The 144,179-nt window shown below is 41.7% G+C and overlaps 2 protein-coding genes, 1 long non-coding RNA gene and 4 pseudogenes across 4 annotated transcripts; 4 read left to right on the top strand and 3 right to left on the bottom strand.

The window, feature by feature from the left end:
* Positions 1 to 55,984: 55,984 nt before the first annotated feature.
* Positions 55,985 to 57,107, top strand: LOC128572949 (major facilitator superfamily domain-containing protein 1-like; annotated as a pseudogene).
* Positions 57,108 to 60,425: 3,318 nt separating this feature from the next.
* LOC128572697 (uncharacterized) lies at positions 60,426 to 120,985 on the top strand. Its single transcript, XR_008376235.1, has 4 exons — positions 60,426 to 60,587; positions 117,980 to 118,124; positions 120,376 to 120,417; positions 120,901 to 120,985. It is a non-coding gene; the product is annotated as an uncharacterized LOC128572697 (long non-coding RNA).
* Positions 61,296 to 61,415, top strand: LOC128573226 (uncharacterized; annotated as a pseudogene).
* LOC128572691 (uncharacterized) lies at positions 67,081 to 75,312 on the top strand. Of its 2 annotated transcripts, XM_053572733.1 has the most exons (5): positions 67,081 to 67,284; positions 68,400 to 70,324; positions 71,028 to 71,130; positions 71,823 to 71,928; positions 72,740 to 75,312. In XM_053572733.1, exons 2-5 carry the CDS (start codon positions 70,234 to 70,236, stop codon positions 73,064 to 73,066), a joined length of 627 nt encoding a protein of 208 aa, XP_053428708.1. In that variant the 5' UTR covers positions 67,081 to 67,284; positions 68,400 to 70,233; the 3' UTR covers positions 73,067 to 75,312. The 2 variants fall into 2 exon arrangements, 1 of the variants encoding a protein (XP_053428708.1); XR_008376234.1 differs by lacking the exons at positions 67,081 to 67,284; positions 72,740 to 75,312 and having other exon boundaries at positions 67,311 to 71,130; positions 71,823 to 72,320.
* Positions 80,060 to 81,043, bottom strand: LOC128572689 (LIM and senescent cell antigen-like-containing domain protein 1; annotated as a pseudogene).
* Positions 81,292 to 82,417, bottom strand: LOC128572693 (major facilitator superfamily domain-containing protein 1-like; annotated as a pseudogene).
* Positions 120,986 to 133,005: 12,020 nt separating the features above from the next.
* On the bottom strand, positions 133,006 to 133,472 carry LOC128572696 (signal recognition particle 9 kDa protein-like). Its single transcript, XM_053572738.1, has one exon. The coding sequence runs from the start codon at positions 133,428 to 133,430 to the stop codon at positions 133,218 to 133,220; it is 213 nt and encodes a 70-aa protein (XP_053428713.1). The 5' UTR covers positions 133,431 to 133,472; the 3' UTR covers positions 133,006 to 133,217.
* Between the last annotated feature and the right edge of the window lie 10,707 nt (positions 133,473 to 144,179).

Here is a 144,179-nt window from a genome sequence, read left to right as displayed (position 1 = left end):
ATGTATCTTTCCTCCCACCTACTATCAGTTGTATATTTTACATAAATGTATTCATATGCATTATATTTGCATGGCTTTTTGTAGCATAAATTCTCTGCTGTTGAGTAAAGTATGAACTACAGCAGTGCTTCTCAACTTTCCTAATGCTGTGACCCTTTAATACAGTTCCTCATGTTGTGGTGACCCCCTCACATGAGGAGCGGTGTCTCGGTTCCTAAGACACATATTTCCAATGGTCTTAGGTGACCCCTGTAAAAGAGGAAAGGGTTGTTTCATCCCCAAAGGGGTCATGACCCAGAGGTTGAGAACCACTGAACTACAGTAAAAAGACTTGTTTCACATTGTTTCCATTTGTAGGGTTTGTCTGGAATATGAATTTCCTGATGTTGTTTAAGTACTGCAGACTGGGTAAAGGATATGGAGTATTCTTAATATTTGTAGGGTTTTTCAACACTATAAATTATATTGAGTTAGGTTTGACCTATAGTTAAAGGCAAGGAATTACTCCAGTATTAAATAACTGATATCTTCTAAAACTTCTTGACTGGGCAAAGGACATATCACATTCTTTGCATTTGTAGAGTTTTTCCCCTGTACGAATTCTTTGATGTTGTCTAAGGTTTGAGAATCTAGGAAACAATGAGCCACATTCTTCACATTCATAGGGTTTTTCTCCAGTATGAAATAACTGATGTCTTTTAAGACTTGTTGAGTGGGCAAAGGATAAGCCACGTTCTTCACATTTGTGAGTTTTTTCACCCATATGAATTCTCTGATGTACTCTGAGGTTTGAAAATGTAATAAAGGATATGCCACATTCTTCACATCTGTAGGGTTTTTCTCCAGTATGAGTTCTCTGATGTTGAGTCAGGTGTGAAATACGGTTAAAGGCTTTGCTACATTCTTTACATTGTAGGGATTTTCTCCTGTATGAATTATTTGATGTTGAGTCAGGTATGAGCTACAGTAAAAGGCTTTGCCACATTGTTCACATTTGTAACAGTTTTCTTCTTTATGAATTTTCTGATGTTGAGTCAGGTGTGAATGACAGTAAAAGGCTTTGCCACATTTTTCACATTTGTAGGGGTTCTCCCAAATGAATTCTCTGATGTCGAGCAAGTCTTGAAATACAGTTAAAGTCTCTGTCACATTGTTACATTTGTACAGATTTTCTCCAGAAATCTCTGTATGAATTCGCTGATGTTGAGTAAGGCTTGAACTTTGAGCAAAGGCTTTGCCACACTCTGTACATTTGTATGGTTTTTCTCTAGTATGAATTCTCTGATGTTGAGTGAGGCTTGAACTACGGTTAAAGGCTTTGCCACATTCTTTACATTTGTAAGGTTTTTCTCCAGTATGAATTATTTGGTGTTTAATAAGGCTTGAACTACACTTAAAGACTTTACCACATTCTTCACATCTGTAGGTATTTTCTTCACTATGAATTTTCTGATGTTGAGTAAGCCTTAAATTACAGTTAAAAACTTTGCCACATTCTTCACATTTGTAAGGCATTTCTCTTGCATGAATTCTCTGATGTTGAGTAAGGATTGAACTACAGTGAAAGGATTTGCCACATTTTTTACATTTGTATGTTTTTTTCGCCAGTATGAATTCTCTGATGTTGAGTAAGGCTCGAACTATAGTTAAAGGCTTTGCCACGTTCTTTACACTTGTAGGGTTTTTCTCCAGTATGAATTCTTTGATGCAAAATAAGATTTGAGGGAGGAGTAAAGAATGTACTACCTGCTTTTAATTTGTCTGATTTTTCTCCAGTATAAATTTTCAGATGCTGCTGAAGCTGTAAACTTGCGTTAAAGATTTTGCCACATTCTTTAAATTTGCAAAGGTCTTCTTCAATATGGATTATGTTGCATTTTCCTAGATTAGATGACTGACTAGAAACATTCTCACATTCATTACACCTGTATGAGTTGTCCCTAATATGAATTCCCTGATTTTGAGAATGTTCTCCTGATTGAGTTAAAGTACCTACACATTCATTACATTTCCCCTGAATACAGATATCCTCATTGCACATAAGCTTTAAATCTTGATTAAAGTCTTTCTCACATTTTTTATATTTGTATTCTATCTCTGGATATTGAAATTTCTGATACTTCTTAAGGTTTTATCAGGTTCATGGCTTTGGTAATTGCTTTCATCAATATAAATATCTTGGTAATTATTTAGAGTAGAGTTGTAGATAAAGGATATCAAAGTTCTACCAGATATGTAATGTTTTTCCCAATTATCTTTTCCCTGGCAGGAAGTAAGCAATGATGACTGAGTATACACCTTACCATACTGATCGCAGTTGTATACTTTGGCACAAAATGTTATTATTTGTTGGTGAAAGAATACTAAACTTTTAACAAAGGACTCATCAAATTTATCACACTTAGAAATATTTTCTTCAATTTTCTTTCTTTCTTTTTTTTTTTTTTGTAGAGACAGAGTCTCACTGTACCGCCTTCGGGTAGAGTGCTGTGGTGTCACACGGCTCACAGCAACCTCTAACTCTTGGGCTTACGCAATTCTCTTGCCTCAGCCTCCCAAGCAGCTGGGACTACAGGCGCCCACCACAATTTTCTTCAATTTTCAATCTCAGGGCTTCAGAATTATTTGATTGAATACTTGATCCAACTGCATATTCAACATTCTGGGTTTCTCTGAGGCTTTCCAAACACTGGTCGTTGCTTCCTTTATTATGTAGTGCTGAAAATAAACGCAGATATACCTTAAATGGCATGTTCACTACAGTGAGAAGAAAGATGAGTAACTATTACAACAACAGAAACAAAAGAATATATGAGTTTTACCATCAAAGATGAAGGGCTCTTAAGAAGAAACAGGCAAACCTTTAAAGTTGACAAATATGCAGAGTACCTGTAAGAAGATACATTCTACAAACATGTTGGAGAAGTGATCAGAATATCCAGTGTGGCTGTACTGTGACAAATTTGTTTCTACATAAATCCATTCCCCACCCATGTACCCCCACTTTGGTGGTAGAGATCAAGAAACCCTCTGGGAGGGAGGCACCTGTGGCTCAGTGAGTAGGGCGCCGGCCCCATATGCCAAGGGTGGCGGGTTCAAACCCAGCCCCAGCCAAACTGCAAACAAAAAAATAGCCGGGCGTTGTGGTGGGCACCTGTAGTCCCAGCTGCTTAGGAGGCTGAGGCAAGAGAATCACGTAAGCCCAAGAGTTAGAGGTTGCTGTGAGCCATGTGACGCCATGGCACTCTACCCAAGGGCGGTACAGTGAGACTCTGTCTCTACAAAAAAAAGAAAAAAGAAAAAAAGAAACCCTCTGGGAGCTACAGGTTCCTTCTAAATCTTGGGGAACTCAGGTACTCCACCTGGGGGACCAGGGTCTAAACACAAACACAAAAATACATTATTCCAGGGTGCTCACTAACACAAGAATCAATCAATAACTGGGAGAACAATGACATAGCCCTCCAAAGTGTCTTCCAACTCAAAGAAACACAGTGAGATAAATTCACACTCACAAGTACCACCTCCCATCACCAAGACTAAGCAGGAGACCTAACATACTACACATAGTTGAGAAAAGGGGAAAACAGGTCAGAGGTATGCCAAGAGGTTTGTTAAACTTGCTAGAGAAACCCATACACAACTGAGAACCAGAACTCTTCTACATGATACACTCAGGGACTGGTATTTGGGGTTCTACATGATACACTCAGGGACTGGTATTTGAGGTCTCAAAAACAGACCTACCACATTTAGCACCTAAAACAGAAGTGCACAGATTCATAAATCAAATACACTCAATCTAAACAAAATTGTAAACAGCAGCACCATAAGAACCAGGGAATTAAACATCCCACTGACAGAACAGGACAGATCCTCCAAACAGAAAACAAGAAACAAAACAATATACACAAAGAAAGCTCTACAATTAATGGAACTAACAGATACTTACAGAACATTCATTCTATCCCAAACCACTGACTATATATAAATACACATTCTTGTCATCATCTCATGGAACATTCTCTAAAATAGATTGCATCCTAGACAATAGCCTCAACAAATATTAAAATGTAGAAATTATGCCATGAATTTTCTTAGGCCAGACTGGAATAAAATTAGAAAACATTTCTAATAGAAACAACATCCCTACATAAAGTCATGGAAACTAAACAACTTATTGCTGAATGATAGTTGGGTTAGTTATTAAAATGGTGGGATACAACAAAAGTAGATATAAGGGAAAAACTCATAGCCTTACACATGCCCTCATCCAAAAGACAGAAAGATCACAAATCAACAATCTAATGAATCATCTCAAGGAACTAGAAAAGAAGAGCAAACCAATCTCAAACACAGCAGAAGAAAAGAAATAATCAAGATCCATGTAAAACTAAGTGAAATTGAGAACAAAAGAACTATACAAGAAGATTAATAAAGTAAAAACTTGGTTATTTGAAAAAATAAACAAAATTGTGAAGCCCCTTGTTAGATTAACCAGAAACTGAAAAGAAAAGCTCTAATAAGTTCAAGTAAAAATGGGGAGGGAAAATTACAAATGATATCACAGAAATACAAAACATTATCTCAGAATACTATAAAAAATCTCTATGCTCACAAATTTGAAAATGTGGAGGAAATATGGACAAATTCTTCAAAACACACCATTTCCCAGGCTCAATCAGGAAGAAATAAAACTTTGGAATAGACCAATACCAGGCACCGAAATTGAAGAAGCTATAAAAAAAACTTTCAACAGGCTCGGTGCCCGTAGCTCAGTGAGTAGGGCATCTGCCACATACACCAAGGCTGGCGGGATCCAGCCTGGCCCGGGCCTGGTAAACAACAATGACAACTGCAACCAAAAAATAGCCTGATATTGTGGCATTTGCCTGTAGTCCCAGCTACTTGGGAGGCTGAGGCAAGAGAATTGCTTAAGACCAAGAGTTTGAGGCTGCTGTGAGCTGTGATGCCATAGCACTCTACTGAGGGTGACATAGTGAGATTCTGTCTCAAAAAGAGAAAAAAAAAATCTTTCAACAAAAAAAAGTACCAGACCAGCCAGATGAGGTGGTTCACACCTATAATCCTAGCATTCTGGGAGACCGAGGCAGGTGAATTGCCTGAGCTCACAGGTTCGAGACCAACCTAAGCCACAGTGAGACCTCATCTCTAAAAATAGCTGGACATTGTGGCAGCCATCTGTAGTCCCAGCTACTTGGGAGGTTGAGGCAAAAGAATTGCTTGAGCCCAAGAGTTTGAGGTTGCTGTGAGCAATGATGCCACAGCACACTACCAAGGGCAATAAAGTGAGACTCTGTCTCAAAAAAGACAAAAAGCAAAAAACAAATCTATAAATGTAATTCACTACATAAATAGATGCAAAAACAAAGACCATATGATCCTTTCAACTGATATAGAAAAAGTACTTTACAAAATTCAGCATCTGGTTGGGTGCTGTGGCTCACGGCTATAATCCTAGCACTCTGGGAGGCTGAGGTGGGAGGCTTGCCTGAGCTCAAGAGTTCGAGGCCAGCCTGAGCAAGAGTGAGACCCCGTCTCTGAAAAACAGCTCGACACTGTGGTAAGCACCTGTAATTCCAGCTACTTGAAAGACTGAGGCAAGAGGATCATTTGTGCCCAAGAGATTGAGGTTGCTATTCTGTGAACTATAACACCACAACACTCTCCCAAGAGTGACAAAGTAAGATTCTATCTCAAAAAAAAAAAAAATCAGCACCCTTTTGTGATAAGAACACCTAACAACACTGGCATATATGCAACATAGCTCCAAATTATAAAGGCCATATATGACAACCCCACAGCCAAAATCATATTAAATAGGAAAAACTGAAATTAAGGTTGGCCACTTTCCTCTATTCAACATAGTGCTGGAAGTCCTAGCCAGAACAATCAGGCAAGAGAAGAAAATCAAGGCTAATCAAATGGAGGAAAGAAGAAGTCTAACTATTGCTCTTTCCTGATGATATGATCTATATCTAGGAATCCACAATGACTCAAACAAGAGACTTATGGAATTGATAAATAAATTCAGCAAATATCAGGCTACATAATCAATGTACCCAAATCAGTAGCTTTCATATATGCCAACAATAGTAAAAACTGAGAATCAATCAAAGACACAAAACCTTTCAGAGTAGCAACAAATAAAATACCTAGGACTATACTTCAATGACTTCTACAGAGAGAACTATGAAACACTGAAGAAAGAAACTGCAGAGAATATAGACGATGACAAAACATGTTAAGCTCATGGGCTGGCATAATCAATATTGTTAAAAGGGCTATACTACCCAAAGTGATTTACAGATTCAATGTATTCCCCCTTAAAATATCAACATTTTTTGCACATCTAGAAAAAATAGTTCTATCCTTCATATGAAATCAGAAAAAAACCTAAATACCCAATGCAACATCATGTAATAAGACCCAAGTGGGAGGCATCACCTTACCAGACTTCAAGCTATTCTACAAGGCTATAGTGCACTTATACACTGTTGGTGAGACTGAAAACTACTACAACCTCTCTGGAAAAATTGTATGGAGACACCACAAGGAACTTAAAAGACCTACCATTTGATCCAGCAATCCCACTGCTTGGTATATGTCTGAAAGTGAAAAAGGTCATTTTATAAAATGACCCCTGTAAGCAGGGCTTTGTGCCTCATGCCTGTAATTCTAGGACTCTGGGAAGCTGAGGCAGGTGGATCACTTGAGCTCAGGAGATGGAGACCAGCCTAAGCAACAGCCAGACAACAGTGCTCTACCAAGGGCAAGAAAAGTGAGACTCCGTCTCAAAAAACAAAACAAATATATAAGTAAAAGAGGGGAAGGAAGGAGAAGAAAGGAGAGGAGAGCAGAGGAGAGGAGAGGGAAGAAAAAACAAAAGGCTGGCTTGGCACCCATAGCACAGTGGCTACAGCTCCAGCCCATATACACTGAGGCTTGTGGATTTGAACCCAGCCCGGGACAGCTAGAACAGCAATGACAACTACAACAACAACAAAAACAACAAAAACAGCCAGGCTTTGTTGTGGGGACCTGTAGTCCAGCTACTAGGGATACTGAGGCAAGAGAATCGCTTAAATGCAACAGTTTGAGCTCGCTGTGAGATGTGACACCACGGCACTCTAACAAGGGCGAAATAGTGAGATTCTAAAAAAAAAAAAGACACTGGCACTCAGATGTTCATAGGAGCAAAATTCACAATCTCAAAAACACACAGAAACAATTGAAGTTCCTACCAATACATGAATCAACTAATGAAATGTGGCACATGCATACCCTGGAGTACTATTCGGCCATTTTTTTCTTTGAGACAGCCTCAAACTGTCACCCTGAGTAGAGTGCCGTGGCATCACAGCTCACAGCAACCTCCAACTCCTGGGCCCAAGCGATTCTCTGGCCTCTACTTCCCAAGTAGCTGGGATTATAAGTGTCTGCAACAGCACCAGGATATTTTATTGTTACAGTTGTCATTGTTGTTTAGCAGGACCGGGCTGGGTTTGAAACTGACAGCCCCCGTGTATGTGGCTGGCACTCTAACCAGTGAGCTACAGGCACTGAACCTGTTTTCACATCTTGTCCATTGTAAATTAAGCTGCAGAAAAACAATTTAGTGCAAATGTCTTTGTGATGAAATTATTTTTTTCTTCTGGGTAGATGCCTAGTAGTGGGGTTATGGGATCCAATGGAAGGTATATTTTGAGTTCTTTGAGGATTCTCCATATTTCTTTCCAAAGAGGCTGTATTAGTTTGCAATCCCACCAACAGTGTAAAAGGGTTCCCTTCTCTCCACATCCACACTAGCATCTGCAGCTTTGAGACTTTGCAACGTGTGGTATACTCACTGTCATTAGATTTGCATTTCTCTGATGATTAGGGACAATAACCACTTTTTCAGGTTGTTGGCCATTCATTTGTCTTCTTCAAAGAAGGTTCTATTCATGTCTCTTTGTCCAGTGATAGAAGTGTCTGTTCTCTTTTTTGTTGATTGCGTTATCTGTAGGTTCTAGTTATCAACCTTTTGTCAGATTAGTACATGCAAATATCTTCTCGCATTCTGAAGGTTGTTATTTGCTTTAATTGTTGTGTCTTTGGCTGAGCAGAAGATTTTCAGCTTAATTAAGTCCCATTGTTTATTTTTGTTGTTGCAATTGCCAGTGAAGTCTTCATAAAATCTTTCCATAGGCCAACGTCATCAAAAGTTTTTCCAATGCTTTCTTCTTAGATTTTTACCATTTCATGTCTTAGGTTTAAGTCTTTCATCCATCTTGAGTCAATTTTTGTAAGTAGTGAAAGCTGCAGGTCCAGTTTCAGTCTTTTACATGTGGTCAACCAGTTCTCCAAGCACCATTTATTGAATAGGGATTCTTTTCCCCAGTACATGCTTTTGTTTGGTTTATCAGGATCAGATGCTAGAAAAGATTGGTTTTATCTCTTGGTTTCCTATTTGGTTCCATATGTCTATGCCACTATTTTGTGCCAATACCATGCTGGGTTTTTTTTTGAGACAGAGACTCTTTTGTTGCCCTCAGTAGAGTGCCATGGCATTACAGCTTACAGAAAACTCAAAGTCTTGGGCTCAAGCAATTCTCTTGCCTCAGCCTCCCAAGTGGCTGGGACTATAGGAACCTGGCTATTTTTAGAGATGAGGCCTCGCTGTGGCTCAGGCTGGTCTCGAACTCATACGTTCAGGCGATCCATCCACCTCTGCCTCCCTGAGTGCTAGGATTACAGGTGTGAGTCACTGTGCCTGGCCTTAACATGCTGTTTTGATCACTGTGGACTTGTAATATAAACTGAGTATGGTAGAGTGTTGCCTCAGCTTTGTATTTATTACTAAGACTTGCCTTGCCTATACAGGTATTTTCCTGGTTGCACACAAAATAAATACTATTTTTTACAGTTCTTCAAAGTGTCATCTTGGTATTTTAATGAGGATTGCATTAAATTTGTACATTGCTTTGGGTAGTATAGACATTTTAACAATGTCGATTCTTCCCAGCCAAGAGCATTGTGTATTCTTCCATTAGTTAGTGTCTTCTGCTATTTCTTTTCTTAGGGTTTCATAATTCTCTTTGTAAAGATCCTTCACCTTCTTTGTTAGGTATATTTTAGGTTTTTTTTTTTTTATTGTTGGGGATTCATTGAGGGTACAATAAGCCAGGTTACACTGATTGCAATTGTTAGGTAAAGTCCCTCTTGCAATCGTGTCTTGCCCCCATAAAGTGTGACACACATCATGGCCCCACCCCCCTCCCTCCTTCCCTCTATCTGCTTCCCTCCCATAACCTTAATTGTCATTAATTGTCCTCATATCAAAATTGAGTATATAGGATTCATGCTTCTCCATTCTTGTGATGCTTTACTAAGAATAATGTCTTCCGCTTCCATCCAGGTTAATACAAAGGATGTAAAGTCTCCATTTTTTTTTAATGGCTGAAGAGTATTCCATGGTATACATATACCACAGCTTGTTAATCCATTCCTGGGTTAGTGGGCATTTAGGCTGTTTCCACATTTTGGCGATTGTAAATTGAGCAGCAATAAACAGTCTAGTCCAAGTGTCCTTAGGATAAAAGGATTTTTTTCCGTCTAGGTAGATGCCCAGTAATGGGATTGCAGGATCAAATGGGAGGTCTAGCTTGAGTGCTTTGAGGTTTCTCCATACTTCCTTCCAGAAAGGTTGTACTAGTTTGCAGTCCCACCAGCAGTGTAAAAGTGTTCCCTTCTCTCCACATCCATGCCAGCATCTGCAGTTTTGAGATTTTGTGATGTGGGCCATTCTCACTGGGGTTAGATGATATCTCAGGGTTGTTTTGATTTGCATTTCTCTAATATATAGAGATGATGAACATTTTTTCATGTGTTTGTTAGCCATTCGTCTGTCATCTTTAGAGAAAGTTCTATTCATGTCTCTTGCCCATTGATATAAGGGATTGTTGGCTTTTTCCATGTGGATTAATTTGAGTTCTCTATAGATCCCACTTACGAAGCTTTTGTCTGATTGAAAATATGCAAATATCCTTTCCCATTGTGTAGGTTGCCTCTTTGCTTTGGTTGTTGTCTCCTTAGCTGTACAGAAGCTTTTCAGTTTAATGAAGTCCCATTTGTTTATTTTTGTTGTTGTTGCAATTGCCATGGCAGTCTTCTTCATGAAGTCTTTCCCCAGGCCAATATCTTCCAGTGTTTTTCCTATGCTTTCTTGGAGGATTTTTATTGTTTCATGCCTTCAGTTTAAGTCCTTTATCCATCTTGAATCAATTTTTGTGAGTGGGGAAAGGTGTGGGTCCAGTTTCAGTCTTTTACATGTAGACATCCAGTTCTCCCAACACCATTTATTGAATAGGGAGTCTTTCCCCCAAGGTAAGTTCTTGTTTGGTTTATCAAAGATTAGGTGGTTGTAAGATGTTAGTTTCATTTCTTGGTTTTCAATTCGATTCCAAGTGTCTATGTCTCTGTTTTTGTGACAGTACCAGGCTGTCTCAAGCACTATGGCTTTGTAGTACAGACTAAAATCTAGTATGCTGATGCCCCCAGTTTTATTTTTGTTACAGAGAACTGCCTTAGCTATACGGGGTTCTTTCTGGTTCCATACAAAACACAGAATCATTTTTTCCAAATCTTGAAAGTACGATGTTGGTATTTTGATAGGAATGGCATTAAATAGGTAGATTGCCTTGGGAAGTTAAGACATTTTAACAATGTTGATTCTTCCCATCCATGAGCATGGTATGTTCTTCCATTTGTTAATATCCTCTGCTATTTCCTTTCTGAGGATTTCATAGTTTTCTTTATAGAGGTCCTTCACCTCCTTCGTTAGGTATATTCCTAGGTATTTCATTTTCTTTGAGACTATGGTGAAGGGAGTTGTGTCCTTAATTAGCTTCTCATCTTGACTGTTATTGGTGTACACAAAGGCTACTGACTTGTGGACATTGATTTTATATCCTGAAACATTACTGTATTTTTTGATGACTTCTAGGAGTCTTGTGGTTGAGTCTTTGGGATTCTCTAAGTATAAGATCATGTCGTCAGCAAAGAGGGAGAGTTTGACCTCCTCTGCTCCCATTTGGATTCCCTTTATTTCCTTGTCTTGCCTAATTGTATTGGATAGAACTTCCAGCACTACGTTGAATAGTAAAGGTGACAGAGGACAACCTTGTCTGGTTCCATTTCTAAGAGGAAAAGCTTTCAGTTTTACTCCATTCAGTAAAATATTGGCTGTGGGTTTGTAATAGATAGCTTCAATCAGGTTTAGAAATGTGCCACCTATGCCTATACTCTTCAGTGTTCTAATTAGAAAAGGATGCTGGATTTTATCAAATGCTTTTTCTGCATCTATTGAGAGGATCATGTGATCTTTATTTTTGCCTCTGTTAATATGGTGGATAACGTTTATAGACTTGCGTATGTTAAACCAGCCTTGCATCCCTGGGATGAAGCCTACTTGATCATGATGAATCACTTTTTTGATGATAAGCTGTAATCTATTGGCTAGGATTTTGTTGAGAATTTTTGCGTCTATGTTCATGAGTGAGATTGGTCTGAAATTCTCCTTTTTGTTTGGGTCTTTTCCTGGTTTTGGTATCAGGGTGATGTTTGCTTCATAGAATGTGTGGGGGAAGATTCCTTCTTCCTGAATTTTTTGGAATAATTTCTGCAGTACAGGAATAAGCTCTTCCTTGAAGGTTTGATAGAATTCTGGAGTGAAGCCATCTGGACCAGGGCATTTTTTGCTTGGAAGCTTTTCTATTGTTTCTTTGATCTCAGTGCTTGAAATTGGTCTGTTCAGGAGCTGTATTTCTTCCTGGCTGAGTCTAGGGAGAGGGTGTGATTCCAAATATTGATCCATTTCTTTCACATTGTCAAATTTCTGGGCATAGAGTTTCTGGTAGTATTCAGAGATGATCTCTTGTATCTCTGCGGGATCAGTTGTTATTTCCCCTTTATCATTTCTGATTGAGGTTACTAGAGATTTTACTTTTCTATTCCTCGTTAGTCTGGCCAATGGTTTATCTATTTTATTTATTTTTTCAAAAAACCAACTCCTTGTTTCATTAATTTTCTGAATGATTCGTTTGTTTTCCATCTCATTGATCTCTGATTTGATTTTGGATATTTCTTTTCTTCTACTGAGTTTAGGCTTAGATTGTTCTTCTTTTTCCAATTCCATAAGATCTCTTGTGAGATTGTTGATGTTCTCTCTTTCTGTTTTTCGAATGTAGGCATCTAAAGTGATGAATTTTCCTCTCAAAACTGCTTTTGCAGTATCCCACAGGTTTTGGTAGCTTATGTCTTCATTGTTATTATGCTCAAGGAAGTTAATGATTTCCTGTTTCATTTCTTCCGTCACCCATCTGTTATTCAACAGAAGATTGTTTAGTTTCCATGCCTTTGTGTGGGGTCGAGCATTTTTGTTAGAGTTGAGTTCCACCTTCAGGGCCTTATGGTGTGAGAAGATACAAGGTAAAATTTCAATTCTTTTGATTCTTTTGTTATTTGTTTTGTGTCCCAGGATATGATCAATTTTGGAGAATGTTCCATGGGGTGATGAGAAGAATGTATATTCTTTATCTTTGGGATGGAGTGTTCTATATGCGTCTATCAAGCACAATTGTTCTAGGGTCTCATTTAAGTCTCTTATATCCTTGTTTAATTTCTGTTTAGAGGATCTTTCCAGCTCTGTAAGAGGAGTATTAAGGTCCCCAGTTATTATGGTATTATCAGATATCATATTGCTCAGACTGGGTAAGGTCTGTTTCAAGAATCTGGGAGCATTTAAATTGGGTGCATAGATATTTAGAATTGAAATGTCTTCTTGTTGTATTTTTCCCTTGACCAATATAAAGTGACCATCTTTGTCTTTTTTGACTTTAGTTGCTTTAAATCCACATGTATCTGAAAATAAGATTGCAACTCCTCTTTTCTTCTGAATTCCATTTGCCTGAAAAATTGTCTTCCAACCCTTGACTCGGAGCTTTAATTTGTCTTTTGAAGCCAGGTGTGTTTCTTGCAGACAGCAAATGGATGGCTTGTGTTTTTTAATCCAGTCAGCCAATCTATGTCTCTTCAGTGCGGAATTCGAGCCATTAACGTTTATTGAGTTAATTGATAAGTGTGGTAGTATTCTATTCATCTTATTTTGTGAGAGTCCATTGCTTAGTTTTATCTTTTGCATCAGTGTGGAGGTTTGGTTCTGTCCTTTAATTTCTAAGTTCTTACTTTGCTGCTGATCCATTGTGGTGGTCAGTGTGCAGAACAGGTTGAAGTATTTCCTGTAGAGCTGGTCTTGTTGTGGCGAATTTCCTCAATGTTTGTATGTCCGTAAATGATTTGATTTCTCCTTCAATTTTGAAGCTTAGCTTAGCAGGGTACAGAATTCTGGGCTGGAAATTGTTCTGTTTAAGTAGATTAAAGGTAGATGACCATTGTCTTCTTGCTTGGAAAGTTTCATTAGAGAAGTCTGCAGTCACTCTGATGGATTTTCCCCTGTAGGTCAACTGGAGCTTACTCCTGGAAGCTTGCAGAATCTTTTCTTTTGTCTTGACTTTGGACAGGTTCATCACAATGTGTCTTGGAGAAGCTCAGTTAGAGTTGAGGCCACCTGGGGTCCGATAGCCCTCTGAAAGCAGTGTGTCAGAATCTTTGGTGATGTTTGGGAAATTTTCATTTATAGTATTCTCTAGTATGGCTTCCATTCCTCTGGGGCATTCTTCTTCCCCTTCTGGAATTCCTATAACTCGTATGTTGGAACGCTTCATAAAGTCCCATAATTCTGACAGTGAACGTTCTGCTTTCTCTCTCTTCTTTTCTGCCTCTTTTACTATCTGAGTTATCTCAAAAACTTTGTCTTCTACGTCTGAAATTCTTTCTTCTGCATGGTGTAACCTGTTGCTGATACTTTCCATTGCATCTTTAAGTTCCCTGATTGTTTCATTTCCTTCAGCTCTGCTATATCCTTTTTATATTCTTCATATCGTTCATCTCTGATTTGATTCTATTTTTGGATTTCCTTTTGGTTATTTTCCACTTTATTAGCAGTTTCCTTCATTGTTTCCACCATTTCTTTCATTGTTTTCAACATGTGTATTCTAAATTCCCTTTCTGTCATTCCTAACATTTCTGTATAGGTGGAATCCTCTGCAGTAGCTACGTCATGATCCCTTGGCGGGGTTGTTCTGGGCTGGTTCTTCATGTTGCCTGGAGTTTTCTGCTGATTCTTCCTCATGGGTGATTTCTTTTATCTGTTTCCTTGCCCTAATTTTCCTTTCACTTCCTCTTGCTCTTTAAGTTCTCGTGCCTGTGGACTAAGGGTTACAGGACCAGTAGTGTGAGAAGGTTTAAAAGGAAAAAAGGGATGAAAGAAAGCAGGACCGAGTGATAAGAAAAAAAAAGAAAAATAGAGAAAGGAGAGGGGGTGGGTAAGAGGAATATTGACAAAAAGAAGAGAGGCACAGAAAGAGGGAGACAGAGCAATATAGGTGTACAGTAGGGTACTTTGATACAACCTTCAAAAAAAAAACCACCTTCTGGGGGTGCCCAGTTGGGTGCTTCCCTTGAGGTCAGCAGCTCTTTGCTAACCTGATCAGACACAGTACCCCACCTCCACCAAGTAGAGAGGAAAGACAAAAATGCTATAAATCAAACCAAAACAAGCAAACAGAAAACTTTACAGGATAAAATTGGCTGGAAAAAACAAATAATAGTGGTAGAAACACTAACAAAAATGAAGTTCTAATTATTGAAATTGGCAGCAATGGGAAATTATAATTAAACTAGAAAAATTGAGAAAGAAAAAGGATCTGTATGGAAAAGGTTGAACTTAAAAAACAAAACAACAATCAACAACATCAAAATAAACAAAAAAAAACAACCAAACCAAAAAAAAAAAAAAACACAACCAAAAACAAAGCAGTATGTATATGTTATTGAATAGTGTCTGGGCAACACGTGGTCTTCTGGGGTATGAGATGTTAATCACAGTTCTGATACGACTGGAGGCTGCTAGTTTCTCAAACCCCAGCAGGTAGACACCCTAAATCTCTCTTCAGCCCACTTAAAAGGCACTTTGAACTTATTCACTTACTGAGCAGAAGCTTTCTCAGGGAAGTGCTTGTCGCTGGAATCACTGCTGAAGTGGCTATCCACTTACCCTGTGTGTCAAAACTGGTCTCCCTCTGCCCCCGAGGGTTAGGGCTGCAAGGCGGCTCAGACCCCACCTTTAGGCTACTTGGTCGCTGGGTTACCAGCTCCCACCCAATTCCAGCTCTGCGACCCTGAGGGCGGAGCTTGCCGGGGCAGATCGCTCACAATGTCTGCCTGTGACCCAGAGCCAAATACTATTAGCTCCGTCTGGCTCAGCGGCTCAGACTGGGACCCTAGACAAAGGCCAAAGTTCTCCGCACTCCCGCTCAGGCTCTCCCCAAGGCAGTTCAGCTGAGTGCCAAGTCCAAAGACACCAAAACAGTTCACAAGTTTGCTGCCTCGCTGCTACTAAACTTACAGTTGCAGGCGGGTTTAGACGGATTGAACACACGCGACCACTTGCCGGTTTTCCACTGTTTCAGTCCTCCTCTTGGGGTCCAGAAGTCTCTCGCTGACTCCCTGTATCCTCTCAGGGGTGATGATAGGCAGATCCCACCAGCCAGAGATGCCTGGAGTCCTATATCCCCAGACTCACGCTGTCCAGATGCAAGGAAGCTGCTACTCGGCTGCCATCTTGCTCCGCCTCTCATTAATATAGATTTTTAAAATAAATATTTTAAAATTAAATATCTATCAGGAAAAGACCCATCTAAAAAGGAGAATTTCAGACCAATTTCACTAATGAGTATAGATGCAAAAATTCTCAACAAAATCTTAGCCAATAGATCATAGCTTATCATCAAAAAAATCATACATCATGATCAAGTAGGTTTCATCTCAGGGATTCAAGGCTGGTTTAATATACACAAGTCTATAAATGTTATTCACTATATTAACAGAAGTAAAACCAAAGACTATATGATCCTCTCAACAGACACAGAAAAAGCATTTGATAAAATCCAGCATCCTTTTCTAATTAGAACTCTGAGGAGTATAGGCATAGGTGGTACATTTCTTAAACTGATTGAAGCTATCTATGACAAAGCCACAGCTAATATTTTAGTGAATGGAGTAAAACTGAAAGCTTTCCCTCTTAGAACTGGAACCAGACAAGGTTGTCCTCTGTCACCATTACTATTCAACATAGTGCTGGAAGTTCTAGCCAATATAATTAGACAAGACAAGAAAATAAAGGGCATCCAAATTGGAGAAGAGGAGGTCAAACTCTCCCTCTTTGCTGATGATATGATCTTATACTTAGAGAACCCTAAAGACTCAACCACCAGACTCTTAGAAGTCGTTAAAAAATAGAGTAATGTTTCAGGATATAAAAGCAATGTTCACAAGTCAGTTGCTTTTGTATACACCAACAACAGCCAAGATGAGAGGTTAATTAAAGAAACAACTCCCTTCACCATAGTCCCAAAGAAAATGAAATACTTAGGAATATATCTAACAAAAGAAGTGAAGGACCTCTGTAAAGAAAATTGTGAAAACTTAAGAAAGGAAATAGCAGAGGACTTTAATAAATGGAAGAACATACCATGCTCATGGTTGGGGAGAATCAACATTGTTAAAATGTCTATAATTCCCAGAGCAATTTACCAATTCAACATCATCCCTATTAAAATACCAACATCCTATTTTCAAGACTTGGAAAAAATGATTCTGCATTTTGTATGGAAACAGAAAAAAAACCGTATAGCTAAGACAGTTCTTAGTAATAAAAACAAAGCCAGGGGTATCACCATACCAGATTTTAGACTGTACTACAAGGCCATAGTGGTCAAGACAGCATAGGACTGGCACAAAAATAGAGACATAGACATTTGGAATTGAACAGAAAACCAGGAAATGAAACCATCAACTTACAGCCACCTAATCTTCGATAAACCTAACAAGAACGTCCACTGGGGGAGACTCCCTATTCAGTAAATGGTCCTGGGAGAATTGGATATCCACATGTAAAAGACTCCACTCACAAAAATTGGTTCAAGATGGATAAAGAACTTAAATTTAAGGCATGAAACAATAAAAATCCTCAAAGAAAGAATAGGAAAAACACTGGAGGATATTGGCCTGGGGAAAGACTTCATGAAGAAGACTCCATGGCAATAGCAACAACAACAAAAATAAACAAATGGGATTTAATTAAACTGAAAAGCTTCTGTACAGCCAAGGAGACAACAACCAAAGCAAATAGACAACCTACCCAATGGGAAAGGTATTTGCATATTTTGAATCAGACAAAAGCTTAGTATCTAGGATCTATACAGAACTTCAATTAATCCACAAGGAAAAAACCAACAATCCCATACATCAATGGGGAAGAGGATGAACAGAACCTGTTCTAAAGAAGACAGACGAATGGCCAGCAAACACATGAAAAAATGCTCATCGTCCCTAATTATTAGAGAAATGCAGATTAAAACCACCCTGAGATATCATCTAACCCCAGCAAGAATGGCCTATATCACAAAATCTCAAACGGCAGATGCTGGCGCAGATGTGGTGAGAAAGGAACACTTTTACACTGCTGGTGGGACTGCAAACTAATACAACCTTTTTGGAAGGAAGTATAGAGAAACCTCAAAGAACTCAACCTAGACCTCCCATTTGATCCTGCAATCCCATTTATCCAGAAGAAAAAAAACCTTTTATTATAAACATACTTGTACTAGGCTGTTTATTGCAGTCCAATTTACAATCACTAAAATGTGGAAACAGCCTATATGCCCTTCAACCCAGGAATAGATTGGCAAGCTGTGGTATAGGTACACCATGGAATATTATTCAGCCATTAAAAAATGGAGATTTTGCAGCATTTGTACTAACCTGGATGGAGGTGGAACACATTATCCTTAGTGAAGCATCACAGGAATGGAGAAGTATTCATTCTATGTATTCAACTTTGATATGAGGACAATTAATGACAATGACATGGTGGGGCATGGGGGAAGGGGCAAGCAGACAGAGAAAGAAAGAGGGGGTGGGGGTAACAAAAGGGAAAAAAAGTAAAAAGAAAATAGTGACTAATTCTCACATAAATTGGATTTCATTTTGACTAAAGTACATTACTTAAAAATTAATTTTTACTTCAACTTTTTGTTTTGTTTTGTTTTTTTGAGGCAGAGCCTCAAGCTGTCACCCCGGGTAGAGGGCCATGCATCACAGCTCACAGCAACCTCCAACTCCTGGGCTCAGGTGATTCTCCTGCATCTGCCTCCCAAGTAGCTGGGACTACAGGCACCTGCCACAAGGCCGGGCTATTTTTTGTTTGCAGCTGTCATTGTTGTTTGGTGGGCCCGGGCTGGATTTGAACCCGCCAGTTCAGGTGTATGTGGCTGGTGCCTTAGCCGCTTGAGCCACAGGTGCCAAGCCTCAACTTGTTAATATGATGTTTAGGATACAGGATACTGCTTCCTCATTTATAAGTGAATTATATTTGTAATTTCCCCTTTACAATAATATATTTTTTTCTAATTTTAATATCAGGTGTATCCAGATTAAGTAGAATGATTTTGAAGTATTTCTTCTTTTTCTATTGTCTGTAAGATCTGGCATGATCGATTTTTTGAAATTATCTTTTATCTTTATTTATAAATATTAGTTGTCTATTCTTTGATACTTTGGGAAAAAACTAATAAGAAGTAGTTAATTGATGACTCCATACTGAACCTCAGAGTCAAAGCATTCTATAATAGACATACTCTTATTTGACAATGCGAGTGTTATTTTCTTTGCATTACTATTATTATTATTGGTTAATACTTTGTGTCAGCAATCATCTCATTTCTTTTCTGAATGTATTTGTCTTTGTTCGTTCTTTGAGAGGTTTTTGTTTATGGTCCCTATCTTAAACATTGTTATCGTTGTTAAAGTTTAAGCCTTTTTAATTTTGTGAAGGCAAAAAGTGGAAGCCTAATGAACACATGTATATGTGAAAATAAAAAAAAAATAAATAAAATTAAATATCTAATTGAACATTTAATGTGTAATTTAATATTTAATTAAAGGGAGTAGATTTAGTGTGATAAAATTCCAGAGTCTCAATTTCCATAGAATTGCCTTTAAAACCTTCATAAGACTGGAAATAAATAAAACAGAAAATTGGCTCAGCGCCTGTGGCTCAAGCGGCTAAGGCACGAGCCATATACACCTGAGCTGGCGGGTTCGAATCCAGCCCGGACCCGCCAAACAACAATGATGGCTGCAACCAAAAAATAGCCAGGGGGGGTGGCGCCTGTGGCTCAGTCGGTAAGGCGCTGGCCCCATATACTGAGGGTGACGGGTTCAAACCCAGCCCTGGCCAAACTGCAACCAAAAAATAGCCGGGTGTTGTGGCAGGCGCCTGTAGTCCCAGCTACTTGGGAGGCTGAGGCAGGAGAATCGCTTAAGCCCAGGAGTTGGAGGTTGCTGTAAGCTGTGTGACGCCACGGCACTCTACCGAGGGCCATAAAGTGAGACTCTGTCTCTACAAAAAAAAAATAGCCAGGCGTTGTGGCAGGCGCCTATAGTCCCAGCTACTTGGAAGAGTGAGGCTGGAGAATCGTTTGGGCCCAGGAGTTGGAGGTTGCTGTGAGCTGTGATGCCACAGCGCTCTACCCAGGGTGACAGCTTGAGGCTCTGTCTGAAAAAAAATAAAATAAAATAAAAAATAAAACAGAAAATATTTAACATCTGTGTACAGTATGCCTGAGACATCTGAACCAAATATTACTATGCCCATCCTTACGTTCATATACTTCTGACTTAAGGCAAAAACAGAACATAAAAAAACAGTTGAAGACAGAAGCAGTCAGAATTTTTCACAGATTTTCCCAAGACCCCCAAAGCAATGGAAAAGCAAGCCTGGTGCTTTCACTCATACCCGTAATTCTAGCATTCTGGGAGGTGGAGACAGGAGGATTGCTTGACAGGAGCTGGAGACCAACCTAGCTAAAAACGATACCCAGTATCTTCTTTTTTTTTTTTTTTTTTTTTTTGTAGAGACAGAGTCTCACTTTATGGCCCTCAGTAGATTGCCATGGCCTCACACAGCTCACAGCAACCTCCAACTCCTGGGCTTAAGCGATTCTCTTGCCTCAGCCTCCCGAGTAGCTGGGACTACAGGCGCCCGCCACAACGCCCGGCTATTACCAGTATCTTCTTAAAGAAAGACGTTGTGGCAGGCACCAGTAGTCTCAGCCTCATGGAAGCTGAGGCAGGAAGATCAGCTGAACCCAGAGTTTGAGGTTGCTGTGAGCTAGGCTGACTCCAGGGCACTTTGGCCTGACTAAAAGAGTAAGACTCTGTCTCAAAAAAAAACAAAAACAAAAACAAAAAAACAACAACAATAAAAAGGAAGGATGAAGGTAAGGTATGGGCTAAGCAAAGAAAAACCAAAGAATGAAAAAAAAGGAATGGAAGAGCAGTCAGATCATGTAGGCCTTCACAGGCCAAAGGCAGGACTTGGCTCTCACAGTGAATTTGATGAAAGAACACAAAAGCACAAAGGGAATCCTCAGATAATTTTTTTGCCATCTTAAGCAGAATCAATCCTCATATAATAAGGAAGAGAAATAAACATAGGCTTCTCAAAATTTAGTTTGATTTCACTAGAGCTTCTTCTTCTTCTTTTTTTTTTTTTTAGAGACAGTCTCACTTTATAGCCCTCAGTAGAGTGATGTGGCAACAGCAACCTCCAACTCCTGGGTTTAGGCGATTCTCTTGCCTCAGCCTCCCAAGTAGCTGGGACTACAGGGGCCTGACACAATCACTAGAGCTTCTTAATCCATACTTTAAGGTCTGGTTTCCTCCTTCAAGTTTGGACCTCCCACCTATGTCACCTACTTCATTTGCTCCCACCTACCTGGGTGTGTAGCTACTGTCTCCTTTCCTTTCACATTCCAGAGTTCTTCCATTTGTTTCAAAAAGGTGACCTGGTATAGCTTAGAGATGGCAAATTCTATTTTATTAGGAAAAAACACATGAATAGTGCTTGAAGCTCTTCAATTGCCATCTTACTATTGTATTCAGCAAAGAGGGAATATTATAGAACATTCTAGAATATTATTTTTCAAAATACTATTTATTGGCAGCCACTTTATAATATTTAGGAAACAGGCTTGGTGCTCGTAGCACAGTGGTTATGGCGCTGGCCACATGCACGGAGGCTGACCAGTTCGAACCCAGCCTGGGCCAGCTAAAGAACAATGACAACTTCAACAACAACAACAAAATAGCCAGGTGTTGTGGTGGGCGCCTATAGTCTCAGCTATGTGGGAGGCTAAGGCAAGAGAATCACTTAAGCCCAAGAGTTGGAAGTTGATGTGAGATGTGATGCCACAGCACTCTACTGAGACGACTTAGTGAGGCACTGTCTAAAAAAAAAAAGAATATTTAGGAAGCATTTTAATGTGTAGATCCTGTGCTTTACTTTTAAGTATGCTGAATCAAAAATAAAAAGAAGGCCTTAGATTTACAAGTATAGGCAGCAATATTTTTATGTCACTAAATTTCTACAATCACCACTAAATTGGAGCGAAACTTGAAAATCACCTTGAAAAAGGGTAAATATCAAGGTGAAACAAAAATTTTCTGTATTTTAACAAACCCATTTTTTTTTTTGTAGTTTTTGGCCAGGGCTGGGTTTGAACCTGCCACCACCTCCGGCATATGGGGCCAGTGCCCTACTCCTTTGAGCCATAGGCACCACCCCACACCCAATTTTTTTTTAAAGCAGGAATCTAAAACTCATTCACAAAGCACAGGCTCCCACAAAACATTCTACAAATGAAAGAAGCACTTTTGGTATAGCAAATATTATGGAGATCAGTTATTCTGATCAGTTACCCAGAGAGACCAGGTTTCTGTAGTTCTCTAACATCACATCCCTATACAAATTCTGCTGAGCAGGGTCCAGGCAAGCCCACTCCTCTGGAGAGAATTCTATGGTCACATCATTGAATGTCAAACGTCCCTGAAATAAAAATAAATAATACATGACAATGAGGTCTTGGGCAGGTTTCTTAGACTCTAGGTATTCTCGCTCCTCTAGAGAGAATTCTATATGTCCACAGTCCCTGAACAAACTAAGTATTGAGCATGTGATAATGGGCAGAGCTATTAACTTGACCCAAGATAAAATGAGAGTCTAAGAGGACTTGATGCTCTGATGTATACAGATGACCTGAATTATACAAGAAGACACATTTTAACATACTAATATTCCTTAAAATATTCTCTTCCTTTGTGGAAGAGAGTTACATATGATCAGCAAAACATAAGCAATACCATGCTCATAAAGGGTATTAAAACTAAAGCATCAACACAGAATACATTTGTGAATGCTACATTTATATCACAGTATCAGCTGAGTATATTCCTTACATGAAAAATTCATGGTAAGTTAGAAGCATATTTTTCATTTTTTTGTATGTATAACAATAAACGAGGGTCTTGTTAAAATGCAGATTCTGATCCAGGAGATTTTAGGTAAGGGCTGAGATTCTGCATTTCTAATAAGCTCACCAGTGAAGCAAATGCCTTGGGTCTAAAAGCCACCTTTCCTCCCTACTATCCTTCCTCCCTTCTTTCCTTCCTTTTCTTCTCTTTCCTTTCTTTTTCTTTTCTTTCTTTCTTTTTTTTTTTTTTTGAGGTAGAGTGCTCTGGCGTCGTAGCTCACAGCAGCCTCAAACTGTTGGGCTCAAGTGAGCCTCTTGAGTAGCTGGGACAACAGGTGTGTGCCAGAATGCCCAGTTTGCTCAGGCTGGTCTCATATCCCTAAGCTCAAGCAATCCACCCACCTCTGCCTTCCAGAGTGCTAGGATTACAGGTGTGAGCCACGGCACCTGGCTGAAAGCCATACTTTTGAAAAGTAAAGAGGTAAAACACTGAGGAAAGAATTCATGGATAACATGTACGACACATTCAGGTTATAACAATAGGAGGAATAGCAGGAATCCTTTTTGAACATTTAATGTATGCTAGATCAGTCCTTCATATATTAATGCTTAAAACCACAAAAAAGATTTATGAGAAATAGTATTTTCTTTCTTTTATAATAATATTTTGCACTTATCCAGTACCTAATATGAATTATGTTTTAACCCAGTTTATCTGACTTAGAATTTATCTCAAGGGGCTATACATACAAATCCATATTGAGATAACTTCAGAAGAACAGGTTTAGAGCAGGTTTTATAACTGAGAAGAGTAATGAAAACATGTTAAGAAGGCAGCAACGCAAAGTTGATGATGTAGTGCTTACATGATATGCAAATAAATATATAGAAACAATAAGTAAATACACATCAAAAGTGGTAGAGTAAAACTTTTTTTTTTTTTGAGACAGTCTCACTATGTTGCCCTGGATAGAGTGCTGTGGCATCACAGCTCACAACCTCAAACACTTGGGCTTAAGGGAGTCTTTTTGCCTCAGCCTCCCAAGTAGCTGAGACTACAGGTGCCCACCACAACACCCAGCTATTTTTTTTTTTTTTGTAGAGACAGATTCTCACTTTATGGCCCTCGGTAGAATGCCATGGCATCACACAGCTCACAGCAACCTCCAACTCCTGGGCTTAAGCGATTCTCTTGCCTCAGCTTCCCAAGTAACTGGGACTACAGGCGCCCGCCACAACGCCCGGCTATTTTTTGGTTGCAGTTCAGCTGGGGCCGGGTTTGAACCCGCCACCCTCGGTATACGGGGCTGGCGCCTTACCGACTGAGCCACAGGCGCCACCCAACATCCAGCTATTTTTTTGTTGCAGTTGTCAGTGTTGTTTAGCTGACCCAGGCTGGGTTCAAACCTGCCTGGGGCATGTGGCCAGCGCTGTAACCACTGTGCAATGGGCCAGAGTAAAACAATTTTGGGAAAATAGTGAAATATATTTGATTGTAAAGGAATTATTAATTGCTCTTGATAATTTTTTTAAACATACTATGCAGACCACCACACAATGATATTAACAAAAAGAAGAGCCATTGATCCTGAGCCTTGTATTTTTTCAATTTTTTGTTTCACTTATTCTATGTGTCTTGTACTTTAGAGTTTTAAGATACTTGAATATGGGGCCAGGCACGGTGGCTCCCACCTGTAATCTTAGCACTCTGGGAGGCTGAGGCAGGTGGATTGCTTGAGGTCAATGTTCCAGACCAGCTTGAGCAAGAACGAGATCCCACCTTTAAAAATAGCTGGGCATCATGGCAGGCACCGGTAGTCCCAGCTATTTGGGAGGCTGAAGCAAGAGAATCGCTTGAGCCCGAGGAGTCTGAGGTTGCTGTGAGCGGTGACACACCACGGTACTCTACCAGGGATGACAATGTGAGACTGTCTTATAAAAAAAAAGAAAAACTGTTTTCTTGCTTATGGAGCTGGCTGTAATCTTCTATATTTGTAAGTATTGTTTCATGGGAGAATAAGTATTATAACCACATACATTTGGCATTTTTCACAATATGACCAAGTATAGTATTTATATAAGTACAATAGTGTGCCTGTTTATGACACAGTGACAATAACAGTGCATGCTGACATCTCTTGGTGCACAACTAATGCTGAAATAAGTGAGACTTTAAAAATAATTTATCTCATTCCATCTTCCCCACAGCCTCAAAATCCCAGTGTAGTCATGACAATTTGAGGGTCAGTAAAACAAAGTACTGAAGTGTCCCACAGCCCCATAAAACCACCCTCTGCTCCCATAACACAGTGTCTCAAAACTTTAATAATAGTGAACCTTGTATTAAGGCCATAATACTCAAAATGGTTTAAGTGAGATGGTAGATAACATTTCTAGTACCCACTTATCTGTATTTAGTTCTGAGGTTCACCCTGATGACCATTCAAGAACTTCATCTTGCCATTTGCTCACTGCATCCAGTGGCAGAGAGCCTGCAGGGTTTACCTCTCAACCGTTGAGGGCAGGTGGAATCAGAGAGGTGATCTCATGACTCTTCAGGCACGCCTTTATGGCAGAAGGACACGTGTTGTATGAATGGGTGTTGAACATCTGTGTCAAGTTCTGGATAAATCAGAGCTGATGGAAATGGTGTCTGTTTTTCCTCCTTTACTGGAAGATGTGGTGCAGATACGTGTGTTTCAGCTTAGTAGTATGAGTCCTTTCTCTGGGCAGGAAGAGAATCTGGGGTGTGGCCTGGCTCTGCATAGTCACTAACAGCTTGGGAATCCTGCCTCATCCATTCCCGTTATTTCCTCCTGACTATTCATGTCTCCATTTCTCTCTCTCTTTGTTTTTTGGGGTTTTTTTTTTTTTTTGAGACAGTCTTATTATGTTGCCCTCAGTAGAGTGCCATGGCATCACAGCTGCAACTCTCGGGCTTAAGCGATTCTCTTGCCTCAGCCTCCCAAGTAGCTGTGACTACAGGCGCCCGCTACAACGCCTGGCTCTTTTGTGGTTGTAGCTGTCGTTATTTGGCAGGACCCAACTGGATCTGAACCCACCAGCTTTGGTATATGTGGCTGGCACCCTAGCCGCTAAGCTACAGGCACCAAACCTCAATTCTTCTCTCATCTCACAGGTGCTGACAGTAGTTGGAATCTAAACTGAGGTTAATAATATCAGATATTGTTCCTCCTACATCTCTGTAGATACTTTCTGCCAGATTAATTCCCAAGTCCTTCAAGCAGTTTATATTTTTCATACTACTGTAATTGAGATTTTAATTTTAAATTGTTATTTTTTGAGACAGGGTCTTATTTTGTTGCCCTCAGTAGAGTACCATGGTGTCACAGCTCACAGCAACCTCCAACTCTTGGGCTTAAGTGATTCTCTTGCCTCAGCCTCCCAAGTAGCTGGGACTATAGGTGCCCGCCACAACACTGAGCCATTTTTGTTGTTGTTGTTGTTGCAGTTGTCATTACTGTTTAGCTGGCCCAGGCCAGGTTCAAACCCGCCAGCCTGGGTGTAGGTGTCTGGTGCCCTAACCACTGAGCTAAAGGTGCCACCCTATAACTGAGATTTTTAGAAAATAATTTTCATTTTTAGCCTCAGCACCCATCACCTAGTGGGTAGGGCCCTGGCCACATACACTGGGGCTGGTGGGTTGGAACACAGCCCAGGCCTGCTAAACAATGACAAGCTACAACAAAAAAGTAGCTAGGTATTGTGATGGGTACCTGTAGTCCCAACCAGTTGGGAGGTTGAGGCAAGGGAATTCATTAAGCCCAAGAGTTGGAGGTTGCTGTGAGTGGTGACACCAGAGAACTCTACTGAGGGTGACATAAGACTGTATTAAAAAATAATAATAATTTTCATTTTTAAAACTAATGAATAGAAAAATAATTGATTTTTTGTATATTGATCTTGCATTTTGTAAACTTAACTGAATTCAGTTACTAGTTTTAGGGATTTTGTAGATTCTATTAGATTTAATGTATACAAGACCTGACAGCTAAGTTCATCCTAGAAAAAGTGCTACATATCGCACTACTGAGTATCACTATGGTCAACTGTAGGAGACCATGCACCAAGCTTGTGGAAGCGGTCATCGGTTCTTGAAGAAGGTGCTTGTGACTGAGACAATCTCCTAGCTAGTGTGGAAATGTTTGCAGCCCAGAGACAAGCCCTCAAGCAGCTGCATGCATTAATGAGATAAGATCGGTAGGTCATTAGCAAGCAGGTGTTATACATTGAACATTCCTGGTCAGCAGGGTGGGACTCAAGCCCCTGGGGAAAGAGCACATGGCAATCATTAAGCACGTGATCCTAGTACTACACCTGTGGTGTAATGCTTCAATAAAAGGAGAGGACAGAGGGTGCTCGAGGCTCTCCCTGGAGATATGGGAAGCCTACCTCTTTGCAGGCATTTGTGCCTTCAATCCATCTTCCCAGCTGTTTTTATTCATGTTGTGACAGGGTGCCACAGTGGGCAACCAATAGTCAACTTTGAAGTACTCCCCTCAGGAAGTTATGTACCAACACCAACACCTAGTCCATCCTTCAAAGCAATTTTGGAACTATTTTCCTGGAATGACTATTAGAGTTGTTATGACACAGCACACACAAACACCCAACAAAAATAATGAACACCCCTCAGCAAGACCCTGCCACGTGTCAATATGTGAGACACTGATATGCCAAGGTTAGGAAACCTTCCCAAGTTGTTTTTACAGGGCTGCCAAAGTAAGCGCACAGTGGCAAGTTTGTGAACTTAATAGTCATATTTTGTATGATGACAGCACTGATGGGCATTCCAGAAAAAAAGTAACAAGACTGCCTTAAAGGGTGAACTAGGCACTGACATCAATGCAGAGCTTCCCAGAAGGAGTGCTTGGAAGGTGACCTTTTTGATTTTCAACAATGAGGTATACATACAAATAGCACTTTTTCTAGGATGAGTTTGGAAACTTATTATCAGACCTTGTTTATTTATTATACAAGGTAGACATAAAGTTTATGTGCAATTTTAAAAAGTTTAACATAGTAAACTGCACACAAACTTTATGTCCACCCTGTATACACTTTTACGTTGAAAAGTACAAATGGCATATATTTATGATGTACAACATGTCTTGAAATATGCATACATTATAAAATGGCTAAATTAAGCTAATTAACAAATTCATTACTTAGTTGTTGTTGTTTTTTTTTTTGTGTGTGTGTGTGTGGTGAGAACGCTTAAAATCTATTACCAGCGATTTTCAAGAATACAATACATTGGCTGGGTACCTGTGGCTCAAGCAGCTAAGGTGCGAGCCACATACACCTGAGCGGGCGAGTTTCAATCTAGCCCGGGCCCGCCAAACAACAATGACAGCTGCAACCAAAAAATAGCAGGGCGTTGTGGCCGGTGCCTGTGGTCCCAGCTAGTTGGGAGGCAGAGGCAGGAGAATCGCTTGAGCCCAGGAGTTGGAGGTTCCTGTGAGCTGTGATGCCACAGCACTCTACCCAGGGTGCCAGCTTGAGGCTCTGTCTCAAAAAAAAATAAAGAATACAATACATTGTTATTAAGTATATTTTCATTTTACACTATAAGTCACTCTAATGTATTTTTCCTATCAAATTGAAATCTTGTAGCATTTCATCAACATTCCCGCAGCCCCTTTTTCTGATTCCCAAGTAACCAACTTTCTATTCTGATTCTATGAGCTCAATTTTTCTTTAGATTTCAATATAAGCAATATGTGGTATTTGTCTTTTTATGCCTGATTTATTTCAGTCAACCTAATTCCTGGTAGGCCCATCCGTGTTGTAATAAATGCCAGAATTTTCTCCCTTTTTGTTTGTGGAAAATATTCCATTCTATCTCACATTTTCTTTATTTACCAATCCATTGAAGGATAGATACTTTTGTTGTTTCCATACATTGGGTATTGTGAATAATTCTGCAATTCAAACATCTTTGTAAGATACTGATTTTATTTTCTTTTGATAGATGCCCAGAAATGTGATTGCTGCATCACATGCTAGTTTTAAACATGAACATTTTCTTATTTTCTGTATTTTTTTTTTTCTGAGACAGAACCTTATGCTGTCCCCTTGGGTAGAGTGCTTTGGCATCACAGCTCACAGCAACCTCCAACTCCTGGGCTCAAGCGATTCTTCTGCCTCCGCCTCCCAAGTAGCTGGGACCACAGGTGCCGCCACAATGCTATTTTTTGGTTGCAGCTGTCATTGTTGTTTGGCAGGCCCGGGCTGGATTCAAACCCGCCAGCTCAGGTATATCTGGTGCCTTAGCCACTTGAGCCACAGGTGCCAAGCCTAAACTTAAGCATTTTCATTTTTTGATTTTATAATATTTTGAGGAAAATTACACTTTTTTTTTGAGAATAAAAAGTCTTATATGTGTTGCCCTTGGTAGAATGCCATGGCATCACAGCTCACAGCAACCTCCAACTGTTGGGCTTAAGCGATTCTCTTGCTGCAGCCTCCCAAGTAGCTAGGACTACAGGCATGTGCCACTCCACTACACCAGCCAGTTTTTACTATTTTTAGTAGAGGCAGGGCCTCGCTCTTTCTCAGGCTAGTCTTGAACTCCTGAGCACAAGTAATCTACTGGCCTCAGCCTCCCAGAATACTAGGATTAAAGGCGTAAGCCATTGCATCCAGCCCTGATGATAGATCTGTATTTGCCCACTGATATAGGAGAATACCAGGAGGCTAACATGAGCTGTGTGCAGGGCATAGCACCAGGGAAACCAGAAGGTGTTACTCCCTTTGAGCTTTTCACTCTAAAGTCTGTACTCCTTCCTTCATATCTTCCAGCATATGAAGAGCACTCAGCATCAGAAGCTATTGTCTTTCTGCATCTTTTCAGCCATACATACTTCCACCCTACTGTCCTTGACATTCACACATGCCCCTGCACCTACTGCTTCTGCCCAGAGGACAAGACAGGATGGTCACTGGGACATTCGTATGCAACAGAATTACAAATGCTCAAGTTGTCCTCTCTCCAAAATGTTCAACCTTTTCCTTAAGGTTGCTAGAGTGGGGTATATGGGCAGCGAGGACACAATGGATAGGGAGTGACTTCCTGCTACTGGACAAAGCAAGAAAAGACATATCTTTTAGTTTCCAGCAACTTGTTGACTATTCTCACTAATTTGGTGATAATGTATGTAATAAATAGTGAGTTAACCCAGAGCAAAGGGTCTTCGCTGTTCCTTGCATAAGGTCACGAAGGTCCCATTGAGCCTACTCTTTTAACTCCTACTCTGTGTCTTTGTCTTTACTTCCTTCATTCTCTCCCCTCTGCCAAGCATTGGGCACACCCACAAGCTGTGTGTGGGCTGCCCACCCCTACATCATTATCCTAGCCAGGAGAAGAACAACAAAACAAGCCTTCAGACAGCCAGTTTCAATTCTCCCTCTCACACAAGCCCTCACTAATAAGTCAGAGAGTGGAGGGTCTTACTCTCACTTCGTTCCCGCTGGGTGAGAAATGCCATATGCTGCAAGAAGCCCTCTCTGATCCCTTAACCCAGTGGTTCGCAACCTTCCTAATGCCGTGAACCTTTGATACGGTTCAAAGGGTCACGACCCACAGGTTGAACACTGCTGCCTTAACAACACTTCTGGAGAATGTTTCCACTTACCTCTTACACAAAGACATCTCTCTCTCAGAATCCCATTCTCATCATCAAAACTGTCAAAAATGTGAAAGGTATTAGATTTCTACTCTTTTTGCAAGCCAAAAAGTTGGACTGTCAGTTTTACGTATGATGGAAGGCATGAGATTTCTGGGTCCAATAAATAAATTGTTTTTTATCACACCAATGGGAAAAAGATTTACATTTGCATTTGTTCGTTATGCTCACTCCAAGTGATGAACAAAAACGAACAAACAAAATTAAATGTTAAAAAATGATTGGGGGAGGAGACAAGATGGCTGACTGAAGCCAGCTTTCCACAGAGGCTCCCGTTCAGAAGGAGAGTTAAAGGACAAAAATTCAGCAAGTAACCTGGTGGATTTGAGCTGCACTAAGAGAGAAGGTTGTAGAACGCATGTCAACCCCGCTGGGGCGAGCTGCAACCACAAGGATACAAAAAAAAGGTACAAAATCCATCACCAAGCGGACGGGAGTCCCCTCCCCCATGAGAATGGCTCAGAATGCCCCACAAACAACCGGGCAGAGTTCAAAGGTCCTATAACTACACTCCATGGGAGAGACCCTCTAAAAACTGGACCTACCTCCCCTACTGGGGTGCCACGGCATCCTCCTGCCGGGCCTAAAACTGTATAAACTGTATATGGTCTCTACCTGGAATTCTGAGTTCCCAGTGCTCTCGTTCGCTCACACTGGGGTCTAGAGGCCAGTCCCGGTCGGTCCGCGGAGAGGGGACGGCACCAGAGTGGCAGTTCCCTGAGGCACAGTGCGACACTTGTCTTTTGGTGATAATACGGCCAGGCATAAAACTGTGTAAAGCTGTGTGTGTTCTCTGCCTGCAACCCCAGGCTTCCAGCGCTCCCGGCGCTCCCCTCTGCTGTCGCTCTGGAGGCCTGTCCCCCAGGGGTCCAGACTCTTGGGCGATTGCTCGAGGGGTGTAGACAGTGCTGGGCTGCAGCCTGTCGGTGCAGACTCTGGGGTATGGAGCGGAGAGAGGACGATTGGCTGGAGGGGAGCTACACCAGAGCAACGGTTGCCTGAGTCATAAGGCAGCAGCACTCTTTTGCTAGCAATACGGCTCACTACAGAATATTCTGAAGCCACACCCCCTGTCTCCCTGGGCAACCAGAGACTCTGAGTTTGCCTGAGGCAACATAAACTTGCAAACCAGGGAAACTCCCAGGGCAGGGCTGACCCAGAGGTCCGCTTTACTAAATCTAAGACGCACCTGGCCCTCAGGGGATCGTCAGCCTATAGGCAATACAAGAGCAAAGACAAGTTGTTTGGAACTCAATTCAGCTTCTCTTCTGCAGGGGAAACGCAGAGTTGTTCTGTTCTGTTCTGTCAGTAACATTAATCAGGGGTGAGACTGGACCTGAGTGAAAACCCCTCAACCTTCATCTAGCACCCGAGGTTGTCAGGCCTCACCTCCTCCTGCTGGAGAGAGGCAGAGCGCAGAGGCCTGGCAGACTTCCTTGTGATTCAGGCAGGTACAACTCCTGGAGTACTAATTCACTACAGGCAACTGAGTCAGACAACTGCAGGGCTATCAGTGACTGGGTGTGAAGTGGTGCAAGGTGGGGAAGGAGGCAGCAACCTTCCCAGACTGATTTATAGGCTGGGTGGCTTCTCCTGACTCCACGCAGCACTGGAGCAAGCCACATCAGAGTAGTCACCAGACCCCTGTGATCCAGTTCCCAGAGACCTCTTAAACTCTCTCACCCGAGACAGGTGCAGACTGAGACAATTGATTTGGACATTTTTGAACTGAACAAATCACCTGAGGACAAATCAGGTGGTGCCCTAGGTGCACGGTGGTAGGAAGGTTTGATTTTTCTTTTCCAATTGTTTGCCGGTGAGGGGCGCGGTGACTTAATTGCTGATATTTCTCCACAGCTGAGACTTCAATCCAAAGTATCTTTTTCACTAGCGGGGAAAGAAACCAGCTGAAAACCAGGCAGAACCATTTAGCCCATCACACCAGACAGGGCCCCAGTTTCTCGGGCCACAACACTGTACAGGCCCTCGACAAAGCCCCAGGGGAAAAAATCAGAGGGAGTAAAAGAACCATGGGGCGGAATCAGTGGAAAAACTCTGGTAACATGAATAACCAGAATAGATCAACCCCCACAAGGAAAGACATGGCAGATGCAATTGAAGATCCCTTTCATAAACAACAGGCTGAGATGTCAGAAATCGAATTCAGAATTTGGATTGCAGACAAGATTAACAAAGTCGAATTAGGAATTCAAGGAGAAATTCAAAAGTTGTCTCAAGAATTTAACGAATTTAAAGACAAAACCAGCAAAGACTTAGACACACTGAAGCAAGAATTTGCAGCCCTCAAAGATATGAAAAATGCAGTAGAATCCCTCAGCAACGGAATGGAGCAAGCAGAAGAAAGGATTTCTGACATCGAAGATAAAGCCTTGGAACGCTCCCAAACTCTCAAAGAGGAAAAGAAATGGAGAGCAAAAACGGATCACTCACTCAGAGAGCTCTGGGATAATTCGAAGAAGGTGAATATCCGAATCATAGGAGGTCCAGAAACAGATGAAGTGGCCTCGCTGGGCACAGAGGCCCTTCTGCATGAAATTATGAAAGAGAATTTTCCAGACATGCCTAGAGATTCTGAAATTCAGATAGCGGACAGCTTCAGAACCCCAGCACGACTCAACCCCAGTAAGACATCCCCCAGGCATATCATAATTAACTTCACTAAAGTTAATATGAAGGAGAAAATCCTCAAAGCTGCCAGGAGAAAGAAAACCATTACCTTCAAAGGCAAGAATATTAGAATGACTGCAGATCACTCTGCTGAAACTTTTCAAGCCAGAAGAGGATGGTCACCGACTTTTAATCTCCTAAAGCAAAATAACTTTCAACCCTGGATCTTGTATCCAGCTAAACTGAGTTTCATTTATGATGGAGAAATTAAATACTTTAATGACATTCACATGTTGAAGAAATTTGCCATAACCAAACCAGCTCTTCAGGATATTCTCTGAACTATCCTCCATAATGACCAACGCAATCCTATACCACAAAAGTAAACTCACTCAGAAACTTCGGATCAAACTCCAATTTCCACACTGGCAAAAGGATTAAAAATTTCCACTGGACTTTCGAAAAACTCGATACCCCAAATTTTAAAAGCCTTATCAATATTGTCCATTAATGTGAACGGCTTAAACTGTCCTCTAAAGAGGCATAGGTTAGCTGACTGGATACAAAAACTCAGGCCAGATATCTGTTGCATACAAGAGTCACATCTTTTTTTTTTTTTTTTTTTTTGTAGAGACAGAGTCTCACTGTACCGCCCTCAGGCAGAGTGCGTGGCGCCACACGGCTCACAGCAACCTCTAACTCTTCGGCTTACATGATTCTCTTGTCTCAGCCTCCCGAGCAGCTGGGACTACAGGCGCCCACCACAACGCCCGGCTATTTTTTTGTTGTTGCAGTTTGGCCGGGGCTGGGTTTGAACCCACCACCCTTGGCATATGGGGCCGGCGCCCTACTCACTGAGCCATGGGCGCTGCCCCAAGAGTCACATCTTAACCTAAAAGACAAATACAGACTCAGGGTGAAAGGATGGTTGTCCATATTTCAGGCAAATGGTAATCAGAAAAAAGCAGGTGTTGCAATTTTATTTGCAGATACAATAGGCTTTAAACCAACAAAAGTAAGGAAGGACAAGAACGGTCACTTCATATTTCTTAAGGGTAATACTCACCATGATGAGATATCAATTATTAGTATCTATACACCCAACCAGAATGCACCTCAACTTATAAGAGAAACTCTAACAGACATGAGCAACTTGATTTCCTCCAGCTCCATAGTAGTCGGAGATCTCAACACTCCTTTGGCAGTGTTGGATGATCCTCCAATAAGAAGGTGAGCAAAGAAATCTTAGATTTAAACCTAACCATCCAACACTTGGATTTAGCAGACATCTACAGAACATTTCATCCCAACAAAACTGAATACACATACTTCTCATCAGCCCATGGAACTTACTCCAAAATCGATCACATCTTAGGTCACAAGTCCAACCTCAGTAAATTTAAAGGAATAGAAATTATTCCATGCATCTTCTCGGACCACCATGGAATAAAACTTGAGCTGAGTAACAACAGGAATCTGCATACTCATACAAAAACATGGAAGTTAAATAACCTTATGCTGAATGATAGCTGGGTCACAGATGAGATTAAGAAAGAAATCGCCAATTTTTTGGAACAAAACAACAATGAAGACACGAACTATCAGACGCTCTGGGACACCGCAAAGGCAGTTCTAATAGGGAAATTTATAGCACTGCAAGCCTTCCTCAAGAGAACGGAAAGAGAGGAAGTTAACAACTTAATGGGACATCTCAAGCAACTGGAAAAGGAAGAATATTCCAACCCCAAACCCAGTAGAAGAAAGGAAATAACCAAAATTAGAGCACAATTAAATGAAATTGAAAACAAAAGAATAATACAACAGATCAATGAATCAAAAAGCTGGTTTTTCGAAAAGGTCAATAAAATAGATAAACCTTTGGCCAACCTAATCAGGAAAAACAGAGTAAAATCTCTAATCTCATCAATCCGAAACAACAAAGACGAAATAACAACAGACTCTTCAGAAATCCAAATAATCCTTAATGAATATTACAAGAAACTTTATTCTCAGAAATATGAAAATCTGAAGGAAATTGACCAATACTTGGAAGCACGTCACCTTCCAAGACTTAGCCAGAATCAAGTGGAAATGTTGAACAGACCCATATCAAGTTCGGAAATAGAATCAACCATACAAAACCTCCCTAAAAAGAAAAGCCCAGGACCAGATGGTTTCATGTCTGAATTCTACCAAACCTTTAAAGAGGAATTAGTACCTATATTACTTAACCTGTTGCAAAAGGCAGAAAAAGAAGGAAGACTACCCAACACGTTCTATGAAGCAAACATCACCCTGATCCCCAAACCAGGGAAAGACCCAACAAGAAAAGAAAATTATAGACCGATATCACTAATGAATATAGATGCAAAAATATTCAACAAGATCCTAACAAACAGAATCCAGCAACACATCAAACAAATTATACATCATGACCAAGTCGGTTTTATCCCAGGATCTCAAGGCTGGTTCAATACACGTAAATCTATAAATGTAATCCAGCACATAAACAAATTAAAAAACAAAGACAATATGATTCTCTCAATCGATGCAGAAAAAGATTTTGATAATATCCAGCATCAGAACACTTAAGATCATGATCACTGAGAAAATCATGATCATGAACACTTAAGATCAAGATCATGACACTTCATGATCAGAACACTTAAGAAAAACGGTATAGAAGGGACATTTCTTAAACTGATAGAGACCATCTACCGCAAACCCACAGCCAATATCATATTGAATGGAGTTAAATTGGAATCATTTCCACTCAGATCAGGAACCAGACAAGGCTGCCCATTGTCTCCATTGCTTTTTAACATTCTAATGGAAGTTTTAGCCACTGCAATTAGGGAAGAAAAGGCGATCAAGGGTATCCATATAGGGTCAGAAGAGATCAAACTTTCACTCTTCACGGATGACATGATAGTATATCTGGAAAACACTGGAGACTCTACTACAAAACTCTTAGGAGTGATCAAGGAATACAGCAGCGTCTCAGGTTACAAAATCAACATTCATAAATCGGTAGCCTTTATATATACCAACAACAGTCAAGTTGAAAAAACAGTTAAGGACTCTATCCCATTCACAGTAGTGCCAAAGAAGATGAAATATTTGGGAATTTGTCTAACAAAGGACGTGAAAGATCTCTATAAAGAGAACAATGAAACTCTAAGAATAGAAATAGCTGAAAACATTAACAAATGGAAAAACATACCATGCTCATGGCTGGGAAGAATCAACATAGTTAAAGTGTCTATACTACCCAAAGCAATCTATAATTTCAATGCAATCCCTATTAAAGCTCCACTGTCATACTTTAAAGATCTGGAAAAAACAATACTTCGTTTTATATGGAATCAGAAAAAACCTAGAATAGCCGAGACATTACTCAGAAATAAAAACAAAGCAGGAGGAATTACGCTACCAGACCTCAGACTATCCTACAAATCAATAGTGATCAAAACAGGATGGTATTGGCACAAAAACAGAGAGGTAGATGTCTGGAATAGAATAGAGAATCAAGAGATGAATCCAGCTACTTACCGTTATTTAATCTTTGACAAGCCCATTAAAAACATTCAGTGGGGAAAAGATTCCCTATTTAACAAATGGTGCTGGGTGAACTGGCTGGCAACCTGCAGAAGACTGAAACTGGACCCACACCTTTCACCATTAACTAAGATAGACTCTCACTGGATCAAAGATTTAAACTTAAGACATGAGACTATAAAAATACTAGAGGAGAGTGCAGGGAAAACCCTTGAAGAAATCGGGATGGGCGAGTATTTTATGAGGAGGACCCCCCGGGCAATTGAAGCAGCTTCAAAAATACACTACTGGGACTTGATCAAATTAAAAAGCTTCTGCACAGCCAAGAACACAGTAAGTAAAGCAAGCAGACAGCCCTCAGAATGGGAGAAGATATTTGCAGGTTATGTCTCCGACAAAGGTTTAATAACCAGAATCCATAGAGAACTCAAACGCATTAGCAAGAATAGAACAAGGGATCCCATCACAGGCTGGGCAAGGGATTTGAAGAGAAACTTCTCTGAAGAAGACAGGTGTGTGGCCTTCAGACATATGAAAAAATGCTCATCATCTTTAATCATCAGAGAAATGCAAATCAAAACTAATTTGAGATACTATCTAACTCCAGTGAGACTAGCCTATATCACAAAATCCCAAGACCAGAGATGTTGGCGCAGATGTGGAGAAAAGGGAACACTTTTGCACTGCTGGTGGGAATGCAAATTAATACATTGCTTTTGGAAAGAGATATGGAGAACACTTAGAGATCTAAAAATAGATCTGCCATTCAATCCTGTAATCCCTCTACTGGGCATATACCCAGAAGACCAAAAATCACGTCATAACAAAGATATTTGTACCAGAATGTTTATTGCAGCCCAATTCATAATTGCTAAGTCATGGAAGAAGCCCAGGTGCGCATCGATCCACGAATGGATTAATAAATTGTGGTATATGTACACCATGGAATATTATGCAACCTTAAAGAAAGATGGAGACTTTACCTCTTTCATGTTTACATGGATGGAGCTGGAACATATTCTTCTTAGTAAAGTATCTCAAGAATGGAAGAGAAAGTACCCAATGTACTCAGCCCTACTATGAGACTAATTTAGGGTTTTCACATGAAAGCTATAACCCGGTTACAACCTAAGAATAGGGGGAAGGGGGAAAGGGAGGGGATGGAGGGGGGAGGTGGGTAGAGGGAAGGGGATTGGGGGGATTACACCAGCGGTGCATCTTACAAGGGTATATGTGAAACTTGGTAAACGGTCTGTGAAGCTAGTGAATGATGCCCCATGATCAAATCAGTGTACACAGGTATGATTTAATAAACAAATAAACAAACAAACAAACAAAACGACCTAGAGCAACATGCATATGAATTTAAAACAACCTACGGAACTTAAAAAGCCATGTATAAAAAGTCCTGCTACACGGTATCTATATGAAGTATAAAAGAGGTAAAAGTGACATCTGCTCTTAGATGTCAGTGTAGTGCTCATCCTTGAGGATAGTGACTGGCTGGGCTCACAGGACACATCTGGGGGCTCAAAATTTCTTTTTATAATCTAAAAGCCTCATCTATGCCCAGGCACAGTGGCTTACACCTGTAATCTTAGCAGTCTGGGAGACTGAGGTAGGTAGATTGTTTCAGCTCAGGAGTTCCAGATCAGCCTAAGCAGAAGCTGAACCCTGTCTCTATTAAAAATAGACAAACTAGCCAGGCACAGTGGCGGGGACCTGTAGTCCCAGCTACTTGGGAGGCTGAGGCAGAGGAATGTTCAAGCTCAAGAGTTTGAGGTTGCTGTGAGCTATGATACCAGGGCACTCCACCCAGGGTGGCAGAATAGCACTCTGACTCTAAATAAATAAATGAATGAAATAAGCTCCATTGGAGTCATATCTAATTTTTAAATTTTCCACATATTCACTACCCAGTTATAGCCTGTACATGTATCTTTAATTTTATTTTTATTTTTTTATCATTTTTCTTATTAATATTAAATCATAGCTGTGTATATTAATGCGATCATGGGGCACCATACACTGGTTTTATAAACAGTTTGACACATTTTCTTTCCTTTTTTTTTTTTTGTAGAGACAGAGTCTCAATTTATGGCCCTCAGTAGAGTGCCGTGGCCTCACACAGCTCACAGCAACCTCCAACTCCTGGGCTTAAGCGATTCTCTTGCCTCAGCCTCCCGAGTAGCTGGGACTACAGGCACCTGCCACAACGCCAGGCTATTTTTTGGTTGCAGTTTGGCCGGGGCCGGGTTTCAACCCGCCACCCTCAATATATGGGGCTGGCGCCTTACCGACTGAGCCACAGGCGCCGCCCGGGTTTGACACATTTTCATCACACTGGTTAGCATAGCCTTCCTGGCATTTTCTTAGCAATTGTGTTAAGACAATTATATTCTACATTTACTAAGTTTCAAATGTACCCTTGTAAGATGCAACGCAGGTGTAATCCCACCAATCACCCTCCCTCCACCCATCCTCCCTCCACTCTCCCACCTCCCCCGTCCCCATATTCTTAGGTTATAACAGGGTTATAGCTTTCATATGAATGCCATAAATTAGTTTGATAGTAGGGTTTGAGTACATTGGATAATTTTTCCTCCATTCTTGAGATACTTTACTAAGAAGAATATGTTTCAGCTCCATCCATGTAAACATGAAAGAGCTAAAGTCCACATCTTTCTTTAAGGCTGCATAATACTCCATGGTGTAAATATACCACAGATTAGTAATCCATTCGTGGATCTATGGACACTTGGGCTTTTTCCATGACTTAGCAATTATGAATTGGGCTGCAATTAACATTCTGGTACAAACATCTTTGTTATTATGTGATTTCTGGTCTTCTGGGTATATACCTAGTAGAGGAATGATAGGATAGAATGGCAGATCTATTTTTAGATCTCTAAGTGTTCTCCAAACATCTTTCCAAAAGGAATGTATTAATTTGCATTCCCACCAGCAGTGTAGAAGTGTTCCCTTTTCTCCACATCCACGCCAACATCGCTGGTCTTGGGATTTTGTGATATGGGCGAATCTTACTGGAGTTAGATGATATCTCAAAGTAGTTTTGATTTGCATTTCTCTGATGATTAAAGATGATGAGCATTTTTTCATGTCTGTAGGCCTTGCGCCTGTCTTTTTTTTTTTTTGTGCCTGTCTTCTTCAGAGAAGTTTCTCTTGAAGTCCCTTGCCTACCCTGAGATGGGATCACTTGTTCTTTTCTTGGTTATATGTTTGAGTTCTCTGTGGATTCTGGTTATTAAACCTTTGTCAGAGACATAACCTGCAAATATCTTCTCCCATTCTGACGACTGTCTGCTTCGTTTACTTACTGTGTTCTTGGCTGTGCAGAAGATTTGTAGTTTGATCAGGTCCCAGTAGTGTATTTTTGAAGTTGCTTCAATTGCACGGGGCATCCTTCTCATAAAATACTCGCCCAGACTGATTGCTTCAAGGGTTTTCCCTGCACTCTCTTCTAGTATTTTTATAGTCTCATGTCTTAAGTTTAAATATTTAATCCAGTGAGAGTCTATCTTACTTAATGGTGAAAGGCGTGGGTCCAGTTTCAGTCTTCTACAGGTTGCCAGCCAGTTCACCTAGCACCATTTGTTAAATAGGGAATCTTTTCACCACTGAACATTTTTAATTGGCTTGTCAAACATCAGATAATTGTAAGCAGCTGGTTTCATCTCTTGGTTCTCTATTGTGTTCCAGACATCTACTTCTCTGTTTTTGTGCCAGAACTATGCTGTTTTGATCACTATTGATTTATAGTATAGTCTGAGGTCTGGTAGCGTGATTCCTCCTCTTTAGTTTTTATTTCTGAGTAATGTCTTAGCTATTTGAGTTTTTTTCTGATTCCATATAAAACAAAGTATTATTTTTTCAAGATCTTTAAAGTATGACAATGGAGCTTCAATAGGGATTGCATTAAAATTGTATATTGCTTTGGGTAGTATGGACATTTTAACAATGTTGATTCTTCGCAGCAATGAGAATGGTATATTTTTCCATTTGTTAACATTTTCAGCTATTTCTTTTCTTAGAGTTTCATAGTTCGCTTTCTAGAGATCTTTCACGTCTTTTTTGGATAAACTCCCAAATATTTCATCTTCTTTGACACTACTGTGAATGGAATAGAGTCCTTAACTGTTTTTTCAGCTTGACTATTGTTGGTATATATAAAGGCTACCAATTTATGAATGTTGATTTTGTAACCTGTATTCCTTGATCACGTCTAAGAGTTTTGTAGTAGAATCCCTGGTGTTTTCCAGATATACAGTCATATCATCTGCGAAGAGCAAAAGTTTGATCTCTTCTGACCCTATATGGATACCCTTGATTGCCTTTTCTTCCCTAATCACAATGGCTAAGACTTCCATTACAATGTTAAAGAGCAGTGGAAACAATGGGCAGCCTTGTCTGGTTCCTGATCTGAGTGGAAATGATTTCAGTTTAACTCCATTTAATACAATATTGGCTGTGGGTTTGCTGTAGATGGCCTCTATCAGTTTAAGAAATGTCCCTTCACTTTACCTAACAATTGCAATCAGTGTAACCTGGCTTATTGTACCCTCAATTAATCCCCAACGATAAAAACAAAAAATAAAGAAAGAAAGAAAGAAATGTCCCTTCTATACCAATTTTCTTAAGTGTTCTGATCATGAAGGGATGCTGGATATTATCAAAAGCTTTTTCTGCATCAATTGAGAGAATCATATGCTCTTTGTTTTTTAATTTGTTTATGTGCTGAATTATACTTATAGATTCATGTATATTAAACCAGCCTTGAGACCCTGGGATAAAACCGACTTGGTCATGATGTATAATTTGTTTGATGTGTTGCTGGATTCTGTTTGTTAGGATCTTGTTGAATATTTTTGCGTCTATATTCATTAGTGATATTGGTCTATAATTTTCTTTTCTTGTTAGGTCTTTTTCTGGTTTGGGGATCAGGGCGATGTTTGCTTCATAGAATGTGTTGGGTAGTCTTCCTTCTTTTTCTACATTTTGGAACAGATTGAATAATATAGGTACTACCCCATTTCCCTGAAAATAAGACATCCTCTGAAAATAAGACCTACTCACAGGAAAGATAAGATGTCCCCTGAAAATAAGGCCTAGTGCATATTTGGGAGCACACCTTAATATAAGACACTGTCTTATTTTCGGGGAAACAGGGTAGTTCCTCTTTAAAATTTTGGTAGAATTCTGACGTGGCTGATTCTGGGCTTTCCTTTTTAGGGAGATCTCGTATGGTCGATGCTATTTCAGGACTTGATATTGGCCTGTTCAACACTTCCACTTGATTCTGGTTAAGTCTTGGAAGGTGACGTGCTTCCAAGTATTGGTCAATTTCCTTCAGATTTTATATTTCTGAGAATAAAGTTTCTTGTAATGTTCATTAAGGATTTTTTGAATTTCTGAGGAGTCTGTTGTTATTTCGTGTTTGTCATTTCTGATTGACGAAGTTAGAGATTTTACTCTTTTTCTCCTGGTTAGGTTAGCCAAAGGTTTATCTATTTTATTAACCTTTTCAAAAAAGCAACTTTTTAATTTATTGATCTGTTGTACAATTCTTTTATTTTCAATTTCATTTAATTGTGCTCTAATTTTGGTTATTTCTTTTCTTCTACTGGGTTTGGGGTTGGAATGTTCTTCCTTTTCCAGTTGCTTGAAATGTCCCATTAAGTTGTTAACTTCCTCTCTTTCCATTCTTTTGAGGAAGGTGCATTCTGGTTGGGTACATAAATATTCATAATTGAAATCTCATCATATTGAGTATTACCCTTCACAAATATGAAGTGACCATTCTTATCCTTCTTTGCTTTTGTTGGTTTAAAGCCTATTGTGTCTGCAAATAGAATTGCAACGCCTGCTTTTTTCTGATTACCATTTGCCTGAAATATGGACAACCATCATTTCACCCTGAGTCTATATTTATCTTTTAAGATAAGATGTGATTCTTGTATGCAGCAAATATCTGGCCTGAGTTTTTGTATCCAGTCAGCTAACCTGTGCCTCTTTAAAGGACAGTTTAAGCCATTCACATTAATGGAGAGTATTGATAAGTCTTTTAAAATTTGGTTATCGAGTTTTTTGAAAGTCCAGTGGACATTTTTAATCCTTTCGCCATTGTGGAAGTTGGAGTTTAATCAAAAGTTTCTGAATGAGGGCAGTGCCTGTGGCTCAAAGGAGTAGGGCACCGGTCCCATATGCCGGAGGTGGCAGGTTCAAACACAGCCCTGGCCAAAAATCACAAAAAAAAAAAAAGTTTCTGAATGAGTTTACTTTTGTGGTAGAGGATTGGGTTGGTCATTATGGAGGATATGTCTGAGAATATCCTGAAGAGCTGGTTTGGTTATGGCTAATTTCTTCAACATGTGAATGTCATTAAAGTATTTAATTTCTCCATCATAAGTGAAACTCAGTTTAGCTGGATACAGGATTTGGGGTTGAAAGTTATTTTGCTTTAGAAGATTAAAAGTCAATGATCATCCTCTTCTGGGTTGAAAAGTTTCAGCAGAGAGATCTGCAGTCACTCTAATATTCTTCCCTTTGTAGGTAATGGAGTTCTTGCATCTGGCTGCTTTCAGAATTTTCTCCTTCATATTAACATTAGTGAAGTTAGTTATGATATGCCTGGGGGATGTCTTATTTGGATTGAGTCGTGCTGGGGTTCTAAAACTGTCTGCTATCTGAATTTTAGAATCCCTTGGCATGTCTGGAAAATTCCCTTTCATAATTTCAAGGAGAAGGGCCTCTGTGCCTTGTGAGGCCACTTCATCACTTTTGGGGATTCCAATGAGGCGGATATTAGCCTTCTTCAAATTATCCCAGAACTCTCTGAGAGAATGATCCATTGTTGCTCTCCATTTCTCTTCCTCTTTGAGAGTTTGGGAGTGTTCAAATGCTTTGTCTTCAGTTTCAGAAATCCCTTCTTCTGCCTGCTCCACTCTGTTACTGAGGGATTCTACTGTATTTTTCAGATCTTTGAGGGCTGCCAATTCTTGCTTCAGTGTATCAAAATCTTTGGTGGTTTTGTCTTTAAATTCATTAAATTCTTGAGACAACTTTTGAATTTCTCCTCGAATTTCTAATTCTGACTTTTGAATTGCTCTTTGAGTTTCTAATTCTAACTTTTCCTCCATTCTATTAATCTTGTTTGCAATCCAAATTCTGAATTTGATTTCTGACATCTTGGCCAGCTGTTTATGAATGGGATCTTCAGTTACATCTGCCATATCCTTCTTTGGGGGGGGGCGTGTGGTTCATTTATTCTGGTTATTCATGTTACCAGAGTTTTTCCGCTGATTCCACACTATGATTACTTTACACTGTTGACTTTTCCCCAGGACCTGTACAGTGCTATGGCCTGAGAAACTGGGGACCTATTTGGTGTGGTGGGGCTAAGTGGTTCTGTGTTGTTTTCAGCTGGTCTCTGTTCAACCCTAGTGAAACAGTTACTCTGGGTTGAAGTCTCAGCTGTGTAGAAATACCAGCAATTAAGTCACCCCGCCCCCCACAGGCAACAATCGGAAAAGGAGAATCAAAACTTCCTACAACCACAGACCCAAGGCACCACTTGAATAGTCCTCAGGTGATTGGCTCAGTTCAAAAGGTCCAAATCAATTGTCTCAGTCAGCACCTGTCTCAGGTGGGAGAGTTTCAAAGGTCTCTGGCAACTGGATCACAGGGGTCTGGTGACAACTCAAATATGACTTGCTCCCGTACTCCATGAAGTCAGGAAGACCCACCCAGCAAGTAGATTAGTCTGGGAAGGTTGATGCCTCCTTCCCCACCTTGCACCTCTGTCAAACCCACTCACTGATAGCCCCGCTGGGCTGTGACCAAGTTGCCTCCAGTGAGCAGATACTCCAGAGGTTTGCATGTGCCTAAATCACAAGGAAATCTGTATCTGCTCTGCCAGGCTCCTGCTCTTTTCCTCTTTCCAGCAGGGGGCGGTGCGGCCTGACAACCTGGGTGCTTGATGGAGGCTGGAAGGTGTTCACTCAGTTCCGCCCCTGGTTGATATTACTGGCAGAACAGAACAACTTTGTGGGAGTTTGTTTCTGTCCCTTCTAAATTCGTCTGGAGAAGAGGAGCTGATCTGAGTTCCCAGAACCTTTGCCTCAGGCGCTATCTTTACTCCTGCAGGTTTGTATTCGCAGCACCATTAGCTGTCAGCTCTAGCCTCTTGCTTTCCTTTGTTTATAGGCTGATGATCCCCTGAGGGCCGGGTGCATGTTAGGGTCAGTAAAGGGGTCCTCTGGGTCAGCCCCACCCTGGGAATTTCCCAGCTCTGGCTTGTGTTTTCTAGTCCCCATGCTCCACCCAGGCCGGTACTGCCTCAGGCAAACCCTTTACTCATGGGGCCTGTGTTTCAGTCCTAGATCTGTTCTGTGGTGGTTGCCATCTGAGAAGATGCCCGGCCTCCTCTGGTTGCCCAGGGAGACAGGGGATGTGGCTTTGGGATATCCAGGGTGGGCCTTATTGTTGCCAAAAACGGCTGCTGCTCTGTGCCTCGGCGCACAGCTGCTCCGGCGTGATTCCCTCTCAGCCGACCATTGTCTCCTCACTCCAGTGCCGCAGAATCAGCACTGACCAGCTGCAGTCCAGGTCCTGTCCACACCCCTCGAGAAATTACCCAAGAATCTGGACTCCTGGGGGACAGGTCTCGAGACCTCACAGTGAGAGTGGAGGGGAGTGCTGGGAGCTCAGAATTGCAGGTCAAAACATCAAACTCATTGAGACCAAATGAGCAAATAAACAGATAAAAAGGCTACCAGACACATAAGCCCATAGATGCACAAACAATCAGAAACACATAGACATACAGACAACAACAATGACAACAACAACAAAAATTACAACAATAAAAATAATGATAATCATAAAATAATTGAAAAAAGGTAAAAAACATACAAACAAAATGAACAAACAAAAAAAGCTCTAAAAATCTGAAGTAAGCACTCTCAGAAACCATAAGGAGGGAAGAAGAGAACAGAGAAAGAAAAAAAAAGTGGTGTTCATAAAAATGTTAAAAAAGAAGAAAGAGTTGGAGAGCAAGATGGCGGCTGAGTAACAGCTTCCTTGCATCTGGGCACCGTGAGTCCGGGGAGATAGGACTCCAGGCATATCTGGCTGGTGGGATCTGCCTATCATCACCCATGTGAGGATACAGAGAGTCAGCGAGAGACTTCTGGACCCCAAGAGAAGTACTAAAACAGTGGAAAACTGGCAAGTGGTCGCGTGTGTTCAATTGGTCTAAACCCGCCCGCAACTGTAAGTTCAGTAGGAGCGAGACTGCAAACCGGAAAGGCCTTACCTGTGAACTGTTTTGGTGTCATTGGACTTGGCACTCAGTTGAACTGCCTTGGGGAGAACCTGAGCGGGAATGCGGAGAACTTTGGCTGTTGTCTAGGGCCCCAGTCTGAGCCGCTGAGCCAGACAGACCTAATAGTGTTTGGTGGTGGGCCACAGGGAGCCATTGTGAGCAATCTGCCCTGGCAAGCTCCGCCCTCAGGGTTGCAGAGCTAGAATCAGGTGGGAGCTGGTAACCCAGCGTCCCAGTAGACTAAGAGTGGGGTCTGAGCCGCCTTGCAGCCCTAACCCTCAGGGGCAGAGTGAGACCGGTTTTGGCACACTGGGTAAGTGGATAGCCACTTCAGCAGTGATCCCAGCGAAAAGCACTTTCCTGGGAAGGCTTCTGCTCAGCAAGTTTACAAGTTCAAAGAGCCTTTTAAGTGGGCTGAAGAGAGATGTAGGGTGTCCTCCTGCTGGGGCTTGAGAAATCAGCAGCCTCCAGTCATATCAGAACTGTGATTAACATCTCATACCCCAGAAGACCATGTGTTGCCCAGACAATATTCAACAACATATACATACTGCTTTGTTTTTGGTTGTGTTCTTTTTTTTTGGTTGTTTTTTTGTTTATTTTGATGTTGTTGATGTTGTTTTGTTTTTTAATTTAAACGTTGTCCATACAGATCTTTTTTCTTTCTCAATTTTTCTAGTTTAATTATAATTTCCCATTGCTGCCTTTTTTAATAACTAGAACTTTATTTTTGCTAGTGTCTCTACCGCTATTATTTGATTTTTCACCCAGTATTATCCCGTAAAGTTTTCTCTTTGCTTGTTTGGATTTGATTTATAGCATTTTTGTCTTTCCTCTCTGCTTGGTGGAGGTGGCGTACTGCTGATCAGGTTAGCAAAGAGCTGCTGACCTCAAGGGAACCACCCAACTGGGCACCCCCAGAAGGTGGTTTTTTTAAGGTTGTGTCAAAGAACCCTACTATGCACCTATATTTTTCTGTCTCCCTCTTTCTGTGTCTCTCTTCTTTTTGTCAATATTCCTTTTACGCACCCCCCTCCTTTCTCTATTTTTTTTTCTTTTCACTCGGTCCTCCTTCCTTTCATCCCTTTCTTGCTCTTCAACCTTCTCACCCTTCTGATCCTGTACCAAAAGGACTCATCTAAGCCTTAGTCCACAGGAATGAGAACTTAAAGAGCAAGAGGAAGTGAAAGGAAAATTAGGGCAAGGAAACAGATAAAAGAAATCACTCATGAGGAAGAATCAGCAGAAAACCGCAGGCAACATGAAGGACCTGTCCAGAACAACACTGCCAAGAGACGATGACTCAGTTACTGCAGAGGATTCCACCTATAAAGAAATGTTAGGAATGACAAAAAGGGAATTTAGAATACACATAATGAAAACAATGAAAGAAATTATGGAAACAATGAAGGAAACGGCTAATAAAGTGGAAAATAACCAAAAGGAAATCCAAAAACAGAATCAAATAAGAGATGAACTACATGAAGAATATAGAAAGGATATAGCAGAGCTGAAGGAACTGAAACAGTCAATTAGGGAACTTAAAGATGCAATGGAAAGTATCAGCAACAGGTTAGACCATGCAGAAGAAAGGATTTCTGAGGTAGAAGACAAAGCTCTTGAGATAACTCAGATAGTTAAAGAGGCAGAAAAGAAGAGAGAGAAAGCAGAACGTTCACTGTCAGAATTGTGGGAATTTATGAAGCATTCCAACATACGAGTTATAGGAATCCCAGAAGGGGAAGAAGAATGCCCCAGAGGAATGGCAGCCATACTAGAGAATACTATAAATGAAAATTTCCCAAATATCACTAAAGATTCTGACACACTGCTTTCAGAGGGCTATGGGACCCCAGGTCGCCTCAACTCTAACCGAGCTCCTCCAAGACACATTGTGATGAACCTGTCCAAAGTCAAGACAAAAGAAAAGATTCTGCAAGTTGCCAAGAGTAAGCGCCAGTTGACCTACAGGGGCAAATCCATCAGAGTGACCGCAGACTTCTCTAATGAAACTTTCCAAGCAAGAAGACAATGGTCATCTACCTTTAATCTACTTAAACAGAACAATTTCCAGCCCAGAATTCTGTACCCTGCTAAGCTAAGCTTTAAAATTGACGGAGAAATCAAACCATTTACGGATATACAAACATTGAGGAAATTCGCCACAACAAGATCAGCTCTACAGGAAATACTTCAACTTGTTCTACACACTGACCATCACAATGGATCAGCAGCAAAGTAAGAACTCAGAAATTAAAGGACAAAACCAAACCTCCACACTGATGCAAAAGATAAAACTCAGCAATGGACTCTCACAAAATAAGATGAATAGAATACTACCACACTTATCAATTATCTCAATAAATGTTAATGGCTTGAATTCTCCACTGAAGAGACATAGATTAGATTAAAAAACACAAGCCATCCATTTTCTGTCTGCAAGAAACACACCTGGCTTCAAAAGACAAATTAAAGCTCTGAGTCAAGGGTTGAAAGACAATTTTTCAGGCAAATGGCATTCAGAAGAAAAGAGGAGTTGCAATCTTATTTTCAGATTCATGTCGATTTAAAGCAACTAAAGTCAAAAAAGACAAAGATGGACACTTTATATTGGTCAAGGGAAAAATACAACAAGAAGATGTTTCAATTCTAAATATGTATGCTCCCAATTTACATGCTCCCAGATTCTTGAAACAGACCTTACTCAGTCTGAGCAATAAGATACCTGATAATACCATAATAACAGGGGACTTTAACTCTCCTCTTACAGAGCTGGACACATCCTCTAAACAGAAATTAAACAAAGATATGAGAGATTTCAATGAGACCTTAGAACAACTGTGCTTGATAGACGCATATAGAACACTCCATCCCAAAGATAAAGAATATACATTCTTCTCATCACCCCATGGAACATTCTCCAAAATTGATCATATTCTGGGACACAAAACAAATATCAACAGAATCAAAAGAATTGAAATTTTACCTTGTGTCTTCTGAGACCATAATGCAATAAAGGTGGAACTCAACTCTAACAAAAACGCTCGACCCCACTCAAAGGCATGGAAATTAAACAATCTTCTGTTGACTAACATATGGGTGCAGGAAGAAATAAAACAGGAAATCATTAACTTCCTTGAGCATAACAACAATGAAGACACAAGCTACCAAAACCTGTGAGATACTGCAAAAGCAGTTTTGAGAGGAAAATTCATCGCTTTAGATGCCTACAATCGAAAAACAGAAAGAGAGCACATCAACAATCTCACAAGCCATCTTATGCAATTGGAAAAAGAAGAACAATCTAAGCCTAAACTCAGTAGAAGAAAAGAAATATCCAAAATCAAATCAGAGATCAATGAAATTGAAAACAAAAGAATCATTCAGAAAATTAATGAAACAAGGAGTTGTTTTTTTGAAAAAATAAATAAAATAGATAAACCATTGGGCAGACTAACTAGAAATAGAAAAGTAAAATCTCTAGTAACCTCAATCAGAAACGATAAAGGGGAAATAACAACTGATCCCACAGAGATACAAGAGATCATCTCTGAATACTACCAGAAACTCTATGCCCAGAAATTTGACAATATGAAGGAAATGGATCCATATTTGAAATCACACCCTCTCCCTAGACTTAGCCAGGAAGAAATTGAGCTCCTGAACAGACCAATTTCAAGCACTGAGATCAAAGAAACAATAAAAAAGCTTCCAACCAAAAAATGCCCTGGTCCAGATGGCTTCACACCAGAAGTCTAGAAGCCTTCAAGGTAGAGCTTATTCCTGTACTGCAGAAATTATTCCAAAAAATTGAGAAAGAAGGAATCCTCCCTAACACATTCTATGAAGCAAATATCACCCTGATACCAAAACCAGTAAAAGACCCAACCAAAAAGGAGAATTTCAGACCAATCTCACTCATGAATATAGATGCAAAAATTCTCAACAAAATCTCAGCCAGTAGATTTTAGCTTATCATCAAAAAAGTCATACATTATGATCAAGTATGTTTCATCCCAGGGATGCAAGGCTGGTTTAACATACGCAAGTCCATAAATGTTATCCATCATATTAACAGAGGCAAAAATAAAGATCACATGATCCTCTCAATAGATGCAGAAAAAGCATTTGATAAAATCCAGCATCCTTTTCTAATAAGAACACTGAAGAGTATAGGCATAGGTGGCACATTTCTAAACCTGATTGAAGCTATCTATGACAAACCCACAGCTAATATTTTACTGAATGGAGTAAAACTGAAAGCTTTTCCTCTTAGAACTGGAACCAGACAAGGTTGTCCTCTGTCACCTTTACTAGTCAACATAGTGCTGGAAGTTCTAGCTAATACAATTAGGGAAAACAAGGAAATAAAGGGAATCCAAATGGGAGCAGAGGAGGTCAAACTCTCCCTCTTTGCTGACGACATGATCTTATACTTAGAGAACCCCAAAGACTCAACCACAAGACTCCTGGAAGTCATCGAAAAATACAGTAATGTTTCAGGATATAAAATCAATGTCCACAAGTCAGTAGCCTTTGTATACACCAATAACAGTCAAGATGAGGAGCTAATTAAGGACACAACTCCCTTCACCATAGTTTCAAAGAAAATGAAACACCTAGGAATACACCTAACGAAGGAGGTGAAGGACCTCTATAAAGAAAATTATGAAATCCTCAGAAAGGAAATAGCAGAGGATATTAACAAATGGAAGGACATACCGTGCTCGTGGATGGGAATAATCAACATTGTTGAAATGTCTATACTTCCCAAAGCAATCTACCTATTCAATGCCACTCCTATCAAAATACCAACATCATACTTTCAAGATTTGGAGAAAATGATTCTGCGTTTTGTATGGAACTGGAAAAAAACCTGTATAGCTAAGGCAGTTCTTAGTAATAAAAATAAATCAGGGGGCATTAGTATACCAGATTTTAGTCTGTACTACAAAGCCATAGTGGTCTAGACAGCATGGTACTAGCACAAAAACAGAGACATAGACACTTGGAATCAAATTGAAAACCAAGAAATGAAACTAACATCTTACAACCACCTAATCTTCGATAAACCAAACAAGAACATACCTTGGGGGAAAGACTCCCTATTCAATAAATGGTGTTGGGAGAACTGGATGCCTACATGTAAAAGACTGAAACTGGACCCACACCTTTCCCCACTCACAAAAATTGATTCAAGATGGATAAAGGACTTAAATTTAAGGCATGAAACAATAAAAATCCTCAAAGAAAGCATAGGAAAAGCACTGGAAGATATTGGTCTGGGGAAAGACTTCATGAAGAAGACTGCCATGGCAATTGCAACAACAAAAATAAACAAATGGGACTTCATTAAACTGAAAAGCTTCTGTACAGCTAAGGAGACAACAACCAAACCAAAGAGACAACCTACACAATGGGAAAGGATATTTGCATATTTTCAATCAGACAAAAGCTTGATAACTAGGATCTATAGAGAACTCAGATTAATCCACATGAAAAAAGCCAACAATCCCATATATCAATGGGCAAGAGATATGAATAGAACCTTCTCTAAATATGACAGATGAATGGCTAACAAACACATGAAAAGATGTTCATCATCTCTATATATTAGAGAAATGCAAATCAAAACAACCCTGAGATATCATCTAACCCCAGTGAGAATGGCCCACATCACAAAATCTCAAAACTGCAGATGCTGGCGTGGATGTGGAGAGAAGGGAACACTTTTACACTGCTGGTGGGACTGCAAACTAGTACAACATTTCTGGAAGGAAGTATGGAGAAACCTCAAAGCACTCAAGCTAGACCTCCCATTTGATCCTGCAATCCCATTACTGGGCATCTACCCAGAAGGAAAAATACCCTTTTATCATAAGGACACTTGTACTAGACTGTTTATTGCAGCTCAATTTACAATCGCCAAAATGTGGAACCAGCCTAAATGCCCAGCAACCCAGGAATGGATTAACAAGCTGTGGTATATGCATACCATGGAATACTATTCAGATATTTAAAAAAAATGGAGACTTTACATCCTTCATATTAACCTGGATGGAAGTGGCAGACATTATTCTTAGTAAAGCATCACAAGAATGGAGAAGCATGAATCCTATGTACTCAATTTTGATATGAGGACAATTAATGACAATTAAGGTTACGGGGCTGGGAGGAAAAGCAGAAAGAGGGACGGAGGGAGAGGGCTGGGGCCTTGGTGTGTTTCGCCCCTTCTGGGGGCAATACATGATTGCAAGAGGGACTTTACCTAACAATTGCAATGAGTGTAACCTGGCTTATTGTACCCTCAATGAATCCCCAACAATAAAAAAAAAAAGAAGAGAGAAAATTTTAAAAATAGAAAAAGTGAAAATAAAAAGATATATATGTAAAAAAATAATAAAAATCAACAATAGCTCCTCCAAGAAAATGGTGAGGAAAAAAAAAGAAAAAGCAAAAAAGAGAAAAAAAGGCACCAACCACAACAATATTATTCTTGTATATATGTAGAAATATACATCTATATGTATGATGTAGGGATCCACTTTCGTAGGAATATATTTATAATGCAATATACTTTCTGGACACCAGGTGGCGCTGTGAGTGGTTCCCAGGCTTATACCTGATTCACAGTTTCTACTGTTACCCTGGTAACCACCCTACCTGGCTGATCACCATTTTGGGGTTTCTGTAAAAGTTTATTACCGAATTGTTGTGCCACCTCAGCTGCTCTGTTCCAGACAGCACTCCTATCCGACCTCCCAACTCAGTGCAGGAGTCCACACTTCACAAATCTTTCCACTCTGCTCCCACATTCTCCTGCAAACTGGCGATTGCAATCGGCTGTGGGGGAGGGTGCTGGCTGCTGCTGGCTTTAGTTGCTGTCAGCACCCACAGCTGCTGCCAGCTCACACAGCTGCAGGGCACGGAGACCTTATCCTCAGTTTTTGTGGCTCAGAGTTTCACTTTTGAGTCCAGCTACCCGCCAGTTTGCTGCATAGCCTGAACTGCCATTCCCCACCAGGAATGGTCCGGTCTATTTAATCACTCCTGTTGTTCTGGGGGAAGGTGTCCGCCATTTCGGATAATTCAAAATGTCTGTTTCCCGGGCGGGATCCCTTCTCTTCAATTTTCCATCGGGTTGCTCACCTCCTCGTGGTTCTGAGTGGCTCCCCTTCTGGGTGCCACACTCGGCTGAGGAATAAATTTTCGTCAATTGAGTTTTGCCAGGAATTGCAAGCTGCTATCCTCCGTAAGGGAGGGGCCCGCCGGCCAGCATGGCCAAGCAGGAAAAAACTCTACAACTGAGTCCATGATTTTAAATTTACACCTCATATATAGCAATCCGCCAATTCACTGCACATCTGCAGCTGTCTGTCCACACTAATAATCCACGCGGGGAAAAGGTCCAGACCCTTCTTCCTCTCACCTGATGATTTGGGAGAGGTGGGCTACACTTATGTCCCATCTGCCATCATCATGTATCTTTAATTTTAATTATTTTTCTTTTTGGACACAAAGTCTCATTCTGTCACCCTGGGTACAGTGCCATGGTATCATAGCTCATATCATGCTTTTTGTTTCTCAAACAACAGAAAATTGTACATTAAAAATGTAAAAATAGGGCAGCGCCTGTGGCTCAGTGAGTAGGGCGCCGGCCCCATATGCCGAGGGTGGCGGGTTCAAACCCAGCCCCGGCCAAACTGCAACCAAAAAAATAGCCGGGCATTGTGGCGGGCGCCTGTAGTCCCAGCTGCTCGGGAGGCTGAGGCAAGAGAATTGCGTAAGCCCAGGAGTTAGAGGTTGCTGTGAGCCGTGTGACGCCACGGCACTCTACCGGAGGGCAGTACAGTGAGACTCTGTCTCTACAAAAAAAAAAAAATGTAAAAATAAAAAGAATATAAAAATAATACTAATTTGACAATTTGAATATGTTTTACCACAAATTCTAGGCGGGGTTTGTTTGTTTTGTTTTGGTTTTTTATTTGAGACAGAGTCTTACTTTGTAAACCTCAGTAGAGTGCGAGGGGGTCATAACTCACAGCAACCTCAAACTCTTTAGTTTGAGCAATCCTCTTGCTTCAGCCTCTGCAGTAGCTAGGACCATAGCCCTGCGTCACTACGCCAAGCTAGTTTTTCTGGTTTTAGTAGACATGTGGTCTCTTTCTTGCTCATGCTGCTTTCAAACTCCTTACCTCAAGCAATCCACCAGCCTTGGCCTCCCAGAGTGCTAGGAGCCAGCACCCGGCCTCTACTGCTCTCCATCATACACATTCATGTGCTCTAAGTGCACATCTTGTAGTCCCAAAAATTCTATCATTTCTGCAAAGTAGGCAGCACAGCAGACGGAGTTCAGAATGAAGGTAATCAAGCACCTTAACACTCAGATTTCATTATCACATAGAATAAACATCAACAATCACTATCAGTAAGGATTACACTAAATTAGATTAGGTGCCATCAGGGACTGGTGTGTAAGGTCCAGGCCCCCCAGCTCTCTTTATCCCACTTCATGGCGTAGGAACAGTTGCTCTCCTTCCTGTGTGGTTTGTTTGGCACTAGATCAATACCCAGAAGAATGTCCTCCTCCAACCTGATCACTAACTCACACTCCTGATACACATGAGACTCCCAACAGACCTCCCAACACATGAAATATAAAATGCTCGCCTAAATCCATCCCACTGTCTGGATGCTAGGCTCAGTATGACAGTCTTGACAGCCAGTACTGTGTGGGAGGGCAAAAGTCATAGCAGAAGACATAGGTTTGAGATTCTGTGACCTCCCCCTCACTCAGAACTATAATGATCATTTTACCTATAGCAGGAATGACAGTGCAGTCTGAGGAGCTGAGAATATATATCTGAAAACCCTTTTTTCCCCAGATGGTCATTATCAAAAATATTTCTAACTCCTGGCTATTATCTCCAAAGAGCTTTTGAAGTGGTTTGTAGAGGCTCTTTTGTTTTCCTTGATCTCTGAGGCAGACAGGGGCTCATATGGAGGAAGCAGAAAATATAGAGGCCAAAGGGTGTTTGTAATCTAGTTGTGACCCCCAAACCAAGGACTACTGGAGAACACATATGAACATGTATGAAAACTACGAGGATTATGAGATCTGATGTGGTGTTCTACTCCTTTTTGAAGGTAGGGTTAGTTAGAAGCTTCTATTTAGTTGATTAGGAATGATGTAATCCAATCAACCAAGCCAGGATGACCCGGAAAATAACATCACCTACTTCATTTCAGTGAACAGTACCTATATGTGGCCAGAATTGCTGTTTATATCACCATGAACTAACAGGATACAATCATTTACCTGAACTCAGGTCTCTTGGCTCTGATCCTCATGCCTCCTCTTTAAAAAGTACCTGACTTTGGATGGTGCCTGTGGCTCAGTGAGTAGAGTGCTGGCCCCATATACCGAGGGTGGCAGGTTCGAGCCCGGCCCCAGCCAAACCTCAACAAAAAATAACTGGGTCGTTGTGATGGGCACCTGTAGTGCCAGCTACTTGGGAGGCTGAGGCAAGAGCATTGCCTGAGCCCAAGAGCTGGAGGTTGCTGTGAGCTGTGACGCCACAGCACTCTACCAAAGGTGACAAAGTGAGACTCTAAAAAAAAAAAAAAGTACCTGACTTTGTAAAATAATCTCAGGCAAGAGTTTCCATTTAACCAAGAAGTTAATTAAAAGAGACTTAAATGAAATTTATGTGGAAAGATATTACTTAATGATATTAATTCATAATTTATATAGTTATTTCATAATTCCTAAAAAATACAACCTGTTTGGGGGCTCTGGCAGCATCGCTTCCTGCACAATCCTGGAGTTGCTCCCACTTTCACCTCTCAGTCTCAACTGTCTTAGGAACAGTTGCTCCTTCCTGTGTGGTTTGACACTAGATCAGTACCCAGAAGAATGTCCTCCTCCAACCTGATGGCTAACTCACACTCCTAAACACATGAGACTCCCAACAGACCTAACGCATGAAATATAAAATGCTCATCTAAATCCATCCCACTGTCTGGACGGGCATGATGGAGGGGGAAGGAAAGGAGGAGGAAGAAGAAGTGTGAGTAGTCCTGGTAGGCGTTCCTGACCAGGACAGCAGAGATACCCCACATGGATGTAGGCAATGCCAGCCCTCTGCGACCCCAGTCACCTGGCACACCAGCTTTTGGTGCTATTACTGATGTGTTTCCTTGGCTTCAGCAGGTATTTTTGCAATAGTAATCCTGCTGCTCTTCAGACTGAGGTTAAACTGGATATGCAGATGAATACTACAAAATTCATGCTGCTGTATTCTTGGTATTCTTGGCCCAATGTCGTTTTATGTTTCTTTGGTGGCTTTTTTATAGACTATTTGAAATACAATGGGTTACAATTATTTTTAGCTGCTTTGTTTGCACTGGACAGATTGTTTTTGCTCTGGGTGCAATATTTAATGCTTTTTGGCTGATGAAATTTGGGAGGTTTGTGTTTGGGATTGGTGGGCAGTTGGACAGAATACATACACTATGAGTTGCTTTTTAGGCCAAGAGTTAAACCTGGTATTTGACTCCAATTTAGCATGGCTAGAATTGAAAATACAGTAAACACTAACCTCATGGGATGGCTGAATTCTAAGACTGAAGGTTCATTGGGTTCTGCTGGTCCCACAACCCGGGGGTCATACTTATGATCAGGGATACAACGTGGATTCTTTCACTGATCTGTGCCTTCGCCCTGGCTTACTGGGATCAGAAAGCAGGGGTAATCCTTTATAAAGAACAAGGAAAAAGTTGACGTTATTAAATTAACTGATGTGAAGGTCTTCTTCTTACCCCCGTGGCTCACATTTACCATCTAGATCTGCTATTATGTTGCTGTGCTCCCTTTTATTGGCCTGGGGAAAGTTTTCTTTATAGACAAATGTGGGTTTTCTTCCCAGGCAGCAAGTGAAAGTAACAGCATTCCATATGTCATATCAGCTCCCAGGTCTCCAGAACATTATCTGGGTTGTGTGCAGTAGCGACCACTCTTGTGTCCGACATGATGCTGGCCTTTGGAACTCTTGGATTGCTATGTGTTTCCTGGGACTGTCCTATTCCTTGTTTGCCATTGTGACAAATGGTGGCATTTGTAGTTCCTGAACATTAACTGGGAACTGCATATAGCTTTATATAGTCCATTCAGAATCTTGGGTTGGCCATCATGTCCGTCATTGCTAGAATGATAATGGATACTCAAATATAATTGTTTTTAGAGGTTTTCTTCATTGCCTGTGTTTGTTACTTTTATCCATGGTCCTATTGTATTTGTGGGATTGTGCCCAAGGAGAACTTAATTATTCTTTGAGAGAAAAGGAAAAAATAAAACTTTCCCATACTGAATGAGAAATTTAAAAGACTATGTCTTGAGAATGGGCTGCATATGTCATTGGTTTGAGAAACCTCCATTTTTTTTTTTTTTTTTTGGCTCGGTGCCTGTAGCATAGTGGTTAGGCGCCAGCCACATACACCAATGGTGGTGGGTTCAAACCTGGCCCAGGCCAGCTGAACAAAAATGACAACTGCAATAACAACAACAACAAAAATAGTCAGGCATTGTGCCAGGTGCCTGTAGTCCCAACTACTAGGGAGGCTGAGGCAAGAGAATTATTTTAGCCCAAGGGTTTGCCCAAGAGTTTGAGGTTGCTATGAGCTGTGACACCACAGCACTCTACCTAGGGCAACATAGTGAGATTCTGTCTCAAAAAAAAAGAAAAAAGGAAGAAAAGAAAAATGTCCATTTTTTTTTTAAATTTAGATTCCAGCCATTAGAAAAAATAATGGACTGGAAACTTAAATTACAGATATACCTATTCCAAAGTGTATTTGTGAGGCCTAGTTAACCTATGTCTTTTGTATTGTGTGTTGCTGAAGAATCATTTTTTAAAATAGGCTAATCAATAATGAAATGTTATGAAAACTGCTCTTGAACATCCAAGAGCAAAAAAAAACAACAAAAAAAGTGATTAAGTCTGTATGTGTAAAAGAGAATATTACTAACACAGTATATAAACAAAATAATAATAATAATTATTTTTTTTTTTGAGACAGAGCCTCAAGCTTTCGCCCTGGGTCGGGTGCTGTGGCATCACAGCTCACTGGAACCTCCAACTCCTGGGCTTAAGCAATTCTCTTGCCTCAGCCTCCCATGTAGCTGGGACTACAGGCACCCACCACAACACGGGTTGTAGTTGTCATGGTTGTTTGGCAGGCCAGGGCTGGATTCAAAACTACCAGCTCTGGTGTATGTGGCTAGCACCTTAGCTGTTTGAACTACAAGCACCAAGCCAAACAAAATAATTATTTACCACTCTGATTCAACAAATTTCCATTTGTTCATACCATTATTTACCATTTACTATTTGCTTTTATTAAAATTTGTTTTATTGTCCTATCTATTTTTTTTTTTTTTGAGACAGAGTGTCACTTTGTTGCCTTGGTAGAATGCCATGGCATCACAGCTCACAGCAACCTCAAACTCAAGGGTTCAAGCGATTCTCTTGCCTCAGCCTCCCAAGTAGCTGGGACTGCAGGCACCTGACACAACGCCCAGCTATTTTTTGTTGTGGTTTGTCCAGGGCCAGGTTTGAACCCGCCACCCTTGGTATATGGGGTTGGTGCCCTACCCACTGAGCCACAGGCGCCGTCTCATAAAATATGTATTAACAAGCAAAGTTCTAGACTTGTGAGTCTCTGAAGGAATTATCTTATTCACCAGTTTCCTGATTATTTAACAGTAAAAAGCATATAATCTCTGCTTAATATCTATTTCATTAATTGTTTAATTTAGCTATTACACAATAGAATGTCAAACCCATAAATTCCACAGGTATGCTATTTTAAAAATGATTATGTTCTGCATAGTATCAGTGTTTGATAAGAAAGTAATATATAATTAAAGGTAAAAAAATTAAATTTACAATGGTTTCTTCAAAAAATTAGTTATTAGAGGACAACATGGAACATCAATATATATAAAAATGAAAAGTCTTATCATTTATAACTTTGTTCAAATCCAAATTGAGAGTAACACAAATATGTGCATTTGCCAAAAACAAATCATTAACAAATCTTCTGATTACTTCCCAAGAATACTTTATACAAAAAAGAGAAAAAAAATGGCCTGGCATAGTGGCTTATGCCTGTAATCCCAGCACTCTGAGAGGCGGAGGCAGGTGGATCACCTGAGCTCAGGAGCTAGAGACCAGCTTAAGCAAGAGTGAGACCAGTCTCTAAAAATAGCTGGGCATTGTGGTAAGGGCCTGTAGTCTCAGCTACATGGGAGGCTGAAGCAAGAGGATCACTTGAGCCCAAGACTTGAGATTGCTGTGAGGTACAACCTCATGGCACTCTACAAAGAGTGACCAGGTGAGACTGTTTCAAAAAAACAAAACAAAACCAAAAAAAGCAGTGACTTTGAAAGATTTTAGTACCACAAAAACTTTATTAATCATATTATATTGATCATATATTTAATTGATAGTATTTTGAATACATTAGGTTAAATAAAGTATTACAATTAATTTTGTCCTAGCATACTATCTGCACTGGGTATATATGTTAATTAGCTAGCGTTACATGCTAGACTCCAAATGTCACTGAATTAATAGGTTTATATTTCCTTCTATACTTGAACAATTTCTCCCAGTTTCTTTGGCATTTTGCTTTCCTTTGTTGATAATCATGATATGTATCAGTAAAACATACTATCTTTGAGGATTAATACAAACTCTGACTAAGTCTGGGTGCCAGAAACCCATAAGGACGTGATGCCCAGTGTTCATTGCTACCTTTGGAGTAATAGATACTAAAGAAAAGGCAAATGATCATGATGATATCATGATGAACGTGATACATGGTGTTGAGTATGTAAAGTATTACAATTAAATGTCTAATTAATTAATTTTATGTGGTTACTAGAAAATTAAAATGACATGTGGCTTACATTTTATGTGCATTGGACATTGCTGCCTGAGAGGATGGCCTCACTTTTCCAAGTTTGGGCTGCCTCCATAAAAGTTATGTAGTCTTAAATTTAAAATGATAGTTATGTTGTTTTCAGTTTTAATTGTACATATTTTTCATGAATGGGTATAACCATACATGCAAGGTTAAATGGGAATGTCTCTCAGGCAATCCTAGGTTATAGCGCAGGGAGGAAGGCATGCCTAAAAGACTCAAGAGGAAAGGTGGCGCCTGTAGCTCAAGTGGCTAAGGCGCCAGCCAAATACCCCAGAGGTGGCGGGTTCGAATCCAGACCGGGCCTTCCAAACAACAATAGCCGGGCGTTGTGGCCAGAGCCTGTATGTAGTCCCTACCCTGCTACGCTGCTACTCGGGAGGATGAGGTAAGAGAATTGCTTAAGCCCAGGAGTTGAAGGTTGCTGTGAGCTGTGACGCTACAGCACTCTAGCACCCTAACCAAGGCTTGAGGTTCTGTCTCCAAAAAAAAAAAAAGACTGAATAGGAAATAGAACTTGAAAACTAAGAACCTGTCATTCTGGGCTCCTTCAGCCGCCGTGGCTGGGCTCGCATCTCCTGTCACTCAGGACGTGCGGGGGCGGGACCTGAGACCTTATCCAGTCAGGTATGTGGAGGGGGGGGCGGTTGTCTCAATCTGGCTAGAAGCCGGAAAGCTGTGGACTGCTTCCGGATCTGACGGCACCTTTGTCTCTCCTGCAGCATGTCCAGTACTGTGGTAGGTTTTCACCAATTTTTCTCGCTGGGAGATCCAGACGGCTCTACCGCGATCTCTCTCCCTCTGTCACCAGCAAATAGTGGTAAATTGGTAGGGAGGACGCCAGGACGCCGCGGAAATCAGGAAATGGTGAGTTTGCGATCTGCTTGTCCGGAGATGGGGAAGGGGCAGGTTGGAACTCACCAGAAGCGGCTGTGGCCTCGACCCTCAAGGTGCTGCCGGGCTAGCGGCGGAGACCCCAGGCATCCCGTGCGGTCCTTGCATGGTAACTTTGGCTGCAGCCGGGAGTCCCGTGCCTGGCTGAGCTGGAAGCCCTTCGTCCCCCCAAATTGTGGCCCACCAGGGGACGATTTTTTTTTTTTTTCTATTTGAGATCGTCTCCAGTGCTTTGGCATCATAACCCACAGCAAACTAAAATTTCTGGGCTTGAGCAATCCTCTTGCCTCTGCTTCCCGAGTAGCTGGGACTACAGGCACCGTCACAACGCCCGCATGGTTCTTTCATTTTTAGTAGAGACGGGGTCTCACTCAGTTTGCTCTACCTAACAAATTCAAACCTAGTCGTTTGTACCCTTACATTAACCTGGAAAAAAAAAAAAAGAAAAAAGAAAACGTTAGTGGTAAAGCCTGACACATCTTTTAAATTTGTTTCTAAATGTTTATCTCTCTATGTCATAATGAGTGGAATTGTTTTTCTTAATTTCATTACATTACTTATTTCTAGTACATGAAAGTACAGTTGAATTTTTTGTGTTGATCATGAATGTTGTGACTCCCTAATTCACTTATTTGTTCTGGAGAGTTGTGAATTTCTTACAAACATATACGCAAGTCTATGTTATCTGTGATTAAAAAAGTAATTGTACAAGCAGGAGCCTAAAGAATTATCTTTCTATGGTCTGTTGGCCATTTCTGAACTTTGGAAATGTAATGGCCAATTCATTAGAAAGAAACAGTATGAGTAATTGGTGATAGATGTAGGCTAGTGTGTGTATTTGTAGTCTTAATAGTGGGGTTCCAAAATACCCATAAAATATTATTATATTTATCTCACGAGGATATTTAAGTTATTCGTTAGAATTATAATGCTGTTAAATCTTAATTACAGCTCCCCAAAATGACTATGGGTTTTTACCCAAAATAAAAAGATAATTCTACAGTAAAAAAAAAAAAAAGTAATTGTAGCTTGGCGCGGGTAGCACAGTGGTTACCGCCCCAGCCACATACGCCAAGGATGGCAGGTTTGAACCCGGCCCAGGCCTGCTAAAAAACAAAGACAACTGCAACAAAAAATAGCTGGGCATTGTAGTGGGTGCCTGTAGTCCCAGCTACTGGGGAGGCTGAGGCAAGAGAATTGCTTAAGCCCAAGAGTTGGAGGTAGCTCTCAGCTGTGACAGCCCGGGCACTCTACCCAGGGTGACATAGTGAGATTCTGTCTCAAAAAAAAAAGTAATTCTGTCTCTTGTATGGAGAATTTTATTTATTTTTCTTATGTAATTTCTGTGGAGAATATTTTCAGTCCTATGATGAATAGGGTGGTAAAGTGAACATTCTTCCAAAACTTCAAAGTAAAGTTTACTATGTTAGCTGTAGGTTTTTCAGAATTACCCTTTAGCAGGTCTGGAAGGATTTCTTGGTATTATTAGTTTCCTGGGAGTTTAGTCATAAACAGATATTGGATTTGGAAAATACTCCTCTGTGCCTATTAAAAGTGTCCTTTTGGGGGGGGCAGGGGGCGGTGCCTGTGGCTCAACAGAATAGGGTGCCGGCCCCATGTGCTGGAGGTGGCAGGCTCAAACCCAGCTCTGTCCAAAAACTGCAAAAAAAGTGTCTTTTTTTTGTTCTTTAGTCTGTGTATTGTATTGATTGATTTTGGGGTGCTAAGTCCAAAAATTTAGACTTACATTTGTGAATTCAATTTAGTAATGATGTACGATCATTATGTGTGGCTAGATCAAAGTTGCTATTTTCTTTTTGTGGCTTCTGTGTTCATATTTATCAGGGATAGAATTTTATTCCATAGTTATCTTTACTTGAATGCTTTTGTCTGGCTTTAGTATTGGCGTAATACAGACTTCATACGATGAGCTAGAAAGTGTGCCAATAATATTCTTTTATTTTTTGGAGGGGTTTGTGAAGAGTTGGCATTGATTTTTCACTAAATGTTTAGTAGAATTTATCAGTCATGGAGTGTGGCTCTATGCTTCTTTTTGTATAAAGATTTTAAATTAACTCACCATTTAACAAGTTATATGTCTATTTATACATTCTACTTATTTTCGAATTTACTTCGGTAATTTGTGCCTGTCAAAGTTATTCATTTCAAATCTGTGGTATTCTATGTGTCTAGATTTTTTTGAGCAGTTAAAACTGAAAATTCCGAGAGTATAAGGTAGGAGAATGAGACTTTGGTGAAATCAATGAATGATCCAAAATCATTTCTGTTGTAAGGTAAAAGTTAAGTATAATTGCTATACTTTATATTTATTGTATCAGTAAGATGTCTTATTTAAGCAAAACTAGTGAAGGATGCCTTTTTAAGCGAGCATACTGAGTTTCCATCCCATTTTCATCAATATTTACATAGGACAATAAAGGCCAGGTGTGGCGCTCATGCCTGTGGTCCTCGCACTCTGGGAACCTGAGGTGGGAGTATTGCTTGAGCTCAGGAGTTTGAGACCACCCTGAGCAAGTTCGAGACCCCGTCTCTAAAAAATAGCTAGGCATTGTGGCAGGTGCCTGTACTCCCAACTTCTTGGGAGGCTGAGGCAGGAGAGTCACTTGAACCTTAGAGTTTGAGGTTGCTGTGAGCTGTGACGCCATGGCACTCTACCAAGGGCAACAAAGTGAGACTCTATCACACACACACACAAAAAAAAAAAAAAGAAAGAAAAGAAAATAGGACAATAAAACAAATTTTAATAAAAGCAAATAATAAATGGTAAATAAAGAATAGTCTGAACAAATGGAAATTTGTTGAATCAGAGTGGTAAATAATTATTTTGTTTGGCTTGGTGCTTGTAGCTCAAGCAGCTAAGGCACCAGCCACATACACAAGAGCTAGAGGGTTTGAATCCAGCCCAGGCCTGCCAAACAATGACAAGTACAACCAAAAAATAGCCAGGTGTTGTGGTGGGCACCTGTAGTCCCAGCTACTTGGGAGGCTGAGGCAAGAGAATCGCTTAAGCCCAGGAGTTGGAGGTTACTGTGAGCTGTTATGTCACAGCACTCTGCCCAGGGCGACAGCTTGAGGTTCTGTCTCAAAAAATAATAATAATTTATTTTGTTTACATACTGTGTTAGTAACTATTCTCTTTTACACATACAGACTTAATTACTGTATGTGTAGTTAGGGCGCTGGTCACATTTACCAAGGCTGGCTGGTTCGAACCCATCCCGGGCCTGCTAAACAATGACATCAACAACAAAAAAATAGCTGGGTTGTGGCTGGTGCCTGTAGTCCCAGCTACTTGGGAGGCTGAGGCAAGAGAATTGCTTAAGCCCAAGAGGTTTTTTTTTTTTTGAGACAGAGTCTCACTTTGTCACCCTTGGTAACATAGCTCACAGAAACCTCCAGCTCTTGGGCTTAGGTGATTCTCTTGTCTCAAAATCCCCAGTAGCTGCCATTATTGGCACCCACCACAACGCCTGGCTATTTTTTTGTTGTAGCTTGGCCGGAGCGGATTTCAAACCTGCCACCCTTGGTGTATAAGGCCAGTGCCCTACTCACTGAGCCACAGGTGCTGCCCTAAGCCCAAGAGTTTGAAGTTGCTGTGAGCTGTGATGCCACAGTACTCTATTGATGGTGACACAGTGAGACTCTCTCAAACGAAAAGTACTTAAAACAGTAATTTTTTAGGCTAAAATATGATTAACTATTAAATCAGCTATCAAACAAGTCATATATTTTTTTTCAATTTACCCTGTTTATGTACCATTCAAAAAGTATTTATTTTGTGACCTAGTTTTTGCTAGGCACTATAGATACAATCATTAACAAAACTGACATTGTCCCTGTTCTCAGAGAGCTGATAATCTAAGGAAGACATAGACACCCGTGCCCACACCACCACAAACTCATTACAAGCCAAGAGGAAAAAGTATAAACTCAAGGGAATGTGAGAAGAACCTGCTGTAGTCTAAAGGGTCTGAAAGAGTTTCCATGAGGAAGAATGGTTCTGGGATAGACATTAAGGTTTTCTGTTGTAAATCAGCTGAAGCGTGGTTGCAGAGAGCCCTGCATTCTAAGCAAAGGGAAGGGTCTGGACAAAGCTCCTGAGAACTTCCATGTTCTCCCTCACTGGCCAGACCAATATTTGATAGTCACGTGCTAGAATATGACAGTGAAAGCCTAAAGAACTAACAACTGAATAATGACACAATAAAGCATAAATCACAAAAATGGATGTAAAGTTACCCTGAATATAAGAATGCATTTTCAATGTGTTCCAAAAATTTTAAGCATACAATGTTAAGCCATGTACTTTAAACAATGTAATTGGTTAAATTTGTTGCTTTAGTGTTTATTGTCTAAAATATCTCCATGCCCATAGAAAGCAAAACACATGAAGAATTCCTAGCCTTTAATAAATAGTATGCTAAGGCTGAGTCCATTGAAAAGTGCTTAACGTGTGTCAGAGAAGCTTCATATTCATATTTTATTTAATACCAAAAAGCATAAGTGATACTTAAATGCTTACTCTGGAAAAAAGGCTATTTCTATAATCTTTCAATGACTGTAGTTAGACACATTTTCCTTATTCCAGTGTGAGTTTTCTTCTAGAAAATCTTCCACATGAGTAAAAGTGAAAATCATAATTTTTTTTTTTTAAATCCAAAGTTGAAGACATTGAGTAGTCCTTTTGCAGTGTTTTTATTTTTGTTTACTATTTTTGAGACACGGTCTCACTCTGTTTGCTGGGCTAAAGTACAGTGGTGTCATCACAGCTGAGTGGAACCTCAAAATCCTAGGCTCAAGCGATCCTCCTCCCCTAGCCTCCTGTGTAGCCAGGACTATAGGTGTGTGCCACCACACCCAGCTAATTTTTTTCCTTATTTTTTTTTTTATAGAGATGGGGGTCTCACTGTGTTTTTTAGGCTGGTCTTAAACTCTTGGGCTCAGGCAATCCTCTCACTTCAGCTGCTCAAAGTGCTAGGATTTCAGGTATGACCCACCATGCCCAGCCCTGTGTTTTTATTTAACCATGTATGTAAATAGGCAATTATAATAATGTGAAGGACATTTCTTGAATAGTTATTAGTTAGACTATAAAAAAACTGTACAGAAAGTTTGTACAAAATTATGTCCCTAAAATGATTAGGGTCTTCAGTAACAGATAACAAACTCCAAAGGGTCCCTGCTCAGCAACCCTCATAAGTACGGAGAGAAGAGCACATCTGCTAGTCATAACTGTGAGCAGACTTCATACAAATGTCATTCACATTTTCCCTGTCATTATTCTCTATCACAAAAAGAAATGCCTATTACAATGCCATTGTTCATTTTATATAAAATAGCCCTTCTGGCTCCGCGCCCATAACTCAGTGGTTAGGGCACTGGCCACATACACTGAGGCTGGCAGGTTTAAACCCAGCCCAGGCCTACTAAACAACAATGACAACTATAACAAAAAAATAGCCAGATGTTGTGGCTATAGTTCCAGCTATTTGGGAGGCTGAGGCAAGAGAATCACTTGAGCCGAAGAGTTTGAGGTTGCTGTGAGCTGTGAACTGTGACACCACGGCCTTGAGGGAGACATAGTGAGACTCGGTCTCAAAAGAAAAAACCAATGAAACAAACCCCCCCAGCCCTTCTATCCCCCTTGAAAGGTTTTTTTTTTCCCCTGCTCTAAGAGAAAGAAAAGGCCACATCCCTAAGATATGCTTAAAGAAAATTATCTTGGTGGCACCTGTAGTACAGTGTTTACGGAACTGGTCACATACACCAAGGGTGGCGGGTTTGATCCTGGCCTGGGCCAGCTAAACAACAATGACAACTGCAACAAAAAGTAGCCTCCCAGTGTCTGTAGTGCCAGCTACTCAGGAGGCTGAGGCAAGAGAATCACTTAAGCCCAAGAATTTGAGGTTGCTGTGAGCTGTGACATCATGGCACTCTACCAAGGGCGACTTAGTGAGACTCTGTCTTAAAAAAAGAAAGGAAAGAAAAGAAAATTATCTCAAGGGAAGATCCAGTGTTTTCCATTTTTTACTCTTCTCCAGAAATTACTCTTGGGCTCAGTGCCTGTAGCTCAGCAGCTAGGGCGCCAGCCACATACACCAGAGCTGGCAGGTTCAAACCAGCCCAGTCCTGCCAAACAATGATGACAGCTACAACTGTAAGGACCAAATTAACTTCGTTTTGTTAAAACTAACTTCATCTTGTCCCTCAGTCTTCATTTTGCAGCTGCATACCAAAGGCGTTAGGCAACCTGTTCCCTCCCCTGACCCCCGCTCTTGCCCCTTGATCCGTGCTCTTACGCAACGTCTGCTCCAAGCGTGATAACAGCACTCTCCAGGCAGCCAAGGACAACTGCTTGGTCCCCTAGCTCCACCCCCATCAGCTTCCTCAGTGGCTCATCTCACACCCCCTCCCTTTTTTCTTTTCTGTACCCTTAAAACCTCCCTCCTTTTCGAGATCGAGGCTTCCCTGCTCTCCTGCTGTGCCAGGACCAGGGGGCCTGAGCTCGATCTTGTAAATAAACAACTTCTTGCTTTTGCATCAGACTTGGTCTCCGGGTGATTTATGTGGGGGATCCCGTGACTCAGGCACAACATTTGGTGGCTCGTCCGGGAAAACCCCCCAAAATCACCAAGTACCTGCTCTGGAGGTGAGTGTGTGTGTGCTGGCATTTGTCTTGTCCTGTTCCGTGTTGGTTCCGTTTGTTGAATCTGTAGTCGGGACATGGAATCCCCGACAGAGTAGAAGAGGGGATGCCCTGTGAATGGGGGACTGGGACATGGATTCCCCAATCCCTGGTCAAGAAGACCACAGAGAGGCAATCCTTCTGGTTGAGAGACAAGGTGGGTCGCGACCGCTAGACAGGGTTACACCGTCGTCTCACTTTCAGTTTTGCCTGAAAACCCATAAGGGCAGGCTTCTGTCTTCTGGAGGAATCTTGTGTGTTATTTGTTTTGTCTGTGTTTTATTATATTTGGAGGGTGACATGGGACAGACACAGATGACCCCCCCCCAACTTTGACTCATTTCCAGGACTTCAAAGACAAAGCCCACAAGTACGGTTTTAATGTGTCCAGAGGTAAACTTGTAGTTTTTTGCAGGAATTAATGGCCAGCGTACCACATCAGATGGCCACTAGAGGGCACTTTTCATCTCCCCAGTATCTTTCAGGTCAATAGTATGTCTATCGATCTGGGTGACAGGCACCGGGACCAGATCCCATATATAACTGCTTGGCAGGACCTCGTAGAGGACCCGCCATCATGGTTAAAACCCTTCCTTCCTCTGTCAGGCAAGGAAGTAGCTAAATTCCTAGCCTTGAAGGAGAAAAAGGAGAAGTCCCCTGAACCCACTGCCCCTCCTCCGGTTGTCCAAGGAGGAACTGATCCAGAAGTGCTCTTCCCCCCTCCCTATCAACCCTCATCTCAGGAGGCACCTGTTCCTCAGAGTCCACTAGGCAGTGAGGCCACTCCAGCCCCAGGTCCAGAGGGTAGCCACCGGAGCCCACCTCACACCCGCCGTGGAGCCCTGCATGATCTGACCGCAGGCTCCACGGTGTTGCCTCTCCATGCGGCGGACCCCCCTGATGGAGCAGACTCCCTGAATCAGCCGCACCACTATTGGCCCTTCGCTACAAGTGATCTTTATAACTGGAAAATGCAGAACCCTAAGTTCTCCAAAAAACCTACTGCCTTGATTGACCTCTTAGACTCAATTCTTTTTACCCACCGGCCTACCTGGGACGATTGTCACCAGCTGTTACAGGTTCTTTTCACCACTGAGGAATGGAACCACATCTTGGCTGAGGCCATGAAGGCTGTCGAGGATGCAGACGGAAGCCCCACCACCAACCAGGCTCTCATTGATGCCACTTTTCCTCTTACCCCAATTGGGACTTTAATACTGGAACAGGTCAGGTAAGACTCCAAGTCTACTGCCAGACTCTAATGAGGGGTCTCCATAAAGCGGCTAGAAAGCCGACTAATTTGGCCAAGGTAGGTAATGTACACCAGGAAAAGACAGAACCCCCAGCAGCTTTCTTAGAAAGAATTATAGAGGCATTCTGCATGCACACACCCCTAGACCCTGAAGCTGAGGAGAATAGAGCAGCAGTTGTCATGTTCTTTGTTAATCAGTCAGTTCCAGACATTAAGCTTAAGCTGCACAGAATAGATAGACTGGGCGAGAAGTCTTTGCAGGATCTCCTAGAAGTTGCTGAAAGAGTCTACAACAACTGTGAGACCCCCGAAGAAAAGCAAACGAAGGCGGCTAAAAGACAGACCCAGGAATTCGCCAGGATCCTCCTGGCCTCCAGGGCCACGACCTCGGATGAAAGAAACAGGCGGCTGCACTGACTGGCGGCAGAAGGTAAGGAGGGCTCCCCAGGCGGGGAAGACTCCGCCTCCAGAGAGACCGGTGCGCCTATTGTAAGGAACATGGACACTGGGCCCGGGAGTGTCCCAAGAAACCACCTCCCAGACCTTCATGCCCCCCCTCAGTGCTAGTCTTAGAAGTGAGCGGCCTCAAAGGATAGGGGGGTCAGGGCTTGCCTCCCCTCCCCGAACCCTGGGTAACTCTCAGAGTGGAGGGGACCCCAATTAATTTCCTGGTAGATACCAGAGCCCAGCATTCAGTCCTGACACAAGACCATGGCCCTATGGATGCCAGGAAATCATGGGTCCAGGGGGCCATGGGTATCAAACAATATTCATGGACTACCCGAAGAACCATGGACTTAGGTGTGGGCCGGGTATCCCACGCATTCATGGTTATCCCAGACTGCCCCTTCCGTCTTCTTGGGCGAGACCTCCTAACTAAGGTAGGAGCTCATATCATCTTCAAAGATGAAGGACCCCTTGTCACAGATCAGTATGGGAGTCCCATACAAATACTCACCTTACAACTTGAAGATGAGTACAGACTGCACCAGTAGCAGCCTAAGAGCTATCAGCTGACAGGTGTCACTGTATGGCTGAAAACCTACCTGCTTGCCTGGGCTGAGACTGGAAGAGTGGGGCTAGCTGCCCACCAACCACCAGTCATCATAGAGCTCAAGCCAATGGCTGAACCCGTATGAGTACGGCAGTATCCCATGTCTCAAGAAGCCCAGCGGGGCATTACGCCTAACATCCGGAGGCTTTTTAAGAGCGGGATACTAGTTCCCTGTCAATCTTCATGGAACACTCCCGTTGCCTGTAAAAAAGCCACTGACTAATGACTATAGACCAGTCCAGGACCTAAGAGAGGTCACCAAGCGGGTACTAGACATTCACCCCACCGTCCCAAACCCTTATACACTACTAAGTGCTCTCACCCCTGATCGAGTATGATACACTGTTCTTGACTTAAAAGATGCCTTCTTCAGCCTCCCACTAGCCCCCCAGAGCCAGGCAATGTTCGCCTTTGAGTGGAACGATGAAGAGCAAGGGATCCATGGTCAACTTACCTGGACCTGGCTGCTGCAAGGGTTCAAGAACTCCCCCACCATCTTTGATGAAGCCCTACATGAGGACCTGAGTGAGTACCGGCAGCAGCACCCTCACCTGACTCTTTTACAGTATGTAGATGACATTCTGATCACAGCCGAGACAGAAGCAGAATGCCACCAAGGAACCCAGGACTTGCCAACTGCATTAGGAGCTCTGGGGTACTGGGCCTCTGCCAAGAAGGCTCAGATTTATCAACAAACTGTGAGTTATCTGGGGTACATCCTTAAAGATGGACAGCGGTGGCCGTCCTAGGCAAGAAAAGAAACAGTTCTGAAAATCCCCTCCCCAGTCACACAGTGAGGAGTGCAGGAGTTCCTTGGAGTTGGGTTCTGCCGTCTGTGGATTCCAGGGTTCACGGAGATAGCAAAGCCCCTCTATGAGACCACCCGGGACAGCCTGCCTTTCCAGTGGATTGCAGAACAATAAAGAGCCTTCCAGGCCCTGAAACGAGCCTTGCTCTTGGCCCCGGCCCTAGGAATCCCAGATATTACCAAGCCCTTTCATCTGTATGTAGATGAGCACAAAGGCATAGCAAAAGGGGTGCTTGCTCAATTGGTTGGTCCCTGGACCTGGCCGGTCGCCTACCTGTCAAAGAAACTAGATCCTGTAGCGGCAGGCTGGCCCCCATGCCTACGCATCATTGCAGCTACTGCATTGCTGGTTAAAGACGCAGATAAGTTGACTTTAGGGCAGGAGCTGTTGATCATAAACCCTCACGCCATTGAGGGAGTCCTCAAACAGCCACCAGATTGGTGGGTTAGCAATGCCCGACTCGCCCACTACCAAGGCCTTCTGCTGAACCCGCCACGAATCCCATTCCTGCCAAAGATCTCTCTCAATCCGGCAACCCTACTGCCAGATCCGGACCTAGATGCCCCTCTCCATGACTGTGTTGACATCCTAGCCCAGGTTCACAGCATACGCCAGGACCTTATGGACCAGCCCTTCCCTGATGTGGAGGCCGCCTGGTACACAGATGGGAGTAGCTTAATACAAGATGGATGCAGGTATGTGGGGGCAGCAGTGGTGTCTGAAACTGAGACTATATGGGCAGAGCCCCTCCCAGCTGGAACGTCAGCTCAAAAGGCTGAGCTCATAGCTCTAACACAAGCCATTACCCTGGGTAAAGGCCTAAGACTTAAAATCTATACCGATAGCCGATATGCCTTCGCCACTGCCCACATACATGGGGCAATTTACCAGGAGAGAGGACTCCTTATGGCGGAGGGAAAGACCATCAAAAATAAAAATGAAGGGCGGCACCTGTGGCTCAGTCGGTAAGGCGCCAGCCCCATATACCGAGGGTGGCGGGTTCAAACCCTGCCCCGGCCAAACTGCAACCAAAAAAATAGCCGGACGTTGTGGCGGCGGGCGCCTGTAGTCCCATCTACTCGGGAGGCTGAGGCAAGAGAATTGCCTAAGCCCAGGAGTTGGAGGTTGCTGTGAGCTGTGTGAGGCCACGGCACTCTACCGAGGGCCATAAAGTGAGACTCTGTCTCTACAAAAAAAAAAATAAATAAAAATGAAATACTCGACCTCCTAAAGGCCTTATGGCTTCCCCAGAAATTAGCCATCATTCATTGCCCTGGCCATCAACGGGGCGACTCCCCTGTAGCCAGAGGCAACCGGCGGGCCGACCAGGTCGCCAGGATTATAGCCACTTCTGCTATCCAAGAGCTTCCTATTACTACATTGCCAGACCCTGGATCCCCAACACTTCCACCATTCCTGGAGTATACCCCGGAAGACCTAAAATGGATAAAGCAGATCCCACAGGCCCACTCCCCCGAGAAGTACAATGGATGGTACGTCACCTGAGATGGCAAAGCACTTGTGCCAGCAAAACTGGGACAGGAAATCCTCCATAGGATCCATTCATCCACCCACCTAGGGTCATGCAAGATGAAAGACTTGCTGCGCCACGCCAAAATCAAGATACAAAACCAGAATACTAAAATTGATGAAGTTGTAGTTTCATGCAAAGTATGTATTGTAACTAACAGTGTATCTAGCTCCCACAATCCAGGGTCCAGAGAGCGTGGGACGGAGCCAGGTAGCTACTGGGAAGTGGTACTGAAGTTACCAGTAACTTCAGTTACTAAGCCAGGTAAATATGGATACGAATATCTCCTTGTTTTCGTAGATACATTCTCAGGGTGGGTAGAAGCATTTCCGACCAAAAATGAAACTGGGCAGGTAGTAGCAAAGAAAATACTGGAAGATATAATGCCTAGGTTTGGAATCCCTAATCAGATAATGGCCCAGCCTTTACTTCTCAGGTAGTGCAGAGTCTAGCGGAAGCCTTGGGGACTAATTGGAAATGCATTGTGCCTATCAACCCCAAAGTTCAGGGCAGGTAGAGCAGATGAACCACACCCTAAAACAGACCTTAACTAAATTAATTATGGAGACTGGCGGTGACCAGTGTCTCTCCTCCCCTTTGCCCTGCATAGGGTGCAAAACTCACCTTACCTTTTAGGAAAAACTCCCTATGAAATTCTCTTTTGAAGGCAACCCCCTATAGTCCCTAAGTTGCATTACAATGCCCTCACTTCAAAGGGCCCGGATTTTAAAGCTTGGAAAGATTATGCAGTAACTTTACATTTCTATCAAAAGGCACAACGAGCTGATTGGGAGAGACTTACTGCCCTCTACAGCTCAGGACCTGTTCCTGAACCACACGCTTTCTGGCCTGGAGACTGGGTGTACGTGAAACGTCACCAACAAGAAACGCTGGAGCCCCTGTGGAAGGGCCCATACATCATGGTCCTCGTTACTCCCACCACACTCAAGGATGACGGCATCACCTCCTGGATACATCACACGCACGTTCGCCTCACTGACCTGTTCGCCATCAAAGAAGACTCCACCCCCCATTGGAGACTCCAACGGGACCCTGATAACCCACTGAAGCTCAAACTGCAGAAACGCCAGGATCCCTGATGCCACCGTATGTGTACCACGTACTGACTTACTCTGCCTTGCTGATTATACCCCTCACCGCTAACCCTCATCCCCCCATTAAGATAACGTGGCTAGTCACTGATGCTAGCACAGGGACGGTGCTCAACCAGACCTCTGGAGTTCACCCTAAGGGTACTTGGTTCCTGGAGCTCTTAGTCGACCTACATAATCTGGTAGGTATTAGACCCTGCCCCTCAGGGTGGCAGACATATTGGTCCAGCAATACTCTAACCTGGTACTTTTATGTCTGCCCCGCTCACCTTCCTAATAAGTGTGGGGGAGCAAGTTCATATTTCTGTAACTCATGGAACTATGTTTCCACTGGGCAATTATGGTGGAACCCCCAAGACAAGGAGACTTGATCCAAGTAAAGAGGAAGGGTGTTTGGAGAGGGCACTCCTGTGCAGGAGGCCCCAAACCTGACACAGTTAGTATCACCTTTATAGAGAAAGGAAAGCGAATGTTGTATTGGGAACTCCTTAAATGGTGGGATGTGAGACTGTACGACATGCATGGCATAGACCTGGGTAATATTTTCCAACTCAAAATCTTACACATCCCTGTTAGTGATAAGCCTGCTGCAGTGGGCCTCAATATAGTGCTTCAGCCTCCCCCTGTAGTCACCCCTAAGTTCCGTGGCTTCCCTGACTCCCCAGACCGAGCATTTAGTACCCAAAGTCTAATTCTAAACCCTGCACCTGTGCCTACCATGGATCCCAATCCACTTTGGAAATTGGTCATTGCTACATACCAAGTCTTAAATACTTCCGAGTTTACTGAGTCCTATAGGTTATGTGTAGAAGCCAGACCCCCATACTATGAGGGAATTGCCCTAATAAGCAAACTAGGCTAGCGACTGCCGTTGGCAACAGTCTAAGCCCCGAGTCACCCTACAGTCCAAGGACAAGGAACCTGTATGGTTCAGACACCCCCCCAATACCAGCATCTATGTAATCAAACTCTCACCTGGGATGGGACTGGATATGTAATTCCCACCAACAATTCCTGGTGGGCTTGCTCAACAAGGCTCACCCCGTGTCTACATGGGGCAGTCCTTGATTTAACCTGGGGCTTTTGTGTCTTAGTGCAGCTCATCCCCAAGCTGGTCTGTCACTCAGAGGAGGACTTATATTGGGCATACGAGTCAGCTGCAGGCACACTTACAAGAACCAAGAGAGAACCAGTCACAGCAATAACTCTAGCCATGCTCATGGGACTGGGTATAGCAGGAACAGGTACAGGAATCTCCTCCTTAGTCCTACAAGACAAGAACTATGGAGCTCTGTGCACTGCAATAGACTTAGACATAGAAAGAATAGAAAACTCCATTTCCCACCTTCAAGAGTCCCTAACTTCCCTCTCTGAAGTAGTACTCCAAAATAGGTGAGGGCTAGATTTCAGCAAGGTGGATTATGCACAGCCCTAGGAGAAGAATGCTGTTTTTATACTGACCACTCAGGAGTAGTCAAACAGTCCATGGAGTTAGTGAGAGAAGGTCTCTGCAAAAGAAAACTTGAGCAGGAGCAGTCTTAGAGCTGGTGTGAATCTTTGTTCAGCAAGTCACCCTGGCTCACAACTTTAATTTCAACCATAGTGGGCCCACTTGTAATCCTATTACTGTTATTATTTTTTTTTTTTTTTTGTGGTTTTTGGCTGGGGCTGGGTTTGAACCTGCCACCTCCGGCATATGGGACCGGCGCCCTACTCCTTGAGCCACAGGTGCCGCCCCCTATTACTGCTATTAACTTTCGGCCCCTGCATAATTAATAAATTACTGGCTTTCATCTGAGCTAGAATTAATACTGTTCAATTAATGGTCTTACAAGCATAGTATACCCCCCTCAGTACTGAACACACTAGCAATAGCGTAGAACTAGGGCTCGTAAAACACAATGAAGACTCATGATTGGATCTTCTAGGCACAAGAAAAGGGGGGAACGTAAGGACCAAGTTAACTCCATTTTGTTAAAACTACATCTTGTCCCTCAGTCTTCATTTTGCAGCTGCATACCAAAGGTGTTAGGCAACCTGCTCCCTCCCCCGACCCCCATCCTTGCCCCATGATCCGTGCTCTTATGCAATGCCTGCTCCAAGTGCAATAACAGCACTCTCCAGACAGCCAGACCGATCCTCTAGCTCCTCCCCCATCAGCTCGCCTCAGCCACTGTCCTCACACCCCCTCCCTTTTTTTCCTTTCTTACCCTTAAAACCTCCCTCCTTTTCGAGATGGGGCTTCCCTGCTCTCCTGCTGTGTCAGGACCAGGGGGCCGAGCTCAATCTTTTTTTTTTTTTTCATTTTATTTTTTTTTTATTAAATCATAGCTGTGTACATCAATATGATCATGGGGCATCATACACTTGTTTCATAGAATATTTGCACATTTTCATCTCATTAGTTGACATAGGCCTCCTGGCATCATGCTAGTTACTTTGTCAAGACATTTACATTCCACATTTGCCAAGGCTCACATGTACCTTTGTAAGATGCACCACATGTGTGATCCTTTCAATCCCCCTCCCTTTACCCACCTCCCGCTTCCCTCCCCACGCTTTCCCCCTTCCCTCTGTTCTTAGGTTGAAACTTGGTTATAGCTTCATGTAAAGGTCCTAAGTTAGTTTCATAGTAGGGGTGAATACATTGGATATTTTTTCTTCCATGCTTGAGACACTTTACTGAGAAGAATATGTTCCAGCTCCATCCATGTAAACATGAAGGAGGTGAGGTCTCCATCTTTCTTTAAGGCTGCATAGTATTCCATGGTGTACATATACCACAATTTATTAATCCATTCGTGGATCGATGGGCACTTGGGTTTCTTCCATGACTTAGCAATTATGAATAGGGCTGCAATAAAGATTCTGGTACAAATATCTTTGTTATGATGTGGTTTTTGGTCTTCTGGGTATATGCCCAGCAGAGGAATTACAGGATTGAATGGCAGATCTATTTTTAGATCTCTAAGTGTTCTCCATATATCTTTCTAAAAGGAATGTATTAGTTTGCATTCCCACCAGCAGTGCAAAAGTGTTCCCTTTTCTCCACATCCACGCCAACATTTCTGGTCTTGAGATTTTGTGATATAGGCTAGTCTCACTGGAGTTAGATGATATCTCAGAGTAGTTTTGATTGAAAAGAAACTTCTCCGAAGAAGAAAGGCGAGTGGCCTTCAGACATATGAAAAAATGCTCATCATCTTTAATCGTCAGAGAAATGCAAATCAAAACTACTCTGAGGTATCATCTAGCTCAATCTTGTAAATAAACAACCTCTTGCTTTTGTATCGGACTTGGTCTCCGGGTGATTTATGTGGGGGATCCCATGACTCAGGCACAACAAAACAACAACAATTGTTGTTGTGGCGGGCACCTATAGTCCCAGCTACTTGGGACGCTGAGGCAAGAGAATCAGTTAAGCTCATGAGTAGAACTAGGGCTGTGACGCCATAGCACTCTACTGAGGGCCACATAGTGAGACTCTGTCTCAAAAAAAAGAAAAAAATGCTCTTGGATGTTCCAGAGCAATTTTCTTAACATTTTATTATTGATAAGCCTATTTTAAAAAATGATTCTTCGGAACACACAATACAAAAGACATAGGTTAAATAGGCCTCACAAATACAGTTTGGAATAGGTATATCTGTAATTTAAGTTTCTAGTCCATTATTTTTCCCAATGGCTGAAATCTAAATTAAAAAAAAAAAGGAGGTTTTCTTTATTTTATTCTTTTTTTTTTGAGACAGAATCTCACTATGTTGCCCTGGATAGAGTGCTGTGGCATCACAGCTCACAGCAACCTCAAACTCTTGGGTTTAAGTGATTCTCCTGCCTCAGCTTCCCAAGTAGCTAGGACTACAGGTGCCTATTTTTTTGTTGTTGTTAATATTATTATGCATTTATTAAGCACCAAGAGTATACTGTAACGGTTGCTATATAAAAACATAATATTGATATAGTATCCCTGCCATTGAGCTTACAATCTAAAATGAAATACAGAAAGAATGCTGCTATAAGCCTACCTCAACATTTTCTTAAAGATGGCTATTTTAGCAAATACAGGAGGCAAAGTGACTTATTATTTCAGGTACAGTGTTAATAAGGCTTTGAATATGATCCAAAGAACGTTTTACTTGCACCTGTTTCCCCCAATTATATTAGGCTTGCTAAGAGTGCTTAGAAATTTGATCAGAACAATGACTTACTTCAAACTGCCTTGTAGGACTTTAAAATTAAGAGATGCTTACAGCCTAAGTTTTCCAGCAACAATGGCAAGCCCCATGAAAAATACCATGAACCAGACAGAGTTTATCTTTTATGCCACTTAAAACTTTTCAACTTCTTTCTTCTTGTGAGGGCTCCAATGATACCTTATCAAGGAAGAAAGTACTAGATAAACTACCCCAAAGTACTAGAGGCTTTAGTAGAGAACTTCCAAGAAAGATGTTAAGAGAAGACTGAGAAAAGACAATGGGGAGACCTACAGTAACAGGAAGTGCCTGGCTATATATATATAAATGCAATCAGTCAAGTTCAGGCCTTCATGCATCGTCAAGTGATGAAGAACATATACAAATGCTTGCTCTTCTGCTCTGGTGGTATCTGGTGTAGGGTATATAAGAATTTAGCATCAAGACTGAATTGCAAACCTTGTCCTATTTTGCTTATATTTATAGCATAATATTTAATAAATACTTCCATGGTTTTCATTGCTGGTCGCAGATTAGCTGACAAAGGCACACTGAAAGGATTTTGATTCTCTGTCAAATGCAAAGATTAAATTATTGAGCACATATGGTCAAACTATATATTGATTATTTTCACTCATTTATGATAATTCTTTTGACTCTAAGAGAACATTAAGAAATTACTGGTTTTGGGCGGCGCCTGTGGCTCAGTGAGCAGGGCGCTGGCCCCATATACCGAGGGTGGCGGGTTCAAACCCAGCCCCGGCTGAACTGCAAACCAAAAAATAGCTGGGCGTTGTGGCGGGGGCCTGTAGTCCCAGCTACTCGGGAGGCTGAGGCAGGAGAATCGCCTAAGCCCAGGAGTTGGAGGTTGCTGTGAGCTGTGTGACGCCACGGCACTCTACCGAGGGCAATAAAGTGAAACTCTGTCTCTATAAAAAAAAAAAAAAAAAAAAAGAAATTACTGGTTTTAAGTTATCTAAACAAAACAATTTATTCCATAAAGTGCATGCATAAAATTTTTAAAAATGCACTATACAAACATTTTAATGGCAGAGTGGTAGCATCCTGAGATATTTTTAATGGCAAAACTATTTCAGCAATTTTTGGAAAAACCAATAATTTTCCCCCAAAAGTCTATCTTGGCAACTTCCTTTTTAAATAGCAGCAGCAACATTTAAAAAATGTTCGTAAAGCTTGTTTTACACAACAAATTTATCCAGAAAGAATGGTCCAGAAACTTCAGGATAAAACTTTATGAAAATAAAATAATAATTTTAACCTAAAATTGACACCTAAACACCCCCTTCCAATTTAAAGATGAAATTTAATACCTCCTACACCTAGTAAATAAAGTGTAATTAAGTATAAGATTTTAAATGAAAAACCTGAAACACTGTCAACAGTATTCTTCAATAGATCTCAGGAAAAAAAAGAAAATTTTTTTTTTCTTTTGCAGGTTCTGGCTGGGGCTGGGTTTGAACCCATCACCTCCGGCATATGGGGCTGGTGCCCAACTCCTTTGAGCCACAGGCACCGCCCAGAGAAACAATTTTTTTTTTTTTTTTGTAGAGACAGAGTCTCACTGTACCGCCTCTAACTTCTTGGGTTGCGATTCTCTTGCCTCAGCCTCCCGAGCAGCTGGGACTACAGGCGCCCACCACAACACCGGCTATTTTTTTGTTTCAGTTTGGCCAGGGCTGGGTATGAACCCCCACCCTCGGCATATGGGGCCGGCGCCCTACTCACTGAGCCACAGGCGAATTTTTTAAAATTTAATTACAACTGTGGTAAATGAGGTAGGTTTACCAATCTCAGTCAATGCACTTATTTTTGGTTGGTATTGTATGAAATGGCTAGAATTCCTGATTAAAGTATGTATTTTCTAAGGCAAAACAAGTTTGATTGCACAAAGCATAGATATTAGCATGGTTATAAAGGTAATATGACCAACGTACACATCCACTTTTTTGAAGTGATACTTTCCAAGTTACATACAATTTAATTTTATGTCCTATTCTAAGACTACATGTTTGACAGTAAGCTTAGAAAATTGCTGAAACACATTAAAAAATACTTCATTTTTCTGTTATTGTAAAGTATACCTATTTTCAAATACCTGGTGTAAAATTTTTTGCACAAAATTTTAAAAGACATACTATCAGCTAGCTATAACTACTGTGTTAAATAATCACATAAAAGAAGAATTTGCAAGGAGATCAAAATATAAAACTAAGCATAATAATTATTGCATTAAAAAAAGTGGTTCTGAATACTTGTCTTAGTCATAAAATGTGTATTCATTCATTTTGTAACTACCAAGTTGATAAACTAGATAATACTAAGATTGTGTAAGATTTGTTTTACTTGGTTATTTTTCTTTTATATATTCTTCCTCCAACAGCAATTAGAAGTTCTTTTCTTTTGAATACAAAGTAAATTAATGTTTATGCTGTTTTTATACCTGAGTCATTTAAAAGCTGAATTCTTTGATTTTAAAAGGTTACATATAATTTGGGGGGCTTTAATTAAGATTTAACATTTGGCCATGTATTTTCTTGGTATACGGTCTGCATGTCAACAAACTGATAAGGGTTAATTAATTAAGGCAAATCTTGATTTCATCTGTGTTTAAAATACACAAATTATTTTTTCCTTTTTAACGAAAAAAAGGAGATGAAAGAATCTATATGTCCTCTTAGCTGTCAACTGCTTTGAGATATAGCTTTTATAAAGGTGGATCAAATCAAACTTCTTGTCTTTATGAAGAAGAAGAAAAAAATCAAGGAAGTTATTTTCTTCCTAAGGTCTCAGCTAGTTTCTTAAGTCTTTTCTTCAGCGCCAATGGAAATTTCTCATAGCACTTCTTACAAACTGGGTTCATGTCAAACTCCACAAATTTATTCTTGAGTGTTAACTTAATGTTGCAGGTAGAACAGGCGAAGCAGTTCACACACCAGGCCTTGTTAAGAGCAGAGACTACATCACCTTCTATTACACGGTCGATTTTAGTAGATTTCACAATATGCCAGGCCTTTCCTCTCATAATGGCAATGTCCAAGAAATGGTTTTTCACACTTGGCACAAACAAAATGCTCCACATGCCACTGCTTGCCCATGGCATTGGCCACATGCCCCTCAATGGGCCGACGTCAAGCACCACAGATGGGGACCCCCATTTTATCATGGCATGGCAGGCAGTACAGCTCCCCTTTCAGCTCCCAGGCATCCGCCGTCCGCTCCTTCCCAGAGTTGGCACAGTTGAAACGGTCCGGATGGTAAGGGTCGTTCTTGAATATCAGAGGTTGCTCATCAATGATAGCAAGGCACTTCTGGCAAATGTACATCCCAAGGCCTCTGGCTTTCTCACAATTATGACAAGGGCGACACAGGTGTCTGCCAGCATTCTTGACAAACCCAATATCAGCCAGAACTTCCTGGCTGAGGTCACAGCAGAAGCACTCAGGATGCCAACTGTTATTCATTGCTTTGATAACTTGGCCAATGATGAGTTCACCACACTGATGACAACAAGGAGCAAAGAGCAGCTGAAAGTCATATTCACAGTATTTTCCTCCTTCAAACTCATAGAGGAGTGCATCTGGGAACGGCTGGAAGCACTGCGCGCACAGGAAGCGCTGCTCCTGGTACAGCTCTCCTTTCCTGTTGTCCATCTTCTCTGCGGGTGCAAAGTCTCCTTTGCAGAGTTCACAAGTGGCGCTGGCCAGGGCATTGGCCATGTTGCTGTTGGTCATTCCACCACCACGCCCAGCATCTCTCCGCAGTCCGACGTCACCGTTCCTCACCACCTGGGTTCTCTGCGCCGCTCCCACCTATTTTTTTCTTGTCGTTGTTGCAGTTGTCCTTGTTGTTTAATTGCAACCCCAGGCCAGGTTCGAATCCACTACCCTTGGTGTAGATGGCTGGAGCTGTACCCACGGTGCTAGGAGCACTAAGCCAAAAAAAAAAAAAATGGAGGTTGACACGTGCAGCCCATTCTCATGACACGGTCATTTAAATTTCTCATTCAGTATGGGAAAGTTTTATTTTTTTCCCTTTGTCTCAAAGAATAATTAGGTTCCCCATGGGCACAATATCCCAAATAGAATAGGACCACGGATAAAAAAATGACCAGAACAGGCAATGAAGAAAACCTCTAAAAACAATTATATTTGAGTATCCATTATCATTCTAGCAATGACGGACATGATGGCCAACCCAAGATTCTGAATGGACTATATAAAGCTATATGCAGTTCCCAGTTAATGTTCAGGAACTACAAATGCCACCATTTGTCACAATGGCAAACAAGGAATAGGACAGTCCCAGGAAACACATAGCAATCCAAGAGTTCCAAAGGCCAGCATCATGTCGGACACAAGAGTGGTCGCTACTGCACACAACCCAGATAATGTTCTGGAGACCTGGGAGCTGATATGACATATGGAATGCTGTTACTTTCACTTGCTGCCTGGGAAGAAAACCCACATTTGTCTATAAAGAAAACTTTCCCCAGGCCAATAAAAGGGAGCACAGCAACATAATAGCAGATCTAGATGGTAAATGTGAGCCACGGGGGTAAGAAGAAGACCTTCACATCAGTTAATTTAATAACGTCAACTTTTTCCTTGTTCTTTATAAAGGATTACCCCTGCTTTCTGATCCCAGTAAGCCAGGGCGAAGGCACAGATCAGTGAAAGAATCCACGTTGTATCCCTGATCATAAGTATGACCCCCGGGTTGTGGGACCAGCAGAACCCAATGAACCTTCAGTCTTAGAATTCAGCCATCCCATGAGGTTAGTGTTTACTGTATTTTCAATTCTAGCCATGCTAAATTGGAGTCAAATACCAGGTTTAACTCTTGGCCTAAAAAGCAACTCATAGTGTATGTATTCTGTCCAACTGCCCACCAATCCCAAACACAAACCTCCCAAATTTCATCAGCCAAAAAGCATTAAATATTGCACCCAGAGCAAAAACAATCTGTCCAGTGCAAACAAAGCAGCTAAAAATAATTGTAACCCATTGTATTTCAAATAGTCTATAAAAAAGCCACCAAAGAAACATAAAACGACATTGGGCCAAGAATACCAAGAATACAGCAGCATGAATTTTGTAGTATTCATCTGCATATCCAGTTTAACCTCAGTCTGAAGAGCAGCAGGATTACTATTGCAAAAATACCTGCTGAAGCCAAGGAAACACATCAGTAATAGCACCAAAAGCTGGTGTGCCAGGTGACTGGGGTCGCAGAGGGCTGGCATTGCCTACATCCATGTGGGGTATCTCTGCTGTCCTGGTCAGGAACGCCTACCAGGACTACTCACACTTCTTCTTCCTCCTCCTTTCCTTCCCCCTCCATCATGCCCGTCCAGACAGTGGGATGGATTTAGATGAGCATTTTATATTTCATGCGTTAGGTCTGTTGGGAGTCTCATGTGTTTAGGAGTGTGAGTTAGCCATCAGGTTGGAGGAGGACATTCTTCTGGGTACTGATCTAGTGTCAAACCACACAGGAAGGAGCAACTGTTCCTAAGACAGTTGAGACTGAGAGGTGAAAGTGGGAGCAACTCCAGGATTGTGCAGGAAGCGATGCTGCCAGAGCCCCCAAACAGGTTGTATTTTTTAGGAATTATGAAATAACTATATAAATTATGAATTAATATCATTAAGTAATATCTTTCCACATAAATTTCATTTAAGTCTCTTTTAATTAACTTCTTGGTTAAATGGAAACTCTTGCCTGAGATTATTTTACAAAGTCAGGTACTTTTTTTTTTTTTTAGAGTCTCACTTTGTCACCTTTGGTAGAGTGCTGTGGCGTCACAGCTCACAGCAACCTCCAGCTCTTGGGCTCAGGCAATGCTCTTGCCTCAGCCTCCCAAGTAGCTGGCACTACAGGTGCCCATCACAACGACCCAGTTATTTTTTGTTGAGGTTTGGCTGGGGCCGGGCTCGAACCTGCCACCCTCGGTATATGGGGCCAGCACTCTACTCACTGAGCCACAGGCACCATCCAAAGTCAGGTACTTTTTAAAGAGGAGGCATGAGGATCAGAGCCAAGAGACCTGAGTTCAGGTAAATGATTGTATCCTGTTAGTTCATGGTGATATAAACAGCAATTCTGGCCACATATAGGTACTGTTCACTGAAATGAAGTAGGTGATGTTATTTTCCGGGTCATCCTGGCTTGGTTGATTGGATTACATCATTCCTAATCAACTAAATAGAAGCTTCTAACTAACCCTACCTTCAAAAAGGAGTAGAACACCACATCAGATCTCATAATCCTCGTAGTTTTCATACATGTTCATATGTGTTCTCCAGTAGTCCTTGGTTTGGGGGTCACAACTAGATTACAAACACCCTTTGGCCTCTATATTTTCTGCTTCCTCCATATGAGCCCCTGTCTGCCTCAGAGATCAAGGAAAACAAAAGAGCCTCTACAAACCACTTCAAAAGCTCTTTGGAGATAATAGCCAGGAGTTAGAAATATTTTTGATAATGACCATCTGGGGAAAAAAGGGTTTTCAGATATATATTCTCAGCTCCTCAGACTGCACTGTCATTCCTGCTATAGGTAAAATGATCATTATAGTTCTGAGTGAGGGGGAGGTCACAGAATCTCAAACCTATGTCTTCTGCTATGACTTTTGCCCTCCCACACAGTACTGGCTGTCAAGACTGTCATACTGAGCCTAGCATCCAGACAGTGGGATGGATTTAGGCGAGCATTTTATATTTCATGTGTTGGGAGGTCTGTTGGGAGTCTCATGTGTATCAGGAGTGTGAGTTAGTGATCAGGTTGGAGGAGGACATTCTTCTGGGTATTGATCTAGTGCCAAACAAACCACACAGGAAGGAGAGCAACTGTTCCTACGCCATGAAGTGGGATAAAGAGAGCTGGGGGGCCTGGACCTTACACACCAGTCCCTGATGGCACCTAATCTAATTTAGTGTAATCCTTACTGATAGTGATTGTTGATGTTTATTCTATGTGATAATGAAATCTGAGTGTTAAGGTGCTTGATTACCTTCATTCTGAACTCCGTCTGCTGTGCTGCCTACTTTGCAGAAATGATAGAATTTTTGGGACTACAAGATGTGCACTTAGAGCACATGAATGTGTATGATGGAGAGCAGTAGAGGCCGGGTGCTGGCTCCTAGCACTCTGGGAGGCCAAGGCTGGTGGATTGCTTGAGGTAAGGAGTTTGAAAGCAGCATGAGCAAGAAAGAGACCACATGTCTACTAAAACCAGAAAAACTAGCTTGGCGTAGTGACGCAGGGCTATGGTCCTAGCTACTGCAGAGGCTGAAGCAAGAGGATTGCTCAAACTAAAGAGTTTGAGGTTGCTGTGAGTTATGACCCCCTCGCACTCTACTGAGGTTTACAAAGTAAGACTCTGTCTCAAATAAAAAACCAAAACAAAACAAACAAACCCCGCCTAGAATTTGTGGTAAAACATATTCAAATTGTCAAATTAGTATTATTTTTATATTCTTTTTATTTTTACATTTTTTTTTTTTTGTAGAGACAGAGTCTCACTGTACTGCCCTCCGGTAGAGTGCCGTGGCGTCACACGGCTCACAGCAACCTCTAACTCCTGGGCTTACGCAATTCTCTTGCCTCAGCCTCCCGAGCAGCTGGGACTACAGGCGCCCGCCACAATGCCCGGCTATTTTTTTGGTTGCAGTTTGGCCGGGGCTGGGTTTGAACCCGCCACCCTCGGCATATGGGGCCGGCGCCCTACTCACTGAGCCACAGGCGCTGCCCTATTTTTACATTTTTAATGTACAATTTTCTGTTGTTTGAGAAACAAAAAGCATGATATGAGCTATGATACCATGGCACTGTACCCAGGGTGACAGAATGAGACTTTGTGTCCAAAAAGAAAAATAATTAAAATTAAAGATACATGATGATGGCAGATGGGACATAAGTGTAGCCCACCTCTCCCAAATCATCAGGTGAGAGGAAGAAGGGTCTGGACCTTTTCCCCGCGTGGATTATTAGTGTGGACAGACAGCTGCAGATGTGCAGTGAATTGGCGGATTGCTATATATGAGGTGTAAATTTAAAATCATGGACTCAGTTGTAGAGTTTTTTCCTGCTTGGCCATGCTGGCCGGCGGGCCCCTCCCTTACGGAGGATAGCAGCTTGCAATTCCTGGCAAAACTCAATTGACGAAAATTTATTCCTCAGCCGAGTGTGGCACCCAGAAGGGGAGCCACTCAGAACCACGAGGAGGTGAGCAACCCGATGGAAAATTGAAGAGAAGGGATCCCGCCCGGGAAACAGACATTTTGAATTATCCGAAATGGCGGACACCTTCCCCCAGAACAACAGGAGTGATTAAATAGACCGGACCATTCCTGGTGGGGAATGGCAGTTCAGGCTATGCAGCAAACTGGCGGGTAGCTGGACTCAAAAGTGAAACTCTGAGCCACAAAAACTGAGGATAAGGTCTCCGTGCCCTGCAGCTGTGTGAGCTGGCAGCAGCTGTGGGTGCTGACAGCAACTAAAGCCAGCAGCAGCCAGCACCCTCCCCCACAGCCGATTGCAATCGCCAGTTTGCAGGAGAATGTGGGAGCAGAGTGGAAAGATTTGTGAAGTGTGGACTCCTGCACTGAGTTGGGAGGTCGGATAGGAGTGCTGTCTGGAACAGAGCAGCTGAGGTTGCACAACAATTCGGTAATAAACTTTTACAGAAACCCCAAAATGGTGATCAGCCAGGTAGGGTGGTTACCAGGGTAACAGTAGAAACTGTGAATCAGGTATAAGCCTGGGAACCACTCACAGCGCCACCTGGTGTCCAGAAAGTATATTGCATTATAAATATATTCCTACGAAAGTGGATCCCTACATCATACATATAGATGTATATTTCTACATATATACAAGAATAATATTGTTGTGGTTGGTGCCTTTTTTTCTCTTTTTTGCTTTTTCTTTTTTTTTCCTCACCATTTTCTTGGAGGAGCTATTGTTGATTTTTATTATTTTTTTACATATATATCTTTTTATTTTCACTTTTTCTATTTTTAAAATTTTCTCTCTTCTTTTTTTTTTTATTGTTGGGGATTCATTGAGGGTACAATAAGCCAGGTTACACTCATTGCAATTGTTAGGTAAAGTCCCTCTTGCAATCATGTATTGCCCCCAGAAGGGGCGAAACACACCAAGGCCCCAGCCCTCTCCCTCCGTCCCTCTTTCTGCTTTTCCTCCCAGCCCCGTAACCTTAATTGTCATTAATTGTCCTCATATCAAAATTGAGTACATAGGATTCATGCTTCTCCATTCTTGTGATGCTTTACTAAGAATAATGTCTGCCACTTCCATCCAGGTTAATATGAAGGATGTAAAGTCTCCATTTTTTTTAAATATCTGAATAGTATTCCATGGTATGCATATACCACAGCTTGTTAATCCATTCCTGGGTTGCTGGGCATTTAGGCTGGTTCCACATTTTGGCGATTGTAAATTGAGCTGCAATAAACAGTCTAGTACAAGTGTCCTTATGATAAAAGGGTATTTTTCCTTCTGGGTAGATGCCCAGTAATGGGATTGCAGGATCAAATGGGAGGTCTAGCTTGAGTGCTTTGAGGTTTCTCCATACTTCCTTCCAGAAATGTTGTACTAGTTTGCAGTCCCACCAGCAGTGTAAAAGTGTTCCCTTCTCTCCACATCCACGCCAGCATCTGCAGTTTTGAGATTTTGTGATGTGGGCCATTCTCACTGGGGTTAGATGATATCTCAGGGTTGTTTTGATTTGCATTTCTCTAATATATAGAGATGATGAACATCTTTTCATGTGTTTGTTAGCCATTCATCTGTCATATTTAGAGAAGGTTCTATTCATATCTCTTGCCCATTGATATATGGGATTGTTGGCTTTTTTCATGTGGATTAATCTGAGTTCTCTATAGATCCTAGTTATCAAGCTTTTGTCTGATTGAAAATATGCAAATATCCTTTCCCATTGTGTAGGTTGTCTCTTTGGTTTGGTTGTTGTCTCCTTAGCTGTACAGAAGCTTTTCAGTTTAATGAAGTCCCATTTGTTTATTTTTGTTGTTGCAATTGCCATGGCAGTCTTCTTCATGAAGTCTTTCCCCAGACCAATATCTTCCAGTGCTTTTCCTATGCTTTCTTTGAGGATTTTTATTGTTTCATGCCTTAAATTTAAGTCCTTTATCCATCTTGAATCAATTTTTGTGAGTGGGGAAAGGTGTGGGTCCAGTTTCAGTCTTTTACATGTAGGCATCCAGTTCTCCCAACACCATTTATTGAATAGGGAGTCTTTCCCCCAAGGTATGTTCTTGTTTGGTTTATCGAAGATTAGGTGGTTGTAAGATGTTAGTTTCATTTCTTGGTTTTCAATTTGATTCCAAGTGTCTATGTCTCTGTTTTTGTGCTAGTACCATGCTGTCTAGACCACTATGGCTTTGTAGTACAGACTAAAATCTGGTATACTAATGCCCCCTGATTTATTTTTATTACTAAGAACTGCCTTAGCTATACAGGTTTTTTTCCAGTTCCATACAAAACGCAGAATCATTTTCTCCAAATCTTGAAAGTATGATGTTGGTATTTTGATAGGAGTGGCATTGAATAGGTAGATTGCTTTGGGAAGTATAGACATTTCAACAATGTTGATTATTCCCATCCACGAGCACGGTATGTCCTTCCATTTGTTAATATCCTCTGCTATTTCCTTTCTGAGGATTTCATAATTTTCTTTATAGAGGTCCTTCACCTCCTTCGTTAGGTGTATTCCTAGGTGTTTCATTTTCTTTGAAACTATGGTGAAGGGAGTTGTGTCCTTAATTAGCTCCTCATCTTGACTGTTATTGGTGTATACAAAGGCTACTGACTTGTGGACATTGATTTTATATCCTGAAACATTACTGTATTTTTCGATGACTTCCAGGAGTCTTGTGGTTGAGTCTTTGGGGTTCTCTAAGTATAAGATCATGTCGTCAGCAAAGAGGGAGAGTTTGACCTCCTCTGCTCCCATTTGGATTCCCTTTATTTCCTTGTTTTCCCTAATTGTATTAGCTAGAACTTCCAGCACTATGTTGACTAGTAAAGGTGACAGAGGACAACCTTGTCTGGTTCCAGTTCTAAGAGGAAAAGCTTTCAGTTTTACTCCATTCAGTAAAATATTAGCTGTGGGTTTGTCATAGATAGCTTCAATCAGGTTTAGAAATGTGCCACCTATGCCTATACTCTTCAGTGTTCTTATTAGAAAAGGATGCTGGATTTTATCAAATGCTTTTTCTGCATCTATTGAGAGGATCATGTGATCTTTATTTTTGCCTCTGTTAATATGATGGATAACATTTATGGACTTGCGTATGTTAAACCAGCCTTGCATCCCTGGGATGAAACATACTTGATCATAATGTATGACTTTTTTGATGATAAGCTAAAATCTACTGGCTGAGATTTTGTTGAGAATTTTTGCATCTATATTCATGAGTGAGATTGGTCTGAAATTCTCCTTTTTGGTTGGGTCTTTTACTGGTTTTGGTATCAGGGTGATATTTGCTTCATAGAATGTGTTAGGGAGGATTCCTTCTTTCTCAATTTTTTGGAATAATTTCTGCAGTACAGGAATAAGCTCTACCTTGAAGGCTTCTAGACTTCTGGTGTGAAGCCATCTGGACCAGGGCATTTTTTGGTTGGAAGCTTTTTTATTGTTTCTTTGATCTCAGTGCTTGAAATTGGTCTGTTCAGGAGCTCAATTTCTTCCTGGCTAAGTCTAGGGAGAGGGTGTGATTTCAAATATGGATCCATTTCCTTCATATTGTCAAATTTCTGGGCATAGAGTTTCTGGTAGTATTCAGAGATGATCTCTTGTATCTCTGTGGGATCAGTTGTTATTTCCCCTTTATCGTTTCTGATTGAGGTTACTAGAGATTTTACTTTTCTATTTCTAGTTAGTCTGCCCAATGGTTTATCTATTTTATTTATTTTTTCAAAAAAACAACTCCTTGTTTCATTAATTTTCTGAATGATTCTTTTGTTTTCAATTTCATTGATCTCTGATTTGATTTTGGATATTTCTTTTCTTCTACTGAGTTTAGGCTTAGATTGTTCTTCTTTTTCCAATTGCATAAGATGGCTTGTGAGATTGTTGATGTGCTCTCTTTCTGTTTTTCGATTGTAGGCATCTAAAGCGATGAATTTTCCTCTCAAAACTGCTTTTGCAGTATCTCACAGGTTTTGGTAGCTTGTGTCTTCATTGTTGTTATGCTCAAGGAAGTTAATGATTTCCTGTTTTATTTCTTCCTGCACCCATATGTTAGTCAACAGAAGATTGTTTAATTTCCATGCCTTTGAGTGGGGTCGAGCGTTTTTGTTAGAGTTGAGTTCCACCTTTATTGCATTATGGTCTCAGAAGACACAAGGTAAAATTTCAATTCTTTTGATTCTGTTGATATTTGTTTTGTGTCCCAGAATATGATCAATTTTGGAGAATGTTCCATGGGGTGATGAGAAGAATGTATATTCTTTATCTTTGGGATGGAGTGTTCTATATGCGTCTATCAAGCACAGTTGTTCTAAGGTCTCATTGAAATCTCTCATATCTTTGTTTAATTTCTGTTTAGAGGATGTGTCCAGCTCTGTAAGAGGAGAGTTAAAGTCCCCTGTTATTATGGTATTATCAGGTATCTTATTGCTCAGACTGAGTAAGGTCTGTTTCAAGAATCTGGGAGCATGTAAATTGGGAGCATACATATTTAGAATTGAAACATCTTCTTGTTGTATTTTTCCCTTGACCAATATAAAGTGTCCATCTTTGTCTTTTTTGACTTTAGTTGCTTTAAATCGACATGAATCTGAAAATAAGATTGCAACTCCTCTTTTCTTCTGAATGCCATTTGCCTGAAAAATTGTCTTTCAACCCTTGACTCAGAGCTTTAATTTGTCTTTTGAAGCCAGGTGTGTTTCTTGCAGACAGAAAATGGATGGCTTGTGTTTTTTAATCTAATCTATGTCTCTTCAGTGGAGAATTCAAGCCATTAACATTTATTGAGATAATTGATAAGTGTGGTAGTATTCTATTCATCTTATTTTGTGAGAGTCCATTGCTGAGTTTTATCTTTTGCATCAGTGTGGAGGTTTGGTTTTGTCCTTTAATTTCTGAGTTCTTACTTTGCTGCTGATCCATTGTGATGGTCAGTGTGTAGAACAAGTTGAAGTATTTCCTGTAGAGCTGATCTTGTTGTGGCGAATTTCCTCAATGTTTGTATATCCGTAAATGGTTTGATTTCTCCGTCAATTTTAAAGCTTAGCTTAGCAGGGTACAGAATTCTGGGCTGGAAATTGTTCTGTTTAAGTAGATTAAAGGTAGATGACCATTGTCTTCTTGCTTGGAAAGTTTCATTAGAGAAGTCTGCGGTCACTCTGATGGATTTGCCCCTGTAGGTCAACTGGCGCTTACTCTTGGCAACTTGCAGAATCTTTTCTTTTGTCTTGACTTTGGACAGGTTCATCACAATGTGTCTTGGAGGAGCTCGGTTAGAGTTGAGGCGACCTGGGGTCCCATAGCCCTCTGAAAGCAGTGTGTCAGAATCTTTAGTGATATTTGGGAAATTTTCATTTATAGTATTCTCTAGTATGGCTGCCATTCCTCTGGGGCATTCTTCTTCCCCTTCTGGGATTCCTATAACTCGTATGTTGGAATGCTTCATAAATTCCCACAATTCTGACAGTGAACGTTCTGCTTTCTCTCTCTTCTTTTCTGCCTCTTTAACTATCTGAGTTATCTCAAGAGCTTTGTCTTCTACCTCAGAAATCCTTTCTTCTGCATGGTCTAACCTGTTGCTGATACTTTCCATTGCATCTTTAAGTTCCCTAATTGACTGTTTCAGTTCCTTCAGCTCTGCTATATCCTTTCTATATTCTTCATGTAGTTCATCTCTTATTTGATTCTGTTTTTGGATTTCCTTTTGGTTATTTTCCACTTTATTAGCCGTTTCCTTCATTGTTTCCATAATTTCTTTCATTGTTTTCATTATGTGTATTCTAAATTCCCTTTTTGTCATTCCTAACATTTCTTTATAGGTGGAATCCTCTGCAGTAACTGAGTCATCGTCTCTTGGCAGTGTTGTTCTGGACAGGTCCTTCATGTTGCCTGCGGTTTTCTGCTGATTCTTCCTCATGAGTGATTTCTTTTATCTGTTTCCTTGCCCTAATTTTCCTTTCACTTCCTCTTGCTCTTTAAGTTCTCATTCCTGTGGACTAAGGCTTAGATGAGTCCTTTTGGTACAGGATCAGAAGGGTGAGAAGGTTGAAGAGCAAGAAAGGGATGAAAGGAAGGAGGACCGAGTGAAAAGAAAAAAAAATAGAGAAAGGAGGGGGGTGCGTAAAAGGAATATTGACAAAAAGAAGAGAGACACAGAAAGAGGGAGACAGAAAAATATAGGTGCATAGTAGGGTTCTTTGACACAACCTTAAAAAAACCACCTTCTGGGGGTGCCCAGTTGGGTGGTTCCCTTGAGGTCAGCAGCTCTTTGCTAACCTGATCAGCAGTACGCCACCTCCACCAAGCAGAGAGGAAAGACAAAAATGCTATAAATCAAATCCAAACAAGCAAAGAGAAAACTTTACGGGATAATACTGGGTGAAAAATCAAATAATAGCGGTAGAGACACTAGCAAAAATAAAGTTCTAGTTATTAAAAAAGGCAGCAATGGGAAATTATAATTAAACTAGAAAAATTGAGAAAGAAAAAAGATCTGTATGGACAACGTTTAAATTAAAAAACAAAACAACATCAACAACATCAAAATAAACAAAAAAACAACCAAAAAAAAAGAACACAACCAAAAACAAAGCAGTATGTATATGTTGTTGAATATTGTCTGGGCAACACATGGTCTTCTGGGGTATGAGATGTTAATCACAGTTCTGATATGACTGGAGGCTGCTGATTTCTCAAGCCCCAGCAGGAGGACACCCTACATCTCTCTTCAGCCCACTTAAAAGGCTCTTTGAACTTGTAAACTTGCTGAGCAGAAGCCTTCCCAGGAAAGTGCTTTTCGCTGGGATCACTGCTGAAGTGGCTATCCACTTACCCAGTGTGCCAAAACCGGTCTCACTCTGCCCCTGAGGGTTAGGGCTGCAAGGCGGCTCAGACCCCACTCTTAGTCTACTGGGACGCTGGGTTACCAGCTCCCACCTGATTCTAGCTCTGCAACCCTGAGGGCGGAGCTTGCCAGGGCAGATTGCTCACAATGGCTCCCTGTGGCCCACCACCAAACACTATTAGGTCTGTCTGGCTCAGCGGCTCAGACTGGGGCCCTAGACAACAGCCAAAGTTCTCCGCATTCCCGCTCAGGTTCTCCCCAAGGCAGTTCAACTGAGTGCCAAGTCCAATGACACCAAAACAGTTCACAGGTAAGGCCTTTCCGGTTTGCAGTCTCGCTCCTACTGAACTTACAGTTGCGGGCGGGTTTAGACCAATTGAACACACGCGACCACTTGCCAGTTTTCCACTGTTTTAGTACTTCTCTTGGGGTCCAGAAGTCTCTCGCTGACTCTCTGTATCCTCACATGGGTGATGATAGGCAGATCCCACCAGCCAGATATGCCTGGAGTCCTATCTCCCCGGACTCACGGTGCCCAGATGCAAGGAAGCTGTTACTCAGCCGCCATCTTGCTCTCCAACTCTTTCTTCTTTTTTAACATTTTTATGAACACCACTTTTTTTTTCTTTCTCTGTTCTCTTCTTCCCTCCTTATGGTTTCTGAGAGTGCTTACTTCAGATTTTTAGAGCTTTTTTTGTTTGTTCATTTTGTTTGTATGTTTTTTACCTTTTTTCAATTATTTTATGATTATCATTATTTTTATTGTTGTAATTTTTGTTGTTGTTGTCATTGTTGTTGTCTGTATGTCTATGTGTTTCTGATTGTTTGTGCATCTATGGGCTTATGTGTCTGGTAGCCTTTTTATCTGTTTATTTGCTCATTTGGTCTCAATGAGTTTGATGTTTTGACCTGCAATTCTGAGCTCCCAGCACTCCCCTCCACTCTCACTGTGAGGTCTCGAGACCTGTCCCCCAGGAGTCCAGATTCTTGGGTAATTTCTCGAGGGGTGTGGACAGGACCTGGACTGCAGCTGGTCAGTGCTGATTCTGCGGCACTGGAGTGAGGAGACAATGGTCGGCTGAGAGGGAATCACGCCGGAGCAGCTGTGCGCCGAGGCACAGAGCAGCAGCCGTTTTTGGCAACAATAAGGCCCACCCTGGATATCCCAAAGCCACATCCCCTGTCTCCCTGGGCAACCAGAGGAGGCCGGGCATCTTCTCAGATGGCAACCACCACAGAACAGATCTAGGACTGAAACACAGGCCCCATGAGTAAAGGGTTTGCCTGAGGCAGTACCGGCCTGGGTGGAGCATGGGGACTAGAAAACACAAGCCAGAGCTGGGAAATTCCCAGGGTGGGGCTGACCCAGAGGACCCCTTTACTGACCCTAACATGCACCCGGCCCTCAGGGGATCATCAGCCTATAAACAAAGGAAAGCAAGAGGCTAGAGCTGACAGCTAATGGTGCTGCGAATACAAACCTGCAGGAGTAAAGATAGCGCCTGAGGCAAAGGTTCTGGGAACTCAGATCAGCTCCTCTTCTCCAGACGAATTTAGAAGGGACAGAAACAAACTCCCACAAAGTTGTTCTGTTCTGCCAGTAATATCAACCAGGGGCGGAACTGAGTGAACACCTTCCAGCCTCCATCAAGCACCCAGGTTGTCAGGCCGCACCGCCCCCTGCTGGAAAGAGGAAAAGAGCAGGAGCCTGGCAGAGCAGATACAGATTTCCTTGTGATTTAGGCACATGCAAACCTCTGGAGTATCTGCTCACTGGAGGCAACTTGGTCACAGCCCAGCGGGGCTATCAGTGAGTGGGTTTGACAGAGGTGCAAGGTGGGGAAGGAGGCATCAACCTTCCCAGACTAATCTACTTGCTGGGTGGGTCTTCCTGACTTCATGGAGTACGGGAGCAAGTCATATTTGAGTTGTCACCAGACCCCTGTGATCCAGTTGCCAGAGACCTTTGAAACTCTCCCACCTGAGACAGGTGCTGACTGAGACAATTGATTTGGACCTTTTGAACTGAGCCAATCACCTGAGGACTATTCAAGTGGTGCCTTGGGTCTGTGGTTGTAGGAAGTTTTGATTCTCCTTTTCCGATTGTTGCCTGTGGGGGGCGGGGTGACTTAATTGCTGGTATTTCTACACAGCTGAGACTTCAACCCAGAGTAACTGTTTCACTAGGGTTGAACAGAGACCAGCTGAAAACAACACAGAACCACTTAGCCCCACCACACCAAATAGGTCCCCAGTTTCTCAGGCCATAGCACTGTACAGGTCCTGGGGAAAAGTCAACAGTGTAAAGTAATCATAGTGTGGAATCAGCGGAAAAACTCTGGTAACATGAATAACCAGAATAAATGAACCACACGCCCCCCCCCAAAGAAGGATATGGCAGATGTAACTGAAGATCCCATTCATAAACAGCTGGCCAAGATGTCAGAAATCAAATTCAGAATTTGGATTGCAAACAAGATTAATAGAATGGAGGAAAAGTTAGAATTAGAAACTCAAAGAGCAATTCAAAAGTCAGAATTAGAAATTCGAGGAGAAATTCAAAAGTTGTCTCAAGAATTTAATGAATTTAAAGACAAAACCACCAAAGATTTTGATACACTGAAGCAAGAATTGGCAGCCCTCAAAGATCTGAAAAATACAGTAGAATCCCTCAGTAACAGAGTGGAGCAGGCAGAAGAAGGGATTTCTGAAACTGAAGACAAAGCATTTGAACACTCCCAAACTCTCAAAGAGGAAGAGAAATGGAGAGCAACAATGGATCATTCTCTCAGAGAGTTCTGGGATAATTTGAAGAAGGCTAATATCCGCCTCATTGGAATCCCCAAAAGTGATGAAGTGGCCTCACAAGGCACAGAGGCCCTTCTCCTTGAAATTATGAAAGGGAATTTTCCAGACATGCCAAGGGATTCTAAAATTCAGATAGCAGACAGTTTTAGAACCCCAGCACGACTCAATCCAAATAAGACATCCCCCAGGCATATCATAACTAACTTCACTAATGTTAATATGAAGGAGAAAATTCTGAAAGCAGCCAGATGCAAGAACTCCATTACCTACAAAGGGAAGAATATTAGAGTGACTGCAGATCTCTCTGCTGAAACTTTTCAACCCAGAAGAGGATGATCATTGACTTTTAATCTTCTAAAGCAAAATAACTTTCAACCCCAAATCCTGTATCCAGCTAAACTGAGTTTCACTTATGATGGAGAAATTAAATACTTTAATGACATTCACATGTTGAAGAAATTAGCCATAACCAAACCAGCTCTTCAGGATATTCTCAGACATATCCTCCATAATGACCAACCCAATCCTCTACCACAAAAGTAAACTCATTCAGAAACTTTTTTTTTTTTTGTGATTTTTGGCCAGGGCTGTGTTTGAACCTGCCACCTCCGGCATATGGGACCGGTGCCCTACTCCTTTGAGCCACAGGCACTGCCCTCATTCAGAAACTTTTGATTAAACTCCAACTTCCACAATGGCGAAAGGATTAAAAATGTCCACTGGACTTTCAAAAAACTCGATAACCAAATTTTAAAAGACTTATCAATACTCTCCATTAATGTGAATGGCTTAAACTGTCCTTTAAAGAGGCACAGGTTAGCTGACTGGATACAAAAACTCAGGCCAGATATTTGCTGCATACAAGAATCACATCTTATCTTAAAAGATAAATATAGACTCAGGGTGAAATGATGGTTGTCCATATTTCAGGCAAATGGTAATCAGAAAAAAGCAGGCGTTGCAATTCTATTTGCAGACACAATAGGCTTTAAACCAACAAAAGCAAAGAAGGATAAGAATGGTCACTTCATATTTGTGAAGGGTAATACTCAATATGATGAGATTTCAATTATGAATATTTATGTACCCAACCAGAATGCACCTTCCTCAAAAGAATGGAAAGAGAGGAAGTTAACAACTTAATGGGACATTTCAAGCAACTGGAAAAGGAAGAACATTCCAACCCCAAACCCAGTAGAAGAAAAGAAATAACCAAAATTAGAGCACAATTAAATGAAATTGAAAATAAAAGAATTGTACAACAGATCAATAAATTAAAAAGTTGCTTTTTTGAAAAGGTTAATAAAATAGATAAACCTTTGGCTAACCTAACCAGGAGAAAAAGAGTAAAATCTCTAACTTCGTCAATCAGAAATGACAAACACGAAATAACAACAGACTCCTCAGAAATTCAAAAAATCCTTAATGAACATTACAAGAAACTTTATTCTCAGAAATATAAAATCTGAAGGAAATTGACCAATACTTGGAAGCACGTCACCTTCCAAGACTTAACCAGAATCAAGTGGAAGTGTTGAACAGGCCAATATCAAGTCCTGAAATAGCATCGACCATACGAGATCTCCCTAAAAAGGAAAGCCCAGAATCAGCCACGTCAGAATTCTACCAAAATTTTAAAGAGGAACTACCCTGTTTCCCCGAAAATAAGACAGTGTCTTATATTAAGGTGTGCTCCCAAATATGCACTAGGCCTTATTTTCAGGGGACATCTTATCTTTCCTGTGAGTAGGTCTTATTTTCAGAGGATGTCTTATTTTCAGGGAAATGGGGTAGTACCTATATTATTCAATCTGTTCCAAAATGTAGAAAAAGAAGGAAGACTACCCAACACATTCTATGAAGCAAACATCGCCCTGATCCCCAAACCAGAAAAAGACCTAACAAGAAAAGAAAATTATAGACCAATATCACTAATGAATATAGACGCAAAAATATTCAACAAGATCCTAACAAACAGAATCCAGCAACACATCAAACAAATTATACATCATGACCAAGTCGGTTTTATCCCAGGGTCTCAAGGCTGGTTTAATATACATGAATCTATAAGTATAATTCAGCACATAAACAAATTAAAAAACAAAGAGCATATGATTCTCTCAATTGATGCAGAAAAAGCTTTTGATAATATCCAGCATCCCTTCATGATCAGAACACTTAAGAAAATTGGTATAGAAGGGACATTTCTTTCTTTCTTTCTTTCTTTATTTTTTGTTTTTTATCGTTGGGGATTAATTGAGGGTACAATAAGCCAGGTTACACTGATTGCAATTGTTAGGTAAAGTGAAGGGACATTTCTTAAACTGATAGAGGCCATCTACAGCAAACCCACAGCCAATATTGTATTAAATGGAGTTAAACTGAAATCATTTCCACTCAGATCAGGAACCAGACAAGGCTGCCCATTGTTTCCACTGCTCTTTAACATTGTAATGGAAGTCTTAGCCATTGTGATCAGGGAAGAAAAGGCAATCAAGGGTATCCATATAGGGTCAGAAGAGATCAAACTTTTGCTCTTCGCAGATGATATGACTGTATATCTGGAAAACACCAGGGATTCTACTACAAAACTCTTAGACGTGATCAAGGAATACAGGTTACAAAATCAACATTCATAAGTTGGTAGCCTTTATATATACCAACAATAGTCAAGCTGAAAAAACAGTTAAGGACTCTATTCCATTCACAGTAGTGTCAAAGAAGATGAAATATTTGGAAGTTTATCCAAAAAAGAGGTGAAAGATCTCTATAAAGCGAACTATTAAACTCTAAGAAAAGAAATAGCTGAAACTGTTAACAAATGGAAAAATATACCATGCTCATGGCTGGGAAGAATCAACATTGTTAAAATGTCCATACTACCCAAAGCAATATACAATTTTAATGCAATCCCTATTGAAGCTCCATTGTCATACTTTAAAGATCTTGAAAAAATAATACTTTGTTTTATATGGAATCAGAAAAAAACTCAAATAGCTAAGACATTACTTAGAAATAAAAACAAAACAGGAGGAATCACGCTACCAGACCTCAGACTATACTATAAATCAATAGTGATCAAAACAGCATGGTTCTGGCACAAAAACAGAGAAGTAGATGTCTGGAACACAATAGAGAACCAAGAGATGAAACCAGCTGCTTACCATTATCTGATGTTTGACAAGCCAATTAAAAATGTTCAGTGGGGAAAAGATTCCCTATTTAACAAATGGTGCTAGGTGAACTGGCTGGCAACCTGCAGAAGACTGAAACTGGACCCACGCCTTTCACCATTAACTAAGATAGACTCTCACTGGATTAAATATTTAAACTTAAGACATGAGACTATAAAAATACTAGAAGAGAGTGCAGGGAAAACCCTTGAAGCAATCAGTCTGGGCGAGTATTTTATGAGAAGGATGCCCCGTGCAATTGAAGCAACTTCAAAAATACACTACTGGGACCTGATCAAACTACAAATCTTCTGCACAGCCAAGAACACAGTAAGTAAACCAAGCAGACAGTCGTCAGAATGGGAGAAGATATTTGCAGGTTATGTCTCTGACAAAGGTTTAATAACCAGAATCCACAGAGAACTCAAACATATAACCAAGAAAAGAACAAGTGATCCCATCTCAGGCTAGGCAAGGGACTTCAAGAGAAACTTCCCTGAAGAAGACAGGCACAAAAAAAAAAAAAAAGACAGGCGCAAGGACTACAGACATGAAAAAAGGCTCATCATCTTTAATCATCAGAGAAATGCAAATCAAAACTACTTTGAGATATCATCTAACTCCAGTAAGATTCGCCCATACCACAAAATCCCAAGACCAGCGATGTTGGCGTGGTTGTGGAGAAATGGGAACACTTCTACACTGCTGGTGGGAATGCAAATTAATACATTCCTTTTGGAAAGATGTTTGGAGAACACTTAGAGATCTAAAAATAGATCTGCCATTCAATCCTATCATTCCTCTACTAGGTATATACCCAGAAGACCAGAAATCACATCATAACAAAGATGTTTCTACCAGAATGTTGATTGCAGCCCAATTCATAATTGCTAAGTCATGGAAAAAGCCCAAGTGTCCATCGATCCACGAATGGATTACTAATCTGTGGTATATTTACACCATGGAGTATTATGCAGCCTTAAAGAATGATGTGGACTTTAGCTCTTTCATGTTTACATGGATGGAGCTGGAACATATTCTTCTTAGTAAAGTATCTCAAGAATGGAGGAAAAATTATCCAATGTACTCAAACCCTACTATCAAATTAATTTATGGCATTCATATGAAAGCTATAACCCTGTTATAACCTAAGAATATGGGGACGGGGGAGGTGGGAGAGTGGAGGGAGGATGGGTGGAGGGAGGGTGATTGGTGGGATTACACCTGCGTTGCATCTTACAAGGGTACATGTGAAACTTAGTAAATGTAGAATATAATTGTCGTAACACAATTGCTAAGAAAATGCCAGGAAGGCTATGTTAACCAGTGCGATGAAAATGTGTCAAACCCGGGCGGCGCCTGTGGCTCAGTCGGTAAGGCGCCAGCCCCATATACTGAGGGTGGCAGGTTGAAACCCGGCCCCGGCCAAACTGCAACCAAAAAATAGCCGGGCGTTGTGGCAGGCGCCTGTAGTCCCAGCTACTCGGAAGGCTGAGGCAAGAGAATCGCTTAAGCCCAGGAGTTGGAGGTTGCTGTAAGCTGTGTGAGGCCACTTCACTCTACTGAGGGCCATAAATTGAAACTCTGTGTCTACAAAAAAAAAAGAAAGAAAGAAAGAAAATGTGTCAAACTGTTTATAAAACCAGTGTATGGTGCCCCATGATCGCATTAATATACACAGCTATGATTTAATATTAATAAAAAAATAAGAAAAATGATAAAAAAATAAAAATAAAATTAAAGATACATGTACAGGCTATAACTGGGTAGTGAATATGTGGAAAATTTAAAAATTAGATATGACTCCATATGAGATTATTTATTCATTCATTTATTTATTTAGAGTCAGAGTGCTATTCTGCCACCCTGGGTGGAGTGCCCTGGTATCATAGCTCACAGCAACCTCAAACTCTTGAGCTTGAACATTCCTCTGCCTCAGCCTCCCAAGTAGCTGGGACTACAGGTCCCCGCCACTGTGCCTGGCTAGTTTTTCTATTTTAAATAGAGACAGGGTTCAGCTTCTACTTAGGCTGGTCTGGAACTCCTGAGCTGAAACAATCTACCTAGCTCAGTCTCCCAGACTGCTAAGATTACAGGTGTAAGCCACTGTGCCTGGGCATAGATGAGGCTTTTAGATTATAAAAAGAAATTTTGAGCCCCCAGATGTGTCCTGTGAGCCCAGCCAGTCACTATCCTCAAGGATGAGCACTACACTGACATCTAAGAGCAGAAGTCACTTTTACCTCTTTTATACTTCATATAGATACCGTGTAGCAGGACTTTTTATACATGGCTTTTTAAGTTCCGTAGGTTGTTTTAAATTCATATGCATGTTGTTCTAGGTCGGTTTTTTTTTTTTGTTTGTTTTTTTATTAAATCATAGCTGTGTACATTGATTTGATCATGGGGCATCATTCAATAGCTTCACCGACCGTTTACCAAGTTTCACATATACCCTTGTAAGATGCACCGCTGGTGTAATCCCCCCAATCCCCTTCCCTCTACCCACCTCCCCCCTCCATCCCCTCCCTTTCCCCCTTCCCCCTATTCTTAGGTTGTAACCGGGTTATAGCTTTCATGTGAAAACCCTAAATTAGTCTCATAGTAGGGCTGAGTACATTGGGTACTTTCTCTTCCATTCTTGAGATACTTTACTAAGAAGAATATGTTCCAGCTCCATCCATGTAAACATGAAAGAGGTAAGGTCTCCATCTTTCTTTAAGGCTGCATAATATTCCATGGTATATATATACCACAATTTATTAATCCATTCGTGGATCGATGCGCACCTGGGCTTCTTCCATGACTTAGCAATTATGAATTGGGCTGCAATAAACATTCTGGTACAAATATCTTTGTTATGACGTGATTTTTGGTCTTCTGGGTATATGCCCAGTAGAGGGATTACAGGATTGAATGGCAGATCTATTTTTAGATCTCTAAGTGTTCTCCATATCTCTTTCCAAAAGCAATGTATTAATTTGCATTCCCACCAGCAGTGCAAAAGTGTTCCCTTTTCTCCACATCTGCGCCAACATCTCTGGTCTTGGGATTTTGTGATATAGGCTAGTCTCACTGGAGTTAGATAGTATCTCAAATTAGTTTTGATTTGCATTTCTCTGATGATTAAAGATGATGAGCATTTTTTCATATGTCTGAAGGCCGCACACCTGTCTTCTTCAGAGAAGTTTCTCTTCAAATCCCTTGCCCAGGCTGTGATGGGATCCCTTGTTCTATTCTTGCTAATGCGTTTGGGTTCTCTGTGGATTCTGGTTATTAAACCTTTGTCGGAGACATAACCTGCAAATATCTTCTCCCATTCTGAGGGCTGTTTGCTTGCTTTACTTACTGTGTTCTTGGCTGTGCAGAAGCTTTTTAATTTGATCAAGTCCCAGTAGTGTATTTTTGAAGCTGCTTCAATTGCCCGGGGGGTCCTCCTCATAAAATACTTGCCCATCCCGATTTCTTCAAGGGTTTTCCCTGCACTCTCCTCTAGTATTTTTATAGTCTCATGTCTTAAGTTTAAATCTTTGATCCAGTGAGAGTCTATCTTAGTTAATGGTGAAAGGTGTGGGTCCAGTTTCAATCTTCTGCAGGTTGCCAGCCAGTTCACCCAGCACCATTTGTTAAATAGGGAATCTTTTCCCCACTGAATGTTTTTAATTGGCTTGTCAAAGATTAAATAACGGTAAGTAGCTGGATTCATCTCTTGATTCTCTATTCTATTCCAGACATCTACCTCTCTGTTTTTGTGCCAATACCATGCTGTTTTGATCACTATTGATTTGTAGGATAGTCTGAGGTCTGGTAGCGTAATTCCTCCTGCTTTGTTTTTATTTCTGAGTAATGTCTCAGCTATTCAAGGTTTTTTCTGATTCCATATAAAACGAAGTATTGTTTTTTCCAGATCTTTAAAGTATGACAGTGGAGCTTTAATAGGGATTGTATTGAAATTATAGATTGCTTTGGGTAGTATAGACATTTTAACTATGTTGATTCTTCCCAGCCATGAGCATGGTATGTTTTTCCATTTGTTAATGTTTTCAGCTATTTCTTTCTTTTTTTTTTTTTTTGTAGAGACAGAGTCTCACTGTACCGCCCTCGGGTAGAGTGCCGTGGCATCACAGGACTCACAGCAACCTCTAACTCTTGGGCTTACGCGATTCTCTTGCCTCAGCCTCCCGAGCAGCTGGGACTACAGGCGCCCGCCTCAACGCCCGGCTATTTTTTTGTTGCAGTTTGGCCGGGGCTGGGTTTGAACCCGCCACCCTCAGCATATGGGGCCGGCGCCCTACTCACTGAGCCACAGGCGCCGCCCGTTTTCAGCTATTTCTTTTTTTTAGAGTTTCATCATTCTCTTTATAGAGATCTTTCACGTCCTTTGTTAGACAAATTCCCAAATATTTCATCTTCTTTGGCACTACTGTGAATGGGATAGAGTCCTTAATTGTTTTTTCAACTTGACTGTTGTTGGTATATATAAAGGCTACCGATTTATGAATGTTGATTTTGTAACCTGAGACGCTGCTGTATTCCTTGATCACTCCTAAGAGTTTTGTAGTAGAGTCCCTAGTGTTTTCCAGATATACTATCATGTCATCTGCGAAGAGTGAAAGTTTGATCTCTTCTGACCCTATATGGATACCCTTGATCGCCTTTTCTTCCCTAATTGCAGTGGCTAAAACTTCCATTACAATGTTAAAAAGCAATGGAGACAATGGGCAGCCTTGTCTGTTCCTGATCTGAGTGGAAATGATTCCAATTTAACTCCATTCAATATGATATTGGCTGTGGGTTTGCGGTAGATGGTCTCTATCAGTTTAAAAAATGTCCCTTCTATAGTGTTTTTCTTAAGTGTTCTGATCATGAAGGGATGCTGGATATTATCAAAAGCTTTTTCTGCATCGATTGAGAGAATCATATTTTCTTTGTTTTTTAATTTGTTTATGTGCTGGATTACATTTATAGATTTACGTATATTGAACCAGCCTTGAGACCCTGGGATAAAACCGACTTGGTCATGATGTATAATTTGTTTGATGTGTTGCTGGATTCTGTTTGTTAGGATCTTGTTGAATATTTTTGCATCTATATTCATTAGTGATATCGGTCTATAATTTTCTTTTCTTGTTGTGTCTTTCCCTGGTTTGGGGATCAGGGTGATGTTTGCTTCATGGAACGTGTTGGGTAGTCTTCCTTCTTTTTCTACCTTTTGCAACAGGTTAAGTAATATAGGTACTAATTCCTCTTTAAAGGTTTGGTAGAATTCAGACATGAAACCATCTGGTCTTCGGCTTTTCTTTTTAGGGAGGTTTTGTATGGTTGATTCTATTTCCGAACTTGATATGGGCCTGTTCAACATTTCCACTTGATTCTGGCTAAGTCTTGGAAGGTGACGTGCTTCCAAGTATTGGTCACTTTCCTTCAGATTTTCGTATTTCTGAGAATAAAGTTTCTTGTAATATTCATTAAGGATTATTTGGATTTCTGAAGAGTCTGTTGTTATTTCGTCTTTGTTGTTTCGGATTGATGAGATTAGAGATTTTACTCTTTTTTTCCTGATTAGGTTGGCCAAAGGTTTATCTATTTTATTGACCTTTTCGAAAAACCAGCTTTTTGATTCATTGATCTGTTGTATTATTCTTTTGTTTTCAATTTCATTTAATTGTGCTCTAATTTTGGTTATTTCCTTTCTTCTACTGGGTTTGGGGTTGGAATATTCTTCCTTTTCCAGTTGCTTGAGATGTCCCATTAAGTTGTTAACTTCCTCTCTTTCCGTTCTCTTGAGGAAGGCTTGCAGTGCTATAAATTTCCCTATTAGAACTGCCTTTGCGGTGTCACAGAGGGTCTGATAGTTCGTGTCTTTGTTGTTGTTTTGTTCCAAAAAATTGGCGATTTCTTTCTTAATCTCATCTCTGACCCAGCTATCCTTCAGCATAAGGTTATTTAACTTCCATGTTTTTGTATGGGTATGCAGATTCCTGTTGTTACTCAGCTCAAGTTTTATTCCATGGTGGTTCGAGAAGATGCATGGAATAATTTCTATTCCTTTAAATTTACTGAGGTTAGACTTGTGACCTAAGATGTGATCGATTTTGGAGTAAGTTCCATGGGCTGATGAGAAGTATGTGTATTCAGTTTTGTTGGGATGAAATGTTCTGTAGATGTCTGCTAAATCCAAATGTTGGATGGTTAGGTTTAAATCTAAGATTTCTTTGCTCACCTTCTTATTGGAGGATCATCCAACACTGCCAAAGGAGTGTTGAAATCTCCGACTATTGTGGAGCTGGAGGAAATCAAGTTGCTCATGTCTGTTATTGTTTCTCTTATAAGTTGAGGTGCATTCTGGTTGGGTGCATAGATATTAATAATTGATATCTCATCATGGTGAGTATTACCCTTTAGAAATATGAAGTGACCGTTCTTGTCCTTCCTTACTTTTGTTGGTTTAAAGCCTATTGTATCTGCAAATAAAATTGCAACCCCTGCTTTTTTCTGATTACCATTTCCCTGAAATATGGACGACCATCCTTTCGCCCTGAGTCTGTATTTGTCTTTTAGGTTAAGATGTGACTCTTGTATGCAACAGATATCTGGCCTCAGTTGTTGTATCCAGTCAGCTAACCTATGCCTCTTTAGAGGATAGTTTAAGCCATTCACATTAATGGAGAATATTGATAAGTCTTTTAAAATTTGGGGTATCGAGTTTTTCGAAAGTCCAGTGGACATTTTTAATCCTTTTGCCAGTGTGGAAATTGGAGTTTGATCCGAAGTTTCTGAGCGAGTTTACTTTTGTGGTATAGGATTGGTTTGGTCATTATGGAGGATAGGTCTGAGAATATCCTGAAGAGCTGGTTTGGTTATGGCAAATTTCTTCAACATGTGAATGTCATTAAAGTATTTAATTTCTCCATCATAAATGAAACTCAGTTTAGCTGGATACAAGATCTGGGGTTGAAAGTTATTTTGCTTTAGGAGATTAAAAGTCCGATACCATCATCTTCTGGCTTGAAAAGTTTCAGCAGAGAGATTTGCAGTCATTCTAATATTCTGCCTTTGAAGGTAATGGTTTTCTTTCCCCTGGCAGCTTTGAGGATTTTCTCCTTCGTATTAACTTTAGTGAAGTTAATTATGATATGCCTGGGGGATGCCTTATTGGGGTTGAGTCGTGCTGGGGTTCTGAAGCTGTCCGCTATCTGAATTTCAGAATCTCTAGGCATGTCTGGAAAATTCTCTTTCATAATTTCATGCAGAAGGGCCTCTGTGCCCAGTGAGGCCACTTCATCTGTTTCTGGAACTCCTATGATTCAGATATTCACCTTCTTCGAATTATCCCAGAGCTCTCTGAGTGAGTGATCCATTTTTGCTCTCCATTTCTCTTCCTCTTTGAGAGTTTGGGAGCATTCCAAGGCTTTATCTTCAATGTCAGAAATCCTTTCTTCTGCTTGCTCCATTCTGTTGCTGACAGATTCTACTGTATTTTTCATATCTTTGAGGGCTCCAAATTCTTGCTTCAATGTGTCTAAGTCTTTGGTGGTTTTGTCTTTAAATTCTTTAAATTCTTGAGACAACTTTTGAATTTCTCCTCGAATTCCTAATTCGACTTTGTTAATCTTATCTGCAATCCAAATTCTGAATTCGATTTCTGACATCTCAGCCAGTTGTTTATGAAAGGGATCTTCAGGAGAGGCGGAGCAAGATGGCAGCCGAGTAACAGCTTCCTTGCATCTGGGCACCGTGAGTCTGGGGAGATAGGACTCCAGGCATCTCTGGCTGGTGGGAACTGCCTATCATCACTCCTATGAAGATACAGGGAGTCAGCGAGAGACTTCTGGACCCCAAGAGGAGGACTAAAACAGTGGAAAACCGGCAAGTGGTCGCGTGTGTTCAATCCGTCTAAACCCACCCACAACTGTAAGTTCAGTAGCAGCGAGACTGCAAACCAGAAAGGCCTTACCTATGAACTATTTTGATGTCCTTGGACTTGGCACTGAGTTGAACTGCCTTGGGGAAGGCCTGAGCGGGAGTGCGGAGAATTTTGGCCGTTGTCTAGGGCCCCAGTCTGAGCCGCTGAGCCAGACGGAGCTAATAGTGTTTGGTGGTGGGTCACACGGATCCATTGTCAGTGATCTGCCCCGGCAAGCTCCGCCCTCAGGGTCGCAGAGCTAGAAACAGGTGGGAGCTGGTAACCCAGCAACCAAGTAGCCTAAGGGTGGGGTTTGAGCCGCCTTGCAGCCCTAACCCTCAGGGGCAGAGTGAGACCGGTTTTGGCACACTGGGTAAGTGGATAGCCACTTCAGCAGCGATTCCAGCGAGAAAGCTGGGAAAGCTTCTGCTCAGCAAGTTTACAAGTTCAAAGTGCCTTTTAAGTAGGCTGAAGAGAGATTTAGGGTGTCTACCTGCTGGGGTTTGAGAAATCAGCAGCCTCCAGTTGTATCAGAACTGTGACTAACATCCCATACCCCAGAAGACCACGTGTTGCCCAGACAATATTCAATAACATATACAAACTGCTTTGTTTTTGGTTGTGTATTTTTTCTTTTTTTTTTTTTTGTTTGGTTGTTTTTTTTTGTTTGTTTGTTTGTTTATTTTGACGTTGCTGATGTTCTTTTGTTTTTTTAATTTCAATCTTTTCCACACAGATCCCTTTTTCTTTCTCAATTTTCCTAGTTTAATTATAATTTCCCATTGCTGCCTTTTTTAATAACTTCAACTTCGTTTTTGCTAGTGTTTCTACCGATATAATTTGGTTTTTCACCCAATTTTATCCCCGTAAAGTTTTCTGTTTGCTTCTTTTCGTTTGATTTATAGCATTTTTGTCTTTCCTCTCTACTTGGTGGAGGTGGGGTACTGTGTCTGATCAGGTTAGCAAAGAGCTGCTGACCTCAAGGGAACCATGCAACTGGGCACCCCCAGAAGGTGGGGTTTTTTAAGGTTGTGTCAAAGTACCCTACTGTACACCTATATTGCCCTGTCTCCCTCTTTCTGTGCCTCTCTTCTTTTTGTCAATATTCCTTATACCCACCCCCTCTCCTTTCTCTATCTTTCTTTTTTTCTTATCACTTGGTCCTCCTTTCTTTCATCCCCTTTTTTTGCTCTTCAACCTTCTCACCCTTCTGGTCCTGTAACCCTTAGTCCACAGGCACAAGAACTTAAAGAGCAAGAGGAAGTGAAAGGAAAATTAGGGCAAGGAAACAGATAAAAGAAATCACTCATGAGGAAGAATCAGCAGAAAACTCCAGGCAACATGAAGAACCAGTCTAGAATAACCCCACCAAGGGACCATGAGGTAGCTACTGCAGATGATTCCACCAGTATAGAAATGTTAGGAATGACAGAAAGGGAATTTAGAATACACATGTTGAAAACAATGAAAGAAATGATGGAAACAATGAAGGAAATTGCTAATAAAGTGGAAAATAACCAAAAGGAAATCCAAAAACAGAATCAAATAAGAGATGAACTATATGAAGAATATAAAAAGGATATAGCAGACCTGAAGGAACTGAAACAGTCAATTAGGGAACTTAAAGATACAATGGAAAGTATCAGCAACAGGTTAGACCATGCAGAAGAAAGAATTTCAGAGGTAGAAGACAAAGTTCTTGAGATAACTCAGACAGTAAAAGAGGCAGAAAAGAAGAGAGAGAAAGCAGAACATTCACTGTCAGAATTATGGGACTTTATGAAGCGTTCCAACATACGAGTTATAGGAATTCCAGGAGGGGAAGAAGAATGCCCCAGAGGAATGGAAGCCATACTAGAGAATATTATAAAAGAAAATTTCCCAAACATCACCAAAGAGTCTGACACACTGCTTTCAGAGGGATATCGGACCCCGGGTCGCCTCAACTCTAACCGAGCTTCTCCAAGACACATTGTGATGAACCTGTCCAAAGTCAAGACAAAAGAAAAGATTCTGCAAGCTGCCAGGAGTAAGCGCCAGTTGACCTATAGGGGCAAATCCATCAGAGTTACCGCAGACTTCTCTAATGAAACTTTCCAAGCAAGAAGACAATGGTCATCTACCTTTAATCTACTTAAACAGAACAATTTTCAGCCCAGAATTCTGTACCCTGCTAAGCTAAGCTTCAAAATCGACGGAGAAATCAAATCATTTACGGATATACAAACATTGAGGAAATTCGCCACAACAAGACCAGCTCTACATGAAATACTTCAACCTGTTCTGCACACTGACCACCACAATGGATCAGCAGCAAAGTAAGAACTCAGAAATCAAAGGACAGAACCTAACCTCCACACTGATGCAAAAGATAAAACTAAGCAATGCACTCTCACCAAATAAGACGAATAGAATACTACCACACTTATCAATTATCTCAATAAATGTTAATGGCTTGAATTCCCCACTGAAGAGACATAGATTGGCTGACTGGATTAAAAAACACAAGCCATCCATTTGCTGTCTGCAAGAAACACACCTGGCTTCAAAAGACAAATTAAAGCTCCGAGTCAAGGGTTCGAAGACAATTTTTCAGGCAAATGGAATTCAGAAGAAAAGAGGAGTTGCAATCTTATTTTCAGATACATGTGGATTTAAAGCAACTAAAGTCAAAAAAGACAAAGATGGTCACTTTATATTGGTCAAGGGAAAACTACAAGAAGAAGACATTTCAATTCTAAATATTTATGCACCCAATTTAAATGCTCCCAGATGCTTGAAGCAGACCTTACTCAGTCTGAGCAATATGATATCTGATAATACCATCATAACAGGGGACTTTAACACACCTCTTACAGAGCTGGACAGATCCTCTAAACAGAAATTAAACAAAGATGTAAGAGATTTAAATGAGACCCTAGAACAACTATGCTTGATAGACGCATATAGAACACTCCACCCCAAAGATAAAGAATATACATTCTTCTTATCACCCCATGGAACATTCTCCAAAATTGATCATATCCTGGACACAAAACAAATATCAACAGAATCAAAAGAATTGAAATTTTACCTTGTATCCTTTCAGACCATAAGGCACTAAAGGTGGATGGAACTCAACTCTAACAAAATTGCTCAAGACCACCAAAAGGCATGGAAATTAAACAATCTTCTGTTGAATAACAGATGGATGAAGGAAGAAATAAAACAGGAAATCATTAACTTCCTTGAGCATAACAACAATGAAGACACAAGCTACCAAAACCTGTGGGATACTGCAAAAGCAGTTTTGAGAGGAAAATTCATCGCTTTAGATGCCTACACTGGAAAAACAGAAACAGAGCACATCAACAATCTCACAAGAGATCTTATGGAATTGGAAAAAGAAGAACAATCTAAGCCTAAACACAGTAGAAGAAAAGAAATCTCCAAAATCAAATCAGAGATCAATGAAATTGAAAACAAAAGAATCATTCAGAAAATTAATGAAACAAGGAGTTGGTTTTTTGAAAAAATAAATAAAATAGATAAACCATGGGCCAGACTAACTAGAAATAGAAAAGTAAAATCTCTAATAACCTCAATCAGAAACGATAAAGGGGAAATAACAACTGATCCCACAGAGATACAAGAGATCATCTCTGAATACTACCAGAAACTCTATGCCCAGAAATTTGACAATGTGAAGGAAATGGATCAATATTTGGAATCACACCCTCTCCCTAGACTTAGCCAGGATGAAATAGAGCTCCTGAACAGACCAATTTCAAGCACTGAGATCAAAGAAACAATAAAAAAGCTTCCAACCAACAAATGCCCTGGTCCAGATGGCTTCACTCCAGAATTCTATCAAACCTTCAAGGAAGAGCTTATTCCTGTACTGCAGAAATTATTCCAAAAAACTGAGGAAGAAGGAATCTTCCCCAACACATTCTATGAAGCAAACATCACCCTGATACCAAAACCAGGAAAAGACCCAACCAAAAAGGAGAATTTCAGACCAATCTCACTCATGAACATAGACGCAAAAATTCTCAACAAAATCCTAGCCAATAGATTACAGCTTATCATCAAAAAAGTCATTCATCATGATCAAGTAGGCTTCATCCCAGGGATGCAAGGCTGGTTTAACATACGCAAGTCCGTAAAAGTTATCCACCATATTAACAGAGGCAAAAATAAAGATCACATGATCCTCTCAATAGATGCAGAAAAAGCATTTGATAAAATCCAGCATCCTTTTCTAATTAGAACTCTGAAGAGTATAGGCATAGGTGGCACATTTCTAAAACTGATTGAAGCTATCTATGGCAAACCTACAGCCAATATTTTACTGAATGGAGTGAAACTGAAAGCTTTTCCTCTTAGAACTGGAACCAGACAAGGTTGTCCTCTGTCACCTTTACTATTCAACGTAGTGCTGGAAGTTCTAGCCAATACAATTAGGCAAGACAAGGAAATAAAGGGAATCCAAATGGGAGCAGAGGAGGTCAAACTCTCACTCTTTGCTGACGACATGATCTTACACTTAGAGAACCCCAAAGACTCAACCACAAGACTCCTAGAAGTCATCAAAAAATACAGTAATGTTTCAGGATATAAAATCAATGTCCACAAGTCAGTAGCCTTTGTATACACCAATAACAGTCAAGATGAGAAGCTAATTAAGGACACAACTCCCTTCACCATAGTTTCAAAGAAAATGAAATACCTAGGAATATACCTAACGAAGGAGGTGAAGGACCTCTATAAAGAAAACTATGAAATCCTCAGAAAGGAAATAGCAGAGGATATTAACAAATGGAAGAACATACCATGCTCATGGATGGGAAGAATCAACATTGTTAAAATGTCTATACTTCCCAAAGCTATCTACCTATTCAATGCCATTCCTATCAAAGTACCTACATCGTACTTTCAAGATTTGGAAAAAATGATTCTGCGTTTTGTATGGAACCGGAAAAAACCCCGTATAGCTAAGGCAGTTCTTAGTAACAAAAATAAAGCTGGGGGCATCAGCATACCAGATTTTAGTCTGTACTACAAAGCCATAGTGGTCAAGACAGCATGGTACTGGCACAAAAACAGAGACATAGACACTTGGAATCGAATTGAACACCAAGAAATGAAACTAACATCTTACAACCACCTAATCTTTGATAAACCAAACAAGAACTTACCTTGGGGGAAAGACTCCCTATTCAATAAATGGTTTTGGGAGAACTGGATGTCTACTTGTAAAAGACTGAAACTGGACCCACACCTTACTCCACTCACAAAAATTGATTCAAGATGGATAAAGGACTTAAATTTAAGGCATGAAACAATAAAAATCCTCAAAGAAAGCATAGGAAAAGCACTGGAAGATATTGGCCTGGGGGACGACTTCATGAAGAAGACTGCCATGGCAATTGCAACAACAACAAAAATAAACAAATGGGACTTCATTAAACTGAAAAGCTTCTGTACAGCTAAGGACACAATAACCAAAGCAAAGAGACAACCTACACAATGTGAAAGGATATTTGCATATTTTCAATCAGACAAAAGCTTGATAACCAGGATCTATAGAGAACTCAAATTAATCCACATGAAAAAAGCCAACAATCCCTTATATCAATGGGCAAGACACATGAATAGAACTTTCTCTAAAGACGACAGACGAATGGCTAACAAACACATGAAAAAAATGTTCATCATCTCTATATATTAGAGAAATGCAAATCAAAACAACCCTGAGATATCATCTAACCCCAGTGAGAATGGCCCACATCACAAAATCTCAAAACTGCAGATGCTGGCGTGGATGTGGAGAGAAGGGAACACTTTTACACTGCTGGTGGGACTGCAAACTAGTACAACCTTTCTGGAAGGAAGTATGGAGAAACCTCAAAGCACTCAACCTAGACCTCGCATTCGATCCTGCAATCCCATTACTGGGCATCTACCCAGAAGGAAAAAAATCCTTTTATCATAAGGACACTTGTACTAGACTGTTTATTGCAGCTCAATTTACAATCGCCAAAATGTGGAAACAGCCTAAATGCCCACCAACCCAGGAATGGATTAACAAGCTGTGGTTTATGTATACCATGGAATACTATTCAGCCATTAAAAAAAAATGGAGACTTTACATCCTTCATATTAACCTGGATGGAAGTGGAAGACATTATTCTTAGTAAAGCATCACAAAAATGGAGAAGCATGAATCCTATGTACTCAATCTTGATATGAGGACAATTAATGACAATTAAGTTTATGGGGGGGGAAGCAGAAAGAGGGATGGAGGGAGGAGGGTGGGGCCTTAGTGTGTGTCACACTTTATGGGGGCAAGACATGATTGCAAGAGGAACTTTACCTAACAATTGCAATCAGTGTAACTGGCTTATTGTACCCTCAATGAATCCCCAACAATAAAAAAAAAAAAAAAAAAAGAAAGGCATCTTCAATTGCATCTGCCATATCTTTCCTTTGGGGGGGGGGTTGATCTATTCTGGTTATTCATGTTACCAGAGTTTTTCCACTGATTCCACCCCATGGTTGTTTTACTTCCTCTGATTTTTTCCCCTGGGGCTTTGTCGAGGACCCATACAGTGTTGTGGCCTGAGAAACTGGGGCCCTGTTTGGTGTGGTGGGGCTAAATGGTTCTGCCTGGTTTTCAGCTGGTTTCTTTCCCCCCTAGTGAAACAGATACTTTGGATTGAAGTCTCAGCTGTGGAGAAATATCAGCAATTTAGTCACCCCGCCCCCCACTGGCAAACAATTGGAAAAGAAAAATCAAACCTTCCTACCACCGTGCACCTAGGGCACCACCTGATTTGTCCTCAGGTGATTTGTTCAGTTCAAAAATGTCCAAATCAATTGTCTCAGTCTGCACCTGTCTCGGGTGAGAGAGTTTAAGAGTTCTCTGGGAACTGGATCACAGGGGTCTGGTGACTACTCTGATGTGGCTTGCTCCAGTGCTGCGTGGAGTCAGGAGAAGCCACCCAGCCTATAAATCAGTCTGGGAAGGTTGCTGCCTCCTTCCCCACCTTGCACCACTTCACACCCAGTCACTGATAGCCCTGCAGTTGTCTGACTCAGTTGCCTGTAGTGAATCGGTACTCCAGGAGTTTGTACCTGCCTGAATCACAAGGAAGTCTGCCAGGCCTCTGCACTCTGCCTCTCTCCAGCAGGAGGAGGTGAGGCCTGACAACCTCGGGTGCTAGATGAAGGTTGAGGGGTTTTCACTCAGGTCCAGTCTCACCCCTGATTAATGTTACTGACAGAACAGAACAGAACAACTCTGCGTTTCCCCTGCAGAAGAGAAGCTGAATTGAGTTCCAAATCAGCTTGTCTTTGCTCTTGTATTGTCTATAGGCTGATGATCCCCTGAGAGCCAGGTGCGTCTTAGATTTAGTAAAGTGGACCTCTGGTTCAGCCCCGCCTTGGGAGTTTCCCTGGTTTGCAAGTTTATGTTGCCTCAGGCAAACTCAGAGTCTCTGGTTGCCCAGGGAGACAGGGGGTGTGGCTTCAGAATATTCTGTAGTGAGCCGTATTGCTAGCAAAAGAGGGCTGCTGCCTTATGGCTCAGACAACCGTTGCTCCGGTGTAGCTCCCCTCCAGCCAATGGTCCTCTCTCCGCTCCATACCCCAGAGTCTGCACCGACAGGCTGCAGCCCAGCACTGTCTACACCCCTCGAGCAATCGCCCAAGAGTCTGGACCCCTGGGGGACAGGCCTCCAGACCTTGGAGCGAGAGCAGAGGGGAGCGCGGGGAGCGCTGGAAGCCTGGGGTTGTGGGCAGAGAACACACACTGCTTTACACAGTTTTATGCCTGGCCGTATTATCACCAAAAGACAGCTGTCGCACTGTGCCTCAGGGAACTGCTACTCTGGTGCAGTCCCCTCTCCGCCGACTGACCAGGACTGGCCTCCAGACCCCAGTGTGAGCGAAGGAGAGCGCTGGGAGCTCAGAATTCCTGGTAGAGACCATATACAGTTTATACAGTTTTAGGCCCGGCAGGAGGATGCCGTGGTACCCCAGTAGGGGAGGTAGGTCCAGTTTTTAGAGGGTCTCTCCCATGGAGTGTAGTGGGAGGACCTTTGAACTCTGCCCTGTTGTTTGTGGGGCACTCTGAGCCATTCTCATGGGGGAGGGGAGTCCCGTCCGCTTGGTGATGGATTTTGTACCTTTTGTTTGTATCCTTGTTGTCGCAGCTCGCCTCAGCGGGGTTGACGTGCGTTCTACAACCTTCTCTCTTAGTGCAGCTCAAATCCACCAGGTTACTAGCTGAATTTTTGTCCTTTAACTCTCCTTCTGAACGGGAGCCTCTGTGGAAAGCTGGCTTCAGTCAGCCATCTTGTCTCCTCCCACAGTCGTTTTTTTAACATTTAATTTTGTTTGTTCGTTTTTGTTCATCAATTGGAGTGAGCATAACGAACAAATGCAAATGTAAAATTTTTTCCCATTGGTGTGATAAAGAACAAATTATTTATCAGACCCAGAAATCTCATGCCTTCCATCATACGTAAAACTGACAGTCCAACTTTTTGGCTTGCAAAAAGAGTAGAAATCTAATACCTTTCACATTTTTGACAGTTTTGATGATGAGGATGGGATTCTGAGAGAGAGATGTCTTTGTGTAAGAGGTAAGTGGAAACATTCTCCAGAAGTGTGGTTAAGGCAGCAGTGTTCAACCTGTGGGTCGTGACCCTTTGAACCGTATCAAAGGTTCACGGCATTAGGAAGGTTGCGAACCACTGGGTTAAGGGATCAGAGAGGGCTTCTTGCAGCATATGGCATTTCTCACCCAGCGGGAACGAAGTGAGAGTAAGACCCTCCACTCTCTGACTTATTAGTGAGGGCTTGTGTGAGAGGGAGAATTGAAACTGGCTGTCTGAAGGCTTGTTTTGTTGTTCTTCTCCTGGCTAGGATAATGATGTAGGGGTGGGCAGCCCACACACAGCTTGTGGGTGTGCCCAATGCTTGGCAGAGGGGAGAGAATGAAGGAAGTAAAGACAAAGACACAGAGTTGGAGTTAAAAGAGTAGGTTCAATGGGACCTTCGCGACCTTATGCAAGGAACAGCGAAGACCCTTTGCTCTGGGTTAACTCACTATTTATTACATACATTATCACCAAATTAGTGAGAGTAGTCAACAAGTTGCTGGAAACTAAAAGATGTGTCTTTTCTTGCTTTGTCCAGTAGCAGGAAGTCACTCCTTATCCATTGTGTCCTCGCTGCCCATATACCCCACTCTAGCAACCTTAAGGAAAAGGTTGAACATTTTGGAGAGAGGGCAACTTGAGCACTTGTAATTCTGTTGCATACGAATGTCCCAGTGACCATCCTGTCTGGTCCTCTGGGCAGAAGCAGCAGGTGCAGGGGCGTGTGTGAATGTCAAGGACACTAGGGTGAAGTATGCTGAAAAGATGCAGAAAGACAAAGGCTTCTGATGCTGAGTGCTCTTCATATGCTGGAAGATATGAAGGAAGGAGTACAGACTTTAGAGTGAAAAGCTCAAAGGGAATAACACCTTCTGGTTTCCCTGGTGCTATGCCCTGCACACAGCTCATGTTAGCCTCCTGGCATTCTCCTGTATCAGTGGGCAGATACAGATCTATCATCAGGGCTGGATGCAGTGGCTCATGCCTTTAATCCTAGTATTCTGGGAGGCTGAGGCCAGTAGATTACTTGCACTCAGGAGTTCAAGACTAGCCTGAGAAAGAGCGAGGCCCTGCCTCTACTAAAAATAGTAAAAACTGGCTGGTGTAGTGGCGCATGCCTGTAGTCCTAGCTACTGGGAGGCTGAGGCAAGATCACTTGAGCCCAAGAGTTTGAGGTTGCTATGAGCTCTGATAATGCCTTAGCATTCTACCCAGGCCATGGGTAGACAACATAGGGAGACTCTGTCTCAAGAAAAAAAAGTGACCCTACACTATGGTGTCTGAAATTTTCACTCTGTGGATAATGTTCTTTTGGGTGCCAAGTCATCTGTCTGATTGCTTCTGTGTAGGATTATGTAGTATTATTATTGTCTATGCCAGTAATGGTAGCTGATAAGACAAAAAATAAAAATAAATAAAAATCCAGAGTTCTACTTTCCAATGAAGGGTTAGTGAAACTACATAGGCAGATTAGCATTGCTCAGTTCTTCCAGTTGTTACTGGAATTTCTTCTTCAGCAGGTCCTTGGTCTTGGGGATTCAAGGAATGAGTCCACGGACTACAGATCAGTGGTAAGACAGATTTATTTTGCAGAAAAGAATAGGGAGATAAAGCATCAGAGGTCCTGGCAGAAGGAAAAACCAAGTTGGAAAAAATCTCCCCCTGGGTCTTTTGTGTAGGGGTATATTTATAGCCTAACCAATGAATGGATAGAATCACTTGGGTTCATGTAAGTTTCCTAGGAAACTTACATGAAATTGACCAGGCCTTGGATATTTAGGAGGGGGGTGTCCCATTGAATAGCAAATGCCAGGGGAGAGAGACAGAGGCTGAGGGGGAGACATTAACCTGAAGGTGTCATCCTAACCATTGTCTGGCGCCTCTGGGCACTCGAGCCTCCTGGCACCCCACTTCCCAATCTGTTGGTTCCTCTCTGCCAGTTGCTGCTGCACCAACACCCCCAGAGTGGAGACTGCAGGTTCTCCTCTCAGTCCGGCTGAGCAGGCTGGGGTGCCATCAGTCTTGTATCACAGCAGTCAAGGAAAACTTAATGGCGTTGCCATTTTCAGGCTCTGGCAAAGGGATTCAGCTTCCATCTAGAGATATACCTTGGCTTTGTAGACTCATAGTCTGACCTGACACTTTTAATTACAAGTGATGTGAAAGGCAGCTGTGAGCTTGCTACGGACTCCTGGCAAACTGAGTCCTGCCCCCTCAAGGGCGCGGTGCTCCTCAGCCTTATATTCTAATTTTGAAGTGGGCCAACTTCAACTCTGTGAAAGGCTTCAGAAAGCTGCTTGTAAATAAAAGTAATATATTCTGGAAGGAAATTGGACTGACAATGACATATCTCAGTTGTAAAGGAAGAATTAGTATTAGCCTTTGGTTGGTATTTTATTCCCCTTTCACTGCAAAGCTCCAGGCTCTGGGGGGTGGGGGGGCTCAATTCATTGAGCATTTCGTCAGTGGATGGCTCTGATTCATTGATGGGTCGGGTAAGTTACGCCTCATGGTGTCCACACTGGATTGCTGTGACTGTTTAACTTAAATGCTCATCAGAGAATCTGAAGCAGGGCTGCTCTCTTAACTCAATAGTCAGGACTCAGGGTTTTAGGTCGTTGCCCACATTCTAGATGTTTGGTCTTCCACAGTGAAAACTGTAGGCTGTTTGTGTAAGGTCACCCTTTTGGGAAGCAGAAAACTGAAAATAATTAGCTGCTGATATAATTGTCTGAGTCACTCAATGAGAAGTCCATGGTAAAGTTCTGTTCTTTGAAGAGACTGACCATATTCGAGCTATGGATTGAGTTTGAAAGCATGTCTAATGAAGAGGCTACCAGTGCAAGCCAGACTTATGGCTCTTGGCGAAGTAGATCTATTTTTCTCATAGTTGAGGAATCCTGAGACTATTTCAAGCAGAATGACTGATGTTTGGCCCATTTCTTGAAGAAATGGTCATGCCTCACCACACATGACATCTTTAGCATACCAGCTCACTTCAGCTACACCTTGTGATACTTGTGATAATGATACGTGTGTCTTTTGAAACTAATCCGTGTTATCTTTTTGGATTTCTAGGCCACCTGCACTCTGTTATGTTTTTTGTCAAAAAATCTACTGAAAATGGGTTGACTGATTTTGCCTTTTTTTCTCATTGTAATCCACATATGTTGACTGAATGAGAGTGTCTAAAAAGGAATTATCTCCTTGTGACTAACTACAAGTAAGTATAAAATTATAACGAACTATAGGGATTTATTTCCCCAATTTGAGCTTCCACACTGACCATTCCCTGGGAAGATGTGTCTTTCTTTCCCCTAACTACAGCCCCAGGCCAGCCTGGTCTATGTGGTAGCTGTGTGGTAGCTCAGCCCAAAGGTGGGTATGGGACTTAACTCAGTTCTGGTTCAGTTTTCTTTCTTTTTCTTTTTTTTTAATTAATTTAATTTAATTAATTAATTTATTTATTTTTCAGTTTTTTGGCCAGGGCCGGGTTTGAACCCATCACCTCCGATATATGGGGCCAGCACCCTACTCCTTGAGCCACAGGCCCTGCCCATGGTTCAGTTTTCTATAGGGAAAACATCCTTGCCCCTATTTTCACCTGGCTCTTCTAGAGAAAATTTCTGGGAGAAAGTAGGGAGTGACCAGAGTAAATGTATAATTAATTACAGGTATTGGGATAAGGCAAACAGAATCTTTGAATACAGGAGGAGGGACAATAACCCCAAACCTGGGCATCAAACACGTTAGATTCCAGGAGCTATGGGGGATGGAGGTACATTAATCTTTTTCTGTTCACCCCTAGTGAGGCCTAGAGAAGAGTCAAAGAATCATTTTGGATCTAGGAGAGAGTAATATTTGTTAGGGCACATGGTAGGGCAGGGGCTGTGGGTTCATTGTCTGCTTTGGGTTCCCTGCTTAGTTCTTTAGACTCCTTTTAGACTGTTCACTTCTCTCTGATGTAGGGATGGATGTCTGGTAAGGAACATATGCTTCCGGCGGCCAGCTCTCTGAGCCACAGTTGTTTCAGATGATGGACAGTGTTTGCTTTTTCCAAGGATACTTAGTACTGAGCTTAAGTTGGATCTGTGGAGCACTAATGATACTTTCTCCTTCCTCTGTAAGCTGGGGATGCTCTTGTTTTTCTGCCACCTAGAGATAAATGTATATTTGTTAGTATTTGGGTATATCAGAGAAATAAAGGGGTAAGTCACCTAAAGATTAATGCAGCTTCAGTCCAGGGGCTCAGGGCGTCCAGATCACTGCCCAAGGCATGCAGAGCAGGTCATGCAGTGAGCATGAATGCCACTACCACCATAGTCAAATTTTATTCTAGCAGGTAGCATATGCTCCACAAATCTGTCATTTGTTAGAAATACAGATTATCAGGCAAAACCTAGACCTATTAATTTTTTCAGATAATTTCTACACACATTAATGATTCTTAAGTGGGGGTAGATTGGTTCTCAGGTTCACTAAAAACAGGAATTACCTTAAATAATAAAGTTTATATCGCTGACTCAAGCACATTGTTACTGGATCTTCTCTAAAGCCTGGGTATGGAGATTGCTACACACTTTCCAGTAAATTCTAAGATGCTAAAGAACAAGGGCAGATAAACTTAATGCTTCCCTTAGCTGCGTCTTCCCTCCTGGGAAGAAGAAAGCATGGCGAGAGCTCCCCAGGCAGTGGGGCTGCGTGAGGAAGAGAGAGCAGCCCCTTCATTCTCATTAAGCGTTTGTTTCAGGAGAGCTTCTCCATCTCTCCAGACTCCTTCTCCAAAGGAGCGTGTTCATTATCTGGAGGGAATTATTCCATAATGTACACATATATAAAAATATACTCACAAATATATACAGTTGTTACTTGTCAATTGAAAAATTATCAAATAGTGAGATGGGGGTTCTTAGGCTGTTTCTGGTTCTCATGAGCCATAAAATATTATTAGGTAACTGAAGATAAAGAAGTATACTCACGGGGAAATAGCCAAAGCTTCTTAAATAAAACAGAGTTGTTTTAGATTAGTATTGTCCTTCAGAGCATATGATGATAGGATTCCTTTGAGACTCAATCAGCCGCCAAAGGAGGCCTATCAAGAAGCTCTGGATAATGGGAGGATGCAGCCCTGAAACTGCAAGGTCTGCATGATCCCTCCCAGTTCTCTTGTCCTCAGACTTGTTCAGCAAGCTGGAGGCTCCTCAGGGCAGTTGCTTTCATGCTCCTGTAGACTTCTGTGGAATGCTTCTTATATATGCAGATCTCAAATTCTACCCCCCAGAAAGTTAGATTAAGTCGACTTGACTGGCATCTGGAAATGTGAATTTAATACGTATCCCAGATAATTCTGATGCCACTGATCTTGAGATGCTTTTTGAGAAAAACTACACAGAAATTTTAAGCCCAGAACCCACTTAGGAATGCTGTGCTTGTTTGCAGCCTGTACTTTCTTTTACCTGATGTTGTCCCCTTAGGTGTCCAGCTGGATCATCATCATACAACTGGGAAATTCTGAGGTGACATTCTTTCTCATCTTGCTAATAAACCTGCAGAGGGTGGGTGGGGCTTATGTTGTTCACCACACAGAAAGCCAATTACTGATATGAGGTTTGTAAAGGAAGAAAGGATTTAGTGCATGATGTGCTATTTGCTGGGAAAGGTAGGCACGGACTGCTTTAAACCTGCCTCCCTGATCAACAAGGGTGGGGGGGGGTTCCTGCAGGGGAAAATGAATAATTCATGAAGGGAGTGGACATCATTACATGTTTGGGGTGGAGTGCCAGAGTGCTGGGCATACAAGTGCAGTGATAAATCATGCTAGTATATATATCCCATGAACAAAAATGGTAGGTAAGTCCCTCCCAGGGTGGGGATTTTAGTATCATAATAAGCTAGGGGTTAATAGTGGTCATTCTTTCAACCTTATACACCAGCTCAGCTCTGTATTGGCAGAATCTGTGGTGGCGTTTCACTTATCTTGTGATTTCTGGAAAAAACAGATGGTGTAAGTCTCTGGAGTTATCTCATAGGAGGTTCTGCCATTCCTAGGAAAGAAACTCAAAGTGCTTACTGTAAGTGCTGTATGCAGAATGAATAATAAACATGCAAATAAAACCAATCACTTCTAAAAGCAAATAATAAATGTTTTTAAGTATGGACAAATTCTGTGTTGAGAATATTGGATTTTAGTAGCCTTGAAGTAACACCACTGTCATGTTTGCGATAAAGACATAAAAATGGTGAAACGATATATGAAAGGTTCTTCACATTACTAATCAAAATGCAAATCAAAATTACATTGAGATATCAACTCATATCTCTTAGGATGGCTATTACTAAAAAGTCAAAAAACAACATATATTGGCAAGGATGTGGAGAAAAGAGAGGTTTGCATATTCTTAGTGGGGTGTAAATTCATACAGTTATTTTGGAAAACAGGATAGAATTCCTTAAAAATTACAATTTTCCAGCTTGGCGCCTGTAGCACAGTGGGTACGGTGCCAGCCACACACACGGAGGCTGATGGGTTCAAACCCAGCCCGGGCCAGCTAAAACAACAACTGCAACAAAAAATAGCTAGGTGAGCACCTGTAGTCCCAGCTACTTGGGAGGCTGAGACAAGAGAGTTGCTTAAGCCCAAGAGTTGGAGGTTGCTGTGAGCTGTGATGCCATTGCACTCTACCGAGGGCAACACAGTTAAGACTCTCTCTCTCAAAAAAAAGAAAAAATTATAATTTTCCTCAAAATATTATAAAATAATATCAAAAAATGTTAGTGCTCAAGTTTAGGCTCAGGGCCTGTGGCTCAAGCAGCTAAGGCGCCAGCCACATACACCAGAGCTGGCGGGTTTGAATCCAGACCAGCCCACCAAACAACAATGATGGCTGCAATGAAAAAATAGTGTTGTGGCGGGTGCCTGTGGTGCCAGCTACCTGGAAGGTGGAGGCAGGAGAATCGCTTGAGCCCAGGAGTTAGAAGTTGCTGTGAGCTGTGATGCTATGGCACTCTACCCAAGGAGACAGCTTAAGAGTCTGTCTCAGAAAAAAAAAAAGAAAGAAAAAAAGAAAATGTTCAAGTTTAAAACTAGCATGTGACAATGCAGTCCCATTTCTGGGCATCTATCAAAAGAAAACAAAATCAGTACCTTAAAAAGATGTTTGAATTCCCTTATGTATTGCAGAATTATTCACAACACCCAATGTATGGAAACAACAAAAGTATCCATCCTTCAATGGATTGGTGAATAAAGAAAATGTGACATAGAATGGAATATTTTCCACCAACAAAAAGGGAGAAAATTCTGGCATTTGTTGCAACACGAATAGGCCTACCAGGCATTATGTTGACTGAAATAAACCAGGCATAAAAGGCAAATACCACATCTTGCTTATATTGAAATCTAAAGAAAAGTTGAACTCATAGAATCAGAATAGAAAGTTGGTTACCTGGAAATCAGAAAGACGGGCTGGGGGGAATGTTGATCAAATGCTACAAGATTTCAATTTGATAGGAAAAATACATTCCAGTCACTTATGGTATAAAATGAAAATATACTTAATAACAATGTATTGTATTCTTTTTTTTTTTTTTTTTTTTGCGACAGAGCCTCAAGCTGTGGCCCTGGGTAGAGGGCTTTGGCATCACAGCTCACAGCAACCTCCAACTCCTGGGCTCAAGCGATTCTCCTGCCTCTACCTCCCAAGTAGCTGGGACTACAGGCGCCTGCCACAACGCCTTGCTATTTTTAGGTTGCAGCTGTCATTGTTGTTGAGCAGCCCTGGGCTGGATTTGAACCTGCCCACTCAGGTGTTTGTGGCTGGCACCTTAGCCGCTTGAGCCACAGGTGCCAAGGCAATGTATTTTATTCTTGAAAATTGCTGGTAATAGATTTTAAGCATTCTCATGACAAAAAAAATCTAAGTAATGAATTTGTTAATTAGCTTAATTTAGCCATTTTATAATGTATGCATATTTCAAGACATGTTATACATCATAAATATATGCCATTTTTACTTTTCAACTTAAAAGTATATACAGGGTGGATAGAAACTTTGTATGCAGTTTACTATGTTAAACTTTTTTAAATTGCACATAAAGTTTATGTCTACCTTGTATAATAAATACACAAGCTGATAATAATTAAGTTTGCAGGCTTGGCACCTGTGGCTCAAGTGGCTAAGGCGCCAGCCACATACACCTGAGCTGGCGGGTTTGCATCCAGCCCAGGCCTGCCAAACAACAATGACAGCTGCAACCAAAAAATAGCCAGGCGTTATGGCAGACTCCTGTAGTCCCAGCTACTTGGGAGGTGGACAGAGGCAGGAGAATTGCTTGAGCCCAGGAGTTGGAGGTTGCTGTGAGTTGTGATGCCACAGCACTCTACCCAGGGTGAAAGCTTGATTCTCTGTCACAAAAAAAAAAAAAAAAGTTTGCAAACTCGTCCTAGAAAAAGTGCTATTTGTATGTATACCTCATTGTTGAAAATCAAGAAGGTCACCTTCCAAGTACTCCTTCTGGGAAGCTATGTACTGATGTCAGTGCCTAGTTCACCCTTTAAGGCAGTCTTGGTACTTTTTTTCTGAAATGACCATCAGTGCTGTCATCATACAAAATATGACTATTAAGTTCACGAACTTGCCACTGTGGGCTTACTTTGGCAGCCCTGTAAAAACAACTTGGGAACGTTTCCTAACCTTGGCATATCAGTGTCTCACAGCTGTGTTCATGTTGACACGTCGCAATGTCTTGCTGAGGGGTGTTCATTATTATTGTTGGGTGTTTGTGTGTGCTGTGTGATGACAACTCTAATAGTCATTCCAGGAAAATAGTTCCAAAATTGCTTTGAAGGATGGACTAGGTGTTGGTGTTGGTACATAACTTCCTGAGGGGAGTACTTCAAAGTTGACTATTGGTTGCCCACTGTGGCACCCTGTCACAACATGAATAAAAACAGCTGGGAAGATGGATTGAAGGCACAAATGCCTGCAAAGAGGTAGGCTTCCCATATCTCCAGGGAGAGCCTCGAGCACCCTCTGTCCTCTCCTTTTATTGAAGCATTACACCACAGGTGTAGTACTAGGATCACGTGCTTAATGATTGCCATGTGCTCTTTCCCCAGGGGCTTGAGTCCCACCCTGCTGACCAGGAATGTTCAATGTATAACACCTGCTTGCTAATGAGCTACCGATCTTATCTCATTAATGCATGCAGCTGTTTGAGGGCTTGTCTCTGGGCTGCAAATATTTCCACACTAGCTAGGAGATTGTCTCAGTCACAAGCACCTTCTTCAAGAACCGATGACCGCTTCCACAAGCTTGGTGCATGGTCTCCTACAGTTGACCATAGTGATACTCAGTAGTGAGATATGTAGCACTTTTTCTAGGATGAACTTAGCTGTCAGGCCTTGTATACATTAAATCTAATAGAATCTACAAAATCCCTAAAACTAGTAAGTGAATTCAGTAAGTTTACAAAATGCAAGATCCAATCACAGAAATCAGTTATTTTTTTATTCATGTTTTAAAAATGAAATTATTATTTTTTGAGACAGTCTTATTATGTCACCCTCAGCTGAGTGCTCTGGTGTCACAGCTCACAGCAACCTCCAACTCTTGGGCTTAATCAAGTCTCTTGCCTCATCCTCCCAACTGGCTGGGACTACAGGTAGCAATTTTTTTGTTGTAGTTGTCATTGATTTAGCAGGCCAGGCTGGGTTCCAACCTGTAAGGCCCAGTGTTATGTGGCCAGCGCCCTATCTACTGAGCGATGGGCACTGAGCCTAAAAATGAAAATTATTTTTTAAAAATCTCAGTTATTGGGTGGCACCCGTAGCTCAGTGGGTAGGGCACTGGCCATATACACCCAGGCTGGTGGGCTCAAACCCAGCCCCGGCCAGCTAAACAGCAATGATAACTGCAACAACAACAACAAAAATAGCCCAGTGTTGTGGCAGACACCTGTAGTCCCAACTAGTTGGGAGGCTGAGGCAAGAGAATCACTTAAGCCCAAGAGTTGGAGGTTGCTGTGAGCTGTGATGCAATAGTACTCTACCGAGGGCAACATAGTGAGACCCTGTCCCAAAAAATAAATATCTCAATTACAGTAGTATGAAAAATATAAACTATTTGAAGGACTTGGGAATTAATCTGGCAGAAAATATCTACAGAGATGTAGGAAGAACAATATCTGATATCATTAACCTGAGTTTAGATTCCAGCTACTGTCAAAGCCTAGACAGAGAAGAGATAAGAGAAGAATGGAGTCTGGGCGCCTGAAGCTTAGTGATTACAGCGCTAGCCACATATACCAGAGCTGGCGGGTTCAGATCCAGTTCGGTCCTACCAAACAATGACAGCTACAACCACAAAAGAGCCAGGCGTTGTGGCAGGCGCCTGTAGTCTCAGCTGTCACATCCCCTTTCTGACACCACTTGTCAGGGCCCAGGATTGGCCAGGTCTTGGGCAGGCTTAACTAGGTTCCATATGGCGAACGCTAAGTTACCTTGCACAGGTACAGTTTCTCTTAGGTGCCTGAGGGCTATCTACTTTGCTGGAGAGAGAGAGTCTTAGAATAAAGCTGTCTTCTTAGAAAGATAGATCTTAGTCTTTAGCACAGCTTGGTGATCTTCACCAGAGAGATGCCATGCTGGTGTTCTGCAGGCATCAGAGGAGATAGAGTCAGGGTGAGTGAGTCCGTGATAGAATGCGCATGCTCCGACTGCCTTCTCCTGCAGCCTAACATAAGGCTGATCTGGTGCCTCTCAACACCACAGGTGTAGAGACTGACAATTTACCACTATTCTCATCTCAGAGCTCTCATGCTTGTTAGGAGAGCAAAATCCCTCTCCCTGCCCTTTTCCCAAGGGCACTCTCTCTCAAAGAAAAAAAAAATGGCTGAATAGTACTCCAGGGTATGTATGTGCCACAAAGTAGAAATCAACTCCAATGGAAACACACAATCTTTTTTCTTTTTTTTGAGACAGAGTCTTACTTTGTCGCCCTCGGTAGGGTGCCTTCAGATCTTAAGACACAAAACCTCAAAATCTTGGGTTTAAGCAATGCTCTTGCCTCAGCGGCCTGAGTACCTGGGATTACAGGCACCTGCCACAACGCACGGCTATTTTTAGAGGTGGGGGTCTTACTCTGGCTCAAGCTGGTCTCGAACCTGTGAGCTCAGGCAATTTATCTGCCTCGGCCTCCCTGAGTGCTATGATTACAGGCGTGAGCCACCCGGATGACCCAGAAACACACAATTCTAGGCAAAGTCAAAGAAATTAAACAACCTTCTGCTGAATGATTATTGGATCAATGATGAAATTAAGATGAAAATGAAAAAGATCTCTCAAACCGAATGACTCTCTTTAGCTATCAAGATATCCCATAAGCTATCAAAATCTATAGGATATAGCAAAAGCAGTCACGAGTGGAAAATACACACCCTTCAATGTGTACATCAAAAAGACAGGAGGATCAGGAGGTGCCTGTGGCTCAGTGGGTGGGGCGCCAGCCCCATATACCGAGGGTGGTGGGTTCAAACCCGGCCCCAGCCAAACTGCAACAACAACAAAAAAATAGCCGGGCGTTGTGGCGGGAGCCTGTAGTCCCAGCTACTCTGGAGGCTGAGGCAGGAGAATCACCTAAGCCCAGGAGTTGGAGGTTGTCGTGAGCTGTGTGACGCCATGGAACTCTATCAAGGGCAATAAAGTGAGACTCTGTCTCTACCAAAAAAAAAAAGAGAGAGGAGGATCATAATGAAAATCTAATGACACATCTTAAGGAACTAGAGAAGAAAGAGCAGACCAGACCCAAAGCCTGCAGAAGAAAAGAAATAACAAGGTCAAAGCAAAACCACATGGAATTGAAAACAAATTAACACGGATCAAAAAACCAAAACACAGTTATTTGAGAAGATAAACAAAATTGATAGATCTATTATTACATTAAGCAGGAACAGAAGAAAAAGGACCCAAATAAATGCAATCGGAAATAAAAATAGAGGCAATCAGGCTAGGCCCAGTGGCTCATGCCTAGAATCCTAGCACTGTGGGAGGCGAAGGCAGGTGGATCACCTTAGCCCAGGAGTTCAAGATCAGCCTGACCAAGAGGGAGACCTTGTTCTCTATCTAAAAATAGGAAAAAGGGCAGCGCCTGTGGCTCTAAGGAGTAGGGTGCCTGCCCCATATGCTGGAGGTGGTGGGTTCAAACCCGGCCCCAGCCAAAAACTACAAAAACAAAAAAAAAGGTGCCTGTGGCTCAGTGGGTATGCTGCTGGGCCCATGTACTGAGGGTGGCACTTTCAAACCCGGCCTTGGCCAAACTGCAACAACAACAACAAAAATAGCCAGGTATCGTGGCAGGCACCTGTAGTACCAGCTACTCGGGAGGCTAAGGCAAGAGAATGACTTAAGCATGGGAGTTGGAGGTTGATATGAGCTGTTACGCCATGGCACTCTACCAACGGCGATAGAGTAAGACTGTCTTTACAAAAAAAAGGAAAGAGAAAAAAAGATGTGCATTGGGGTGGGAATTTGTAATCCCAGCTATTTGGAAGGCTGAGGCAAGAGGAACTCTTGAGACCAAGAGTTTGAGGTTGCTGTGAGCTATGACACCAGAGCACTCTAGCTAGGGTGACAGAGACATTGTCTCAAAATTTTAAAAAAGTATGAAAGCCATCTATGACAAACCCACATTCAAAATCGTACTGAATGAGGAAAGTTGAAAGCATATCCACTACAAACTGGAACAAGACAAGGATGTCCACTGTCATCACTCACACTTAACATAATGCTAGAAGTCTTAGCCACAGCATACAAACAAGAGAAAAAAGTGAAGGTAGACAGGTAGCTGTAGCTCGTACCTGTAATTCTCCATTCTGGGAGGCTGAAGCAGGTAAGCAGGCATTCAAGACCAGCCTAAATAAAAAAAGCAAAACTCCAGGCAGCGCCTGTGGCTCAAAGAGGTAGGGCGCCAGCCCCATATGCCAGAGGTGGTGGGTTCAAACCCAGCCCTGGCCAAAAACTGCAAAAAAAAAAAAAAAAAGTGAAACTCTATTTACCAAAAATAGAAAAACTAGCTGGGTGTTATAGCAGGTGCCTGCTTTCCAGCTACTTGGGAGGCTGAGGCAAGAGGATCACTTGAGTCCAAGAGTTTGAGGTTGCTGTCAGCTGTGATGCCACTGTAGTCCACCAAGGGCAGCAAAGTGGCACTCTGTCTCAAACAAACAAACAAAAAACCAAAAGGAAAGAAAGAAAAAGAGGGGAAAAAAAGCTACTTAAATCAAAAAAGAGGTCATCAAATTATCACTTTTTGCTGACAATATGGTCTTATAATTAGAAACTCTAAGAATTCCACCAATAGATTACTGAAATTGACAAATAAATTCAGCAAAGTCTCACATTAAAAAATCAATGAATACAAATCACTAGCATTCCAATACACCAACAGTAGTCAAGCTGGGAGTCAAATCAAAGACTCAACACCATATATAATTGCTACAAAGAAAACAAAATACCTAGAAATATACTTAACCAAGGAGGTAAAACATCTCTAAAAACAGAACTACAAAACTACAGAAAAAGAATCAACAGATGCAAAAAATAGAAAAACATATCATGCTCATGGAATGGCAGAATCAACACTGTTATAATGTCCATACTACCCAAAGTGATTTAAACATGGAATGCTATCCTCATCAAAGTACCAAAGTCATTTTTCACAGATCTAGAAAAACTAATTCTATACTTCATTTGAAACCAGAAAAGAGTGCGAATAGACAAAATAATCTTATCCACAAAGAACAAAACATCACACTACCAAACTTTATACTACAACTCAACAGTAACCAAAACAGCATGGTCTTAGCACAGAAATACTTAAGCTCAATGGAACAGAACATAAATTTGAGGTGTAAGACCATCCACATACGGCCAACTGATCTCTAACAAATTAGACACAGTATACACTGGGGGAAGAATTCCTAATGAGTACATGGTGCTGGGAAAATTGAACAGCCCCATGCAGAAAGGTAAAGATCTGTATATTACACCACTCACAAAAATTAATTCAAAATGGATAAAAGACTTAAATGTAAGACATGAAACCACAGAATTTTAGAAAATGTTGGAAAAACTATTCTAGATGTCAGCCTAAGCAAGGAATTTATGACCCCTCCTCAATGCAATCACAGCAACAACAAAAACAAACATGATTTGATTAAATTAAAGGGCTTCTGCACAAAGAAATGATGAGTAAATAAACAATCTACAGAATGGTAGAGAATATTCACAAGCCATATATACACTGGGTAAAGTGCTAACAACCAGAATCTGAAGCAAACAAAAACAAACCAACAACCTCATCAAAAAGTAAGCAAAAGACATGAACAGTAGCTTCTCAGAGGAACATATAAACATATAAAATGCTCACTATCACTAAGCATCAGGGAAATGTAAGTTAAAACCACAATGAGAGTCCTTCCTTTCCGCCGGAGACGCCATCTTCCAGTAATTCACCAAAATGACAAACACAAAGGGAAAGAGGAGAGGCACCCGATACATGTTCTCTAGGCCTTTTAGAAAACATAGAGTTGTTCCTTTGGCCACATATATGCGAATCTACAAGAAAGGTGATATTGTAGACATCAAGGGAATGGGTACTATTCAAAAAGGCATGCCACACAAATGTTACCATGGCAGAACTGGAAGAGTCTACAATGTTACCCAGCATGCTGTTGGCATTGTTGTAAACAAACAAGGGCAAGATCCTCGCAAAGAGGATTAATGTTCGTATTGAGCATATTAAGCACTCTAAGAGCCGAGAAAGGTTCCTGAAACGTGTAAGGAAATGATCAGAAAAAAAGGAAGCCAGAGAGAAAGGTACCTGGGTTCAACTGAAGTGCCAGCCTGCACCACCCAGAGAAGCCCACTTTGTGAGAACTAACAGAAAGGAGCCTGAGCTCCTGGAACCCATTCCCTATGAATTCATGGCATAATAAGCATATAACATAGCACACAAGAGTACTAGTGGACCCATGTTTTTAGGCGCAAGAACCTTTTTATTCCCCATGAGTTCATGGCATAATATGTGTACAGCATAGCACACAGGATAACCAACAGTCCCCATGTAACAGTGATACAAGGTGCTGGAACCTATTTCCCACGAATTCGAAAGTCAATCAACACTTTGTCACATTCAATGGCAAGGTGCCTCCCTGAGCTACTGGAACCTCTTTCCCTATGAATTCATGGCATGGTAGATACAAATAATAGCATAAAAATGTTTCTTGTTCATTCACTACAAGTGTGTGTTTTTTCCCCCCAAAGAAGTATTAAAGCAAATTTTAATGTGTCCTAAAAAAAAAAAAAAAAAAAAACACAATGAGATACCGCCTTGCTCCTTTTAGAATGGCTTTTATTAAACGGTCCAAAAACCATAGATGCTGGTACAAATGCAGAGAGAGAGGAATGTTTATTAAATCCTGTTGGTGCCACTGCAAATTAGTACAGCCCCTCTGGAAAACAGTACAAAGAACTCAAAGAACTATGATAAAGGTAGACATACCATTCAATTTAGCAATTCCACAACTGGGTATCTGTCTAAGCTAAAAATGTCATTTTATCAAATAAATAACTGCACTTTGATGTTTTACTGCAGCACAATTTACAATTACAAAGATTTTGAATCAACCCAAAAGCTCGTCAATTCATGAGTCAATTAACCAAATGTGGTACATATAGGCAAAAAGCCTATAAGTACGGTTCCATTTTGTGAAGGCAAGTTTAAAAAGTTAGAAAGGAAAAAATTAGAAAGTTAGAAAGGAAAAAGTCCTGGATAGAACTCCATATGTGGCTTAGAACCTAATCATGTAAAAGTGATTTAGGGCAGATTTTGTGGGGGCAAGTCTGTAGGCAGTTACCTATATATCTCAGGATTTTCCAGACTGCTCCCTAAAGATGATTAACTGTCTCCAGATGGTCAAGCATTCAAACAGCTTATTTCCCCAGAATCTTGTTTTGTGATTTTATTTTTGATTACTTAGCGTAAGAATAATTTTAGTGAAGTAGTTATCAATTAATCTGGTTAAACCTTAGCCCGTAAGGATAGCTTTAGATAATGTTAGTAAAATGGTTATCATCAATCCGGTTTATCCATAGGCCCATAAGTACCAGGCAGTAAGAGGCCTGGGGCCAAGATTTAAGTCATGTGTGTATTGATTAAGTTATGTGCCTATATAAGGTGAGAAGAAATAAAGAAGTTTGCTACTCTCCATCATAGAGCTTGTAGCCACTCTTTGTTCCATACTATTTCAATTCCAGGTCTCTAAAAATAGCAGGGCACTGTGGCAGGTGTCTGTAGTCCAGCTACTACTTGGGAGGCTGAGGCAAGAGAATCACTTGAACCCAAGAGTTTGAGGTTGCTGTGAACTATGACATCAAGGCACTCTACCAAGGGCAACAAAGTGAGACTCTGTCTCAAAAAAAAAAAAAAAAGACTGCCATCCAGATAAAAGGATATAGAACAAGAGTCACTCACTGTCAAAAATTTTTCACCCTGCTTGAGAGGAATTGAAGTTTTGGTGAATATTTGTAATTCACCAATTACTCCACTATACTTTCTTGTAGAAATGTATGTATATTCTTTGCAGTAAGTAATAATGGTAGATATATCTATCTGTATTTTCTCTATTTCTTCTGCCTGGTACCATTCCCAAAAGTAAGCCCTGGTATTTAGTATGAAACTGCCCAAAAACATAACAGGCATCTGAACATTACAATGCTCACTCTGGGGATAAAAAAAGGTAAATAGGAATGTTTAACAAATGGGCTCAGAGCCTGTAGCTTGGTGGCTAAGGGTGCCAGCCACATACACTAGAGCTGGCAGATTCAAACCCAGCGGAGGCCTGCCAAACAACAATGACAATTACAACAAAAAAATAGCAGGTGCATATAGTCCCAGCTACTTGGGAGGCTGAGGCAAGAGAATGGTTTAAGCCCAAGAGTTAGAGTCTGCTGTGAGCTGTGACACCATGGCACTCTACCAAGGGCAACATAGTGAGACTGTGTCTCTAAAAAAAAAAAAAGTCTAACAAACGGTTATAAGACTAGATTTTTTCTTTGTATTTATGTAATATTTTATTTATTGACTTCTCTGAAACATGCCAAAATTCATATAGTTAACAGAACTTACTATGCTAACATGTTGCTGAACATTAACAAATTTCTTCACAAATTAGTCTAAGATTAAAGTTATTCATCTTAATAGTGAGGAATCAACATGTCACCATTACATTTAGGTGCTAAAACTCAGCTTACAAATATAAGAAAAATATCAAATAATACATATCGCACTTCTAGTTTACCAGAAAATACATGTATAACGAACAGTTGTGACAGTCATGTTTAACACCTTGGTTAAGTAGAGAGAAAAAATTAGCAGGAGGGGTCATAGAGGTATGAGAAGATTTAATGGTTCAAATAATCTTTAGCCCTTCTGAGAAACTATAGATGAGAAATATGTAGTAAATACTTCTGTAATGTGGTGGTTTCAGTACATACAGTGATCATCATTCCTTTCATGCATTCAAATAACTGCTGTTGTTTTTAAGTACTGAAAGCCAGATTTTGCTAAGTTTGTTACTGCTCAACAAACTGATAATACTATAAATCCCTTACACTACAAATTACAGCTTAAAGCTGGAAAGGTTAAAGAAAAGCATACTTGTCATTTATAATTGCTTTTTTAGGTATAATGACTACATACTCATACGCAGCCTGGTGTATTATGGTGTACAGTTAATTCTAATTACCGTATTTTATATTTATTGGTCATCAACAGCACAAATTTTATTCTCCAAAAGAAATAAATCTAACAAAATGGTTAGATTAAATATATCAATCTAACAAAATGGTAAATTTTCTTTTAAAGACTGATCAACTAAATTGATGGAAGAACTGGTTTTTCTTGATATTTTCAAATTACTGATACAAATTTATCAAAGAATTATATGTTTTATCCAACATCAAAACCAAAAGTTTCCAAGATAGATACAATTCTTGTTCAATTTCCAAAAATAAATAAAGGCTTTCTAATTGAAAGCATTTACATTTTAGCTCTCTAAAGTAAACATTAACAAGAAAATACAGAAAATGATCTCTTGGTTTTTGAATAGTCCACTTCATTACACACATTATTTTCTATTCTGACATTTTCTCACATTCAAAAGATATTTACTTCCTAAGAACACAACAAACAGAATCTTCCTTTCAAACCAGTCATTCTGTTTCCATGGTAACATTCTGGGATTCCTCGGCTACCATAAGTCACAGAAGCTGACTGTGGAATTTCTCAATCTTCTTAACATCTTGAGCTTGGTCTGTTCTACACATCAAACAAACTAAATCATCTGTTACTTTCATACACAAACTCCCATCCAAATGCCTGTATTTGAGAACCACACGTGCCTTCATGGGGTTGGCGAGATTGAGCTTCTCAGCCGCACAGCTGAACTCCTCCCAGGTCTGGTACTGTGGCATCTTGGCTGGGGTGGAACAGGAGAGGGGCAAGACCACGAGACTAGGCCCACCTGCTACTCACCTCCTGTACTGCCTATCAACACAGGCGTCCCAGCACCCCAAGATGGTCAAGACTAGATTTTTTTTTTTTCCAGAAAGCTACCTTTTCTGGAAAAAATATTTCATTAGAAATATTTTATTATCTTCAAAGCTCTAAGGGTAAAATATATTTTAGAGTTACTAAATACTTTTTTTGAAGGTGATGAATTTAGGGAATGGTTGTGCTGATGGCAACAGAGATATTTCTCCCCTTTTCCTTTCCCTCAAGACAGACTATCACTCAGAGTAAGAGTCTGCATGCATCATAACTCACAGCAACCTCAAACTCTTGAGACTCAAGCAATCCTCTTGCCTCAGCCTCCCAAATAGCCAGACAACAGGAGCCTGACACAAGGCCTGTTGTACTCATGCCGCCTGGAAGAAAGACTGGGACCCCACTTTAGGTATAAATCAGATGGTGATTTATTATACCTGCGCAGGTGGGTCACCGCCCCAAAGGTCAAATGGCCCCGAAATGAGGAGTAGGCTGATTTTTATACCATTTTTGTGCTGTGTTGGCAGGCAAGCTGGTGAGCACAGAAGCAGAATGTGGCTGGTTAGCTCATGGGTGGGGTTACAGAGTTGGCTCAAGGGGGCCACAGCATGGTGGTTGGCACCAGGACAAACTTAGCTTGGGAAACTAAGCTTGAGTAAGCTTTCACCATTGTTTTACCTGTGGCTAGGAGTTTGGGGAACTCAGGGAACTTCCTTATTCTATTTTGAAACCTGTTTCCAGATTTTGCCTGGGGAAGGAGTGTTGAGATGTGCGGGGACTCAGGCTGAGACAGTTGGGGGCCTTTAGGGGTCTTTTTGCTGGGTCAATTATTATAGACCTCCCTAGTTTTTTTTTAGTAGACAAGGGGTAATAGATAATAATAAGAAGCTCTTGTTCAGGCTGGTTTTGAACTCCTGAGCAAACTCCACCCACCTTGGCCTCCCAGAGTGCTAGGATTACAGATGTGAGCCACCATGCTCTGCACCTGTTACTGCTTATTAAAGAACTGAATGACCACCTCAGTGCAAACTGCTTTGCAGGTTCTTGTACTGCCTCACTGGGGTGAGCTTTCCTCGTCATTTGAGATACTTTTTCCTCTCCATTCCAAGTCTGAAAAAATCAAAAGGGCAGGCCCAGTGTCTCACGTCTGTAATCCCAGCAGTCTGGGAGGCTGTGGCAGTTAGATTGCTTGAGCACAGCAGTTTGAGACAGCCTGGGTAAGAGAGAGACTCTGTCTCTACCAAAAAAAAAAAAAAAAGGGTGAGGGGGTTGCCAGGGAAATAGCTGAGTGTGGTGGTGGGCACCTGTAGTCCCAGCTACTTGGGAAGCTGAGGCAAGAGGATGGCTTGAGTCCAGTAGTTTCAAGTTGCTCTGAGCAGTGACAGCACAGAACTCTACCCCAGGGCCACAGAAACACTGTCAAAAAAAAAAAAAAAAAAAGAAAAGAAAGAAAGAAAAGGAAAGAAAAGAAAGAAAGAAAGCTGCCTTTCTCCTTCAATACCATCATTTCATTGCCTGAAAACCAATGTGTATTCAAGAAATTGAAGCTCAGGTTGGGAAAAGAAAACCTTAACAACCCAAGGAGAAAGATATTTATTTGAGACAGAGTCTCGCTCAGTCTCCCTGGGTGGAGTGCTGTGGTGTTATAGCTCACAGCAACCTCAAACTCTTGGGCTTAGAGATTCTCTGGCCTCAGCCTCCCAAGTAGCTGGGACTATGGGCGCCTGCCACAACAACCGCCTATTTTTTGTTTTTAAGTGACGGGGTCTCGCTCTTTCTCAGCCTGGTCTCCAACCCCTTGAATTCAACTGATCCACCCGTCTTGGTCTCCCAGAGTGCTGAGTTGCAGGCGTGAGCCATTGGCCCCCCTCCCCTGCGAGATAGCTCTTTAGAGGAAGGGTACTACAAGAGACTCCTCCGAGCACCAGGGCATCCAGGGGCTCCCCATGAGGCCCCAAACCATAGTTGAGGACTTACAGGTTCACAAACTACCATTTGCCCAAATGAACTTTTAGTTTTCTGGGTTTAATTTTTAATAGGAGAAAGGAGGGGCCTGAGGACCTCACGGAGCCCAGCTCCTCTCGCGCGTGAACCCCACACACCCCGTCGGAATCCTCTCCTGGTGAACCTTCACTGTCCCTCCCAATCCGAGGGAGCGGTGGGGCTGAGGGGCGCAGAGATGAGGCTGAAGTAAATTTGCAGAGACAGGACGCCCAGGGTCCCAGCTGCCTGCCCAACCTTTGCCTGTGACTGTAGGGGACTCAAGGACAAGATGTGCCAGTGTGAACGTCAGTCTCAAGACTCCAGAGCTGAGGAGCGAGGCCCAAGTCCGGCCTAAGCCACCTCCACTGGATCCAACACGACCTATCGACCCCCAGCCCAGGGAAACAGCGTCTCACACTCACCATTTCCCAGATTCCAAAGTATCCTGGATTCCTCCCTATAAATCTCCCGGTACCGGAAAGTCACAGGATGCCAGGGCATGTAGCAGAGATAACTAAGGACCGCTGGAGAGAGAACAATGGAAAGACGACGCCAACTCGGTGTCTCGCGCTAAGGAAAATGGCCCAGCAGCTCGGCGCCCGTAGCACAGGGGTTACGGCGCCAGCCACATAGGCTGAAGGTGGTGGGTTTGAACCCGGCCCGTACCTGCTAACCAGCAATTGACAACTGCAACAAAAAATAGCCGGGGCGATGTGGTGGGCGCCTGTGGTACCAGCTACTCGGGAGGGTGAGGCAAGAGAATAGCTTAAAGCCCAAGACTTGGAGGTTGCTGTGAGCTGTGACGCCACAGTGCTCTACCGAGGGCAATAAAATGACTCTGTCCCAAAAATAAATAATAAATAGCCCAGCCAGATCCGGGAAACTGCCTTCCTTCCAGCTGTGCACCTGATTGGACAGGCCTCGCATCCGAGCCACTGATTGGCTAAGGCTCCAGGCCCGGTCCCCTGGATCCTTAAGGGACCATAAAGGCGATTAGACCTGGGCGGGAAGGGGCTCGAGTAAGGGGTATTTTGGCTGTAGCTCTTTTTAGACAAGAATTAGCTCCTGCTAGGGACGTGACCCTTGATGGAGGGTATTTTCACTGAACCTTGAACATAAAATATATATTTTTATGAATTATACGCATATACATATGAAGGGCGTCTCTGAAAAGCAAAAAGCAGCCTCTGCTTATTATTCAGAGGGAACTCAGGAAAGCAAGCCTGAGAGAAATAGTTAAAACAAAGCATAGGGCCAGAGATTAAGGTAGGATCGAATTTATTCAAAGGCAGACAGAACAACAGGGCAAAGGCGGCAGAGGCGGACCTGTGAAAGCACGTGGTGAGAATAAGATGGGGTCAGGCAGTCTGGAGCAGACATGGCACAGCTGATCTGGTTTGAAGTAAGGCCTACCTAACCGTCATTGTCTCTCATTGTTTTATGGATTTGGCCCCCACCCAGGGGATATCTATCTCGAGTGGTCTGGGTGGATTGATTTAGAAGATTATGTTTTAAAGTGGAATGTTGTAACAAGTCACTGAGTTATACTAAAGGTTAATGTGATCTTTCTTTGAACAATGAAAATTAAGAATGCCATATTGGAAAAAAGGTAGCTTTAGATATATAAGAAGTAGAAATTTGAGTAGCTAGGCGCAGTGGTTTACGCCTGTATTCCTAATACTCTGGGAGGCCAAGGTAGGTGGATTGCTTGAGCTTGCAGATTTGAGACCAGCCTGAGCAAAAAGCAAGACCCGCGTCTGCTAGAAATATAGAAATAGAAAAACTGAGTCAAGTAGATCACTTGAGCCCAAGAGTTGAGGTTGCTGTGAGCTATGACTCCACAGCACTCTACTCAGGGCGACAGCTTGAGACTCTGTCTCAACAACAAAAAAGGGCAGTGCGTGTGGCTCAGTGAGTAGGGCACAGGCCCCATATACCAAGAGTGGCAGGTTCGAACCCGCCCCGGCCAAACTGCAACAACAACAACAACAAAATAGCTGGGTGTTGCGGCTGGCACCTTGTAGTCCCCGCTACTCGGGAGGCTGAGGCAAGAGAATTGCCTAAGCCCAGGAGCTGCAGGTTGCTGTGAGCTGTGATGGTACAGCACTCTACAGAGGGTGTCAAAATGAGACTCTGTCTCTAAAAAAAATAAAAATAAAAAAGGAAATTTTAGTAAAGATTGGTGAGCAATGTCAGCCACCCCTCTACTGTTAAGCCTAAACCTTTGTAGAGCTTTTTTGTGTCTATCAATAAACTCTGAATACTCCAATGTGGCGTGTAGTCTTTATGTCATCCTGGTTGCCTCTCCACTCAGAAAGGGTGTATCAACTTAAAGTCTCTGGCCAGGATACACCCTAGTGTGGTTTGAAGTGCCTCCCTGGACAGATTGCCCATGAAGGTGGCAAACAGGTTTTCCTTTTTCTGGCTCTCTTTTCACAAGGGACATTTGCCCATCTTAGTCTGTTTTTGTGGCTCTGTGTTCCTTAGTGGTGTGTCTTTCTTGTGTTGAATTTCTTTTTTTTTTTTTTTCTTTGCAGTTTTTGGCCAGGGCTGGGTTTGAAGCCACCACCTCCGGTATATGGTGCCAGCGCTCTACTCCTTTGATCCAGAGGCGCCGCCCAGTGGTGTGGCTTTCAATTCTTTGTCTGACCACCCAAGAACCCACTGTTCTAAAGTTCCAGCATGAGGCCGGGCATGGTGACTCACGCCTGTAATCACAGAACTCTGGGAGGCTGAGGTGGGAGGATTACTTGAGCTCAGGAGTTTGAGACTAGCCTGAGCAAGAGCAAGAGTGAGAACCAGTCTCTACTAAAAATAGAAAAAACTAGCCTGGTGTTGTGGCAGGTGCCTGTAGTCCCAGCTAGTAAGGAGGCTGAGGCAAGAGGATGGCCTGAGACACCATGGCACTCTACCCAAAGTGACAGAGTGAAACTTTTGTCTTAAAAAAGAAAAAAAGAAGAAAGAAAGGCTTTCTACTTTCGGGACAGTGCTTCTGTATCTAAAGAAATGTAAATCATTATGTTGAAGAGATACCTGCATTTCCAAGTTTATCTCAGCATTATCCACAATAGTGAGGATATGGACGCAAAGCAAAGTGCCCATCAACAGATAACTGGTACCAAAAATATCATTTATATACACAATAGAATCCTATTAAGCCTTCAAAATGAAGGAAATTCTTTATTTAGGACAACATGGATGGAACTGGAACATATTATACCAAGTAAAATAAGCCAGGCGCAGGAAGACTGCGTGATGTCATTGTTACGTACCTACCAGGTTTTTGTCCTTTCTGCAACAAACCAATACACCAGAGTTTAATAATCGAATGTCTATCAAATGAGGAAGTGGGAGGGAACCTCAACTCTCCCTCCCTGAGGGGTCTCACACTGGAGTTTTTGAGGGGATTTTGGTGGGTAAAGAGGTCAGGGATGTGAGAGTTTACTTTTTTTTTTTTTTTGAGACAGAGTCTAAGTTGCACTAGGTAGAGTGCCGTGGCTCACCAGCAACCTCAAACTCTTGGGCTTAAGTGATTCTCTTGCCTCAGCCTCCCAAGTATCTGGGACTACACACGCCGGCCACAATGCCCGGCTATTTTTTTTTTTTTTTGGTAGGGACAGAGTCTCACTTTATCACCTTCAGTAGAGTGCTATGGTGTTACAGCTCACAGCAACCTCCAACTCCTGGGGTTAGGTGATTCTCTTGCCTCAGTCTCCCAAGGAGCTGGGACTACAGGCACCTGCCACAACGGCCGGCTATATATATATGTTATTTTTTTTTGCAGTTTCTGGCAGGGGCTGGGTTTGAACCCGCCACCTCCGACATATGGGGCCGGCCCCTACTCCTTTGATCCACAGGTGCAGCCCAGTCGGCTGTATTTTTGCTGCAGTTTGGCCAGGGCCAGGTTTGAACCTGCCACCCTTGGTGTATGAAGCCAGTGCCCTACCCACTGAGCTACAGGCACCACTGAAAGCTGCATTCTTTATTTTTATTTATTTATTTATTTTTTGTAGAGACAGAGTCTCACTTTACCGCCCTCAGTAGAGTGTCATGTCATAGGACTCACAGCAACCTCCAGCTCTTGGGCTTCCGCGATTCTCCTGCCTCAGCCTCCTGAGCAGCTGGGACTACAGGCGCCTGCCACAACGCCTGGCTATTTTTTTGTTGTTGTTGCAGTTGGGCCGGGGCTGGGTTTGAAGCCACCACCCTCGGTATATGGCGCCGGCGCCCTATTCACTGAGCCACAGGCACCACCTGAAAGCTACATTCTTGCACTTAGTTCCTCAGAGGGGATCTTCACAGTGGCTGGTGTCAGCAGACAAACTGGAATCTAGGATCTAAAAAACATCTCAAATAGAAACTTCAGATTTCTTAACATTAAAGATGTTATACTGGCTCGGCGCCCATAGCTCAGTGGTCAGGGTGCCGGCCTCATACACCTGGGCTGGTGGGTTCAAACCCAGCCTGGGCCTGCTGAATAACGACAACTACAACAAAAGAAATAGCTGAGCGTTGTGGCAAGCGCCTGTAGTCCCAGCTACTTGGGTGGCTGAGGGAAGAGAATCGCTTGCACCCAAGAGCTTGAGGTTGCTGTGAGCCGTGACACCACATCACTCTACCTAGGGTGACATAGTGAGACTCTGTTTCCAAAAAAAAAAAAACCAGTTATCATATAGAAACTAGTAAGAGAAGTTAGGGCCTTGTAACAAGATCTGCTTGACCGGAGACAGAAAGCAACTATAATGACTAGGGCTAAAGAGTAGCTGTAAGTAACTATAAGGAAGTGAATTAATGAGTTAGGGTCAGTGACTAGCTGAGTTTCTATCAAAAGTCTATATTTTTCTGGGAGGGGAAGGCAGGTGCCTGAAATCCCAGCTACTTGGAGGATGAGGCAGAGGGAACACTAGAGCCTGGGAGTTTTAGGTTACTGTGAGCTAGGCTGACACCACGGCACTCTAGCACGGAGCAACACTGAGACTCTGCCTCCAAAAAAAGAAAAGATAATTGGAGTATTTTATTTGTAGCAATTTCCATACAATCATTGCTTGAAATCACAGATGTGACATCCATACCCAAATTAGGACTTGTTATACGATGTTTCTTTCCTTTTGACGGGAGTGGGGGACAGAGTGTCACTCTTGTTGTCTTGGTCACTTAGTATAAAGAAACAAAGTAGTCTATGCTGGTGCACCTACACCAGATACTCCATATACAGTAATGGAATGGAGAAGGGGAAAGTGAAAAAATACAGAGAAAATGATATTGTACTATCATGATGTGGTGGAACCACGTTGGGGTTTTCCTCCTGAGAATGTCTGTTTGGTCTGTAGAAACAGAGATGTGGGGTAAAGTGGCAGGTTCCTTCTTAGCAGACAGTCTTATCTGCTGCTGGAACACATCAATTGTGTATTTTCCCAGATCTGCAGATGAGAGTGTATTTCACTCAGTGGCTGGAATCTGATCTGCCTCATGGACAAACCCTATGATTCATCACAGGTTTTCCTGCACTAAGAGCTTTGTGACTCTCATCTATTATGTGTCCCAAGAAACGTCCCACCCTCCAACTTCAAGTTCACAGTATGACTGGTCTCTATTTTGATTGAGGCTCTTCTTCATCCATGGTAGGGCCTGTAGCTTCACAAAAGAGGTCTGAAATCTATGCCAAACTAGTAAGCCAGCAGCACCCGGAGGCAGCAAAGCTTTACTGGGTGTTTCTATCACCATTTCTGAAACAGCAGCAGCAACAAAAATTGCTACCAGTAATTATAATGATAATAATTATTATAGATTTCTGAGCTCCAGCAATCCACCTGCCTCAGCCTCCCAAACTGCTAGGTTTACAGGAGTGAACCGCCATGCCTCAGCCCTTTTCTGCTCAAAGTGGAATCTCTTTTTATTTGGTGTTGAGTTTTACAGAAATGCATGTAGATGTGTGTGCATGTGATTTATGCTTAAACTGACACAGTGCCCCACACCACAGTAGGAAACAGACTACCACAACCTGACCCTTACTGTCAAACCCCTAAGTTTGCCTTCTATTTATTTCTCCCTACCATCTAAGCCCTTGAGATCAAGACTGTAGACAGATCCGAAGACATGGGTTTCCCTCCTCCTGGAGCCTCACATCTTTTGTTGACTGACTGGAAGTGACATTTGTCCCTGCCAAGCAACAGGTGGGTGGCAGCATTCTACCTATCAACACTCCCTGCTTTTGCAAGCACTGCTCTTTTTCCAGGTACTGTCTCTTTCACACTTGCACCTGAGAAGTACTGGCTGGGAAGTGGGTGTTCCTGCATGAGGCCACAGACCATTTCTCTGAGTAAGAGGTGTCAGAGCTCTCAAAGCTGTACTTCAGTGTGGCAGCCAGTCATCACAAGGGGCTGCTAAGCTCCTGAAATATGGCTGGCCTGAAGTGCCATGTGCTAAAATCTGAAAATACAAAGTGATTGTGAAAGATTTAACACATCCAAAAACCTTAATGATATATTGACCACATATCTAAATATTTTTAATATTTTGGGTTAAATGGGAAATTACATTTACTCTCACCCCTTTCATTTTATGTGGTTACTAGAAAACTTAAAATGAGACACGACTCGTATTTTATTTCCATTGGATATTGAGGCCTGAGAGGCCTCCATTTTCAAAGTTTAGGCTGCTTCAACAAAAGACCAGAGGTCACAAAGATTATGCAATTTTACATTTAAAATAATTGTCACTGTATTGTTTCCGATTTATTTATTCGTTTATTTTTTAGTCTTTCTGGGGATCCTTATTTTATTGTTTGGAATTCATTGAGGGTTACTGTATTTTGTTCACTTGATTTATTTTTATTTGTTTATTTATTTATTTGAGACTGAATCTAACTCAGTTGTCCTGGGTAGAGTGCCTTGGCATCATTGCTCACAGCAACCTCAAGCTCTTGGGCTCAAGCGATTCTTACTTCAGCCTCTGAAGTAGCTGGGACTAGAGGCGCCCACCACAATGTCCAGTTATTTTCAGAGGCTGGTCTTGAACCTGTGAGCTCAGGCAATCTACCCGCCTCAGCCTCCCAGAGTGCTGGGATTACAGGTATGAGCCACCGCACCTGGACTATGTACATGTATTTATAAAACGTGAATGGTACACAGTTAAATGGTAAATTTCATACATATTTTTACAATCATCAACTCTATCCATACAGATGTTATATAAACTCTTGAAATGTTTCTTCTAAGCTATCATGTGTGTACAAAAACATTTGTCAATTATGCCACCTGCCTGACAGTTTTCCTGGAAGGCCAACCTTCTGCAGTGGATATAACCTGAGTTGCCCTTGGGAAACTAGGGTTGTGGGTGTGACTGAAGCACAGTGTGCTTATTCTCCCTAATGTCTGCCACAGGCACCTTCATCTCAGACATTTATGCTGGCAACATGACGTTTTAGAGCTAAAGCCAAAAAGTTTGACTCGTTGATACTAAGACTCAATGTGACTAACGTAAGCTTATTTCCAACCAACTCCCCTTATTTCAAAAGTGTTTCCCAGATTTTCTTTGCAGTAAATCTTGCTTACCTCTATGAGAAGTCTATCACAGGCAAGTTGTGTCCATCTCCACATCTACCACAGTGCTGACGTATCTAACTTCATTCTCTGGGCTACTGGCATAACTTTACTCCCATTTCTTTCTTTCTTTCTTTTTTTAGATAGGGTCTCACTTTTTCACCCTTGGTAGAGTGCCGTGGTGTCACAGGTCACAATCTCCAACTCCTGGGCTAGGGCAATTCTCTTGGTTCATCCTCCGAGTAGCTGGGATGACAGGCACCTGCCACAACACCTGGCTATTTTTTGTTGCAGTTTGGCTGAGGCTGGGTTTGAACTCGCCACCCTTGGTATATGGGGCTGGCACCCTACCCACTGAGCCGCAGGCACCGTCCCACTTTCCTGTCATTTCAATTAAGTGGACATTAGTTAGTGTTTAAAATAAATTATCTTGGGGCGGCGCCTGTGGCTCATGAGTAAGGCGCCGGCCCCATATGCCGAGGGTGGCAGATTCAAACCCAGCCCCGGCCAAACTGCAACAAAAAAATAGCCGGGCGTTGTGGTGGGCGCTTGTAGTCCCAGCTGCTCGGGAGGCTGAGGCAAGAGAATCACGTAAGCCCAAGAATTAGAGGTTGCTGTGAGCCGTGTGACGCCATGGCACTCTACCCGAGGGTGGTACAGTGAGACTCTGTCTCTACAAAAAAAAAAATAAATAAAATAAATTATCTTCAAAATCTATAGTTAAAAACAACTTATTATTACATTACTCAAATCTCAACACAGTCCTCAGAACTCAAAACATCCCGTGTGACATATGTGACATGGTGATAACAACGTTGCAGTGACAACAATATGGTCTAACACAGGCAAAGGCCTTGAGGCCTATGTAGCAGGGGGTGAAATGAAGAGCAAGGGAGAAGCTGGAGAAAACTAGGAAGTAAAAGAAGCAGAATTCCTTCCCCTAAATTCACAGAGAGTCAGCTGTATAGCTTGAGTATAACTGTTCTATTTCCATGTGTACAATTGATGTTACTTTTCCACTCTGGACATTTTATTGTATTTTATTTTTATTATTTCTTTCTTGTTGTTGCAGTTTGGCTGGGGCCAGGTTCGAATCCGCCACCCTCAGGATATGGGGCCAAAACCCTACTCACCAAGCCACAGACACCGCCC

Source organism: Nycticebus coucang, chromosome 20 (genome assembly GCF_027406575.1).
Source record: "Nycticebus coucang isolate mNycCou1 chromosome 20, mNycCou1.pri, whole genome shotgun sequence".
Classification (NCBI taxonomy): domain Eukaryota; kingdom Metazoa; phylum Chordata; class Mammalia; order Primates; family Lorisidae; genus Nycticebus; species Nycticebus coucang.
This window is presented reverse-complemented; position numbering and strand designations above follow the sequence as displayed.

Coding starts and splice junctions, on each gene's coding strand:
- LOC128572691 (XM_053572733.1), top strand. CDS start 70,234: ATGCCACCAAGGAACCCAGGACTTGCCAACTGCATTAGGAGCTCTGGG. Junction 71,131..71,822: donor TTAATACAAGATGGATGCAG/GTATGTGGGGGC, acceptor CTACATTGCCAG/ACCCTGGATCCCCAACACTT. Junction 71,929..72,739: donor CCCGAGAAGTACAATGGATG/GTACGTCACCTG, acceptor TTCTATCAAAAG/GCACAACGAGCTGATTGGGA.
- LOC128572696 (XM_053572738.1), bottom strand. CDS start 133,430: ATGCCACAGTACCAGACCTGGGAGGAGTTCAGCTGTGCGGCTGAGAAG.